Raw genomic sequence first — 136,593 nt, forward strand, 5'->3', positions numbered from 1 at the left:
CGCTACAAGCTTGGCACACCTGTATTTGGGGAGTTTCTCCCATTCTTCTCTGCAGATCCTCTAAATCGGTGTCTGCTTGGATGGGCAGCGTTGCTGCACAGCTATTTTCAGGTCTCTCCAGAGATGTTCAAGTCCGGGCTCTGGCTGGGCCACTCAAGGACATTCAGAGACTTCTCCCGAAACCACTCCTGCGTTGTCTTGGCTGTGTGCTTGGGGTCGTTGTCCTGTTAGAAGGTGAACCTTCGTCTCAGTCTGAGGTCCTGATCGCTCTGGAGCAGGTTTTCATCAAGGATCTTTCTGTTCTTTGCTCTGTTCATCTTTGCCTTGATCCTGACTAGTCGCCCAGTCCCTGTCGCTGAAAAACGTCCCCACAGATCCTTTTCACCATAATGATGGTGCCAGGTTTCCTCCAGACGTGATGCTTGGCATTCAGGCCAAAGAGTTCAATCTTGGTTTCATCAGACCAGAGAATCTTGTTTCTTATGCTCTGAGAGTCTTTAGGTGCCTTTTAGCAAACTCCAAGCGGACTGTCATGTGCTTTTTACTGAGGAGTGGCTTCCATCGGGCCACTATACCATAAAGGCCTGATTGCTGAGTGCTGCAGAGATGGTTGTCCTTCTGGAAGGTTCTCCCATCACCACAGAGGAACACTAGAGCTCTGTCAGTGTGATCATCGGTCACTTCCCTTAGTCACCTCCCTGACCAAGGCCCTTCTCCGATTGCTCAGTTTGGCCGGGCGGCCAGTTCTAAGAAGAGTCTTGGTAGTTCCAAACGTCTTCCATTGATTGATGGAGACCACTGTGTTCTTGGGGACCTTCAATGCTGCAGAAATGATTTGTTGGCCATCTCCAGATCTGTGCCTCAACACAATCGTGTCTCGGAGCTCTACTGACAATTAATTCGACCACATGGCTTGGTTTTTTTCTCTGACATGCACTGTCATCTGTGGGACCTTTATATAGACAGGTGTGTGCATTTCCAAATCATGTCCGATCAATTTAATTTACCAATCAACTTGTAGAAACATCTCAAGGATGATCAATGGAAACAGGATGCAGCTGAGCTCAATTTCGAATCTCATAGCAAAGGGTCTAAATTCTTACATAAATAAGGTATTTCATTATTTTTTTTTTTATAAATTTGCAAAAATATCTAAAAACCTGTGTTCTTTTTGTCATTATAGGGTATTGTGTGTAGATTGCTGAGGAAGAACATGTATTTTAGAATAAGGATGTAACGTAACAACATGTGGAAAAAGTCAAGAGGTCTAAATACTTTCCGAAGGCACTGTAGATAAAGATATCCCCTGATATTGACCAGTTTCACCCAGTGTAATGTTCCCAGGATGAACAACAGCAATGCCAGCAAGTGCTTGGCTGCTCTTACAAGTCAAGTGGTACTTCCCATGGGCCTTTAAGTAATGACCTGTCCAAAAATGTGAGCTTGGTATTTGTTTGAGCCTCCTATCCCGTTAGCATAATGGATTAATATATTTATGTTGTAGGTGTGTTTGTGTGTGCATGTGTGTCGCCAGGTGTTCAAATGTTCCCTCAAATGTTCCCAAATGTTCCCTTAGCTTGGTCACACACTTGAACTTTCATTTAATCAAGGGAGAGCATCCTTGCTGGTGGTGGTGTACAGCACTGATTAGATTCGGAGATTGAGAGCCATTACAGAAGGTCTGCTAATGACTTAAGTGCTGTTGCTTTTTCCTTTCTCTTGAGGAAGTGATTTATCTGGGCAGGGTACTTGCCCCGAAACTCGGAGCACCTAGCAGTGAATGGAGACACCGATAGATCCATAGATCATATCACCCCACTTTGGCCCTTTCACGATAAGCATGTATCTCTGATATCAGGATTTACGGTCTCTGTACATCACATGTGATATTTGTCATCCATATTGGTGTACTTTGTAACGTTCAAAGGTGTCTATATCCTCATAAATCTTTTTCTGTCATTAAAAGGTTATATATTTCGCTGGCGTCATCTTAATGTTGTATAGTACTTACTGTACTTCTGATAATCCCTTGCAAAGAACAACAGTAACATGTTTTAAACTAATGAATTAACTAGAAATGTCCTGAAGAAAATGTGGGTGTTTGCTTTAGCAGTCTAAATGTATGGATGTGTCCGGAGACCCATATTTGCATCCTAAATAGTAGGTTGTTTGGGTATGCAAAAATAGAATGTTTTCTAGTAGGGTTAAATTTTGAAAATGTTGTATGACATCCTGAATGCCAGGATGTCATACACATTTCGGCTTTTCATCTAGTACAAATTCGCTGCATGCTACTGAGGAAGAGAACAGTGTTTACAGATCCACGTGTGTTTGACAAACAGCTGATAATCAGATAAGGGGATGGGCTGTACCAAAAAGAACGAATGGTGTGAACCCATACATGTCACAAACGTTGTTGGAAGAATCGGACCAAAATGCAGCGTGGTTTGGGTTCATCATCTTTTATTATGAGAACCGGCACAAAAACAATAAAAAGCAAAGAAACTAACGTGCAGCTTTGTCGTGCTCAAAGGCAACAATACAAAAACAAGATCCCACAACCAACAAGTGGGAAAAGGCTGCCTAAATATGATCCCCAATCAGAGACAACGATAGACAGCTGCCTCTGATTGGGAACCATACCAAGCCAACCTAGAAATAAAGAAAGTAGAATGCCCAACCTAGGCACACCCCAACCTAACCAAAATAGAGAATACAGATCTCTAAGGTCAGGGCGTGACAGTACCCCTCCCAAAGGTGCGGACCCCGGCCGCAAAAGCTGACTATAGGGGAGGGTCCGCGTCGGCATCTAGCCCCGGTGGCGGCTCCGGTGCGGAACGTAGACCCCGCTCCGCTCGCGGATCCACCCACTTTGGTGGCGACTCTGGTGCGGGGATTGTCGCCTGAAGCTCCGGACCATGGATCGTCGCCGGAGGAACCGGACCGTGGATCATTGCCGGGGACTCCAAACCGTAGATCGTTTCCGGAGGAGCCGGGCCATGGATCGTCGCCGGAAGCTCCGGCCCGTAGATCTTTGCCGGAGGAACCGGACCAGGAACCCTCGCTGAAGGCTCTGGACTGGGAACCCTCGCAGGAGGCTCTGGACTGGGAACCCTTGCAGGAGGCTCTGGACTAGGAACCCTCGCTGGAGGCTCCGGACTGGGAACCCTCGCAGGAGGCTCCGGACTAGGAACCCTCGCAGGAGGCTCTGGACTGGGAACCCTCGCAGGAGGCTCTGGACTAGGAACCCTCACTGGAGGCTCTGGACTGGGAACCCTCGCAGGAGGCTCTGGACCATGGATCATCACTGGAGGCTCCGGGCCATGGATCATCACTGGAGGCTCCGGGCCATGGATCATCACTGGAGGCTCCGGTCCATGGATTATTACTGGAGGCTCCGGGCCATGGATCATCACTGGAGGCTCCGGGCCATGAATCATCACTGGAGGTTCCGGGCCATGGATCATCACTGGAGGCTCCGGGCTATGGATCGTCACTGGAGGCTCCGGACCGGGAACCGTCGCTGGAGGCTCCGGACTGGGAACCGTCGTTGGAGGCTCCGGACTGCAGACCGTCGCTGGAGGCTCTGGGCTGGAGGCTCTGGGCTGCAGACTGTCGCTGGAGGCCTGGTGCGTGGAGCTGGCACTGGGCGTACCAGGCTGGGCAGACGCACTGGAGGCCTGGTGCATGGAGCTGGCACAGGGCGTACCGGGCTGTGGAGGCGCACTGGAGGTCTGGAGCGTAGAGCTGGCACAATGTGTCCTGGACAGATGACAACCTTCGCACGGCAAGTGCGGGGGGCTGGCACAGGACGCACTGGGCTGTGGAGGGGCACTGGAGACACAGTGCGTAGAACCGGCACAGGACATAATGGGCCGCGGAGGCGCACTGGAGGTCTGGAGCGTAGAGCTGGCACAACGTGTCCTGGACAGATGACAACCTTCGCACAGCAAGTGCGGGGAGCTGGCACAGGACGCACCGGGCTGTGGAGGCGCACTGGAGACACGGTGTGTAGAACCTGCACACATTGTACCGGAACGATGACACGATCCTCAAAGCGAGTGCGGAGAGCTGGCACAGGACGTACTGGGCTGTGGAGGCGCACTGGAGACCTTGTGCGTGGAACCGGCACAGATGGTACCGGACAGATGAGACGCTCCTCAGGACGAATACGGGGAGCTGACACAGGTGGCATCAGATGGCTAACACGCTCCTCAGGGCGAATGTCTTGCCTCCCCAGCCAAACCAACAGCTCTTCCGCTTCAGTCTCTTCACATTTCGCCAACCACGGTATCTATCTCACCCCTCCGTTCACTCTCTCTCAATCTATCCAACGCTTCCTCCATGTTCTCTAACTCACCCCTCAGCTTCGCCGACCACCCCGTGTGCCCCCCAAATTTTGGGGGGAGGCTGCTTCTTGGGCCTACGTCGTGGCCGCAAACCCCGGTTTCGTCGCTGTCCCTCCTTCGCTGCTTCCGCCTGCTTCCATGGCAGGCTTTTGTCTCCTGCCATTATTTCGTCACACGTCCAGGATGTCCTCCACTCCTGGCGTTCCTCCCAGGCCCAGGATCCCTGCTCTTCCTGGGCACGCTGCTTGGTCAGTGGGTGGTGGGATCTTCTGTCACCAACGTTGTTGGAAGAATCGGACCAAAATGCAGCGTGGGTTGGGTTCATCATCTTTTATGAGATCCGGCACAAAGACAATAAAGAGCAAAGAAACGAATGTGCAGCTTTGTCGTGCTCAAAGGCAACAATACAAAAACTGTGTTGGCTTATAAATACATTTGTCTCATTAACATATTACCCAGTGTGCCTTTCTGCAAGTTGTATTTCACTTTATTTTAGTCAATTTACTTGTTAGTGGGCAGTTTTTTCCCCGGTCATGTAATTTTATTAATAGAATTCCAGTAGTTAAATAAATGTAATTACAGTTTATTTTCCCCAATGTTACTTTCCCGTATGAGATTAGACACTCATAATTGTTTTTTAACCTTTTACTGCAGTGGGCTAAATCAGGGTCACACGGTGTTTCTTGGTCATCTTAAACAAATCTACTTTGAAGCAAAAGTATACACCTCATACACATGGTTATGGGCTTAAAAAGAAGTAACCTGTTCCATGTCAGATATAGAGTTGAAATGCATTCAATATTGTATTCATCCCAATATTACACTTTATATACAGCACAGAAGAATGAAATACAGTGTCAAGAAAAATTATGTGAACCCTTTGGTGTTACCTGGATTTCTGCATAAATTGGTCATCAAATTTGATTTGATCTTGATCTAAGTCACAACAATAGACAAACATAGTGTGCTTAAACTAATAACACACAAATTATTGTATTTTTCTTGTATATATTGAATACATCATTTGAACATTCACAGTGTATGTTGGAAAAAGTATGTGAACCCTAGGCTAATGACTTCTCCAAAAGTGAATTGGAGTCAGGAGTCAGCTAACCTGGAGTCCAATCAATGAGACGAGATTGGAGATGTTGGTTGGAGCTGCCTTGCATAATAAAACATGCTCACAAAATTTGAGTTTGCTATTCACAAGAACCATTGCCTGATGTTAACCATGCCACGAACAAAAGATATCTCAGAAGACCTAAGATTAAGAATTGTTGACTTGCATAAAGCTGGAAAGGTTTTCAAACGTATCTCTAAAAACCTTGATGTTTATCAGTCCACGGTAAGACAAATTGTCTATAAATGGAGAAAGTTCAGCACTGTTGCTACTCTCCCTTGGAGTGGCCGTCCTGCAAAGATGACTGCAAGAGCACAGCGCAGAATGCTCAATGAAGTTAAGAAGAATCCTAGAGTGCCAACAAGACTTACAGAAATCTCTGGAACATGCTAACATCTCTGTTGAAGAGTCTACGATACTTAAAACACTAAACAAGAATGGTGTTCATGGGAGGACACCACGGAAGAAGCCACTGCTGTCCAAAAAAATCTGTGGACAGATGAAACTAGAGTTGAGTTGTTTGGAAGGAACACACAACACTGTGTGGGGAGAGAAAAAGGCACAGCACACCAACATCAAAACCTCATCCCAACTGTAAAGTATGGTGGAGGAAGCGTCATTGTTTGGGGCTGTTTGCTACCTCAGGGCCTGGACAGCTTACTATCAGCGACGGAAAAATGAATTCCCAAATGTATCAAGACATTTTGCAATTGAAGCTCAACAGAAGTTGGGTGATGCAGCAGGACAACGACCAAAAACACAGAAGTAAATCAACAACAGAATGGCTTCAACAGAAGAAAATACGCCTTCTGGAGTGGCCCAGTCAGTCCTGACCTCAACCCGATTGAGATGCTGTGGCATGACCTCGAGAGAGCAGTTCACACCAGACATCCCAAGAATATTGCTGAACTGAAACAGTTTTGTAAAGAGGAATGGTCCAAAATTCCTCCTGACCGTTGTGCAGGTCTGATCCGCAACTACAGAAACAATTTGGTTGAGGTTATTGCTGCCAAAGGAGGGTCAACCAGTTATTAAATCCAAGGGTTCACATACTTTCCCCACCCTGCACTGTGAATGTTTACACGGTGTGTTCAATAAAGACAGGAAAACGTATAATTGTTTGCATGTTATTAGTTTAAGCAAACTGTGTTTGTCTATTGATGTGACCTAGATGAAGATCAGATCTGTAACGCTCGTCGTTAGGAGAAAGAGAGGAGGACCAAACTGCAGCATGGTGAGTATTCATATTCCTTTTAATGAAAACCGAAATACTCGAACAAAATAACGATAAACGAGAATAAACCGAAATAAAACAGTCTTGTCTGGTGACATACACAAAGACAGACACAGGAAACAAACACCCACAAACCAAAAGTGAAACCCAGGCTGCCTAAGTATGATTCTCAATCAGGGACAACGATTGACAGCTGCCTCTGATTGAGAATCATACCAGGCCGAACACAAAACCCCAACATAGAAAAACCCACATAGACTGCCCACCCCAACTCACGCCCTGACCATACTAAATAAAGACAAAACAAAACAAATAAAGGTCAGAACGTGACAAGATCAAATTTCATGACCAATTTATGCAGAAATCCAGGTATTTCCAAAGGGTTCACATACGTTTTCTTGCCACTGTATTAACCGTTGATTAATGTTGATTAATTATGAAACGATGAAAATATGAATAACGTTCCACCCATGAGGCCACTAGGTCATTTGACTGCAGGAAAGGGCTACATTACAACTTTGACTTCAAAATCATCACTTCTTACAGTATCATAAACCTTGAGTGTTGTCATGAAAACCACATGAAATACATACACATAGCGATCCAGGACAAATCTGAAAGGCTCCCTCTCCTCGAAATGGGGAAATCTTTCAATTTGTTCTGTAGTAAGTTCCACTAGGATGGGTGAGCTGAACCAAGCTGGAAGAGGCCAGTCATGAAAGGTTACTGTATTGTTACTGTACTGTATAAACTCCAAACTCAAAAGGTTGTTTTTCAAGAGAGAACGTTGTGGACTCATGATTCCCATGGCTGCTCGTGCTGCACACTGACATAGATGAAGGAATACTCATTCTCTCTCACGCACACACACACACACACACACACACACACACACACACACACACACACACACACACACACACACACACACACACACACACACACACACACACACACACACACACACACACACACACACACACACACACACACACGCACCCTCTCCCTTCCATCAGCAGTAGGGGCTGGGACCCCTGGACGGTCCATTTTGCAGTGATTTAGTGCCTGTGACATCGGCCCGGCTCACTCTTCAATAGCACTAAAAGGGTCATCCTGTCTAATGGTGCTCCTCTGCGACGCATGCAGGGAAAGGCCCCCCCACTCTCCTCCTCTTACACACACGCTCACTCTCTCTCTCTCTCTCTCTCTCTCTCTCTCTCTCTCTCTCTCTCTCTCTCTCACACACACACACACACACACACACACACACACACACACACACACACACACACACACACACACACACACACACACACACACACACACACACACACACACACACACACACACACACACACACACACACACACACACACTGAGTATACCAAACATTAGGAACGCCTTCCTAATATGTAGTTGCAACCTCCTCCCCCTTTTTGCCCTCAGAACAGCCTTAATTTGTTGGGGCATGGACTCTACAAGGTGTCAAAAGAGTTCCACAGGGATGCTGGCCCATGTTGACTCCAATGCTTCCCACAGTTGTGTAAAGTTGTCTAGATGTCCTTTTGGTGGTGGACCATTCTTGATACACACAGGAAACTGTTGAGCGTGAACCCCAGCAGCATTGCAGTTCTTGACACAAACTGGTGCGCCTGGCACCTACTACCATACCCCGTTCAAAGGAACTTAAATATGTTGTCTTGCCCATTCACCCTCTGAATGGCACACATACACAATCCATGTCTCAATTGTCTCAAGCCTTAAAATCCTTCTTTAACCTGTCTCCTCTCCTTCATCAACACTGATTGAAGTGGATTTAACAAGTGACATCAATAAGCCATCATAGCTTTCACCTGAATTCGCCTGGCCAGTCTGCCATGGTTCCTAATGTTTTGTACACTCAGTGTAGATGAAGTGGTTTAGACAGGGCTTAGACTGTTATTAGACTGTTATTGGTTAACCTGTCTCCTACCTTTCATCTACACTGATTGAAGTGGATTTAACAAGTGACATCAATAAAGGATCATAGCTTTCACCTGGATTTACCTGGTCAGTCTATGTCATGGAAAGAGCAGGTGTTCTTAATGTTTTCTATCCTCAGTGTACACACACACACGCTCATATGCATGCAAGCACGTACGCATACACACTTTATGATGCTTTGCCCGCTAATGAAAAGGAAGGGGAATTAGATGATGCCAACTGACGAACAGTTTTGTAATGGCTTTTGAAAAACAACTATCGTTGTAATGACTGATTCTGCATTGATTCCCTGTTGTCCACTTCATTTATCCACTGTAGAGGGATAATCAGGGATTTATCCACATTCAAGAGGGACTGGGGCAGAGATAATCATTATAAAGCATTAGCCATGTTATCATAATTCATACCACTGTTATCTTTTAGCATGAGTATAACATGTTACATTAATAAAGCAGTTATGAACCCTCTATAAACCATTCATAAGGGTACCTTAATTTAAAGTGTTACTGTGGATAATTTAGAAAGACTCGTACTCATAAACTCAACTGAGATGACATGAAAACCATTATCGGATGATTCAAATCTAAACTCTTGGATCATATGACATAAAATCCTATCATTCTGAGGAGTTGAAGTCGTTGCAGTGATTGTATTCATGATGGTAATAAATCCTCTTTTGTTCAACTGCTCATATCATTGTGAACTTAATTGAGTAGAACAATTTGAGTTTCAGCCTGAGACGGTGGAATTGACTGGTGAGTAGGACCAACCCAGGAGTGGATGGGACTGCAGTACACCGTCCCTTCCAGTAGATGGCCCTGCCTACAAGTACTTTGCTGTGGGCTTATCGATTTGGCATTTGAAAAATAGCATGCATGTAACATTTTCTGGAATCCTATAAAATATTTATTGCTGGGGATGGTTTCTGTGGCCATTCATTAGATTAGCTCTGGTTTAATGAATGACCTCAATGCAAATGTGGATATCAAATGGTCCTAATGACAGTGGATTTTGTGAATGGAGCACTTAGTGACAAAAGAATGACGTCATTGCAAAGCCATATCCCTTATTAGTGTGCCAGAAGTAAGGGGCATCGTCCCATTGGCCCACGGGCGCAGCTCATCGACGGGATTGGCCGACAGGCGATAATTAAACACCTACACAGTCAATGCACATATCCAAGTGGTGGATATATAGGCTTGTGCATCGGCACTGCATGCAACACAACCAAGAGTTGGTCTTCAAGTTGAGAGAAGTCAACTTAGGCGTTTCATATACAGCTATATATATTTTTTTGCCTGTTGATTAACACAAAAGGTAAGTGGATACTTTAAACCAGATTCACATGGTGGACGGGCTGTATTTAGATGGAAGGTTGACTTAATGGGTTGTGTCTTAGTGCTCCATTGTAACTCGTCAGATATGGTGAGTGCTAACCTAAGTTTTGGTGCAGTGTGATGTGATGGCGACGAAAATGCGATTGAAAGGGGGCCGTAGGGGTCACAACTCTCCCTCAGTGAGGGTCTGTGCTCTGTGGTGGAGGCAGAAAAGAAAAGAGGGAAAGAAAGATGGAGAGAGCGAGAAAGATATAGAGAAAATGTGAGTAAGAGCGAGTGAAAGAACAAATAGTAAGTTAGAGAGAGAAAAACACAGAAAGAAACAGCGAGTAAGCTAGAAATAGAGCGAGAGAGAGGGATGGAGGAATGGAGGCTGGAGGCTCTCTGAGAGGAGAGATGGAATGCCTGTGTGAGAGAGTGGTAGCAGCTCATTACACTAACGCACTGGTTCCCCCCCCCCCCCCCCCCGGAGGGTTGGCACGCTGGATGGAGCCACTCTCCCCTCACAGCGGCTAGCTAATGCTACGTCCCCTCAGTTCGCACCGAGCAACAGGCTTGGACCCCGTTCATGCCTGGACACGCCAAGGCTCAACTCAGAGAATGTCCTGTCCTGTACTGGGGATGGCGAGACGGAGGGATAGTTTGCTCCATGGAGAAGAGTGCAGGACTACCACGTGGATCCATTTCCTTTTGGCTGTTTGGATGGAGGGTGTCATGGAGCGATAGAAGGATGGATGTGTAGCTTGAGAGATCAGTGGTACTGAGCTGAGCTAGCAGAGTAGAGCGGAGTCTGCCATCTCAATACAGAGTTAGAAAGAGCCATCTATGTAGTAGCTCACTTCACATTTAACGAAGGAGTCCTTTCAAAACAATTTGTGTTACATTAGCCGTACAATGCTTAATCTCATTCTGGTAAATGTACACTGATCATTATTGTGATGGCGACCTGCTTCTCTCTTGTTAAATGTAGATGTTAATGTAATTGTATCAAGTCTGTGGAGCTCATGGGACTGTCTCTTTGCTGTAGGGAACCATGGTTATGTTGAAGATTTCTGCTTTCCTTGTTGCTTATGCCCTGGTCATTTGCCAGATGTACAGCTCACAAGCAGCCCCCTCCAGGTGAGACAGACAGACTTGCTGACAGACAGACGGAAATTACGAAATTACACTCAACGCACAAACACATACACACACACACACACACTTGTTTAATATGACATGAGAATATGGATTGGAAGTACTACCAAATACACATTTATTATTTAATAATGAACATTTTGGGGGAAATTCATAATTTTTCTGTGATTAAAGGAATATAACACATTTATTTTTTTCTGTGAATTTAGACTACTGATTTTTTTGGTAATTTAGTCTACTGTTACAAATACATAAATTCATATGTTCCTTAATCCAATATCACAGAAGTGCACTCCAGTTAAGTGTAAAAGGGCTGTAATAAAAAAAAGACACAATAAAAAAACAAGTAATTTAATTTAGAAGAGATACATTTGATATATAAAAACATCCAAGCCACTCCCGGTTCTCATGAAGCTATTGATTTTGTCATAAATCTGAATTTGGTCACTAGTCGGCCCTTTTAGATGGAGGACTCTTAGTAGATGGCTGTTTTCAATGTTGGCTAGGGTCCCTTCCAGTCCCACGTCATACCTTTTAGACTTAGTGACGCTCCGTGCATGTTATTTATTTAATTTTTTACTGCGGTTGATAACTTTGTTTTTATGCGGATCCCTGTGCTTCACCCACCCTCTTCCTTCCTCCTCTAGACCGGGCATAGAGTCCATGACAGACCGAGTCACCCTTACGGACTACGAGGCAAGAAGGTTACTCAACGCCATAGTCAAGGAGTTTGTGCAGATGACAGCCGAAGAGCTGGAGCAGCAAGAGAATGAAAGCAACGAAGGCAATAGGTACAGACAACTGCTTCTTCTTCCTTTCTGCATTCTTAACAATACATGAGTTTGCCTCCTAGCTCAGGGCTACCAATTAATAAGGGATTGATGATGAATTAAACGTGATGGTCAGTATTGACGGTAAGAGCTACTTTCATATGGAGTGGAAGTGCGTCAACGGTCCATTGACCAAACGTTTTAAGCTAAGAATGAACTCGTACAATTGTAACCACAATTTTGTTACCTGTTTGGAGATATGTCTTTTAGCCACCTTAGCAGTGTGTCCTGCTGGAGTTTAATTTAAGCCATACAGAGAGGTATGTGCTCAGAGAAATTGGTTCTCTCCATTTTAAGGACGGATATCCTACCTAATCCCTCCCAACAATATCTCTATCGTAACCCTCCCGCATGGATGAGTTTGATTTATTCATTTATTTGAATGGACGAATGTTAACAGCCTGTTTGCCTGCTGAAGATATTATATTAGCGGGGAATGCTTAACCTTGATGGATAACTGCATGCTCTCAGTTAGTGGAGGCGGAAAGAGTCGCATGACAGCGGGAAGCTATACCGGTTCTGTTCTGTTTGGGTTGATATGAGGGTGGGTGTGACGACGTCAATGGAGTTGGAGCATGGGGTTTGATATGTTAACGTTCTTCAAGTGATTGGAAGGGAAGCATGATGTTTTGGAAATGTTCATTTCTTGCCTATGACAGCATGTCTGACAATGCATTTTGTAGGGAAAATGCATGAAGGAAAGGGGGTGATACAGTACTAACATGAGTGAGAGAGCGATAGAGAGAGTGTGAGTGCGGGAGAGAGAGAAATCTGCATGTGTCCTGCTACTATGAGCCTGTTTTCTGCATGTTTATCTCTCCCCTCTGACAGCATGGAAAGACCCCTAACCAAGCGCTGCTCTAACCTCAGCACCTGCGTGCTGGGCAAACTGTCCCAGGACCTGCACAAATTACAAACGTTTCCCCGCACGGACGTGGGCGCGGGCACGCCTGGCAAGAAACGCAGCGCGCCCGAGAGCGAACGCTATGCAAGCTACGGGAAGACATTTGACAGCATCTAACCCTCCGCCCTCCTCCTATTCCCTCTCTTTTCATTATAACGTCCTCCTGGTTTTTGTTTGACAAGTCTCAGTGCATGTGGATTTTCCCCGCTTGATTGACCCTAGAGCGAATCTCCCATTGCAACCCCCACTTCTTAGTTTTTGTATTCTTCTTTTGACAATTCCTTTCCGTTTTCGGCAAAGAATGACATGTTGTATCTGTTCAGACAATCAACTCTTCTAAATTACAATTATTCAAAGGAATGAATCAAAATATAGAGATTTTTTCCCCCAGTGTGTATATTCATATAATTTGATTGCATTTCAAATTCCTGATAACCCAAATTCCTAAGAGATAAGTAATATAAGTAACATTCAACCATAATAAATAGTTTCTTCATGCGTCACCATGTTTCTTGTTCAATAAACCTATTTTTCTACCAGGAAGGCTTTTACTTTTTTTTCTTAAGAAATAGAATATTAGTAATTAAACTATTTGTTTTATGGACCTAGCTTTGGCTCTTCCAACAATGGCATTCAATATTTTTTCATTGCAGGATAGAGTAAATCATAGTTATTATAGCATTTCCAATACCCTTGAACTATCTCTAGAACCTTCACCAAGTCTCAAGGTAAGAATTATGATCGACTGAACCATTCTAATGATCTAACATTTTCAGAGACTATATTAATCCACGGTCTACTTTTTATGTGTTTAGATGTAATTGTTCTACTCCTGTTAATGACAATGACACTTTCATTTCATGGAGGTGTTGCAAAGCAGATGTTTTAATTACATTGAACAGTATTGCTTGATTAGATAAGGAAATAGTGTGTGTGTTTGATAGTGTGTGTGTTTGTGCGGACAGCTTGTGCGTGTGCTTGAGTATGTGTACATTTCTAAGTGTCTGGTATGAGTGCGAACACAAATGCTTTTGTGCGTCTGTGTACTGTATGTGTATTGAGGTACTGTTAACCCGTCTCCATTCCTGAAGCAGCGTTACAGCACAGAAGCGAGCCTGCAATACGGCCACCTGCGTGACTCACCGCCTGGCAGACTTCCTGAGCCGGTCGGGGGGCATGGGCAACAGTAACTTTGTCCCCACCAATGTGGGCTCCAAGGCTTTCGGCCGGCGGAGGAGAAACACCCAGATGTGAACATTCCCACAACCTTCAGGGATACGGTGAATACTCCTCCTCCTCGTCTTTGTCCTTTCTGTCTCTGTTCTATCAGCTATCTCTTATTTCAATTCTGTAGCTTTTTAATTAGTTAAATGCCTGACATCACCATAGGCAAATAGTTTACTTGACTAAATTAAGATACCATTTTTTGAATGATGATTTTACATTGAGAATTGATTTCCTGTGTTAATGAAAAATAATTGCTTGGTCTTATTTTTTGTTCAGAGATGTACGTTTTGTGACAGAAAGAAGGCGCTGGGCTCTAAGTTGTTGACTTGTCCGTTCTCTCTTCCTCTCTCTCGTCCCTTTCAGAGGTTGATCCTTCTTAACGCGATGACATCAGAACATATCTGGGGGAAAACAACAAAACAAACAAAGAGAAAAAACACACTGGCCCCTTCATCCACTCCCCCACATCTACAGAAATAAACCCCGTCAGATATTAGGACTCCTCCTCAATACCATAATGTTATGAAACTTTAATTTAGCTTTTGGCAAACCAGAGAAAAAAAGGGGGAGAATGACGGCAACCTCCATTATGTACATTGACAGCTGAATCCCCAAATCCCAAAGAAAATTTCCAGATTCCTTTTTTTTTTATACATGAAATTCATTTAAAATGAATTGGGAAAAAGCACCAGTGCTTATTTATTATTATTTATTCTGTCTATAGAGCACATTTGTACCATGTGAACCATTCTCCCCGTCACTCATCCCTCCCTGTCCCCACCGGCACCTGTTTGCTGTGCTGTGCCCTGCAGGGATCGACATTAAAGATCAGCCTTCCCTAGGCTCCCTCACAACGGCTGTGTCTTGTGCCTTGATGTAAAACACTTTACATCACATGACTGTATAGTATGTATCAAGATTATAAGAAGACTACGAAGAGAATGTCACCGAAAAAATATTCAAGAGATTAATATTGTAACAATTGTGAATTTCAGCAAGATTAAAATGTATTTTAGATACATTCGGGTTTGGGGTACTTGTGTTGTTCTTCAAGGTTTAATGAAGTATTTAGGTGAAGAGAGAACCGTTGAGTTGTTAATTTTTTACACCTTTACTGTACGTGCGATGAGTAGCTTTTAGACCATGCCGGTTTCTCCTGAACTCCCCTGAACTCGTGAATGCATTGGTCTCACTGTGACACACGTTGGGAATTCTACAGCACAGAAATCTGTCCAAACTAGTTCAGTCCAAATCGTTCACACTGTTTTAAACATACTGTACACAACTTATGCAAATGTACTGTGACACAGAAAGGTCCTGTGACACATCCATTTCCATACAAAAGACAAACCTTTCATAGTAAATCCCCCAAAAATGGAAACCAAAATTGTCAAACAAATATTTTCCTATTGTGAAACTAGAATATTCCACATCAATTGGAATAGGCTAAAGGAGAAGAGAATTCAAGCATGCTTTGTCCCAGTCACTGACCTACATTAATACTAGGTTGAAGATAACATGAACACATTCATATGAGTTTGAATAAGAAAATAAAACTATAAAATAAGAGACAGTAGAAATGAATCGCGCAATAAAATCAGCAAAACCTTAAGCCAGTGTTCACTTGGTCTTGCTCAGTCTTTGAAAGCGTTGTGTTGCATTGTCTCCGTCAGACAATTCAAGTGTAAATGGTATGATACATTGTTTTAGCTTAAGAGGCACAACCCTCCTCCAACCAGCTGTTTCTCTGAGTCAATGAAGGCTTATAAGGATTCTATTACATTTCCATATTTCCATCATATCTATTTTTACATACACCGCTTACAGGGAACACAACTTCATTTCAACATGGATAATTGGGTCATATTTGGTTGAGACGTTGATCAAAAGTTAGTTGAATTTCCAATGTGTCATCACTATGTTTTCAACAATCTAAAAGCACAACCAAATTCCAATGGAAAAACAATGTCTGATTTTTGATTTAGTTGTCACACGTGTCTTGGGCTGTGCTTTGTTAATACCCTGGATGGGAGACAAGGGTAGCTGTAGATCAATTCTCCAGTAGGAGGTGCTTCCCAGTATTTATTTTTTTATAGTGGATATAAAAGTGAAGATCTGGCATTGTTTTAAAGGTACAAATTCAATATACAGTACCGGTCAAAAGTTTTAGAACACCTACTCATTCAAAGGTTTTTCTTAATTTTTTACTATTTTCTACATTGTAGAAAAATAGTGAAGACATCAAAACTATGAAATAACACATATGGAATCATGAGGTGACCAAAAAAGTGTTAAACAAATCAAAATATATTTTACATTTGAAATTCTTCAAATAGCCACCCTTTGCCTTGATGACAGATTTGCACAGTCTTGGCATTCTCTCAACCAGCTTCACAAGGTAGTCACCTAGAATGCATTTCAGTTAACAGGTGTGCCTTGTTAATTAACAGTTAATTTGTGGAATTTCTTTCCTTCTTAATGCATTTGAGCCAATCAGTTGTGTTGTGACAAGGTAGGGGTGGTATACAGAAGATAGCCCTATTTGGTAAAATACCAAGTCTATATTATGGCAAGAACAGCTCAAATAAGAAAAGAGAAACAACAGTCCATTACATTTAAGACATGAAGGTCAGTCAATATGGAAAATTTCAAGAACTTTGAAAGTTTCTTGAAGTGCAGTTCAGAAACCATCAGGCGCTATGATGAAACTGGCTCTCATGAGGACTGCCACAGGTATGGAAGACCCAGAGTTACCTCTGCTGCAGAGGACAGGTTCATTAGAGTTACCAGCCTCAGAAATCGCAGCCCAAATATATGCTTTGGCCTTCATGGTCTAATTGCTGCAAATAAACCACTACTAAAGGACACAAATAAGAAGAAGAGACTTGCCTGGGCCAAGAAACACAAGCAATGGACATTAGACCGATGGAAATCTGTCCAAATTTGAGATTTTTGGTTCCAGTCGCAGTGTATTTGTGAGACGCGGTGTGTGGGTGAACGGATGATCTCCGCATGTGTATTTCCCACCATTAAGCATGGAGGAGGAGGTGTGATGGTGTGTGGGTGCTTTGCTGGTGACACTGTCTGTGATTTATTTATAATTCAAGGCACACTTAACCAGCATGGCTACCACAGCATTCTGCAGCAATACGCCATCCCATCTGGTCTAGGCTTAGTGGGACTATCATTTGTTTTTCAACAGGACAATGACCCAAAACACCTCCAGGCGGTGTAAGGGCTATTTTACCAAGAAGGAGAGTGATGGAGTGCTGCATCAGATGACCTGGCCTCCCCAATTCCCCGACCTCAACCCAAATTGAGATGGTTTGGGATCAGTCAGACTGCGGAGTGAAGGAAAAGCAGCCAACAAGTGCTCAGCATATGTGGGAACTCCTTCAAGACTGTTGGAAAAGCATTCCAGGTGAAGCTGGTTGAGAGAATGCCAAGCGTGTGCAAAGCTGTCATCAAGGCAAAGGGTGGCTATTTGATTTGTTTAACAGTTTTTTGGTTACTACATGAATCCATATGTCTTATTTCATATTTTTGATGTCTTCACTATTATTCTACATTGTAGAAAATAGTACAAATAAAGGAAAGCCCTTGAATGAGTAGGTGTTCTAAAACTTCTGACCAGTAGTGTATTTTATAGAAGGTTTGTCTATGTTGATATTTGGTTACCATGATGACATAATCCTGTGGTTGATTCCATCCTGTGTTTTTTAAATTCACGTGGAATTGTCAAGTACAACTATTCATTTAAAGCAGGGATGGGCAACTGGTGGCCCATGGGCCGCATGCCCCCTTTTGTAGGCCCGCGGATCAATTTCCTTTTTTTACGAACTTTGTCGGGGACTCAACTTACTGTTGAGAGTTAGAATAGTAGAATACACAAGGTGCAATTTCAAAATTTGGTTGTGGATCTACAGTTCTTCCTTTGTATTGACAGTCACTCAATTAGCCCATGTCAGCTACCATTTTTTAAATTGGTAAGTTAAAGACCAGGGGCCCTTATTGATTTTGGTAGTCACTCTCACTCAGATATCATGAGTCAGGTTAAAATGTGTAGAATTTAAATAAATTTGCTTAGAAACTGCAAACATTTCTCTGCACCCTATTGAAAATGTGTAGAATTGCAGGAAATTAGCTGTAAAACTGCAAATTTTTCTCTCCGCCCCATGGCAAAATGAGCAGAATTGCATGAAGTGAGTTATACAGTTGCAAAATGTTCTCTTCGTACATGGCAAAATGTGTAGAATTGCAGCAACTTAACTCTAAAACACATTTTTTTATTTTAGAGGCCCCCCTGGCTCTGATTGCATGTGTGGGTATGGATGTGGGTAAGCAGACCTGTGAGCCACTGCGGACCCGATGATAAGTTCAGATTTTTTGTGTTCCTCATCCCATCAAAGTTGTCCATCCCTGGTTTAAAGTGATCATTCTGTATTTGTCTTGTTTCCTAATTTAGCATCGAATTGCATTGTATTTCTTTTCCAGGACATGCTTCAAACCTACATCACTACAGGTGATGCTAAACTACTGTAGCCTGTCACCTATGGATGTAGGGTTCTCTTATTTTTACAACAATGTTCCAACAGGTGGCGATAAAACAGCCTTTGCATAAATGGACTACACGTCACAAATCAAATTTTATTGGTCAGATACACATATTATGCAGATGTTATTGTGGGTGTAGCGAAATGCTTGTGTTTCTAGCTCCAACAGTGTAGTAGTATCTAACAAATCACAACAATACACACATCTAAAAGTAAAATAATGGAATTAAGAAATATATAAATATTAGATTGAGCAATGTCGGAGTGGCATTGACTAAACTACAGTATAATTAAATACAGCATATACATATGAGATGAGTAAAGCAGTATGTAAACATTATTTAAACATTATTGAAGTGACCAGTGTTCCATTATTAAAGTGGCCAGTGATTTCAAGTCGATGTATATAGGGCAGCAGCCTATAAGGTGCAGGGTTGCGTAACCGTGTGGAAGCCGGCTAGTGATGGCTGTAATTCTACAAGATCCACCAATATGAATTAAGGACTATTTACAGTAGTTTAGCAGACGCTCTTATCCAGAGCGACTTACAATATTGAGTGCATACTTTGTTTTCTCCGTACTGGTCCCCAGTGGGAACAATCACACAACATTACATGGTATCATCAGTATGGTGAAGCACAAATTCAGTAAGCGTGTGGCCTCTATTGTGAGTTGCTACCAGAATACCTATAGGTCAGTGCATAAGGCTTGAGTCCCAATTCTCCACTCTTTTCCAGAAGTGTGCACTTGCACACTCCCCATCATGGAGTTAAAAACATAGGATGGGTGTAAGCATTGCCTAGAGGGGACACTGTAAAGTCCATGGAGAATAAGAGCACCTCCTCCCAGCTGCCCACTGCACTGAGGCTAGGTAACACTGTCACCACCGATAAATCCACGATAATCGAGAATTTCAATAAGCATTTCTCTACGGCTGGCCATGCTTTCCTCCTGGCTACCCCAACCCCGGCCAACAGCTCCGCGCTCCCCGCAGCTACTTGCCCAAGCCTCCCCAGCTTCTCCTTCACCCAAATCCAGATAGCAGACATTCTGAAAGAGCTGCAAAACCTGGACCCATACAAATCAGCTGGGCTAGACAATCTGGACCCTCTCTTTCTAAAACTATCCGCCGCCACTGTTGCAACCCCTATTACCAGTCTGTTCAACCTCTATTTTGTATCGTCCGAGATCCCTAAAGATTGGAATGCTGCCGCGTTCATCCCCCTCTTCAAAGGGGGTGACACTCTAGACCCAAACTGTTATAGACCTATATCCATCCTGCCCTGCCTTTCTAAAGTCTTCAAAAGCCAAGTTAATTAACAGATCACTGACCATTTCAAATCCCACCGTACCTTCTCTGCTGTGCAATCCGGTTTCTGAGCTGGTCACGGGTGCACCTCAGCCACGTTCAAGGTACTAAACGATATCATAACCGCCGTCGATAAAAGACAGTACTGTGCAGCCGTCTTCATTGACCTGGCCAAGGCTTTCGACTCTATCAATCACCGTATTCTTATCGGCAGACTCAACAGCCTTGGTTTCTCAAGTGACTGCCTCGCCTGGTTCACCAACTATTTCTCAGACAGAGTTCAGTGTGTCAAATCGGAGGGCCTGTTGTCCGGACCTCTGGCAGTGTCTATGGGGGTACCACAGGGTTCAATTCTCGGGCCGACTCTTTTCTCTGTATATATCAATGATGTCGCTCTTGCTGCGGGTGATTCCCTAATCCACCTCTACGCAGACTACACCATTCTGTATACTTCTGGCCCTTCTTTGGACACTGTGTTGACTAACCTCGAAACGAGTTTCAATGCCATACAACACCCCTTCCGTGGCCTCCAACTGCTCTTAAACGCTAGTAAAACCAAATGCTTGCTTTTCAACCGTTCGCTGCCTGCACCTGCCCGCCCGAATAGCATCACTACTCTGGGCGGTTCTGACTTAGAATATGTGGACAACTACAAATACCTAGCTGTCTGGCTAGACTGTAAACTCTCCTTCCAGACTCATATTAAACATCTCCAATCCTAAATTAAATCTAGAATCGGCTTCCTATTTCACAACAAAGCCTCCTTCACTCACGCCGCCAAACATACCCTCGTAAAACTGACTATCCTACCGATCCTCGACTTCGGCGATGTAATTTACAAAATAGCTTCCAATTCTCTACTCAGCAAACTGGATACAGTCTATCACAGTGCCATCCGTTTTGTCACCAAATCCCCTTATACCACCCACCACTGCGACCTGTATGCTCTAGACGGCTGGCCCGCGCTACATATTCGTCGCCAGACCCACTGGCTCCAGGTCATCTATAAGTCTATGCTAGGTAAAGCTCCACCTTATCTCAGCTCACTGGTCACGATAACAACACCCATCCGCAGCACGCACTCCAGCAGGTATATCTCCCTGGTCATCCCCAAAGCCAACACCTCCTTTGTCCGCCTTTCCTTCCAGTTCTCTGCTGCCAATGACTGGAACGAATTGCAAGAATCGCTGAAGCTGGAGACTTATATTTCCCTCACTAACTTTAAACATCAGCTATCTGAGCAGCTAACCAATCGCTGCAGCTGTACATAGCCCATCTGTAAATAGCCCACCCAATCTACCTACCCCATCCCCATATTGTTTTTATTAACTTTTCTGCTCTTTTGCACACCAGTATTTCTACTTGCACATCATCATCTGCTCATCTATCACTCCAGTGTTAATTTGCTCAATTGTAATTACTTCGCCACTATGGCCTATTTATTGCCTTACCTCCTCACGCCATTTGCACCCACTGTATATAGACTTTATTTTTTTCTATTGTGTTATTGACTGTATGCTTGTTTTTTCCATGTGTTACTCTGTGTTGTTGTTTGTGTCGCACTGCTTTGCTTTATCTTGGCCAGGTCGCAGTTGTAAATAGAACTTGTTCGCAACTAGCTTACCTGGTTAAATAAAGGTGAAAAAAAAGGGAGTCTTAGTGTGCAAGTGTAGACTTCGGAGAAGGGTGGAGAATCAGGATGCAGCCTACATACACGTACTGGATCAGTGAGTTCCTGACCGCTCCAGTTAAGATGCTGCATCAGGATCAGTGAGTTCCAGACAGCTCCAGTTAAGATGCTGCATCAGGATCAGTGTGTTCCAGACCTCTCCAGTTAAGATGCTGCATCAGGATCAGTGTGTTCCAGACCGCTCCAGTTAAGATGCTGCATCAGGATCAGTGAGTTCCAGACCGCTCCAGTTAAGATGCTGCATCAGGATCAGGGAGTTCTAGACCGCTCCAGTTAAGATGCTGCATCAGGATCAGTGAGTTCCAGACCGCTCCAGTTAAGATGCTGCATCAGGATCAGTGAGTTCCAGACAGCTCCAGTTAAGATGCTACATCAGGATCAGTGAGTTCCAGACCGCTCCAGTTAAGATGCTGCATCAGGATCAGTGTGTTCCAGACCTCTCCAGTTAAGATGCTGCATCAGGATCAGTGTGTTCCAGACCGCTCCAGTTAAGATGCTGCATCAGGATCAGTGAGTTCCAGACCGCTCCAGTTAAGATGCTGCATCAGGATCAGTGAGTTCTAGACCGCTCCAGTTAAGATGCTGCATCAGGATCAGTGAGTTCCAGACCGCTCCAGTTAAGATGCTGCATCAGGATCAGTGAGTTCCAGACCGCTCCAGTTAAGATGCTGCATCAGGATCAGTGAGTTCTAGACCGCTCCAGTTAAGATGCTGCATCAGGATCAGTGAGTTCCAGACCGCTCCAGTTAAGATGCTGCATCAGGATCAGTGTGTTCCAGACCGCTCCAGTTAAGATGCTGCATCAGGATCAGTGAGTTCCAGAAAGCTCCAGTTAAGATGATGCATCAAGATCTTAGGCCTCTTTGTGAACCTGATCTGAGATAAGTGGAAACAATGAATAACACAATCACAAGTATGTATACAACATCTCCCAGTTGGAACAGTTTGGAGCGGACCGCTATCACACAAATCCACTGATTATACATTCCAGGGAGAGGCTTTGGCAGTGAAGACTACATTAAACTCATCCATATGTTTTAGAAGTCTAATGGCACTGAAACGATGCTACATACAATATGTGCCCCTGGGGCCTTATTCATAAAGCGTCTCAGAGTAGGAGTGCTGATCTAGGATCAAGTCCCCCCAGTCCATTCATTATAATCTAAAAGGCCAAACTGATCCTAGATCAGAACTCCAACACTGAAATGCTTTATTATGAATACGGCCCCTGGTGTTTGTATGTTCCTCTATGCTATTTGTCTACACAGAGACTAGACAGAACTGTGGAGCTGTATTCCATTCCCCTCCGGCAGTATAGAGGCCTCATCTGTCATTTGGTTATTTTTACAGCCTTACCGCTGTCTCTCTCTGTCTGGGTTGGAATCAGCTACGGAGTAATCGGGGCCATGCTGGAATCCACATGGAAAGTTTTCTTGGATGACGGGGGAAAAAAACTCCATATTTTGATAATTGAGGGAGACTGGAGGTTGAGGGCTGGATTGGGGAGAGTTGTGCGTCTTTCTCTGCAAACCATTCCCGTTTGCCAATGAGATAAACAGACATACTGTAATAGTGAACATCTGCATTTCATTGGGTCATTTCAGTTGGAAATTAGATGGTTCGTAAGAGCTAGCAGAAAACAGCAATTTCAAGAGAGAAGGATTTACCATTGCTCCAGTTCCTAGAAATATACAGTACCAGTCAAAAGTTTGGACACACCTACTCATTCAAGGGGTTTTCTTTATTTTTACTATTTTCTACATTGTAGAATAATAGTGAAGACATCACAATTATGAAATAACACATGGAATCATGTAGTAACCAAAAAAGTGTTAAACAAATCAAAATATATTTTACATTTGATATTCTTCAAAGTAGCCACCCTTTGCCTTGATGACAGCTTTGTACACTTGGCACTCTCTCAACCAGCTTCAACTGGAATGCTTTTCCAACAATCTTGAAGAAGTTCCCGCATACGCTGAACACTTGTTGGCTGCTTTTCCTTCACTCTGCTGTCCAACTCATCCCAAACCATCTCGATTGTGGAGGCCAGATAATCTGATGCCGCACTCCATCACTCTCCTTCTTGGTAAAATAGCCCATACACATTCTGGAGGTGTTTTGGGTCATTGTCCTGTTGAAAAACAAATGATAGTCCCACTAAGCCTAGACCAGATGGGATGGAATTAGACCATGAAGGCTTGATTCATGCAGGCTCCTCTGAACAGTTCATGTTGAGATGTGTCTGTTACTTGAACTCTATGAAGCATTTATTTGGGCTGCAATTTCTGAGGCTGGTAACTCTAATGAACTTATCCCCTGCAGCAGAAGTAACTCTGGGTCTTCCTTTCCTGTGATGGTCCTCATGAGAGCTAGTTTCATCATAGCGCTTGATGGTTTTTGCGACTGCACTTGAAGTAACAATCAAAGTTCTTGAAATTTTCCGGATTGACTAACCCACATGTCTTAAAGTAATGATGGACTGTCTTTTTTCTTTGGTTATTTGAGCTGTTCTTGACATAATATGGACTTGTTCTTTTACCAAATAGGGCTATCTTCTGTATACCAACCCTACCTTGTCACAACACAACTGATTGGCTCAAACGCATGAAGAAGGAAAGAAATTCCACAAACGAACCTTTAACAAGGCACACCTGTTAATTGAAATGCATTCTAGGTGACTACCTCATGAAACTGGTTGAGAGAATGCCAAGAGTTTTCAAAGCTGTCATGAAGGAAAACGGTGGCTACTTTGAAGGATCTCAAATATAAAATATATTTTGATTTGAGCAGGTGTCCAAACTTTTGACTGGTACTGTATACAACAACCCAACTCTTGTTTCAAAACCTAGGACTTTGACGCTGATTCAGTCAGTTGAACAGTCAGGATAAGTGAGGATTACCTTCACATCTTCCAATGTGACTCTCTCTGCCACATACAGTGACTTCAAACACTTACCTGTTGCTAATGTCAGGAAATGAGCTAAAATTAATGAGGAAATTAGCACGTTTGGAGCCAGATTATCTGACACGCAATACTTATTAATCCTACACTCCGGCATACCATAAAACAGATACCCTTGTATGTGTGTTTGTGTGTGCGTGCGTGTGTGTGCGTGCACGCTCTTGCATACATACAAACATGTATGAATGCATTAGTGCACATTACTGAACCTTAGGGCTCCTGAGTGGCCCAGCTGTCTAAGGCACTGCTTCTCAGTGCTCGGGGCGTCACTACAGACACCCTGGTTCAAATTCAGGCTGTATCACAACCAGCCGTGATTGGGCTGCGCACAATTGGCCCTGGTTTGGCCGGTGTAGACCGTCATTGTAAATAAGAATTTGTTCTTAATTGACTTGCCTAGTTAAATAAAGGGTAAATAAAAAAATAACTGACCAATTAATCACTCAAACGTGTTATAACTATGGCTAGGAGTTTCTGCGGACCTTGTGACCAGACCGGGAAAAACTCTGGGTCCTAGCAAGAAGCAATGCAGACCCGCCAAAGACTCCATGTGTTTCTTCGTAACGCAAACCACCCGACTCTTATTTAAAGCTACCAATTTTTCCAGGAGGTAGTCATTTCCAACCCTGATGTGCAACCAGACACCCTGAAAGGCTCATGGTAAAAATCCAGAAACAACACACTCACAGCCACAGCCTCTTACCTTCCAAAAACCCCTTTTTCTCCTGTGACTTCTCAGAGGAAGGTAAACACCCTTTCGCCGTGTCAGAAATGTGATTTCATTCTGCTGCGATGGCAAGTTCTGCCGTCTGGCTCTTTTTTTCACCCCTTTTCTTCTTCTTCTCCCCCTCCCTCTGTTCCCACATCTGGATCCCAGTTCCTCATTTATTTATGTGGTCTCCCTTGTTTTTGTGGGACTTTAAAAGTCCTTTACCTTGTTCACTTGGCAGTTTCTCCACAAATCTGATGAGGTCTACAATTACATTTTGCCATAACTGGTCAACTCAGCAATTACATGCTTGACCACAAATTCTCTCCAAAATACAGTGCTGCGGCTCATATGGCAGACAGAAATAGAATAGTTTTCATGTCTGTTTGGACGGCCGCCCAGCTGAAACTATGCTCCGCTGCTTGACTGACAGAGGGATGTGGGCTTTTTCTCCCCAAGAAAAACCTTAAGGTCACAAATCCTTACGAAAGACTGAGGGAGCTCCTTCCAGTTGAGCTACCAGTTCCTCAGTTCAACTGCGAGGAGAGAGGAGCTCGCAGGGCACTGGTAGAGGCTTGCTCCTCGACAATGAAAACTCCAGGGGACACTTAACCTTTACGACGCTGACCTGAGGCTGGGGTAAGTCTGGCAAACACTCCCCCTTGTGTTTACTCCCTGGGAAATCACGTACGACGGGTCTTGTGAGGTTGTCTGTACTTCTTTAAGAGATAAGTAACGTCACAATGGGATAAACTTGAGAGTTGTCTATTACTACCTGGTGTCTGACTACGTCCTGGGTAGCATCATTTGCCTCTTGCTCACTCACCTCTAAGCTCATAGAGAGCTCAGGGCATCTTTGAGACCGTTTCTCACTGTTACCGCTGTTACGGTGTTAGTTGATTCATAGACTCTGTTACCCACATTACAATAGTATCTCCCATGGCAATGCTATCTTCATCTGCGGGTCAGGATATTTAATTGGAGATGAAGTTAGTGCCCGTCAGGGGCACGGTAGTAGCGCCAATACTGATATTTTAATGGAGTAACTTTTGCCTAAATCACAGACAGGTATCACAGTTGTAAATGCTACATAACAACACTGTAACATAGTGTACCGACATTGATTAGGTTGCAAGAACAAAGTAATAACATTGTTATTACAATGGTAAAAGGTCTTTGCATTACAAAGCAGAACAGATTATTGTTGAAAGTGGGACTATCACTTAAATGTTGTTCTGCCATTATTACCAGGCAACCCAATAGTGAAGAAATCAAAACTATGAAATAACACATATGGAATCATGTAGTAACCAAAGAAGTGTTAAATAATTCAAAATATATTTTATATTTGATTTCTTTAAAGTAGCCACCCTTTGCCTTGATGACAGCTTTGCAAACTCTTGGCATTCTCTCAACCAGCTTCACGAGGTATTCACCTGGAATGCATTTCAGTTAACAGGTGTGCCTTGTTAACAGTTCATTTGTGGAATTTTTTCCTTCTTCATGCATTTGAGCCAATCAATTGTGTTGTGACAAGGTAGGGGTGGTATACAGAAGATAGCCCTATTTCGTAAAATATAAAGTCCATATTATGGCACGAACAGCTCAAATAAGCAAAGAGAAACGACAGTCTATTATTACTTTAAGACATGAAGGTCAGTCAATCCGGAAAATGTCAAGAACTTTGAATGTTTCTTCAAATGCAGTCACAAAAACCATCAAGCGCTATGATGAAATTGGCTCTCATGAGAACCGCCACAGGAAAGGAAGACCCAAAGTTACCTCTGCGGCAAAGGATAAGTTCAATAGAGTTTCCCAGCCTCAGAAATTGCAGCCCAAATAAATGCTTCACAGAGTTCAAGTAACAGACACATCTCAACATGAACTGTTCATTGGAGACTGTGTGAATCAGGCCTTCATGGTTGAATTGCTGCAAAGAAAACCACTACTAAAGGACACCAATTGCTTGGGCCAGAAACACGAGCAATGGACATTAGACCAGTGGAAATCTGTCCTTTGGTCTGATGAGTCCAAATTAGAGATTTTTGGTTCCAAACGCCGTGTCTTTGTGAGACGCAGAGTGGGTGAACGGATGATCTCCGCATGTGTGGTTCCCACCGTGAAGCATGAAGGAGGAAGTGTGATGGCGTGGGGGTGCTTTGCTGGTGACACTGTCAGTGATTTATTTAGAATTCAAAGCACACTTAATCAACATGTCTATCACAGCATTCTGCAGAGATACGCCATTCCATCTGGTTTGTGCTTAGTGGGACTATCATTTGTTTTTCAACAGGACAATGACCCAACACTCTTCCAGGCTGTGTAAGGGCTTTTTGACCAAGAAGGAGAGTGATGGAGTGCTGCATCAGATTATCTGGCTCCCACAATCACCTGACTTCAGTCCAATTGAGATGGTTTGGGATGAGTTGGACCGCAGATTGAAGGAAAAGCAGCCAACAAGTGCTCAACATATGTGGGAACTACTTCAAGACTGTAGAAAAGCATTCCAGGTGAAGCTGGTTGAGAGAATGCCTAGAGTGTGCAAAGCTGCCATCAAGGCAAAGGGTGGCTACTTTGAAGAATCTAAAATAGAAAATATATTTTGATTTGTTTAACACTTTTTTGGTTACTACATGATTCCATATGTTATTTCTTAGTTTTGGTGGTCACTATTACTCAAAAAAAAAAAATTGTAGGTGTGTCCAAACTTTTGATTGGTACTGTATTTGAGAAGTGTTTGTGTATAGTAAGTGCTATTCTCTGCACAGTCAAACTGAGAGACAAAGATTCACACCACTCTTAACAGTACAGGGAATCATGTGCCCTAACAGAGAAACTGCCAACTCACTGTGCCCCCACCTTGCCCATACATCCCCCAACTTGCCAATTGCTGCCATCAAGACAACATCATGACCTACCCTGCCTCTCATAGAGCAATATGTGCCAGGCCAAACCACTCAGTGGATCCAATTCTCTCTTTGTGTCCCTCCACAGAAAATATGCTTTGCGTGTGTTTTTCCAGAGTCATGCACGGGCTGTAAACCACTGAGAGGCCACGGCTGGCTGGAGTCTGTAAATTTTTGGAGTGGGTGTGGGTGGATATGGACGCAAGCTTTGTTTGCTGTGGAAGATGACAGTGATTATAGTGATGCTAATGATAATGATGAGTAGGCAACAATGATAGGTCTGTCTGTCTGTCTGTGTGTGTGTGTGTGTGTGTGTGTGTGTGTGTGTGTGTGTGTGTGTGTGTGTGTGTGTGTGTGTGTGTGTGTGTGTGTGTGTGTGTGTGTGTGTGTGTGTGTGTGTGTGTGTGTGTGTGTGTGTGTGTGTATGCCACGTGCATGCATACGTTCATGGTTGTGTGTTATTTGGATCTACTGGCTGCTTGCCTGCCACATTAGAAGAGAGTCTCTCTCATTCTTCTCAGGCCTGTTGAACAGCTGGGAAGGGGAGTGGCCTGCCTGACTAACTAATGTGAACCAACCGTGTAGGTGTGGCCCCTAGCTCTGGCTCCTGACTAAACTACCATACTGTTTAATTAGATTCTCTCTGTGGGTGGGGTAATTGGTGGCTTCAACTTTTTTGAAAAAACCTCCTCTCTCCTCCATCATGACCCTCCACCCGTAGTAACTACTCATCATAAGAGAGCTATGATGGGATAATGTGTTGTCGTCGCCTTTGTCAGATCATGGGTATAGCATGATTGTTGTGGCTGAGTCCAGTGACAACTACTATAGTTGGAACCCATTATGTTTCAGCTTACTTAAATGTGTTTTATTACAGTGGTGGAAAAAGTACCCAATTGTCATATTTGAGTAAAAGTAAAGATACCTTTATAGAAAACGACTCAAGTAAAAGTGAAAGTAAAAGTCTAAAAGTATTTGGTTTCAAAATATACTTGAGTATCAAAAGTAAATGTAGTTGCTAAAATATAGTTATGTATTGAAAGTGAAAGTTAAAGTATAAATCATTTCAAATTTTCTGTATTAAACAAACTAGACGGCACCATTTTATTTTTATTTCTTTATTTACGGATAGCCAGGGGCACACCAACACTCAGACATAATTTACAAACGAAGCATTTGTGTTTAGTGAGTCCGCCAAATCAGAGGCAATAGGGATGACCAGGGATGTTCTCTTGATAAGTGCGTGAGTTGGACCATTTTCCTGTCCTGCTAAGCATTCAAAACGTAACGAGTACTTTTGGGCGTCAGGGAAAACATATGGAGTAAAAAGGACATTATTCTCTTTAGGAATGTAGTAAAGTAAAAGTAGTCAAAAATTTGAATAGTGAAGTAAAGATACCCCAAAACACTACTTAAGTAAAAATACTTGAAAGTACTACTTGAGTACTTTACCCCACTGTTTTATTGTAATGTCTAGCTTAGCTGGAAACTTTGTGCTTCTTGTAGCTGAGCTACCAGAGTAGGTTCCTCCAGGTAATAAATGGAGAATGAAGCTCTACAGAGACATTTAAAATAATAAAAACGTTAACATATCCTTGTAAATAAAAGTATACTAAATATACCATTAAAGGGCGGGTTTCTAGACACAGATTAAACCTAATCCAGGACAAAATAAATATTTCTCAATGGAGAATTATAATTTTTTGACCAGGAAAAGGCTTAATCTGTGACTGGGTAACCGGCCCATAGAGTTAATGTTTTATGGTTATCTTCTTAGATTGGCGAGCTGTTGTTTTCTATCACCATGAATTCTGACCTTAAATGATAAGAGTTTGGCCTCCAGTTATCATTTTGCCATGCCCATGACGTTGTAGCTGTGTCTGGACGTGGCAAGTATCTTTTTCCACAAGTGGCTACTTTCCATCCTTCTCGGTTGTTATTCTCTGTCTCTCCTCTTCTGTCTGCATCTGTGTGGCCGAAGCGTGAGTCAAGGCGAGGTCAGTTCGGGTTTCGCTCCCTACTGTCTGGAGTCCCTTGGCTTAATCCATCGCTCACATGGTGTCGGCCTGCTCTCGTCTTCACATTTCCAACCCAAGCTAATACTGTGTTTTTCTCAGGGCCCGTATTCATAAAGCATCTCAGAGTGCAGGATCTAGGATCAGTTTTTCCTTTTAGGTCATTATAAATAAGATTATATGGACAGGAAGGGACCTGATCCTAGATCAGCACTCCTACTCTGAGGTTTCACAGATTTCTCCTTCAAACCCGACTCAAAGTCAGAATACGCTCTAAAACTTTGTCAGACCTCTTTTCTCTTCTCTTGAGATGTTTTTTATGGAAACGTCCACTGCCAAAAGAGTAAGTTAGTGCAATCCCTGATGAATTGCAAATGTTTCAAAAGTTGGCAACAACTGAAGTGGTTAGCTGTGTTTAAAGACACAGTCATGCTGCTATTAGTCATGACAATACTTTGCCAGGTTAGCAGACCGCCCCTACGTGAAACTCCATACGCAAACACAAACTTTGTCTTCTGTTTAGTTTCATCAAGCTTCTCGACGGACCAATTGAGAGCAGAGATGAGAGCCGGGCCCATTCCAGAACCATTCCCAATTTTAGAAACATTCCAGGCAGGCATTGCCATGACAACACGCCGGTTGACTCCCAGCTGTTGACTTTTAACCCCGGGAAGGAGTTCAATGTATCGCCCTCCACATGGAGCCAGATGCCTGTCTCTGTCACTAATAATAAAAGAGTAGGCTAGCATTACACGAGCTCGCCACCGCTTACATGCTAACTGCTAACAAGCTAAAGACAAGACACCTAGTCAATTGCAGACAAAAATTACCTAATGGGCCTGCCAAGGTTAAGCATGAGCTTCTGCTGTCATTTTTATTTGCAGCAGAAATATGGATGACAGGCATTAACCGTTGGACATCTCTGGGTTCTTTATTGTGGACAGTGAGGCTGTTGATGCATCGGCGAGAGAAAGGGAGCTTGTGACTCAGTGGAGGCTCTCCCCATTGTTGGGGTCCTATTAAGAGGGTGCACGTATACTTTTCCGCGTAGCGGTGCACACACTGGTTGAATCAACATTGTTTCAATGTAATATGTCAACTTATTGTGACGTGGAATCAACGTGGAAAATATATTGGATTTGAAAAAAATCGAATTTTCTACCAGCGTTGTAAACATTGAAATTCCTTGGGTGGTTGAAATGATGTAGAATCTTATACTTGATTAGACATCTTTTATTTGACCTTGTTTCAATGTTGATAGTAAAATGGTATGTTTGTATCAACGTCATGCTGTCTTACTGAAATAAAGAGCTATATTGAAATACAGTATATTGTGAAGCTACAGTAAAACAATTCATGCCTGAATAGGGATTCCTACGGGTATATGAGGGGTAGTGCACTTCAGTGAGAACAAGTCTAGCATCCAGATTACTACCTCTGTCCCCTGCTTAGCTTTGGAAGCAAACTGTGTTACTTTCAGCTGAGCTGTCACGTCGACCAGTGGAGACCGCTGAGAGGAGTACGGTTCATAATAATGTCTGGAACGGACTCAACGGAACGGGATCAAACACATCAAACACGTGGGTTTTCATGTGGTTGATACCATTCCATTGACTCCATTCCAGCCATTATTATGAGACATCCCCCCCCCTCAGCAGCCTCCACTGCTGTCAACACATTTAGACAGTGATCATCTTCCACACTCATTTGAGTAGACTACTTCAATAACATTGAATATATAGTTAAAAGTAATTCCTAACTTTTCTCACACAAGCTGTATGTGAAAGTAAATTTGGAGTGAGGTTGGGTTTATGTAGTCTACATTGACATCTGATTTGTCCAACAAAGGACACCATCATTTCAACGTGAAGCTAGGTATACTATCATTCGTCCATGGTTGATTGGATGTTTAGAAGTAGTTACCATTAGCCCTATTAATAGCATGCCAAATGCGTAATATTAATAATACACTTTTACCTTTGCATGTTGTCTTGTGTATATGAAGGATGGTTGGTTGATTTGAAATGTAATCTACACGTTATTAATATGTTGGTTTCATGTCTCCATCTCAACCAAAAATCTAAGTTGAAAAATAGGACGAAATCAAATCAAACATTATTAGAAGTGCATTTAAAGTTTGATCGATTTTTTGGGTTGAGATGGAGACGTGAATCCAACGTATCAATAACTAAATAATAGACAAACAGGATGTTGTGAACGCAACCAAATCTCAACATTTGTTGGAGATGTATCTTGTGCTTGGATCGCACGGGGCCTTCAGAAAGTATTCATACCCCTTGACACATTATTCCATATTGTGTTGTGTTACAGCCTCAATTCATAATGGATTCAATATTTTTGATTTTCTCACCCATCTACACACAATAATGACAAAGTGAAAACATGTTTTTAGAAATGTTTGCACATTTATTGAAAATGAAATACAGAAATATCTCATTTACATAAGTATTCACACCCCTTTGCTATGACACTCCAAATTGAGCTCAGGTGCATCTCATTTCCTTTGATCATCCTTCAGATGATTAGAGTCCACCTGTGGTCAATTAATGATTTAGAAAGAAACACACCTGTCTATATAAGGTCGCACACTTGACAGTGTATGTCAGAGCAGAAACTATACCATGAAGTCCAAGGAGCTGGCTATAGGATATAAAACAATTTCTAGAGTGTTGAAAGTTTCCAAGAGCACAGTGGTCTCCAAAAATATGGAACAACCCAGACTCTGCCTAGAGCTGGAGTTTGCAGAAAGACTGAGAGCATTAGGCAAAAGATCTGTGGTCTGATGAGACAAAAATGTAACTATTTCACCTGAATACGAAGGGCTATTTCTGTAGAAAACCAGGCACAGCTCATCACCCGTCTAACACCCTCCCTACCATGAAGCATGGTGGTGGCAGAATCATGCTATGGGGATGCTTATCAGCGGCAGGGAGTGGGAGACAGGTAAGAATAGAGGGAACAATAAATGGAGCCAAACGCAGGCAAATCCTTGATGAGAACCTGCTTCAGAGTACCACCGACTGTGGCGAAGATTTACATTCCAACAGGACAACGACCCCATGCATACAGTCCTTGAGTAGCCCAGCCAAAGCCCAGACTTGAATCGCATTGAAAATCCACATCTAACAGAGCTTGAGAAAATCTGCAAGAAAGCTTCCAATTGCCTCATTCATCCCCCCTCCTCTCCCCTGTAACTATTCCCCGGGTTGTTGCTGTAAATGATCATGCGTTCTCAGTCAACTTACCTGGTAAAATTAGGGTTAAATAAAATAAAGAATGGTATAAAATTCCCAAATCCAGATGTGCAACGCTGATACAGAAATACCCAAGACAACTGAAAGCTGTAAGGTGCTTCTACAAACTATTGACTATAGGGGTGTGAATAGTTATGTAAATTAGATATTTATATATTTCATTTTCAATAAATTTTCCCAAAAATATAAAAACATGTTTTCACATTATCATTATGAGGTATTGTGTGTAGATGGGTGGATTTCACTTTTTTTTCCATCCATTTTTAAATCAGTCTAAAACACAACAAAATGTGGAATAAGTCAAGGGTATGAATACATGAATAACATATACAAAAACAATTTCCAAATGTAAAAGTGTATTATTAATATAATGAATTTGACATTCGATTTATAGGGCTAATGTTAACTACTTCCAAAGATCCAATCAACCATGGACGAATGATAGCATAGTTAGCTTAACGTTGAAATGTTGTCCTTTGAGCAAATCAGATGTCTATTTAGCCTGCATAAACCTCACTCCGAATGTACTTTCACATACAGCTTGTGTAAGAAAAGTTAGTTACTTTCAACTATTTAATGTTATTTAGGTGGTCTATCAAATGAGTATGGAAGCTGATCAATGTCTCAATGTGTTGACCTGATAGGTCAGCTGAATCGAGCACATCTTGTTTCCAAAGCTAAGCAGCATCATCGAGGTTGGTATTTGAATGGCAGACTTGTTCTCACTGAATGTCACACCCTGGCCTTAGTTATCTTTGTTTTCTTTATTATTTTGGTTAGGTCAGGGTGTGACATGGGGGATGTACAGTATGTGTTTTGTCTTGTCTAGGGGTTTTGTATGTTTATGGGGTGTTTATTAGTCTAGGTGTTTGTATGTCTATGGTTGCCTAGATTGGTTCTCAATTAGAGGCAGCTGTTTATCGTTGTCTCTGATTGGGAACCATATTTAGGCAGCCATATTCCGTTGGGTATTTCGTGGGTTATTGTCTACATGTAAGTTGGCTGTGTCTGCACTTGTCATTTACAGCTTCACGTTCGTTTTGTTGTTTTGTATTAGTCTGTTTAGTGTTTCTCTTTGTTTATTAAATAGAAGAATGTATTCGTATCACGCTGCGCCTTGGTCCTCCTCTCTTCCACCATATGACGAACGTGACACTGAAGTGCATTACCCTTCATATACCAGTCAATGTTCAGGCAGGAACTGTTGGACTGTGCCTTACCATTTTATTTCAATATACCTATTTTATTTAGGTTGATAGCATGACGTTGAAACAATGACATAGATTAAAACATAACATTGAAACAAGGACAAATAAAATATGTCTCATCAAATATGAAATTCAACATAATTTCAACCAATTACCCACTGAATTGTCATGACTCTCCTGTGAGGACCCAAAAGATCAGGTTACAGGGGATCAGCTCTACAGAGCTGTCTCTCTCCCACAGAGGGGGAGGGGGATGGATGTGGAGATTTAATGACACCTCTGTCAGGACCCGGTGCGAGAAACAGTCACTAAATCGGCAGAACCCAGAAGATGAGGCAGACACAGCAGTACTAGAGATGGTGGTTTAATAAAAAATAGATATCTTCCAAAATACAAAGAAATCCACAAAGTGGTAAAAACAGCAAGGGAAAAACAAACCTTAAAAGACTAATCCAAAATACAAAAGAACAAAACCAGAGAACCTCTGGAAAATCCAACAAGAGAAAAATATATGTTCACAACAAGGCTTGGGCTGGGGCTGGGTGCTAACATACAAACACTGAGCAAGGAACTGAGGAACACACAGGGATTAAATACTAACAAGGGAACGACATACAGGTGCAAACAATAATTAGAGCAAGGGAAAAACAAAAGGTACAAAAAAGGTGCAATGGGGACATCTAGTGACAAAAAACCAGAACAGTCCTGGCCAAAACCTGACAGAATCCCCCTCCTAGGAACGGCTCCTGACGTTCCTACCAGCCTTCTCAGGGTGGAGGGCCCTGAACTGACGAATGAGGTCAGGGTCCAGTATGTCCTTGGCAGGAACCCAGGAGCGCTCCTCGGGACCGTAGCCTTCCCAGTCCACCAGATACTGCCAGGACCGCTGCACCCGGCGGGAGTCCAGTATCCGGTGGACGGTATAAGCCGACTGGCCTCCGATGACACGGGGCGGAGGGGGAGGTCTGCCTGCCGAAATAAGGGGAGAAAAAACAACAGGTTTTAATAAAGAAATGTGAAATGTGGGATTGATTTTAAGGGATCTGGGTAAGTGCAGGCGAAAAGTAACGGGATTGACTCTCCTGGCAATCTTAAAGGGTCCGATGAATCTCTGGGACAGCTTGCGAGACTCCACCCGTAGCGGTAAGTTTTTTGTTGAGAGCCATACTCTCTGGCCGGGGTACAGGGTAGGACCGGGACGGCGACGTCTGTTGGCTTGTCGTTGGTACTGCTGTGAGGAACGCAGAAGATTAAGACGGGCCTTCTTCCACGTAAGCCGACAGCGTCTGATGAACCTCGAGGCTGAAGGCACTCTGACTTCTGCCTCCTGGTCCGGGAACAATAGAGGAGCATAGCCAAACTGACACTCGTGCGGGGATATACCAGTGGAGGAGGAGCACAAGGTGTTGTGCGCGTACTCGGCCCAAACAATGAAGGATGACCATGTGGATGGGTTGTTGGAAACCATACATCTGAGGGTGGTTTCCAGCTCCTGATTCATCCTCTCAGTTTGGCCGTTGGACTCCGGATGGTACCCTGAAGATAAACTGGCCGTGGCCCCTATGAGTTGGCAGAAGGCCTTCCAAAACCTTGAGGCGAACTGGGGACCTCTGTCGGAAACCATATCTTGCGGGATGCCAAAGACTCGGAACACATGGTTAATCACCAACTCAGCTGTTTCCTTGGCAGAAGGTAATTTGGTCAAGGGAACAAACCTGGCCGCCTTAGAAAACCTGTCGATGATGACTAGGATCGTAGTATTACCATGGGACGGAGGAAGGCCAGTAATAAAGTCCAGCGAGATATGGGACCAGGGTCGGTGGGGAATAGATAAGGGGTGAAGGAGTCCTTGAGGGCGGAGGTGAGAAGATTTGCCCTGGCAGCACACGGAACAGGCCTTGACGAAAGTGGCAACGTCTTCTTTTATGGTGGGCCACCAGAACTTACGCTGGATGAACTCCAAGGTGCGACCTACGCCCGGGTGACAGGTGAGGCGAGAGGAGTGCCCCCACAGAAGGACTTGGGACCTTGCTGCCTTGGGAAAAAAACAACCGATTAGCAGGACCTCCTCCAGGGCCCGGTTCGATGGCTTGAGCTTGTTTCACGGTATCCTCCACTTGCCACGAGATCGGAGCCACGATCTTAGCGGCAGGAAGAACAGTCATGTCAGTATCTTCTCGAATGGCAGGAGAGTAGACTCGTGACAAGGCATCCGGTTTGAGATTCTTCGACCCGGGTCTATAGGTGAGAATAAACTGGAATCGGCTGAAGAAAAGAGACCATCGAGCTTGTCTGGAGTTCAACCGCTTCGCCTGCTGGATATACTCCAGATTTTTGTGGTCCGTAAGCACTTGAAACGGTTGAGAAGCCCCCTCGAGCCAGTGTCTCCATTCCTTCAATGCCATCTTAACCGCTAGGAGTTCACGATCCCCCACATCGTAATTCCTCTCGGCCGGGGTAAGCCGGTGAGAGAAGAAGGCGCAAGGATGAAGCCTCTTGTCTTCACCCCTCTGAGGCAGGACAGCTCCAACACCAACCTCTGATGCGTCTACCTCCACCACAAAAGGTTCATCCGCCGTCGGTAGTGTCAGGATGGGAGCAGAGAGGATGCGCTGCTTGAGTCCTTGGAAGGCCGTCTCAGCTTCTCTTCCCCACAGAAACCTTGTGTTGCCACCCTTGGTTAAAGCTGAGAGAGGGGCTGCCACCGAGCTGAAGTTCTTGATGAACTTGCGGTAGAAGTTAGTGAAGCCCAGGAAACGCTGAACTTCCTTAACGGACTTGGGGGTGGGCCAATCTGCTACCGCCCCTACCTTCTTGGGGTCCATCTGGACTCGACCGGGTTCCACTACAAATCCCAGGAACTGTACTCGAGAGGAATGGAATTCACACTTTTCCGGCTTAACGTACAAATGGCTGTCTAGGAGGCGTTTGAGCACTTGTCTGACATGCTTAGTGTGTTCTTGAAGGGAGCTCGAAAAGATGAGGATGTCATCCAAGTAAACAAACACGAAAATGTTAAGCATATCCCTAAGCACATCGTTTATGAGCGCTTGGAACACAGCCGGGGCGTTGGTCAGGCCGAAGGGCATCACCAAGTATTCGTAGTGACCAGTAGGCGTGTTGAAAGCGGTCTTCCACTCGTCACCGGGTTTGATCCGCACAAGATGGTATGCGTTCCGCAGGTCAAGCTTAGTGAAGACCACTGCTTCCTGGAGCAGCTCAAAGGCTGTGGCCATAAGGGGTAGCGGGTAGCGGTTACGGACGGTTATGGCATTAAGTCCCCGGTAGTCGATGCAAGGACGTAATCCCCCGTCTTTTTTGGCCACAAAGAAAAACCCTGCTCCCGCCGGCGAGGTGGATGGACGCATGAGGCCTGCTGCCAGAGCGTCCTTGATGTAGGTATCCATAGCAGCTCGTTCGGGAGGAGATAGGGAAAAGATCCGACCCCTGGGAGGGCAGGTGCCCGGAAACAGGTCGATGGGGCAATCGTAAGGTCTATGGGGTGGTAGTTTGGTGGCCCTCTGTTTGCTAAATACCGGTTTGAGGTCATGGTAACACTCGGGAACTCGGGACAGGTCGATGGATTCTAGAGACTCGGGAGGGGAACTCGGGGAACTTGGGAAGATACAAGTGGCTTGGCACGTAGGACCCCACTGCTTGATAGTGCCCACAGACCAGTCGATGTGAGGGTTATGGCTGTGAAGCCAGGGGTATCCAAGGACGAGAGGGAACTCGGAACACGAGGTCAGATGAAAGTTCATCACTTCCTGGTGTTGGGAAACTGAAAGACGCAAGGGGGTAGTGACACGAGTGACAAGTCCAGATCCCAAAGGGCTTCCATGCAACGTAGTAACCCTTATGGGGTCACTTAGAGGTTCAGAGGGAACGCCATTCTCCTTCGCCCAGACACCATCCATGAAGTTACCTGCGGCTCCAGAGTCTACCAAGGCTTGAAGGGGAAGCTCGTGGTTGTCCCAGGAAAGGGTAACTGGAATGAGCAGGCGGGAGTTGGATGGATGAGAGGAGGTTATGTTTCCCGTTACCGTCCTCCCAGGCCTGCACGGGAGAGTGCGTTTTCCCTGGAGCCCGGGACACGTGGAGAGGAAATGGCCCGGTTTGCCGCAATATAGACAGCATCGCTCCCTCATCCGGCGGTCTCTCTCAGCCTGGGAGATGCGTCCAACCTGCATGGGTTCCGGTGGAGTCAGCGGGGATAAAGGTGGAGACTCGGAGCTGGGACCGATAGGAGCTAGGGTGAGAGATCTACGGTTGAGCTCTCTCTCTCTCAGACGCTGGTCTATGCGTGAAGCCAACTTGATCAGGGACTCGAGGTTGTCCGGTGGTTCCCGAGTGGCCAGTTCATCTTGGATGGTGTCGGAAAGACCCTTCAAAAAGCACACTGTGAGCGCCTCGTCATTCCAGCCACTCGCTGCTGCCACCGTGCGGAACTGGATGGCATAGTCCGTCACGCTGCGCCGACCTTGGCGGAGAGTCAGGAGCTGTTTGGCTGAGTCAGGACCGCTGGTAGGACCTTGAAACACTCGCTTGAATTCTTCAGCAAAGGTAGAGTAGCTGGCACAGCAGGGACTTTGGGCATCCCACACAGCAGTAGCCCAGGCTAGGGCTTTTTCCGACAGCAGGGTGATGATATATGCTATCTTGGACCGGTCGGTGGGAAATGACGAGGGATGCAGCTCGAAGGAGAGAGAACATTGGGTGAAAAACCCCTTACAACCACTCGGATCACCTGAGAACCGTTGGGGAGGCGGCAGACGAGGTTCAGCCAGGGGGTTAACTGCCACGGGCACTTGAATCTGATGAACTGGAGCAGAAGCGGTTGCAGGAGAAAGTTGATCAGAAATCTGCTTTATGGAAGTCATCATCTCCGACAGAAGTTGAGAATGTCCAGCCATTAAGGCCTCTTGCTGAACCAGAGCAGCTTCGTGACGTTGGACAGTCCCCTCGTGGTGGGACAGCATGGGGAAAAAGTCCTGGGTACTGGCTGCCTCTGGGTTCATTTTACTGGCTCAGTGTTTCTGTCAGGACCCGGTGCGAGAAACAGTCACTAAATCGGCAGAACCCAGAAGATGAGGCAGACACAGCAGTACTAGAGATGGTGGTTTAATAAAAAATAGATATCTTCCAAAATACAAAGAAATCCACAAAGTGGTAAAAACAGCAAGGGAAAAACAAACCTTAAAAGACTAATCCAAAATACAAAAGAACAAAACCAGAGAACCTCTGGAAAATCCAACAAGAGAAAAATATATGTTCACAACAAGGCTTGGGCTGGGGCTGGGTGCTAACATACAAACACTGAGCAAGGAACTGAGGAACACACAGGGATTAAATACTAACAAGGGAACGACATACAGGTGCAAACAATAATTAGAGCAAGGGAAAAACAAAAGGTACAAAAAAGGTGCAATGGGGACATCTAGTGACAAAAAACCAGAATAGTCCTGGCCAAAACCTGACAACCTCACATCGATCGTAAACCATAGGCAGCAGATGATTCCTTTTGGTGCCTAATTTGGGCGAATGGAATGTATTTTTGTGTTACAGAAGAGTTTGCCGCCCAAGAACTTCAACATCAAACAATGGACACCGGGACAATATATTTCAACATCCGAATATTGGGAATGATGAGAAATGGAGAATGGAAAATTAATGTCTATTTTGTGATGTCATTAAAACGATCAGAAAGACTGTATAACGTAACGGAAATACTGTAACTTAGGAAGGAAACACATTCTAACTGTAAAGTTTCCACCCTATAGGATGTTAATACAATATGAAGAATGATTAAACTATGTTTGAAAAGATAGAAATGTGAGTTCAGTCTTCTAACTAAGCCACGCCCATAATGAGGTCAGAGTTCGTGTCAACATGATGGAAACGCCTTTCAGGCCAGAGTGCTTTAAAAAGACTCACTGAGAATTTAAATACAGACCAGAGAATGTGAGGACGTGGTCCACACGTAGAAATGGTTAACACGATCAGAAAATGGTAAGACCCTCTGAAACTCTTGACGAGTGAAGAAGGTAAAGACTAGACCAAACATTCCCAGTGTGGAGCTGGGTATGTAAAGTAGTCTAGGACAATTGACCAAAGACGGGAGGCAAGACAGATCCCTCTCAGCACCGTGTGGTACACCTGAAGGAAGCGTTCTAAGAACACTCCAAGACAAAGAGGCCTACAACTAAGAAGGACATTGTAACCTCTGGTGGACAACCAGAGACTTACATCGAACCACTTCCCATCTATGCGTAAATAAACTCAGCAAAAAAAGAAACGTTCTCTCACTGTCAACTGCGTTTATCTTCAGCAAACTTAACATATGTTCATACAAAAATGTACACAACAAGATTCAACAACTGAGACATAAACTGAACAAGTTCCACAGACATGTGACTAACAGAAATGGAATAATGTGTCTCTGAACAAAGGGGCATCAAAATAAAAAATAACAGTCAGTATCTGGTGTGGTCACCAGCTGCATTAAGTACTGTAGTGCATCTCGTCCTCATGGACTGCACCAGATTTGCCAATTCTTGCTGTGAGATGTTACCCCACTCTTCCACCAAGGCACCTGCAAGTTCACGGACATTTCTGGGGGGAATGGCCCTAGCTCTCACCCTCTGATCCAACAGGTCCCAGACCTGCTCAATGGGATTGCGATCTGGGCTCTTCGCTGGGCATGGCAGAACACTGACATTCCTGTCTTGCAGGAAATCACGCACAGAACGAGCAATATGGCTGGAGGCATTGTCATGCTGGATAGTCATGTCAGGATGAGCCTGCAGGAAGGGTACCACATGAGGGAGGACGATGTCTTCCCTGTAACGCACAGCGTTGAGATTGCCTGCAATGACAACAAGCTCAGTCCGTTGATGCTGTGACACACCGCCCCAGACCATGACGGACCCTCCACCTCCAAATCGATCCCGCCACAGAGTACAGGCCTCGGTGTAACGTTCATTCCTTCGACGATAAACTCGAATCCGACCATCTCCGCTCCTTTTGCCAGTCCTATTTGGTCCAGCGACGGTGGGTTTGTGCCCATAGGCAAGGTTATTACAACAGGCCTACAAGCCCTCAGTCCAGCCTCTCTCAGCCTATTGCGAACAGTCTGAGCACTGATGGAGGGATTGTGCGTTCCTGGTGTAACTCGGGCAGTTGTTGTTGCCATCCTGTACCTGTCCGCAGGTGTGATGTTCGGATGTTCCGATCCTGTGCAGGAGTTGTTACAAGTGGTCTGCCACTGCGAGGACGACCAGCTGTCCGTCCTGTCTCCCTGTAGCGCTGTCTTAGGCGTCACACAGTACAGACATTGCAATTTATTGCCCTGGCCACATCTGCAGTCCTCATGCCTCCTTGCAGCATGCCTAAGGCACGTTCATGCAGATGAGCAGGAACCCTGGGAATCTTTTTTTTGTGTGTTTTTCAGAGTCAGTAGAAAGGCCTCTTTAGTGTCATAAGTTTTCATAACTGTGACCTTAATTGTCTATCGTCTGTAAGCTGTTAGTGTCTTAACGACCGTTCCACAGGTGCAGGTTCATTCATTGTTTATGGTTCATTGATCAAGCATGGGAAACAGTGATTAAACCCTTTACAATGAAAATCTGTGAAGTTATTTGGATTTTTACAAATTATCTTTGAAAGACAGGGTCCTGAAAGAGAGATGTTTCTTTTTTTGCTGAGTTTATATATACAGTGGGGAGAACAAGTATTTGATACACTGCCGATTTTGCAGGTTTTCCTACTTACAAAGCATGTAGAGGTCTGTAATTTTTATCATAGGTACACTTCAACTGTGAGAGACGGAATCTAAAACAAAAATCCAGAAAATCACATTGTATGATTTTTAAGTAATTCATTTGCATTTTATTGCATGACATAAGTATTTGATCACCTACCAACCAGTAAGAATTCCGGCTCTCACAGACCTGTTAGTTTTTCTTTAAGAAGCCCTCCTGTTCTCCACTCATTACCTGTATTAACTGCACCTGTTTGAACTCGTTACCTGTATAAAAGACACCTGTCCACACACTCAATCAAACAGACTCCAACCTCTCCACAATGGCCAAGACCAGAGAGCTGTGTAAGGACATCAAGGCTAAAATTGTAGACCTGCACAAGGCTGGGATGGGCTACAGGACAATAGGCAAGCAGCTTGGTGAGAAGGCAACAACTGTTGGCGCAATTATTAGAAAATAGAAGAAAATAGAAGAAGTTCAAGATGATGGTCAATCACCCTCGGTCTGGGGCTCCATGCAAGATCTCACCTCGTGGGGCATCAATGATCATGAGGAAGGTGAGGGATCAGCCCAGAACTACACGGCAGGACCTGGTCAATGACCTGAAGAGAGCTGGGACCACAGTCTCAAAGAAAACCATTAGTAACACACTACGCCGTCATGGATTAAAATCCTGCAGCGCACACAAGGTCCCCCTGCTCAAGCAGGCGCATGTCCAGGCCCGTCTGAAGTTTGCCAATGACCATCTGGATGATCCAGAGGAGGAATGGGAGAAGGTCATGTGGTCTGATGATTCAAAAATAGAGCTTTTTGGTCTAAACTCCACTCGCCGTGTTTGGAGGAAGAAGAAGGATGAGTACAACCCCAAGAACACCATCCCAACCGTGAAGCATGGAGGTGGAAACATCATTCTTTGGGGATGCTTTTCTGCAAAGGGGACAGGACGACTGCACCGTATTGAGGGGAGGATGGATGGGGCCATGTATTGCGAGATCTTAGCCAACAACCTCCTTCCCTCAGTAAGAGCATTGATGATGGGTCGTGGCTGGGTCTTCCAGCATGACAACGACCCGAAACACACAGCCAGGGCAACTAAGGAGTGGCTCCGTAAGAAGTATCTCAAGGTCCTGGAGTGGCCTAGCCAGTCTCCAGACCTGAACCCAATAGAAAATCTTTGGAGGGAGCTGAAAGTCCGTATTGCCCAGCGACAGCCCCGAAACCTGAAGGATCTGGAGAAGGTCTGTATGGAGGAGTGGGCCAAAATCCCTGCTGCAGTGTGTGCAAACCTGGTCAAGAACTACAGGAAACGTATGATCTCTGTAATTGCAAACAAAGGATTCAGTACCAAATATTAAGTTCTGCTTTTCTGATGTATCAAATACTTATGTCATGCAATAAAATGCTAATTAATTACTTAAAAATCATACAATGTGATTTTCGGGATTTTTGTTTTAGATTCCGTCTCTCACAGTTGAAGTGTACCTATGATAAAAATTACAGACCTCTACATGCTTTGTAAGTAGGAAAACCTGCAAAATCGGCAGTGTATCAAATACTTGTTCTCCCCACTGTATATGCTACCATTCAAAAGTTTGGGGTCACTTAGAAATGTCCTTGTTTTTTAAAGAAAAGCAAATTTTTTGTCCATTAAAATAACATCAAATTGATCAGAAATACAGTGTAGAGATTGTTAATGTTGTAAATGACTATTGTAGCTGGAAACGGCAGATTTTGTATGGAATATCTACATAGGCGTACAGAGGCCCATTAGCAGCAACCATCACTCCTGTGTTCCAATGGCACGTTGTGTTAGCTAATCCAAGTTTACCAATTTAAAAGGCTAATTGATCATTAGAAAACCCTTTTGCAATTATGTTAGCACAGCTGAAAACTGTTGTCCTGATTAAAGAAGCAATAAAACTGACCTTCTTTAGACTAGTTGAGTATCTGGAGAATCAGCATTTGTGGGTTCAATTACAGGCTCAAAATGGCCAGAAACAAAGACCTTTCTTCTGAAACTCGTCAGTCTATTCTTGTTCTGAGGAATTAAGGCTATTCCATGCGAGAAATTGCAAAGAAACTGAAGATCTTGTACAACGGTGTATACTACTCCCTTCACAGAACTGTCTCTAACCAGAATAGAAAGAGGAGTGGGAGGCCCCGGTGCACAACTGAGAAAGAGGAAAAGTATACTAGAGTGTCTAGTTTGAGAAACAGACGCCTCACAAGTCCTCAACTGGCAGCTTCATTAAATAGCACCCGCAATGTCAACAGTGAAGAGGCGACTCGGGGATGCTGGCCTTCTAGGCAGAGTTGCAAAGAAAAAGCCATATCTCAGACTGGCCAATAAAAATACAATTTTAAGATGGCAAAAGAATACAGGTACTGGACAGAGGAACTCTGCCTAGAAGGCCAGCATCTCGGAGTCGCCTCTTCACTGTTGACATTGAGACTGGTGTTTTGCGGGTACTATTTAATGAAGCTGCCAGTTAAGGACTTGTGAGGCGTCTGTTCACAGCACCTCATCAACATCACAAGCGATGTTCTCTCTGGCTAAACAGCGGGGGAAGTAGCGTCTGGAGTGGCGTATCCAGCCCTGGCATGCCACCTCGTCTATGTCACCACAGGCCTCCTCCATCGCCTGGAGAAGGGGTATGCGTTGGTGAGGTTGGCGATCATATACCTTCCAATGCCACGCCGAAAATAACTCTTCTATTGGGTTTAGAAATGGAGAATATGGTGGCAGGTTGAGCATCAAAACTTGCGGATGGTCAATGAACCAATTGCGGACCAGAGCAGCCCAGTGGAAACTTACGTTTTCCCAGATGACAACATTCCAGGACTGCTCTGGCCCATTCCTCTGGTCATTGGGAATGAGGATATTATGCAGGGTGTCAAGGAAGGTGATAATGTGGGCAGTATTGTAAGGACCAAGACTGGCATGATGATGGACACCGTTCTGACTAATGGCTGCACACATTGTGATGTTGCCACCACGGTGTCAAGGGACATTGACGATGGCGCAGTGTCCTATGAGGCTTCTTTCCCTGCGTCTTGTTTTGGCTAGGTTAAAACCGACCTCATCAATGTAGATATAATCATGATGCACTGCAGCAGCATCTAGTTCCATAGCTCTCTGAAACAGACAAGACAAAACATTATTGTATGACAGTATGAATAGACAGAGCAGTCAATATGTAGCACAATACACTGGAATACAATACCAATGACAGGTTAGTATAGCTTACTTGTACGTATTCATAGCGCAGTTGTTTCACTCTGTCAGAATTTCGCTCAAATGGTACTCTGTAGAGCTGCTTCATACGAATCTGATGGCGTTTCAGGAGACTCACCCTATTTATGTTACTGAATGTTGTGTTGTTAGTGATGTGGTGTTGCAGTTGTCGTAAACGTATGGTGTTGTTTGAAATGACCGTATTCACTATGTGTTGTTCCTGCTCTGCTGTGAACAGCCGGTTTCTTCCTCCATTGAAGGGTCGTCTAGCAATTATGAAAAAACATGATGTGAATGGTTAGGGTGCAAGACTTCTTTCAGTATGAAATGTTACTGTTGTGCTGTAAGTGCTGCAGTGCTGTAAGTACAGTAGCATGGTATAGAGGGTAGGTTTACTTACCTGTTCTCATTTCGAAATGTCCGGATGACACTTGCTGCAGTGTAACAGCTCAAGCTAGGCTGGACCCTCTGCCCAGCCTCCCTGAAACTCAAACCACGGTTGACATGGTCAACCAAAGTGGCCCGGATCTCATCTGTGATTGTTCTCCTTCCTCTTCCTCCTCCTCGTCCTCCTCCTCCTCCTTGTCCTCATCCCCCTCTTACGCTCACTCCTCTTCCTCTAACCCTCTCTCTAAAATTGGCCTCCATTGTTGTCCAAACCAAGAAAGCCAACCTGAAGCCTATTTATAGTGCTCAAGCTCTGATTTCTAAGTGAAGAAATTAGCTATAAGTGTTTTCACACGTGAGCAATGGGTGTAGGTAATCGGTAAATGAGTGTGGCATTTTGAATGGAAGTGTTTCCCAAACGTAACATAAGACCTGTTAGTTTTGAATGATGTGTCTAATGAACTATGCTTAGTGTTTTGCACAAAGTGTGTTTTATATTTGCAAACTGAGTGTAAAGCAGATAAGGTGCTTGCAGTTTTGCAGACTTGGTCTGAAGATTAGATACATGAGTTAATGGTTTCACTGAGTGTGCCTCAAGTACCACTTTTAGTGTGTAAGCGATTGTAAAAAAGTTATTATTTAGTTAGTTAATAAATAAATAAATAAATAAATTGGTGTAGTACTGAATATTCAAAAGGGCTAGGGTTCTTGTGGATCCAGGGATATTGCGATCAGAATGAGACTGATGAGGTAATAATTCATAATTGACTGTCATTGATGTAAGAGATATTTAGGAATCTTTAGAGTTTATGTCGGGAGATAGTACTCGGGAAATATCTTTTCCCGTGGTGCCCCAAATTCCTAATGAGTTAATTGTTACATGATCAACTGAATCGAGTAATAATTAAACGTAGTAGTTAATTTTTCGATAAATATCAGTCATCACATTAATGATAGTCACGTCACGACAGAATATAGGATGAAAAATATGAAAATGTTTTTTACATTTGTACGTGGAATTTTCAACGCACTTTCAACATATACATAGTTCTGATGATTATTTTGAAATTAAATTGATGTAACAAGATATTTTATACCCTTATTTCAATGTTTACAACGCTGGTTGAAATGAGAAAAAAAAGTATGACTGTAGTTGGTGACTTTTTTTCAAATACAATGTATTTTCCAAGTTGATTCCACGTCACAATACGTTGTCAAATTAAGTTGAAACAACATTGATTCAACCAGTGTTTGCCCAGTGGGGAGTTTCCTCCTAGAGTATGTTACTCCTCTGCCCACCCCCCTCTCTAGCTACCTCGCCTGCCTCTCTCTGTACCTCTTGTCTTTCCCCCTCTGTCTCTACTTCCTTTGTTTTCCCCTCTCTCCCTTTCTACCTCCACTGCCTGTCTCTAAACCCCCCTCTCTCTCTAAACTCTGATTGGAAAGGTGGAAGAGGTCTATGAGCTGGAAGGTCTTTTGTATTGGACTATTGGGAGATGGAGTAAGGGAACTTTTGAGTTGAGTGAGTGGGTGAACATAGAAATCCATTGTGTATGTGCAGTACATATAAGGGTCATGTCTATCTATCTCCTCCTTACAGCGAGTGTTGATGCAGTGGAGGGTTCCTCAGGGAGTCTTGAGAGGAGACTTCTCAGCTGCATCGCAAATGGAACACTATTCCCTATATAGTGCACTACTGTAGAACAGGGACCACAGGGCTCTATTCAAAAGTAGTTCACTATAAAGGGAATAGGGTGACATATAGGACGCAGCCCTCCTCACTCTCTCCTCTAGTTTCTGTGGCCTCTCACTTGTACTCCCTCGCTACTTCCTTTACAAGCTGGTCTGTCCTTTAGCAATGGTGCCTGTTCATGCCTGGGAATGTGCCTGTTCATATCAAACGAGACAAGACTGACTGAGTGTGTGACCTCTACACACACACGCACACGCACACGTTTACTTTGAAACACAAGAGGTGTTTTTGAAGTGGCGTGTGTGCTTAGCGGTTATGTGCCAAGGTTTTCGTACATGCCCAGCAAATTTTCAGACTAAATTTACTTATCTCATTGACCCCATGCGTGCCTCATTTACCGTGGGCTTTTGATTGTGTGGTGGAATAACCCCCCCCCCACCCAAGAAAAAAACTGAATTCTACCTTGGCTCTGAAGTGATGCCTGTGTTTATTGGCATGCGTAAGGACTGGGCATAGGACTTGCCCCCCTCTCCACCAACACACACAATTCGCCCCCCTCCTCTAATGTCAACCAGCTGGGCCCCGGAGAATCATTTCCGAGTTGCAAAGGATCGTACTGCCCCGCCCTTTCCCCTCCCTCTCCTCCTCCCCTTCTTTCACTTTCATGCCCTCAAGCTTTCTGTGTGTCCCTTTAATGTAGGATTGATTCCACACTCAATGAGGAACCCAACACAGTATCCACACAGTGCAAATGTATGGTTTGGGCATGGGATATGAGGGCCATTATTTACATGGCAGGTGTCAGTGGGCGGGTTGTACAGTAAATCTGGCCTATGGATTGATTGCACTTGCCTCCTGTATTTTGTAGGTATGTCGTTCTCACAGGCAGCAAACTGTGGCAAAGCCATTGCAAAGGCACTCCATCTAACTGGGGAGCAGTGTCACGACAACTCCAAAGGCATTGGGAAGAGATTTACAGTAGAAGATTTAACCAAAATGGTGTCGTCTGCGATGGCTGAGAATTTACTTCAAAGGACCTTTTGGTTTGATCTCTTTCTTGCCATGGGAGACGAACACACCAATCTCATAAAACCTTACCAGAAATATTACGCTGTGGCGTATTAGTGGCAGATTTTTTTTCGTGATGTGGCCATTGTTTCATCAATGTCTGTGAATTCAGTCGGTCTCAAATGGTGTCGGTACCGTTACCTGGCTAAATGTTCAGTACAAATGTGTCAATACTGTTACGTGGCCACATTTCCAGTTCAAATGTGTCAATACTGTTAAAAAAAGGGTTCTCCTATGGGGACAACCGAAGAACCCTTTTGGAACTAGTGGAGGCTGCTGAGGGGAGGACGGCTCATAATAATTGCTTAAATGGAGCGAATGGAATGGTATCAAACACATGAAAACAGTAACATGTTTGATACCATTCCATTTACTCCATTCCGGCCATTATTATGAGCCGTCCTCCCCTCAGCAGCCTCCACTGTTTGGAACCCTTTTTTCTAAGAGTGCACTACCACACTACCTGGTCATGTGATAACTGGTCTCCAATAATGACAGTATTACAGGACTCTGTCACCTGTTGTGTTGTGTGGTCTCGTTCGCTCTCTCTACCCCATTCATTATTAATAAGAAGCTCCTGGTGTTTTTTCTCCCCTCCGTTACTCGGTGTCAGGTATAGCAACAATCTCCTCCATTGGACCAAGGCTCAGGATCCATTTGCAGCTTAAGAGTGTGTCTCAAATGGCATACTATTGCCAACATAGTGCTCTACTTTTGAACAGAGCCCAATGGGCCCTGGTCAAAAGTAGTGCACTATATAGGGAATAGAGTGCCATTTGGGAAGCAGGCTTAGACTTTCGTAGTGTCCCTGCTGCTTAGAACCATTCAGGGCCTCTATGAGCTGTGTGTTAGCTGTGGCGCGGCTTCTCTCTCCCGTTGTACGTATTTAGCCCACTAAGACTGCTTTGATCACGCGGATTGGAATATGTTCCGCACGGCGTCCAACAACAACAATGATGAATATGCAGATTCGGTGAGCGAGTTCATTAGGAAGTGCATTGACGATGTCGTACCCAGAGCAACGATTAAAACATTCCCAAACCAGAAACCGTGGATTAACGGCAGCATTCGCGTGAAACTGAAAGCGCGAACCACTGCTTTTAACCAGGGCAAGGTGACCGGAAACATGACCGAATACACACAGTGTAGCTATTCTCTCCGCAAGGCTATCAAACAGGCTAAGTCCCAGTACAGAGACAAAATTGAATCGCAATTCAACAGCTCAGACACAAGGGGTATGTGGCAGGGTCTACAGTCTATCACGGATTACAAAAAGAAAAGCAGCCCCGTCGCGGATCAGGATGTCTTGCTCCCAGACAGGCTAAATACCTTTTTTGCCCGCTTTGAGGATAATACAGTGCCACTGACACGGCCCACTACCAAAACCTGCGGGCTCTCCTTCACTGCAGCCGAGGTGAGTAAAACATTTAAACGTGTTAACCCTCGCAAGGCTGCAGGCCCAGACGGCATTCCCAGCCGCGTCCTCAGAGCATGCGCAGACCAGCTGGCTGGTGTGTTTACGGACATATTCAATCAATCCTTAGCCCAGTCTGCTGTTCCCACATGCTTCAAGAGGGCCACCATTGTTCCTGTTCCCAAGAAAGCTAAGGTAACTGAGCTAAACGACTACCGCCCCGTAGCACTCACTTCCGTCATCATGAAGTGCTTTGAGAGACTAGTCAAGGACCATATCACCTCCACCCTACCGGACACCCTAGACCCACTCCAATTTGCTTACCGACCCAATAGGTCCACAGACGACGCAATCGCAACCACACTGCACACTGCCCTAACCCATCTGGACAAGAGGAATACCTATGTGAGAATGCTGTTCATCGACTACAGCTCAGCATTTAACACCATAGTACCCTCCAAACTCGTCATCAAGCTCGAGACCCTGGGCCTCGACCCCGCCCTGTGCAACTGGGTCCTGGACTTCCTGACGGGCCGCCCCCAGGTGGTGAGGGTAGGTAACAACATCTCCACCCCGCTGATCCTCAACACTGGGGCCCCACAAGGGTGCGTTCTGAGCCCTCTCCTGTACTCCCTGTTCACCCACGACTGCGTGGCCATGCACGCCTCCAACTCAATCATCAAGTTTGCGGACGACACTACAGTGGTAGGCTTGATTACCAACAACGACGAGACGGCCTACAGGGAGGAGGTGAGGGCCCTCGGAGTGTGGTGTCAGGAAAATAACCTCACACTCAACGTCAACAAAACAAAGGAGATGATTGTGGACTTCAGGAAACAGCAGAGGGAGCTCCCCCCTATCCACATCGACGGGTCAGTAGTGGAGAAGGTGGAAAGTTTTAAGTTCCTCGGTGTACACATCACGGACAAACTGAATTGGTCCACCCACACAGACAGCGTTGTGAAGAAGGCGCAGCAGCGCCTCTTCAACCTCAGGAGGCTGAAGAAATTCGGCTTGTCACCAAAAGCACTCACAAACTTCTACAGATGCACAATCGAGAGCATCCTGTCGGGCTGTATCACCGCCTGGTACGGCAACTGCTCCGCACACAACCGTAAGGCTCTCCAGAGGGTAGTGAGGTCGGCAGAACGCATCACCCGGGGCAAACTACCTGCCCTCCAGGACACCTACACCACCCGATGTCACAGGAAGGCCATAAAGATCATCAAGGACAACAACCACCCAAGCCACTACCTGTTCACCCCGCTATCATCCAGAAGGCGAGGTCAGTACAGGTGCATCCAAGCAGGGACCGAGAGACTGAAAAACAGCTTCTATCTCAAGGCCATCAGACTGTTAAACAGCCACCACTAACATTTAGCGGCCGCTGCCAACAAACTGACTCAGCTCCAGCCACCTTAAAAATGGGAATTGATGGAAATTATGTAAAAATGTACCACCAGCCACTTTAAACAATGCCACCTAATATAATGTTTACATACCCTACATTACACATCTCTTATACTGTACTCTATATCATCTACTGCATCTTGCCATCTTATGTAATACATGGACCACTAGCCACTTTAAACTATGCCACTTTATGTTTACATACCCTACAGTACTCATCTCATAGGTATATACCGTACTCTATACCATCTACTGCACCTTGCCTATGCCGTCTGTACCATCACTCATTCATATATCTTTATGTACATATTCTTTATCCCTTTACACTTGCGTGTATAAGGTAGTAGTTGCGGAATTGTTAGGTTAGATTACTTGTTGTTATTACTGCATTGTCGGAACTAGAAGCACAAGCATTTCGCTACACTCGCATTAACATCTGCTAACCATGTGTATGTGACTAATAAATTTGATTTGATTTGATTTTCGATGGACGGGGATCTTAGAATGCACTTGGATATTTCTCTTGGCTTGCCGGTCATCTTTCAGGAGGTATGGCAATTACATCATCCACTATTTTTAAAGTCAATGATTTTTTATTTATTATTGACCGTTAAGTATTAAAATGACGGTGTGTTTGTTTTAGCAGGCTTGTGGTAAAGCTATTGGGATATTTACAGGCCCGAGTTTAATTTGGAAAAAAGGGTGAATCGTTGGCTCTTGGTGTCTAAGCAGATGAGATGGTTGGGAAACACTTTGAGATTACACTCACTTTGAAGCAGAGGTTCCATAATTTGTAGCGTATCTGTCTATGCTTGTTAGCGTGACGTTTAACAGAGCAGCTGACCTCAGAGCACACTTGTGTTCATGTGCCTTTGTATGGTTGTCTGTGTGTGTGTGTGTGTGTGTGTGTGTGTGTGTGTGTGTGTGTGTGTGTGTGTGTGTGTGTGTGTGTGTGTGTGTGTGTGTGTGTGTGTGTGTGTGTGTGTGTGTGTGTGTGTGTGTGTGTGTGTGTGTGTGTGTATGCATTTGTGTCTGTGTCTTTGTGTGTGCACAAGCGTGTCTATGTAACCTGAACCAGGCTGATCTCATTCTCCGAGTTACATAAGGAGAGCAGGTTGCTATGAGATCTTAGGAAGAGAGCAGACCACTATAGGCAGCAGACCACTAGTCCTCTGATACAATGCCTTTGGAAAATATTCTCCGGGGCACAAATACTTCACATGGTTTTTGGTAGACCACTGTCGGCCTGACTTGGCCATACAAGGATGTCCTCTTATTTAGTCAAATCAATCTCTGACTGGAGCGTTGAGTCGTCCTCTCCCAAACTGGTGACTAACAAGGCTCCAGAGGGCAATTAGGAATTATTGTGGCATACAAGAGAAAACCAAATCTGCGGGACTCTCTCCAAAGCCTCATTACAGTTTGTTTTTACAGACCTTTTGTGTGTAGCCAGAAGTAGAACTAGAACTTTTGTGCGGTGTGCAAAGATTGTGTTTTCTATGTGTGTGTGTGAGAGAGTTACAAAATTGTCACAATCGAAAGGCCAGAAAACCCTGATTTCCCTTTATTGCAAAAGAGAAAGCTATTTAGGGCAGTGAAGGAAAGTGACCTGGCTGGTCTAGCAGCATGCTGCAGCCTCCGTCACGTCAACAGTGTCGGCATAGGTTCAAATCCGGCCTACTGCCGTTTGACACAACTTCTCGCTATCTGTCAACCTCTCTACCTGTTCAATACAATCTGAAAATTCCTTAAAATACATATATTTAAAAATAAATAAATGGAGAGACAGGATTATGCAGGTAAAGAGAGACTGTTCCAGAGTGAGACAAATATGAGACATCAGATGCATCCATGTAAAGTCAGACAAGGAATGCATGTATTCACTAGGAAACAATAAATGTAGCTAACTCGGGTACCTCCTGCGCCTCGACCTGTTGCTCCGGCCTGTTTTTTCCTATGTTTGATTTTGTTTTATTTTGTTCATAAGTGTTTGTCCACACCTGCTACCAACTATCCAGCTAGCTAGGTTGCAATGGAGCTCGCTTCACCTGGAATAGCTAACAAACGTTTTCAGCGCTGTAGAAGCTGTGTTTATTACACTCTTGTCTGGGACAATATTGACAATCCGGAGTTCCAATGCGGCAATTGTTTGCTAGCGGAGAATTACAGGATTGCGGTGGCTATCCTAAGCAAGCAAATCTCCATTTTGTGCGAACTTATGGGGAAAACCCAAATTGGAACTTTCCCGTTCTCATCTCCTGTGGCTGGACGCCGCTCGGGCCTGATGGATGTTTCCCCGCCTTGTCATCTGTCCCTATCCGAATGGCCTGTGCTACCTGGAACTTACCATCCAAGGAAGTCATCTCCATCTGCTTCTCCTCCTCCATCCTGTAGAGGAGTAGATTGAGAACAGCAAGAAGATTATTCCAATCAGCACTGGTCCCATATCACAAGTCGTGGAAACCGAAGGCAGCGGCATGCTGCTAGGAGGTCTGGATTGGCTGCAAGAGGTTCGGATCAGATTGACATAAGGAATAGCTTCGCTGCACTGGTGCCTGATCTACCCGTGCCTTCATCGCTGGGATTGCCTGTGTCTGCGACAGCTGTGATGACTCCAACTACACTGATTCCAGCAGTGGCTTCGTCATCGAGTTCGGCTCCTTTTCCTCTTTCTGGATCTGGTGGGGCACTGCTTGCTGTGGGAGGTCTGGACCTATCGCCAGGAGCAGCTGTTGTACGCTATCCTACTTCTCGTGGGCCCGTGAAAGGTTCAGCGAATTGTGTGAGGGGTAGGAATGGGCGGATTTCTCCATTCTCTTCTTGTTGTATTGGACTGTTCTATAGTGAGAAATGTCTCAGTACCTGGAGCAAAAAACTTTGTGCTATCCAGGAGCACAAGTACAGAACATCAATAAGCTGCACCCAAACATTTTAAACCAGCATCAGGAAATTGAGTCTATCATATTTCATGTGGGATTCAATGACATTATAAAGGGCAGCTCAGAACAGCTGAAGATGGATTTTAAAGTACTGATTGGGTCTCTGCTTGACACCAACAAATGTTGCATAATATCTGGCCCTGTGCCATCCCTAAATTGTGGCATTGAACGTTTCAGCAGACTTTTATCCCTCCATAACTGGCTACAGTGAGAGGACTATTCTTTTTTTGCTGAGTTTATATTCTTAGACTTCAGTGGGGACTTCAGTGGGGCTATTGACATTATTGATCATAGTCTGCTTATGGAAAAACGTATATGTTATGGGCTTACACCCTCTGCTCTATTGTGGATAATGTTACCTGTCCAACAGAACATAAAGGGTGTTATTTAACTTCTCTAGGGTAGGGGGCAGCATTCGGAATTTTGGATGAAATGCATGCCCAAATTAAACTGCCTGCTTCTCGGGCCCAGAAGATATGATATGCATATAACTGGTAGATTTGGATAGAAAACACTCAAAAGTTTCCAAAACTGTTAAAATAGTGTCTGTGAGTATAACAGAACTGATTTGGCAGGCAAAAACCAGAGAAAAATCCATTCAGGAAGTCGTTTCTTTTGTTGGTTTTGTAGTTTTCTATTCAATGCCATTATAGTATCCATTGACTTAGGACTCAAATTGCAGTTTCTATGCCTTCCACTAGATGTCAACAGTCTTTAGAAATTGTTTCAGGCTTGTATTCTGAAAAATGAGGAAGAGCAGTCTGAATGAGTGGACCCTAAAGTGTCACAGAGCTTTTTCATGCGCGAGACCGAGAGAGTGCCTTTCTTGTTTACCTTTTAAATTGACTACGTTATTGTCCGGTTGAAATATTATCGATTATTTAGGCTAAAAACAACCTGAGGATTGAATATAAACATCGTTTGACATGTTTCTATGAACTTTACGGATACAATTAGGATTTTTTTGTCTTCCTGTTTTGACTGCGTTTGAGCCTGTGGATTACTGAAGAAAACGCGCAAACAAAACTGAGGTTTTTAGATATAAAGAGACTTTATCGAACAAAAGGAACATTTATTGAGTAAATGAATGTCTGCTGAGTGCAACCATATGAAGATCATCAAAGGTAAGGGATTAATTTTATCTATATTTCTGACTTGTGTAACTGTTCTACTTGGCTGGTTACTGTTTGTAATGATTTGTCTAGTGGGCTATGTTCTCAAATAATCGTAAGGTATGCTTTCGCCGTAAAGCCTTTTTTAAATCTGACACCGTGGTTGGATTCACAAGAAGTTAATCTTTAAACCTATGTAAAATATGTTTTGTTTTCAGAATTTTTATAATGAGTATTTCTGTATTTGAATTTGGCGCCCAGCAGTTTCACTGGCTGTTGAAGAGGTGGGACGCTAACGTCTCACATACCCAAGAGAGGTTAATGGAAGTCACTCCAACATAATCCAGATAGAATCAGGAATTCCCCAGGGAAGCTGTCTAGGTCCCTTACATTTTTCCATCTTTACTAATGACATGCCACTGGCCTTGAGTAGAGCCAGTGTGGCTACGTATGCGGATGACTCAACACTATAGGCGTCAGCTACTACAGCGAGTGAAATCACTGCAACACTTAACAAAGAGCTACAGTTAGTTTCAGAATGGGTGGCAAGGAAAATGTTAGTCCTAAATATTTCAAAAACTCAAAGCATTGTATTTGGGACAAATCATTCACTGAACCCTAAACCTCAACTACATCTTATAATAAATAATGTGGAAATGTTGCAAGTTGAGGTGACTAAACTGCTTGGAGTAACCCTGTCATGGTCAGAACATGTTGATACAACAGTAGCAAAGATGGGGGGGAAGTCTGTCCATAATAAAGTGCTGATATGCCTTTTTAACAACACTATCAACAAGACAGGTCCTACAGGCTTTATTTTCTGTTCACTCGTGTGGTCAGGTGCCACAAAGAGGGACCTCGGAAAATTACAATTGGCTCAGAACAGGTCAGCACGGCTGTCCCTTAAAACTTCGTATGGCTGCAATCCCGTTAACGGGATCGATATGACAACAGCCAGTGAAAGTGCAGGGCGCCAAATTCAAACAACAGAAATCTCATGATTAAAATTCCTCAAGCATACAAGTATTTCACACCATTTTAAAGATACACTTCTTGTTAATCCCACCACAGTGTCCGATTTCAAAAAGGCTTTACAGCAAAAGCACCACAAACGATTATGTTAGGTCACCACAAAATCACAGAAAAACACAGCCATTTTTCCAGCCAAAGACAGGAGTCACAAAAAGCAGAAATAGAGATAAAATGAATCACTAACCTTTGATGATCTTCATCAGATGACACTCATAGGACTTCATGTTACACAATACATATATGTTTTGTTCGATAAAGTTCATATTTATATCCAAAAACCTCAGTTTACATTGGCGCCATGTTCAGAAATGCCTCCAAAATATCCGGAGAAGTTGCAGAGAGCCACATCAAATAACAGAAATACTCATCATAAACTTTGATGAAAGATACATGATTTACATAGAATTAAAGATAAACTTGTTCTTAATGCAACCGCTGTGTCAGATTTCAAAAAAGCTTTACGGCAAAAGCACAATATTCAATAATCTGAGAACAGCGTTCAGCCACAAAAGGAAGGCATACAGTTACCCGCCAAATTGTGGCGTCAACAAAAGTCATAAATAGCATTATAAATCTTCACTTACCTTTGCTGATCTTCGTCGGAATGCACTCCCAGGATTCCCACTTCCACAAGAAATGTTCGTTTTGTTCGGTAATGTCCATCATTTATGTTCAAATAGCTACTTTTGTTAGCGTGTTTGGTAAACAAATCCAAAGTCAGGAAGCGCGTTCACTAAAAGCAGACGAAATGTCAAAAAGTTCCGTAACAGTCAGTAGAAACATGTCAAACGATGTATTGAATCAATCTTTAGGATGTTTTTAACATAAATCTTCAATAATGTTCCAACCGGAGAATTCCATTGTCTTCAGAAGTGCGATGGAACAGAGCTCCCTCTCATGTGAACGCGCATGGTCAGTGCATGGTCAGCTCATGGCAGATCTTACTCATTCCTCTCTCCTTCGGCCCCACTTCACAGTAGAAGCATCAGACAAGGTTCTAACGACTGTTGACATCTAGTGGAAGCCGTAGGAAGTGCAAACTGACCCATATCCCACTGTGTATTCGATAGGCGATGAGTTAAAAACCTTCAAACCTCAGATTTCCCACTTCCTGGTTGGATTTCTTTCTCAGGTTTTTGCCTGTCATAGGAGTTCTGTTATACTCACAGACATCATTCAAACAGTTTTAGAAACTTCAGATTGTTTTCTATCCAATACTACTAATGCTATGCATATATTAGCAACTGGGACTGAGGAGCAGGCAGTTTACTCTGGGCACCTTTTCATCCAAGCTACTCAATACTGCCCCTGCAGCCATAAGAAGTTAAATGTACACGGAGAGCTAACATGAATAATATGCATGTACATCTCTCATGGCGCAAAGTGGAGGAGAGATTGACTTCATCATTACTTGTTTTTGTAAGACGTGTTGACATGCTGAATGTACCGAGCTGTCGGTTTAAACTACTAGCACACAGCTCGCACACCCATGCATACCCCACAAGACATGCCACCAGTGGTCTCTTCACAATCCCCAAATCAAGAACAGACTGTGGGAGGCACACAGTACTACATAGAGCCGTGGCTACATGGAACTCTAATCCACATCAGGTAACTGATGCAAGCAGTAGAATTGGATTTTAAAAAACAGATAAAAAAACACCTTATGGAACAGTGGGTACTGTGATGAGACACACAGGCATAGACACACATAAACATGATAAGATGTAATATTTTAAACTCTACATACTGTAACTGTCTTAATGTTTGTTGCTGGACCCCAGGAAGAATGGGGATCCTTAATAAATACAAATACAAATGAGACCAAGTTGATGAAACAATCGTGATACGTACAATACATGTGAGGTGAGCGATGCGTGAGAGACGAGAGGGAAATGAAAAGAGTGATAGGAAGAAAGTTAATACTTTGTGCCACCTGTCAGCTGGGGATAACACGCACACTTAATATGTCAGACATCCATCTTTCTCTTCTCTGATAGCAGGCTCTTTTTCTCTCTTTCATTCCGTAATGGGCCACTTAAGTTAGGCAGAAAGGGGCTCATATACCTTACTTTATAATATACCTCCCAATATGCTTCATCTCTCTCTCTCTCCTCTGTTTCCCTCTCTTGCATCCCTTATTCCCCTATTCACACACTTGTTTTCTTGTAGTCTCTCCAATGAAACTTGGTTTCCCTATATGGATGATTCTATAGAAGTGATGCAAATTGCTGTCCCCAATAAAAAAACTATTCAAAAAAGTCTCCAAACTTTGGAAATCTATTTACATCATGATATGTTTTAATTCATTAGTCAAGTTTGATCAAACACACATCATTTAGTGCGGTGCAGGGATGAAAAAAGTAGTTAAAAAAGAAATGGAGCCTAATGAGCTCCACCCCGTACCTTTATTAATAAACAAACAGAGTTTCGATCCTACAAGGATCTTTGTCAGGTTATTTCACCGGAAGTGTACCCCACCCATGTTTATAGACCTAAAACAAGCACCAATTTGGCCGAGAGGCTGGTGTTTGGAGAATATATTGGCACGGGTGTTAGGCCCGAGACGAAGTCGTTGGCCGGCAAACCCTGCCAATATATCCTCCAAACGTCAGCTTTGATGGCATTATCACTTTTATACAACGGGTTACCAACATATCCAAATAATGATTGACATATTTTCATTAAAAACGTTACTTTGATGAATTTATTCATACTAGTTCATCTTTCCACAAGATATAGATAGTCCTAACACAAATCTAAGGCTGCTACCCAAGATGGCTGGTCGTTCGTCCTATCGGTTCGGTTGCCAGAGACCCGACTCAGTCGTTCAGTCTTTTTGTTCTATATCTATGGACACGACCCAGTCGTTCGTTCTAAATGTTCCATTGCCATACTGGCTGGCAATGTTCTTATCCCTTGCTTGCTAGCTAGCCAACTACGGCTAACTTACAGTCAGACAGAATAACAGCAAAGTAGCTGCATTTGCATTTGTTTAAGCTGTTTTCTAGTGACATTTATTTCGATGCATCCATAACAATGAGCTAATGAGGCGCGATTTGTGCTCACTCGTCAGGACACTGTTGTTCAGAGGAGGTAGCCAACAAGACAGCTAACACAATCACTTCAGACAGAAGATGGAAAGACTGCAAACTAGCTGCACTTTGTTTTGTTTGACCTTTTTACAATTGACATTTCTTTGTATATATCCATAAAAATGGCCAAATGATTTATGATTTCAACTGGCTGAGAAACGCTGCCTGCCTGTCTGTCTCATCCCGACTCGTTCATTACTATGGGACAGCTGGAGATCGGATTTGAATTTTGAAACAATGTTGCAAATGTCTGTGAGAAAGACAACTAGGTTTATGCAAATCTCCATTGTTGAAAACTGAATGTTAGTCTGAAAGAAATGTGAAATAATGTCTAGATGCTTTTTATAGTGGAGATCAAGTTTATAAATTGCTTGGCTGGGCTGATGAAACAGTGGATTGCGCAGTCAGATGGAACAGAGTAAATAGTCATTTTAACATCATAGATATAGCCTGTGGTAACTTGTGGAATAGACAGGAGCTGGAATGCAGTGTTAAACCAATCAGCATTTAGGATTAGACCCACCCGTTGTATAAACATATTTAAGTTGAAAGGGGCAGCACAAAAACAATAATTTATACAGTGCCTTCGGAAAGTATTCAGACAACCTTGACTTTTTCCACATTTTGTTACGTTACAGCCTTATTCTAAAATTGATTTTTTTAAAATATCCTCAGCAATCTACACACAATAACACATAATGACAAATCGAAAAACAGTATATATATTTTTGGAGCAAATGTATACAAATTTTAAAACAGAAATACCTTATTTAGATAAGTATTCAGACCCTTTTCTATTAGACTCAAAATTGAGCTCAGGTGCATCCTGTTTCCATTGATCATCCTTGAGATGTTTCTACAACTTGATTGGAGTCCACCTGTGGTAAATTCAATTGATTGAACCCGATGGAACATCGAAAATAGCTGTGCAGCAACACTCCCCATCCAACCTGACAGCGCTTGAGAGGATCTGAAGATAAGAATTGGAGAATCTCCCCAAATACAGGTGTGCCAAGCTTGTAGCTTCATACCCAAGAAGACTCGATGCTGTAATCACTGCCAAAGGTGCTTCAACAAAGTACTGAGTAAAGGGTCTGACTACTTATGTAAATGTGATATTTCAGTTTTTATTTGTAATAAATTTGCAAAAATTTGCTTTGTCATTATGGGTTATTGTGTGTAGATCGGAGGAAAAATAACTATTTAATCAATTTAAAAATAAGGCTGTAACATAACAAAATGTAGAAAAAGTCAAGGGGACTGAATACTTTCCGAATGCACTGTAGATCTAAGAGGGCTTAAAGGGCAACAGGGATTTTTTTGTGTTGTTGCTCTGCACTATTCTACTCATACGTAACTTTGAGGGCGGTTCTCAAACACACCAAACAACAAATATTTAAACATCACTCTTTCCAAACAACAGGAAGTACTTTTATGTTCCTGTCCAAAGACTACCGTTGAAATTAGACAGCTGGCTAACTTTGGCACATTTACGTAAATGTTGATTAATGACCATTGTCCCTGTCAAATAAACCTGCTAAAGAACAGTAAAGTAAATAAAGTTGTATTTTGAGAAGTTCTCTGACACTTCATTTCTCAGTTTTCTATTAAAATGGTGTGCAATGTGAAATCCAGGAAGTGAACAATCCACTGTGTGCGTTCAACATGTCTCCCTATTTATATTACAGTTTGTCTAAACTTGGCTTTTGTTGAAATAGCAACACTGCCATGTTTTATTAATTCTCCCATCGCCCACATGAGGCCTTTAAGTTGGCCTGTCAAAATAATATAGCCTTCAAAGTGCCACTCAATCATTTCAGACAGAGCAGTCAAACCGAGTAAGGGACCTTCCACGGAAAGCACTGACAGCTCCCGCAGTCAGCCTAGCTTCACGTAATCAGAGCTTTCCGGTGCACGAGGAGATGCACTCCATTCAATTGAAAACTTTACCTGACAACTAAGGGTTTATGATATATTTGACAATATTCAAATATGGTCTACTTGAAAAGAATGTAGAACTAGAGAAGTACATTTCCTGAAGATAAAAATATGTTGTGTGCTTGCTAGCTTGTTTTAAAATATTTACACTTTTGAAATAAGAAATAGTAGTGATAAGTGTCTGCCATAGTAATGGTGGTGACTGATTATAGTTGAAGAAGTAGGTCGAGGGAAAGGTTGATTGATTGATTCGATAGGAACGGATAGCTTGAACAGTTCAAGATTTGTTATAGTGGGCTAGTAGTGGAAGTAGTGGGGACTGTGACAGTAGTGGTGGTGGTAGTAGTGGTAGTTAATGTAATAGAAGTGTTATTAGTAGTGACTGCGGCACAGCCGCGAGGCTGCTGAGGGTGAATTTTGTTCTTCTTCTAAATAAATAAAATAATAATAAAAATAACTTGCCTTCAGCAAGCACACCTAATTCATGTAAAGGGTTGGTGCAGCGTTCATGGGGACCCCAAATGGTGCACATTATGTTTTTTACCCTAGCACTAAACAGCTGATTCAAATAATTAAAGCTTAATGATGAGTTGATCATTTGAATCAGCTGTGTAGTGCTTGGGGTCCCCATGGCCAATTGGGGAAACACTGGGTTAGAACCTTATAATCTCATGCGCACTGTATTTTTACCAAGTGCCTATTATATGGTCTTACAAGTGCACTTAAAAAAATTCCCTTATCGCTATCAAAGAATAACTTGATACAATACCTATTATAGTTTAGGACCTATGGCACTAACCATTTCCACAGGCGGTCTTACCGTGCAGCTAATGACACAAAAAGGTGTAGAACGTTTTGACGTCTTCCCGAGAGATGCCTCTGCCTGCCTGGGGATGCTGACGGATAGAGTTCAGGAGCGTCGTAGATGTAAGAGGCTGAGACGCACGGAGCGATGCTGGGAAGGAGTGGGCGGGAGAATGCATTGGGGGAGGTGATTGGGAGGGGGGTCCAGGTTTTTTGTTGAAGTAGCTGTTATCGAAAGCCGCTGCTTCCTGTTTTGTAGGTTGAAAGAACTGTGGAGCTGAGGGGACAGGCGAGGGAGGAGGGGAGGGGAAGGGAGTGAGGGAGGGAGGATGCGTCCTGTGCAAAGTGAGTCACTATACAGGAGTGTCAGGGCTAATTAGGCTCTCCGACTCTGAGAGTTCCATCTCCATGGCAGAGAAGGGAGGGGAGGGGGGTCATCCAGAGCCAGGTAGAGGCCAACTCTCAGTGTGCTCTCTCTCTCCGAGGGAGACTTGTGGATAGTGGGATATGGCAAAGAGCGAAATAGAGGGGGGGACGATATGGGGGAGAAGAGATAGAAGTAGGGAGGAAATAAACAGAGCAGAAGAGAAAGGGAGGACACAGAAGAGGGAAAATCAAGGGGATAGAGAGAAAGAGGGGCAGGAGAGGATATGAGGAGGACGAGAGCACAGAATGGCAGTTTATGGGTGATTCTACAGAAATGGTGCAAATTGGGGGTTGAACATATTTGAAATATTTTTCATCAAGGATCTCTCTATACTTTGCTCCATTCATCTTTCCCTCGATCCTGACTAGTTTCCCAGATCCTACCGCTGAAAAACATCCCCACATTATGATGCTGCCACCATCATGTTTCACCGTAGTCGATGGTGCCAGGTTTCCTCCAGACATGACGCTTGGCATTCAGGCCAAAGAGTTCAATCTTGGTTTCATCAGACCAGACAATCTTGTTTCTCATGGTCTGAGAGTCCTTTAGGTGCCTTTTGGCAAACTCTAAGCGGGCTGTCATGTGCCTTTTGCTGAGGAGTGGCTTCTGTCTGGCCACTCTACCATAAAAGCCTTATTGGTGGAGTGCTGCAGAGATGGTTGTCCTTCTAGAAGGTTCTCCCATCTCCATACTGGAACTCTAGAGCTCTTTCAGAGTGACCAGCGGGTTCTTGGTCACCTCCCTGACCAATGCCCTTTTCCCCCGATTGCTCAGTTTTGAGAGTCTTGGTGGTTCCAAACGTCTTCCATTTCAAGAATGATGGAGGCCACTGTGTTCTTGGGGACCTGCAGAAATGTTTTGGTACCCTTACCCAGATCTGTGCCTCGACAAAATCCTGTCTCGGAGTTCTACAGACAACTCCTTCGACCTCATGGCTTGGTTTTTGCTCTGACATGCACTGTCAACTGTGGGAACTTAAATAGACAGGTGTGTGCCTTTCCAAATCATGTTCAATCAATTGAATTTACCACAGGTGGACTCCATAAAAGTGGTCGAAACATCAATGATGATCAATGGAAACAGGATGCACCTGAGCTCAATTACGAGTCTCATAGCAAAGGGTTTGAATACTTGAATACATTTGCAAACATTTCTGAAAACCTGTTTTTGCTTTGTCATTATGGGGTATTGTGTGTAGATTGATGAGCGAAAACAAATGGTTTAATCCATTTTAGAATAAGGCTGTAACGTAACCAAATGTGGAAAAGGAAAGGGGTCAGAATACTTTCCCAATGCACTGTATGTTCTCTGCTTGTGTCAATGGGCTGCGACCCCAGCTCTACCAGAGTTGAGCTCCAACAACATCAAAGATTTTATTTTCTTAATATGAAGCTTCACAATTCTCCCTTGCTCGACGAATGGAGAAGTATTTCAACAAAACAAGTGAAACTTGTCCTCAGTGAATCAGACTTCTGATATATTGTGGCACTTTCTCTTTAAAGTTAAGATGGCGGACAGGAAAAAAAGGAGAAATGTGGAACATTTTATAAGTAAATATGGAATGGGGGAATCCACAAGCATTCCGGAAAATCTGATGAAGAAGAAGATGGTGGACAGAAAAAAAGAAGAAAAGTGGAACATGTTTTGAGTGAATATGGAGTGGTGGATGACACAGAACCAGAGTGAGGATGAATTAACTGCGGTGGCAGGTGCGGTGAAGACCGCTGAGTTTGAGCCTCTTCCTGATGATGACAAAGATGATTCTGGCCCAGTAGAAGTTAGATTTTGTTGGAGAGAATGGATCCTTGTCTTCTGGCAGATCCATATGTGGTGTCAGGTTGGGTGGAAAGCAGGTTGGGGAATGTTGGGTTGGTGAAAGTGACTCGAAGTGGAATCGTGTAGATTCTTTGCGTTTCTGCTGTCCAGAGGGAGAGTGCGCACCACACCACGTGACTGGGGACAAGAACTGTGACTTGCTTTCCTCTCCGGAGCAGGGCGCCGTTAAAAGGAGTGATAACTAGGGTGGCGTTAAGTGTTGAGGAGGATCAACTGAAGTTGAAGATTCCCGGTGTCTGTGACGCCCGCCAATTGGTGCGGCGCAGACCCAGTGGAGAGCGTGGTGAAACAGAGAAGACACTGTCTGTACTACTGAGTTTTGATGCAGAGTCTTTAACAGATAAAGTCAGTTATCCCTTGTGTGTTTGTCTTGAATCCATTACAGTGTTTTAGGTGTCAAGCTTATGGTCATGTGGCAGCAGTGTGTAGGATGGAGATTCCTAGATGTGAGAAATGTCCAGGAGAACATGAGACAAAGGAATGTGTAGTATTGGTGGAAAAAGGTGTGTGTGTTAACTGAATGGGTACCCATGGTGCTGGAGATCAGAGGTGTCCGGTGTGAGAAAGGTAGGTTGAGGTTGCCAGGATCAGAGAAGTGCAGAAGATGGGATTCTAAGAGGACCCTTGTGAGTAGGCCGAGGCCAATAAAGAGTGATAGGAATAACATGTGCTTCAGTAAGGTTCGTTTTTTGGCGTTCATGGTCATGGTTGTCAATTGTACTGCAGGAATGGAACGTAAATCACAGAGGATAGATGTTGTGGTGGCAGCTGCGGAGAAGTACTTGGGTGTACAAGATTTTACTGCAGAAGAGTTACAAGATGTTTTGAACGATAGTGTCCCGTCCTCCCAGGCTGCTGGCCTGGAATTGGATCAGATAGGGCCAAAGTAGTGGTATAGTGGTGAGGTTTTAATAGGTGCCGGGTTAGTTGGTAGGGCAATTTCTTGACAAAGTATAATGAATTCATACTACAGTAGGTGGCGGCATGCACCTATAACATCTGTTTGCAGACCGTCATATACCAAAGAAGAAGAAGAAGCATAGGGGATAGCTCTTATACCGGAGGTTTGTAGAGACTTTGTGGTGTCTTGCTATGTCTGAGAACCATTTTGAGAATTCAAAAATGGCGGGGTGGTCAATTGTACTAAGGTACTGAATGTGTTTACTTTGATTATCAGTGTTTGTTTATTCAGATTTGACCGAAATATTTGTATAAACGTGCCTAGAACCTGTAGTTTGAATAGATGTTAGATAGCTTAATAGTTATACTCAGGGATTTCATACACATTTGTTTAAAACTTACCAGCAGTTACCGCAGTCCATGGGCCTAAAATAAATAACTAGCTATTTTCCCCCTCTGTTAGCATTGGCAAGCCATCAGCTAACTCAGGGGGTTCCCAAACATTTTCGGCCCGTGACCCCAATTTGATAAATAATTTTTCATGACCCCACCATGTAAAAAAAGTGATGTAATCAATGGCCAATGGACTATGACAGTCTATTACAAATCAGTCTGACAGAACTTTTGACAGTATTTCAACCTGAAGGAAGTATGACTGAAATCAATCAGAAAGGTATTGGGAAGTTCAGAAGATCATCAGGCAATAATTATGTATGATCTTCTGTGTAGAAAATAAAGTTATCATTGATGATGTTCTTTTCCCCCCAGTCTGATTTAGTCCACTCTGACTCCTATGCGGCTTGTGGGCATTGTAGAGCAAAACAGTTTTTATCTTTCAGTGATGGGGTTATAATATTTTGTAGCTTAAACTGTTCAAAAGGTAGAGCCATATTTGTAGGAAGAGAACAGAACTGCTCTGTTTATTACTGACATAACCCCGGTTCTATGAACCAAGCGCAATTTCTTTACATTTTATTTCAGTTTCTCTCGTGACCCCATTTTGAAATAAGGGGACCGCTAGTTTGGGAAAAAGCTAACAAACCAAAAATACCACCGTTATCTGGGGAATGCTCTACTTTTAGACTCACTTGAGATATCAGCTAGAGGGGATTTTTGATTCTGGAAAGAACCTGTTGATCTTTGCAATATTCTTCAACCTAGGGCAGATTGTTCCGTGTACCAGCTAGCCCACTGATTATTTGGTCGTTGACTATTTGGTGTCAATCTGCTTAGCCATAGTGTAGCTAGCAGCATTTTTGATATACTGGTTTGTTTCTTTTAACACCGTCTCCACCCGTGCCCACCATGCTGGTGTTTATATCACTATGTGTTCCATAGTGCTACTGTAGTCTGTTCCAGCAGAACTATCTTTTGTTGCGAGCATGCCTATAGCTTTTGTTAGCTGCTTCAGTCGCTGTGAACAGGCTCTGTTAGTGCTGCCCTGTGGGTCTGAGAGGACAGGGCCCACATTGAGACAGCCCACTGTGTGTGGGACTGGAATGCCAGAGCAGAGCGAAGTTCCGTCATGTTCCCACCACCCACCCTGCCATCCTACCCATCCTTCCCAGGCCTTCCCCTCCCGATGACAGCCCCGTAGCTGAGGTTGTGACCACAGTCTCCTCCTGTGAACCTCCTCTCATAGCTCAATTAGAGGACTGGTAGGACACTATGCCGTCTAGTCGCCCATACTGGGCATATCAGGTCTATTTAAAGGCCAGGGAGGTCAGATGGCTGCGCTAGTTAGATACTTCCTGGGAACCCACTCTCCCAAGGGAAAACAGGGCTGTGGGATTGGTTTGAGGAATTTGTCTATCACCACTCTGAACTTAAAGCTTTTTATTAGATGGTAAGTGGGTTTGCTTCTTTCTTCTTAAACTGCATAGTATCCCATTTCTTCTTTTGTTATATGCTATTTTACTTCCTCTGGCAAACTAATGAGGAGCTCTATAGGGCTGTATTTTGCTTTATGTTTTTGGCTTGTGGACCCAATTGCTGAATCCAGGCAGTGGTTTCATGTAGAGACTGAAAAGGGCTTAATGTTCCCCCACAAAGCATTAAAAAGTCCTGAAAATGTATTGCTAACTGTGACTCTGCAATTATTAAGACCACAGACATTGAGGCCTGCAGACAATGACATGTTTGTCTGGAACTGTTTACAGTATCTTACACCAAATAAAGGAAAATAGCAACGACTGTGTGGTGTCTCAGTGACTCTGTCAACTGTACGGTAGCTCAGTTTTTTAAATGGCCGACATTCAGGATTTTTATAGTAATCAGTACAAACCTTTTGTGCAGTGTATGTCACATGGCTTGCTACCCCATACTGTTAAGGAATTGAATATTTTGTGGTGAATTAGCAAGATGGATCTCATGTACAATGCAGGGGCTGATAATACACGCTGGAGATGGATACTACATAAGACATCACACACGCGCACACACACCCACACACACAAACTGCAAGTGCCACAATAAATTAGAGTGCACACCTGAGTGATTTCCCTCAGCAGTCCTTAGACACACAAGCCACTAGGCGGTTGTTATTCTACCCCAAATGTGACACGGCTAAAACAGAAGTGTCCTTTGTTTTCTGCACCTGAGCCGTCCACATTCTCCATAGCACGGGCAGGAAGCCATTTGGGACACTCAGATTTCCTTTTAGACTTGAAAATAACACTGAAACATGCTTTCTGAGGAACGTTAGGAAAATACCTCAGCAGCACTATCATTTCAAGTCAGTAAAAGACCAATATGTCAGAGCTTTGACGCGTTCTAATAGTTCCATGTTGTGCAAGTCACAAATCAAATCACAGTTTATTGGTCGTGTACAGTACACCGTCTTTCAGATGTTATCGCAGGTGTAGCGAAATGCTTATGTTTCTAGCTCCAACAGTGCAGCAATATCTAGCAATACAATAACAATACACACATAATCCACAATAAAATTTAAAAAAGAACAAGAAAGTAAGACATATCATAACGAGCAATGTCAGTCCGGATTATAAATATATATTTATGTAAATGGTGTGTGTATAGACAGTATGGACAGTATACAAATAGAAAATGTGTGTACAGCAGTAGTTATATAGGATGAGTCATGACTTAAATACAGTATGTACAGTACATAGGCCAGCAATCTCTAAGGTTCAGGGCAGGGTACTGTACTGTCTCTGCCTTCTAGATGGTAGCGGAGCTACTACAGTGCCTTCAGAAAGCATTCACACCCCTTGCTTTACTTTTTCCTCATTTTGTTGTGTTACAGCCTGAATTTAAAATGGAAATAAAATACATTGAGATTTTGTGTCACTGGTCTACACACAATACCCCATAATGTCAAAGTACAAATTAATTCAAAATGAAAAGCTGAAATGTCTCGAGTCAAGTATTCAACCCCTTTGTTATGGCAAGCCTAAATAGGTTCAGGAGTAAGAATGTGCTTAACTTACCCGAGAAGCCTGAACTGTCAGCGCCTCATGAGGCCTGAACCGTCAGAGCCCATATAGGGAATCAGAACCTGCTGCAACTCTGCGATGCACACTGACAGTCCATAGACCTCATGGTTCCAAGAACAATACTTACCTTGCGAGCCTGACATGTCAGAACACGTACCGCAAGGAACCGCAAGTCCAAAACAGAAACCCTGTCGTGACTTGGTGAAGAACACACGCGTGGCTGCATATTATCGACCAATCGATGAACAAGGCAGGCTGAGGCTCAAACCCACAGGAACCTGCAGAGACCTGGAAACTGTGTTCTCAGGCACTCCCAGGTAGCCCAAGTCTCAAATCCATAGGGAACTCTGGTAACCCGAATAAATGCTCAACCTCCGCACTGCCTAACACCCACTCCCGGACCAAGCCAGAAGAACACTATGAGCCACACTTGGAGCAGTTACATCCAAGCGATAAAACCTCACAAAGGTATGTGAGGAACCCCAACTCGCTGCATCACAGATATCACCAATCATCATGCCCCTGAACTATGTGGAAGAAGCAGCCACACCCCTAGTGGATTAAGGGTTACCACACACCGCTAGGCAACCCTTGTCATTTACTGTCATATGCCAGGGAGATATACTCCACAATCCAATAAGAAAGACGCTGCTTAGAAAGCACCCTACGCCATGTGAGAACTCCAAACAGGAAGGGTGTACTGATAGCTCGTGGAGATCCCCAATGCGCTTGGCCGACGCCAAGGCCATTAGTATGGTAGTCTTGTAGGAAAGGACCTTCAGGTCCACAGATGGTTCAAACGGAGGCTCACACAGTGTCAAGGATCAAAGCCAGGTCGCTGAGGTCAGTACCATAGGCTTAGACACTGGTCTGAGCCGACGCATGCCTTTCAGGAAACGCCCCACCAGAGGATGAGACCCCAGGGTAGAGCCGTCAATCTCTTCATGACATGCCGAGGTGGCTGCCATATGAACCTTTAATGCAAATTAATTACTTAAAAATCATACAATGTGATTTTCTGGATTTTTGTTTTAGATTCCGTCTCTCATAGTTGAAGTGTACCCATGATAGAAATTACAGACCTCTACATGCTTTGTAAGTAGGAAAACCTGCAAAATCGGCAGTGTATCAAATACTTGTTCTCCCCACTGTATGTATTATATTTTATGAATATATTATATCAGTCCTCATTTAACTAGGCCTATCTTCATTAAGTAAATGAAGCAGACAATGTAAATTCTTAAATAATTTATGAGATCTTTTAAGTCTATGCAAATTCCAATACAAAATGTGTTTACTCTAATTGCGCAACTCAACCAGCTGGTTGAGAAGTTTGCGATGCATTATCCATCAAATTTTATGTAATGCAAACCCAAAATTCTTAAATTTATGGCATATACTGAGTCTAAATACATGTTTTGCAGACAAACATTTTTTAAGATATTCTTTTCTTGGTGTGCCAGTTAAAGGGTTAATTAAAGGCAGGACCAGAAACTCATACGCCACACCCTCAAAATTAAACCTCAAACTTCCTGTGGGGAGGATGTATAGCCACATAAAAAAAATGCATCCTTCAGATCTATGGACGTGAACTAATTGCTGGGACGCACCGACTGCAATAGCCGGCGAAGTGTGAGCATTTTGAAGTCCAGGATGGGACGCAACATTCCTTCGCTCTTGGGAATTAAGAAGTACTGGCTGTACCAACCGCTCTGTACTTTTGACACAGGGACCACCTGAATCTCCTCTCTCAAGACAGGCGCTATGACCTCGGGGATCATTGACGTAATGACGCCACAAAAAATAGGAGCACAGCGATCTGCAGACTCTACCCCCTCGTCACTGTCCTCATCAGCCATGGTGAAACGCCACTGGATGGAGAATGCTGCCAGTCTCTCATACATTATCTCCTGAAGGGGCAGAATGCTGCTCTGAGGACTGGGATCCCAAAAAAATTTCTGTCATGCTTTTTTAAATATCCACCACTATTGACAACTGTGTGTCTGAACGTGGGGAAGAAACTGTTTATTATGCCCACATCTGGACAATACCGCACTCTTGATACCCCTGAACAGAGAGGAACCTTGGGTAGAAACAATGTGTTTTGTTGTACAGCCGTTCTGATACCCGGCCCACACCGGGTTCGAGGACTTCTGCAAATCGGTAACTTGCCCCCATTGGGAGTACTGCTGTCACCCTAAATGCTTGGGGAGGAGGGCCCCAAGAACAAGCCCCCGGCCTCCAGCTATGGTCACGAGGTCTGCTTCTTCCCCTTCACTGCGGAGGAATCTGCTTTCACCCCACTCTCCTTCGACCCAGAACAGTGTCTGTGCCAAGACGTCCGCCGCTGCCCAGAATCACCAAGACGGTAAAAAACATATCACTAATTCCTGGAGGAATTCCACTGCGGGGGAGAAGACAGCCAATCCACCCCCAGGTGATCTGCCGTCCTACGACACAGCTCCATCAAAGGCGTATTAACCACCAATGGTTCACTCACCCCTTATAAATACAAAGCCGGGGCTTTAGGCTGCCACGGACTGATGTCATCTGACTCACACTCTGAAAACCCTCCAGAGCCAACCAGGGATAGTATACAGTGTATCATCCCCGTAATCCGGACTCTAAACACTGCCAAAGAAAACCCGGAATGAGTCTCACTCGGCTCTCCCGGCCTCAGACAACCCCATTCCCGAGGTCGCTTCACAGGAAGACCCTTTGCCAGCAGCCCCAATATTTCTCACAATGTCCTAAATGGCATTTTTTTTATAAGGAATAAGCTCAGGAAATATTTATATATTTAACATATTTAACCCATTATTTTTGTTGCCACAAAACTGCTCCCATTCATTTGTCTGGGTTACCTTCAGGCGAGATAGTAGGGCAAACCGTTTGGACGCTACAGACAATTTTGTGAGAAGACTAATTTTCGGGACGTCTCCAGGTTTGACAGAGCGCCATAGCTATGCCACTTTCCACCACAGATGCGGAATGGCGACAGGCGGATGCGGTGGATTCGCAACCCATGCAAAAAAAAACTGATGTCTAGCTTAAACTGACAGATTTTGATGGGGAGTTTTTCATCATGTTCATTAGATTGACTCTTAAGGATTTTAATCTAGTAATTCTGAACCTCGACGTCGAAACCAGATAAGAAATGTGACTTTTTCCTATCAGCACAGTCTAGCTAGCCAGCTGATTTGTTTTCTTTTGAATTCCTTCATTGAATACCTGCATTGAAGTTCACTCGCCAGTCACTTTTGCTGTTTTTAATACTCATCCCTGAACAACAAAGCCCTACTCATCAGTGACATTATTGTGGACGAATGTGTTGATGTTCTGTGCCTAACAGAGACATGGCAACAACCTAATGACTATTACCTGCTTAACCAAGCAACACCACCTGGCTATGTTTACCTTGTCAAACCTTGTGCTATGGGTCGTGGAGGTGGGCTTGCTGTCCTTCATTGGTCTGACTTGAAAATCAAAGTCACACATGTACTGCAGGTAACCTCTTTTGAACATACAAAATGAAATATAAAAAGGATTAACACAGCTCGGATATGCTGCAATCACATGACACCCCTGAACCTCATGTATCCTCAGTGACTGACCTGGTGGCTCATTATAACATTGAGCTCTCCTCCCACCTGGATGCTCTGGCTCCCCTTAAAACAAGGGTGGTCTCCGTCAACATCCCAGCGCCATTGTACCCTCCTGAGCTGCGTGCCATGAAAGCCATAGGACGACAACTAGAATGGCTCTACACACGGACAAGGCTTATTGTCCATAAGGAGGCCTACCAAGACCACAAGGACTTACTTGCCACAACCAAATCTGCCTATTTCTCCAACATCATAAGGAATGAACAAGGAAACCCAGGAGTGCTCTTCTCGACCATCAACAAACTTCTCCGCCCATTGGACAACCCCTCTCTCACAATCACCTCCGACCTCTGTGACAGTTTTCTGGCCTCCTTTCAAAACAAAGTGGATGCTATTTACCAACAGCTGCAACAATCTCACCCTTCATATTATTAAAATGTATTTCAAATGTGCTTAAAAACAGTATGTGCATTTTCCCACCAGAGGTGTTTCCATCAAACTGACTTGTTGTGGATAAATGTCACGCCCTGACCTTAGAGAGCCTTTTTATGTCTCTATTTTGGTTTGGTCAGGGCGTGAGTTGGGGTGGGCATTCTATGTTTTGTTTTTCTATGATTTTCTATTTCTATGTTTTGGCCGGGTATGGTTCTCAATCAGGGACAGCTGTCTATCATTGTCTCTGATTGGGAACCATACTTAGGTAGCCTTTTTTCCCACCTCTCTTTGTGGGAAGTTGACTTTGTTTAGGGCACATAGCCTTTTGAGCTTCACGGTTTGTTTTGTATTGTTTATTGTTTTGTCGGCGTCATTTCGAATAAAAGAGAAAATGTACGCCCACCACGCTGCACCTTGGTCCTCTTTTTCCAACGGCCGTGACAATAAAAGGCTGTGTGTGATGACATAGTGCAGATAAAAATAACTTTGATACATTTATTATCCGACATGTACTTTACTCACATGTTGGATAAAAACCTGGCTAGTGATGATATCAGATTTGCCCTCTCTAAGCAGAGTATTGTACTTGTGGTGCCAAGACTGAAGTGAAACAGTACTCACTTTACTCTCTCTCTCTCTCTCTCATAGTAGATTTGTCTAATTGACTTCTGTCGTTATTTTTCTCACCAACAATGGCGACTTTAGCATGTAAATCTTGGTGGGGCAATAACATATTTTGTTGATGCATGCCAGCAAAGCCACTATACAACACTAAACAATACATTAATTACACTATAACGGTGACAAACGGTGCCGACAAACTGTTAGGGCCTACATAAAACTGTCCCAACAGCAGAGTCCCAACAGCAGTCCCTACACCTTATCACTGCTACACCTGGCTGTCAGCTGAGCCTTATCTGTCAGCGAAACAGTTCATTCAGCCTCATTTACTGCCTTTTAAAAAAACATAGCTGATATGGCTGACTTGTTTGAACAAATGTGGTTTCTACTGACAATTGAGATGTACAAACTATGGCATAAGCGGACAACGAGCGGATAAGAGGCAATCCGTAATTTCGATTAAGACATTAATGAGCGAGCTAGGACAGACGTAGTCAATATAACTAGTTGTTCAGCACTTTTGAAATGTACGGCGACAGAATTCAGAACATGGGCCGTTCTTACAGTATTCTCCCTGTACACCAACTCAGAAACGTATGATAAATAAAGGGGGCATATAAGCAGACAATGAAAGCTCTTACAATATTTGATGATAACGTTTCTCTAAAACAGGCTATAGGCTAAATTTGCACCACCAAATCAGAACAGTAGGCTAAATTATGAGGTGAAAAGGGAGCAAATTATTAGGGTGAGGTACATGGGCTCCTAACAGCTTACTACACAACATACACTTAGTATTACTTTCTTAGCCACAGTATACATATATCCCTGGTATATTAAATAATTTATGCAGCAGCATACAATACATTTTTGGACTCACCTTGTTGTGCTGTGCTCACTTGAACAGGAAGGTGGTGTGGCGGTGCTTCTTGTAGGCTCTAGAAAGAGGCCCAAATCCCGACTTGGAATTCAGAGTTGGATGACCATTCATAATATTTTCCGTATTTTCCCAGCCAGAGCTAATTTTATCTGAGTTCCCAGTTGTATTGAACTCACTGTAGTATTTTCTGGCCCATTGCATTACCCCCTTTTTCGTGATATCCAATTGGTAGTTACGATCTTGTCTCATTGCTGCAATTCGCCTACAGACTCGGCGAAAGTCGAGAGCCAAGCCACACTGCTTCTTGACACACTGCTCGCTTAACCTGGAAGCCAGCCGCACCAATGTGTCGGAGGAAACACTGACGACCGACCGGCCCGCCACAAGGAGTCACTAGAGCACGATGAGACAAGGACATCCCGGCCAGCCAAACCCTCCACTAACCTGGACGACGCTAGGCCAATTACGCGCTGTCCCATGGGTCTCTCGGTCACGGGCCGCTGTGACACAGCCTGGGATCGAACCTGGGGCTGCAGTGGCGCCCTAGCACTCATTGTTGAATTTGCGATTTCCAACTTGTTGTGTAATGTTTATGTCCAGTGGCCTATGAGCACAGATACGTTTTATGTATTATTTATCTTCATATGACAAGGATTGAAAAGGATTTGCCAGTAGATTGCTGACTTGATTCATGACGATGACTGCTAGCTAAGACTTTGAAAGTAGGATGTTGACATAATCAGTCCAATCAAAGCGAAGGTAGATATAACGTGATTTGACGTAATTTTATCTGTGGTCAATGACCTTGAGCCTTGTTGGATGGGCACATCTAACGTAAGTCTATGGCAGCACCCAAGAGGCTTGAATCTTTTAGCTCTACCCGTACATTTTGCGGTGACATAGTGTCTCCATGAGTGACAGAACACTGAGCCAATCATGACGCAACTAGAGAACATTACCAACCCCTACACTTCGTATTTTCTGCTGGCTGCCCCACCACCACAGAAAGCACTGAGCTAGGCTGAAACACCTGCATTTTGGAGATGCCTTACTCAAGAAAGCAAAAAAGAGACCATGTTCGTATGCGGCTTTATTAACTCAATGATTAAACAAATATTTTGTTTACATTGTTTGCAAACTGATACCCAGAAAAAATTGTTTAAGTGGAGGTGCTGACTAACGATGAATAAACTTTAAACTATCAAAATAAAGAAAGTCGCACACTCCATGTATAAACTCCCAGCAATTTAATGGGTATTTACCAATGTTTCGGCATCACTGTGCCTTCCTCACAGTGATGCCAAAACGTTGGTAAATATCCTGTCACGCCCTGACCTTAGAGAGCCTTTTTATGTCTCTAGTTGGTTTGGTCAGGGTGTGATTTGGGGTGGGCATTCTATGTTTTGTTTTCTATGTTTCTTTATTTCTTTGTTTTGGCCGGGTATGGTTCTCAATCAGGGACAGCTGTCTATCGTTGTCTCTGATTGGGAATCATATTTAGGTAGCCTTTTTCCCCTCCTTTCAGTGTGGGTAGTTATCTTTGTTAGTGGCACTTTGCCCTGTAAGCTTCATGGTTGTTTTTCGTTTTTCGTTTGTTGTTTTGTTGGAGACATTTTAAATAAAAGGTGAAATGTACGCTCACCACGCTGCACCTTGGTCCACTTCTTTCAACGGCCGTGACATACCCATTAAATTGCTGGGAGTTTATACATGGAGTGTGCGACTTTCTTTATTTTGATAGTTTACGCAAACTGATATGTGACACGTATTAATGCCAAAAATAACATGCAAACAGGTGGGGCTCTGCCACTGAGCAGTGGAATGGCACCAATTGTTCAACAGCCCCTATTCAAATTGGACACACTTATGCTCAAATTTACTGTTTGCCATTTCACACACGTTAAAGGATACCAGGGGAGCTGTGTATGTTAATTTGTGACTGATGGGAATGAAATAAGTGGTTTACAAGGGGTTATTCACATCTATTGATTCAACAACACAAACCACGGTGGCCAAACCTGTTCCAAGTCACTGGGCCAGAGAAGTTGACTATGAGTCTCATATGTAGCTATGTGCTAATCATAGTCCTACAGTAAACATGAAATCTGTAATCATTCCACACTGCAGGATGCCATTAACTAAATGGATTATAATATGGGACCGCCCCCCGCCCCCCGCCCCCCCCCCCCCTCCCATGCCACGGCGGGTTTTAAAAAATGGACTAATCTAAATGGGATACATCAATAAAAATGCAGAACAAAATTGCAGGCACTTAAGAACTTCAGCTCCCTTGCTTGGGTTCAAAGTGGAGAGTTACTGGCTGGCAGCCAGCCAATAAATTACAAGATAAGAAATATTATTCCACTGGCACACCGGGGCCTATAGCTATTTAAAACGGGGGCTTTATTGATAATTGAATTACTCTGGTAAAAAAAAGAATAGTAGGCTTGGATGCAGATCAATAAGGAGAGATTGTAGTGGATACGGTGCCGTGGAAACTACACAGCCAAAGAGGCAGTGTGTGTATGTGTGTGTGTGTGCGTCAGCGCGTGTGTGCATCTGTCTGTGTATGATTATGTAAAGTGTTCAGGTCCTTCTTTTAAAATGTTCGATTTAGGATTCTTATAAAGTATCAAATTGTGTTCAAGTGGATACGTGATGCAATACATTGTGTATTACTTACTCTACATTACTATATGGTGAAATTGATAGAAAATAGCAATGTGTGACTTTGGTTTGTCTAATAATAATCGAATGTTGTTTATTGCAGGTGCTGTGCTGAAGTGGTATGGACACAGATAGAATGGCTAGTCCTCAGAGCTCCAGAATGGCCACTTCTCAGAGCTCCAGAATGGCTAGTCCTCAGAGCTCCAGAATGGCTAGTCCTCAGAGCTCCAGAATGGCTAGTCCTCAGAGCTCCAGAATGGCTAGTCCTCAGAGCTCCAGAATGGCTAGTCCTCAGAGCTCCAGAATGGCCACTCCTCAGAGCTCCAGACACAGTAGCTCTGTTTCATCATCTCCAATGAGGTAAGTGCACACGACTCGCATGGTGCACATATGACATAATAAGCTTTGTCTGTATCTATGGAACTGTCAGCCTCGCATCAGTCTCATGAGACACACACCAACACACACACACGGCTGCACACACATTCAACAACGCAAGAACCTCCACATGCGTACACAAATACAAACACACACATATAGGCTACATAAGTGCACAATAATGTTGTGTACACTGTTGCTACTAATAGTAGTAATACTGGTAATAAAATAATCTCAGATTCAGATCTGTAAATGGGTCTAAAAACACATTGGCTACATGGTGTCATTATGCAGTCTTTGCCTGGGTTTGAGAGTGAATGCATCACCGCCCTGCCACTGTTAGGGTGGGGTGTGTCTCTGAGCCCAAACACACACACACACACACAGTCTAGGAATAGACTTATCCCTCCATGCACGCAAATACATTCAAATGCACTGCGAGGGCTGTTTCGTATACTGAAGATTCCAACATATGGCACTCACATACAGACAGTCAGGAATGCACATGAGACATGCTCTCACACACTTACTTTTCAATCAGATTCAAATGAATCGCATACACATGAATCACATACACATAGGAATACAAAAAGAGCATACACATATGCAGATATCGCAAAAACATCTGCATCTATATAGATATACACTGAAATAAACCCTATGAGTTAACAGAGGACACTACTCCTGCATGCAAACTGTTTGGTTGGTCACCTTCTGCCTCAGGTGCAAGCCTGAAAGAGGCCATGTCATGCACTGCAGCCAGGATACCAGCAGTTTCATAATCAGCCAGATGTGCGTGTGTGCTCTTTTACAGATGATGTTATGTGTGCTAGCGTGCATAGGCCTACTGTGTGTGTGTGTGTGTGTGTGTGTGTGTGTGTGTGTGTGTGTGTGTGTGTGTGTGTGTGTGTGTGTGTGTGTGTGTGTGTGTGTGTGTGTGTGTGTGTGTGTGTGTGTGTGTGTGTGTGTGTGTGTGTGTGTGTGTGAGAATGTGGAGCCCATTCCTGGACTGCACTTTAGAGCTGTCAGTCTGCTTTGCGCTGATGGAAACATCTGGAAGTCAGATGTCTGCCTCATACCTCAGATCCCAATCACCGTCTCTTAGTCTAGGGCAGGGCATTTTTATCCCATGTGCTACTTCAGGAGGAGTGTATGCGACAACCTCGATCATCAAAGCACAGCAGGCTAATTAATTGGTATATACAGCCTAGGGTTGCAAAGCTACTAGTAGTTTACCAAAGTTACCGTAATCTTCAGTAATTTTGGTAATAAAGGAAAATCTATGGCAATCTATTGTAACTTTAAGAATTTATTCTTGAATAACTAACTTATTTTCAAATTCATAAGTAGTATCCATATTGTCCATGAGTTTCTAGTAGATAGATCATATGGTTCAAGAGAAAATTGCCTAATTGCCTAATTAATGAAAAAAACATCTAATGAGCTATTATTTTCAATTTACTCTGAAAGTCTTCCAACTATTGACGTTTTCTTCCAACTTCCACCAGTACGAGGCCGAAACATTGACAACAAACAAGTAAAATAAATGAGTGTTTAAAAAATATATATTTCATGCTGAAACCTTCATATTAAACACCAATGGTATTCACTAAGTTGATGGTTTATAATTAGGATCATGTTTTACAGCTTTGTCATTCTATTTTTTACATAAAAAATCCTCTTATTTTATTATTTAATATTTTACATGTGATAAGGCTCAAACAAATGTCCTTGCAGGCAAGATTATAATAAATTGTTCCAAGTAGATGTTTGCGGTGCTAATTCTAAAAAGAGTCAATGTAAAAAATAAAAAGCACACTTTGAAAGTTTCCAGTAATACCCTCCCTTTGCAACCCTAATACAGCCTGAAACATTTGTGTGCAAAATCGTGTAAATGTTCCTTACAAGCCAGAATGTTAAATAAAACGACCTTTGAACTTACTCTAGCGCTTGTCTGTGCGGTTTATCCTTCAGCTGTTCTAAAGTTTTGACAAAATATCCACAGGAAAGTATTGTTTACCCGACTATTTAGACAGCCGGTAGGTATATGCTTTGGCTCTGCACCGAGATAAAGTTGGTTAGTATGACCATCTGTAGAGCATCTATCAACAAACTACACTACATGATCAAAAGTATGTGGGGACCTGCTCGTCGAACATCTCATTCCAAAATCATGGGCTATGGAGTTGGTCCCCCCTTTGCTGCTTTAACAGCCTCCACTCTTCTGGGAAGGCTTTCCACTAGATGTTGAAACATTGCTTCGGGGACTTGCACTGATGTTGGGCGATTAGGCCTGGCGTTCGATGGGGTTGAGTTCAGGGCTTTGTGCATGCCAGTCCAGCTCATCCACACCGATTTCGAACAAACATTTCTGTATGGACCTCACTTTGTGCACGGGAGCATTGTCATGCAGAAACAGGAAAGGGCCATCCCCAAACTGTTGCCACAAAGTTGGAAGCACAGAATCGTCTAGGATGTCCTTTTATGCTGTAGCATTAAGATTTCCCTTCACTGGGCCTAGCCCGAACCATGAAAAACCGCCCCAGACCATTATTGCTTCTCCACCAAACTTTACAGTTGGCGCTATGCATTGGGGTAGGTAGGGTTCTCCTGGCATCCGCCAAACCCAGATTCGTCCGTTGGACTGCCAGATGGTGAAGCGTGATTCATCACTCCAAAGAAAGCATTTCCACTGCTCCAGAGTCCAATGGCGGCGAGCTTTACACCACTCCAGCCGACGCTTGGCATTGCGCATGGTGATCTTAGGCTTGTGTGCGACTGCTTTGCCATGGAAACCCATTTAATGAACCTCCCATCAAACAATGATGATGCTGACTTTGCTTCCAGAGGCAGCTTGGAAGTCGGTAGTGAGTGTTGCAACCGAGGACAGCCGATTTGTACGCGCTTCAGCACTCGGCGGTCCCGTTCTGTGAGCTTGTGTGGCCGGCCACTTCACGGCTGAGCTGTTGTTACTCCTAGGCATTTCAACTTCACAATAACAGCACTTACAGTTGACCGGGGCAGCTCTAGCAGGGCATTTTTCAAATTGAACCTTTATTTAACTAGGCAAGTCAGTTAAGAACAAATTCTTATTTACAATGACGGCCTACCGGGGAACAGTGGGTTAACTGCCTTGGTCATGGGCAGAACGACAGATTTTTACCTTGTCAGCTTCGGGATTCAATCCATCAACCTTTTGATTACTGGCCCAACGCTCTAACCACTGGGCTACCTGCCAATGTAGTGCACAATTTTCCATTCATGTGTATTTAATGTTCAGAACCCAATAAGAATACCTTAGCATTCTTGCTTACTACATTTGCATACATGTTTATTTCTTTGTGTGGGACAAGAGTCTCCTTGTTTCCATTTCCTCTGCTTCTCCAAAGCCTCAATGACCTGCTCTTCAAAATCTCACAGCTCATTCAGCCTACATTTTTCCCTCAGACTGTCTGAATGTGGTTCTCTTGTGGTATCTGCATAATATTCATATGTGGTGCCAGACATTATATGGTGCCATTCATGCAAACCAGACATTGAAGCACATGTGGGTTCACAAGCTACAATAGAGGTTTTCTTATTGGAGACCTAAGTAGAAATCTTTGGCTGAGAAGTCTAAGAGCGTTTGTCTCTGGCCCCCATCAATTGTCCTTACTTGGGGTTGGAACCTTCCAATTGCCATACCTTTGCTGCCCCGGGTGTGATTCAGTTGTTATGCATTCACCCAGCCCAGCCAAACTAGCCGCTTATGAATTGAATTCAGTCTCCAAAGACATTTGAAGATTTACACAGCCCAATGCATCACTGAGTTACTGTAACGTACCAGGTGGAGGTTTTACAATTGGTGATTGTCTGGTATAGTCCCATGTGGCACCCATAGAGCATGGTGCTTGCAATGCGAGTTCCTCCTGCCCGATAACTCACGCTGCGCTTGATCGAAGACAGGTGGTCTTCCCAACACCGCTGGGCTTTACTTGTCTGTTTACCATACAGTGCTTATCGACGAAGCGCCCAAGCACCAAAATATAGTGATATATCCACATAGTCGCAACTATAAATAGCGTAGCATTGGCGTTGAAAGTTGAACGTGTTTTTTCTCTCTGTGCCTGAAAGTGTGTCTCTGTGATGCAATTGCGTGACACACAAACAGAGCATCAGTCACACCAGAGAGAATGCTAGCAACATGCTAATGCTATGCTAGCACCGGGCAGTGCTTTATTTAGCTCTCAAAACACTGACTCACTGTGCAATGATGATGAATTCCCTCAGCAAAAAAAGTTTCGTCTCGGCCCCGGTTGGTTGGTTGCCATCACTAGAGGTTGATCTCTCTCTCTCTGCATCTGACGGGTTGTCCCGAGACACTGATGCATCCCTGTCACCGTATATGGGCTTCAGTGCAAGTTAAGCTTGTGACGATTGCGAAGAAGCACTGCTTTTAGCAAGGAAACTGAAAGAAGAACCCATTTTGCCAATTTTAAGGATTCCATTTTGGAGAAATCTGACACTTTATGCAGAGTGGTGGGAGATAGTTAACATCTCAAACATAAGGAGAATGGTTCAATTATTGACGTGGCTGGTGTTATACTGTATATTCCTTGTTATATGCATTGACCATTTCGTAGGTTCGCTGTCAAGAGGAAGGCTGGTAGGCTACACTATCCCAAAGAGCAGCCCCACTAAGCATTTTCCGGCGGCGACGTCTTTTTTGTGTGTTTGGTTCAGATTTGGTCCGGTCTGGACTTGATTTAGCCCAATCATAGAGGTCTGTAATATCATACATAGACATCTATATTTCAAGTTTGGACAGCACAGTACCTCTCATTACGGTACACTGTACAGTAAATAAAAGTAGAGTATAGTACAGTAGAGTACAGTGCAGTACAATACAGTAGAGCACAGTAAAGTATAGTGTACTGTATTGTACTCTTCTCCACTGAATTAAACTATTCTGTACTGTACCGTACTGTACTCTACTGAATAAAACTTGACTCTCCTGTACCATACTGTGCTCTACTGTGCTTTACTGTACTAAACTGTGCCGTATTGTAATGTGATGTTCAAACTTGTGAAACATGGCCTAGACATCTATCATTCGTTCAGATTTGGAGCTGGTCCGTATCGTCCAAAATTTTACTTATTTGTAACCGTTACTGAGAATGTTATTGTAGTTGATGTGGTCTGTTGGTTTATTCTGTAAATTGGAATACATTGAACATCATCACTGATAGTTGGAAGCACATACTATGTGACTGACCGCCTTGATTCAGTCTTATGTAGCAACATTATTATTATTATTATTTTTTACATAGGTCAAAAGCAGAGACACAAATCTACAAAATGGTATATCATACACTAGATTTGAGAAACAATGGGAAAGTAATTCTGCTTGGAAAGTTGATCAACTTGTAACCTCACTTTTGAGAAAATGGCCTTTGAATGTTTTGGTACCAACTGGAGAGCTCTTCTTTGTCTACACCCATTCAGCATCATTCACACCCTCTTAAGCTTTAGCCCGACCCATCTCTTTAAGGGTTGATCCAATCGTTCTGTACTAAAAGCAGCAGTCAAGCACCCAAGCTAACTGACTAACTTGCTAGCTACTTCCAGACACAAATGAGAGAACATCTCACTGAACATTACTCGCCCTAGCAGAGCTGGTTAGACTGTTTTTATGTTATCCAGAGCGTTGGTGACTGCAACTGTGTTGTCAGATTGTCCATTTGTAAATTCAGAGCATTTCGCTCTCGGGGCGTTCAGAGCGCACACTGGACGCCTTGGACAAGAGTAGGGTTGATCCGAGCATTGTGAAATGGCAGTCAAGCACTCAAGCTAACTGGCTAACATTTACTAGCTTGCTAGCTACTTCCAGACAGAAATGAGAGAACATCCCATTCTGACCATTTTACTCACCCTAACAGCTGGTTAGGCTGTTTTCATGTTACCCAGAGCGTTGGTGACTGTAACTGTGCTGCTGGCAACAATTTCATTATGCTTTTTTGCCGAAGTTTACTGACACCGGCCATATTCAACGGGGGTTCATACATTCATCAGTTATTCTGCGCTCTGGCACACTCAGATGAGAGTGCTCTGAAATTGGAGTAGATGGCCAGACTGAATATAAGAACACACCGAAATGGTTACTTGCATAGTGGAGTCTTTTAAGACATGTAGCTAGCTAGCTAAACAATTAACCATAATCCCAACTTATGACATTACTACCCTGCATGAATCTGCAAATAGCTAACCAACCAGGTTCAATGTTAGCTAGCTAACATTAGGCTATATCTAGCCAAGCAAATGGCTCTGAGATACAAATAATAAGATCATACACGTAAAGTTAGCTAGCGAGCAAGCCAGCTAATGTTAGCTAGCTAGCTAACAGTACACTTTAACTTGAAAGGAAAAGACTATTGTCAAAATTAGAAATGTGTAATATCTAGAATATCTTACCCATATACATCATGGTTGGACGCTTCTTCCTGTCATGGATGCCATAGTTACCCTTAGTTTGATGTAATCCGGAGAGAAGTGTTTTAGCTATCATACTCTAATTTCACTGATTTCAAAACTCTGTCCTCCAGAAAGTGGAGAGCAACACTTCTGCAATTCTACTAAGCAATATATATTTTTTTAAAGCAGCATTAGACAGGATTACCTGCACATAATAACCAGCTCAAATAGACAGAAGCTTCTATATGGCAGACCAATCCAAACTCCTCTCTCGGCATGTACAGCCCTCTCATTATCTCAGCCAATCAATGCTAGCGGGAAGGTTGCTCACTTTTTCTGTAGCTAAACCAACTAGGCTTGTAATTTTAACAATTTTATTTGTATTTACAGATGGCATACAAGTTTTTTATTCAGGCACATTAAAGTTCACATATTCCAGAAGCATTTCTACCAAAAAAATGCATTTTGATAAAAAAAAGGATTACGTTCAAATGGCTCTCGTGTGAAGTAGTGACCCGCGACATACACCTCGTTTCCTGAAACGGGTCACATTTTAAGAGACTTGATTTATTTATTTTTGTTATATAATTCTTACTTCACTGAGAATGTGTGTGCTGTTGAAATTTGTCCATAGAATCAATAACCGAAAAATGTATATTTAAAGATGTATTTTTGATGTCCGGAAAATACATATTTTCACCTTTCATTCAGCACCTAAAATGCACCTGATTTCAACGTATGGAAAATATGTATTTTCCACATTTGGGAAATACGTATTTTCGACGTCTGGAAAATGCATATTTTCACCTTTTAATTCAGCACCTAAAATGCACCAGTCGTCAACGTAATTTTGCTTACTGGGGCCCTAGATAGCATACTCCGCCTACAAACTACACTGGGAATGACTGCTGTCCTCTATTTATAACTACTAGTTCCTTTCCACCACCGCAATTCATTGTGCGAAATACAATTCTCCAATTTTCTTTTCTCTTCAGCTCATTGTGCCGAGACATGCTCTGTGTGCAGAATCAGAATGATATAATATTACACTGTTATTTGCGTCTATCACAGTCATAAAGATTAGGAGTAAAGCTCACAGTCAAGGCCTATTATGCTGTGAAATGGTCTATGAGAGACTATTCATTTTTTTGGCTTTGTGTGTCTTAACGGCGCTACTCTAATGTACAGTATGTTGTGATTGTGTTGTCAAACGCAATGGACGTGTGCTTCACACATTAACATCAATTATATCGCAAATGGAACCAGGGAGGAATGATGGAGCTTATTTACTATCCACAATTCATTTGGGCCCTATTAGCCGGTACTATGCTCTGTGGCATCATTCTCAGAGGCTCATACAGGGCATTGACACACACACACAGACAGGGCCGGTCCTAGCCCTTTGAGGGCCCTAAATGCATTTCTCATTTTAACATTTCAATTTAGCATTTAAGAATGTCATTTTCAAAGTAGCACTGATAATCCTCCATAAAATGCACATTTAAATGATTTAACCGTTAAACAATGTAATGTTTATGTACAGTGCCTTCAGAAAGTATTCATACTTCTTGACTTATTCCACATTTTGTTGTGTTACAGCCTGCATTCAAAATGGATTAAATAGATTTCTTTCCCACACATCTACACACAATACCCCATAATGATGAAGTGAAAACATGTTTTTTTAGAAATGTTTGCACATTTATTGAAAATTAAATATAGGAGTATCTCATAAATATACATACGTTTTCACACCCCTGAGTCAATACATGTTAGAATCCGCATTTTTTTTTGCAATTTTACTTTAGTGCCTCATTGCAAACAGGATGCATGTTTTGGAATATATTTATTCTGTTCAGGCTTCCTTCTTTTCACTCTGTCATTTAGGTTAGTATTGTGGAGTAACTGCAATGTTGTTGATCCATCCTCAGTTTTCTCCTATCACAGCCATTAAACTCTGTAACTGTTTTAAAGTCACCATTAGCCTCATGGTGAAATCCCTGAGTGGTTTCCTTCCTCTCCGGCAATTGAGTTAGGAAGGACGCCTATATCTTTGCAGAGACTGGGTGTATTGATACCCTATCCATAGTGTAATTAATTACCTCACCATGCTCAAAGGGATATGTTTTTTCCATCTACCAATAGGCGCCCTTCTTTGTGAGGCATTGGAAAACCTCCCTGGTCTTTGTGGTTAAATCTGTTTTTGAAATTCACTGCTTGACTGAGGGACCTTACAGATAATTGTATGTGTGGGGTACAGAGATGAGGTAGTCGTTAAAAAAAGTCCTTGCAACGTATTATGTGAGTTGTTAAGCACATCTTTATTCCTGAACTTATTTAGGCTTGCCATAACTAACAAAGGGGTTGAATACATTTCAGCTTTTCATTTTTTTATTAACTAAAAACATAATTCCACTTTAAAATTATGGGGTATTGTGTGTAGGCCAGTGACACAAAATCCCACCACCTCACTGCCCAATCCCACTAACATACATCATGTCTCCATGTATCTCAGCCCATAGTTTTCCAGGCTCCGGAAGCCGGCTGACACCAGGGCCCCATCTCTCTGTCTCTGTATTTCTGTCACTGCGCCTCGAGTGTGTTTACACTCCAACCACTGTGTAAACGACTCTCCCTTGTCCCCCCAGCATCCAGAGGCGGAGAGAGACGCCTCATCTTCACAGTCCCCGGTCTGTGATAACACAGCCGCTGGCACGGCCGACCCCATCCCTGGCCCCCTATGTAAATATTTGTCATCTCCCGCAAACTGGAGTGGGCTTTTTCACTCCCTTTTGGAAAACAAACCTATTATTACTATGATTTGCTTCAGCAGAGGTAGGGTCATTTTACTGGAGGTTTTGTGTGTATACATTCATGTAATTCTGGAACCTTTAGTTTTTTTAAATTCCGAAATGATCTGGACTGGTACTGTGTCTGTGTGCCCCAAGTGGGTTTTAAAAGCAAATTCCCAGACTGTGCATTTTCTGACTGAACCTTAGAATAACTCGCTTCAGATCACGATGATAATCACAATATTGTAGCAGGAATGATAGCTTCTTGCAATTTTTTTTTACAATGTTAGAAGGTGGCAATTATTTAAATGCAGATTTAAATACATCAGCTGGAAAATGTGTTGCATGTGACACAATCACAAGCTTTTCTATTCCAATCCATTTTAGATTCAGTGATTTATTTCAAATGTTATGGTCATGTCGAGAGGACCTTTACAGTTAGAAAATGTCCCTCATAGTGTTTAATGAAAACAGCTATTTCTGTCAGTAAACTTTTAAGATGACCATTGCCAGCATAAGGTGTAAGCATGGCATGATACTGCGGGAGAAATCCAAACGTGGTCATTTTCCTGTTTTTTTATTTTTTTATACACCATTGAGTCATGTTCACCTGGTAAAATGTTGCTAGGGCATCTCTGCAGGGCTTGTGAAACAAATGGCAGGCAATTAAATCCCCTGACCCTTCCAATCTCCCCGTCACCCGTGACACATTACTAATTAGCGTCCACTCTGTCGAGAGGGGGGTCCAGGTGGGCTGCAGTGTCTCTGCAGCATGAAGGTGGGTGCACCATCAAACCATTAGAATGTGGACACACACACACAGCTCTCCGGGGCTAATTGGCTAGGGACACTATCGTCATCAGCAGCTCTATCTGTGCCTTCAAAGGAAACATGTTATTTTTCACTTTTGTATGTCCGAGAGACAAGGTGCAGCCGAGGAAAAAAATGGCCCAGCTCTTGAGTTGAGAGAGTTAGAGCTGCTCCTATTTTCCTCAAGAGCTAGGCCTATTTTCGTCATGTCGCTCCCAACTGATGAAATCAATCACATGATACCTTTTGAGAGTGTGACCTTTGACTTTGAGAGTAGCACCCCTCTTCATTAGGAAGCAAATGAGAGCATATCTCCTCTCCAAAGTGAGTGGGTTTGTGGGATAGATATTTGAACCGGTGAACCTCATCATTATGGATGATGTCGGAAATCTCTGCCTACAGCTTCCGATAATGCATCCCCACGTCACCGCACCGAGGAGAAGAGTGACAGGGCGGAGGACAATGTTGATTCCCGAAGTGCAAGAGTAGAGTTAGGATTTGGTTTACTGTGTGTGTGTGTGTGTGTGTGTGTGTGTGTGTGTGTGTGTGTGTGTGTGTGTGTGTGTGTGTGTGTGAGAGAGAAAAAGAGAGAAACATTTAGAAACATTTAGTAAAAGGGAGAATGCCTACACTTGTATTTGGCATTCTGTAGTGATACTGAAAACATGACACTTGTTTATATTTGAGTATAGTTATTTTAACCATTAACTCAATCAAACTGTAGATATTCTAATAGCTATATTCCAAAAGGGGATATATTAAATTATGTGTCATTGGATGATGACTCATTTCAGTCTGCCTCAGACAATAGTTTGGTGAAATCAGATACCACACCACTGCTGACCTCATAAAACAAATGGATGGTTTTCTTTAGTAAACAGACACACTCAATAGTGACTGATATTGAAAATACTCTCGATTGGAAACGTGCCTTCTCAATGGCACGACAATGTTTACCCAGCTCTGTGTTAAAAGCTGAAACTCGATACGTGCGGAAAGACAGAACAAAGGCAATGTTTGTTCCTATGGGTCAATAAAATTCATGATACCAGACAATAGATATACATCATCATCATCCATCATCACCATGGTCCTACAGTGATTCAGCTCTAAATTTGTCTCAAAGGCAGGCTTTGACTATTCAAATTGGATTTTTGTTTTTTTAAAGTTCGCACATAATGACGCTTCCTTTTAGCACCCAATAACCCAATGAGATTGGGGTATTATTAGAGCTCTTTGTCAACACAAGATGCAAAGCTTCCGGTAGTTTACCAAAGTTACCGAATCTTCAGTAATTTTGGTAATTATAAGAAAATCTATGGCACTCTCTTAACTTGTTTCATTAACTAGGCTATTTTCTCTTGAACCATATGGTCTATCTACTAGAAACTCATGGACAATATGGACACAGATATAAAATACTATATGGATACATTTTTAAAACGTTATTCAAGTATAAATTATTAAAGCATCTAATCAACTATGGCATGGGTGTCAAACTCATTCCACGGAGGGCTGAGTGTATGTGGATTTGAGTTTTTTCCTTTCAATTAAGACCTAGACAACCAGGTGAGGGGAATTCCTTACTAATTTGTGACCTTAATTCATCAATCAAGTACAAGGGTGGACTGAAAACCCCGCAGACACTCGGCCCTCCGTGGAATGAGTTTGACGTGAACTATGGCATTATATACTGTATTACACCCAACATTTCGACTTGGTCTTGGGTGTTTATGTGCTGGCTCGAAATAAATCAAAATACTAAGCATATATCTTTGATATCCTGCGTGTTGTCCCTGTGGATATATTTTTACAGTGACTATTTTTGGAATTAGTGCAGCAAACCTCTACTTGGAACAATTTATTATAATCTTGGCTGCGAATGACTTTTGTTTGAGCCTCATCACATATATGAATATATGAAATAATTCAATAAGATGATTTCAACATTAAAAAAATGTAATGACAAAGCTGTAAAACATTGTTCTAAATATTAACCATGTGATAAGGCCACAGAGGGTCAGAGATAATTAGACACTTGTAAAAATCTGAACTACCCAAAAGGGCCACTATAGATGTGTTGTGATAGACTACATAAAATCCTTGAAATATACGTAAGCTTCGAAAGTTTCCAGTAATATACCCTCCCTTTGCAACCCTAATCCTGATGCAATATCCAGATGACTCAGTATTTACCACGAATGCCAGATAGTCTAGAGTTTAGTGTAGAACAGCATTTCCTAAACTCAGTCCTGGGAACCCCAGGGGCTGCACGTTTTGGTTTTTGCCCCAGCACTAGACAGCTGATTCAATGAACTCATCATCAAGCTGAGGACCGAGTTTGGGAAAGCGTGGCGTAGAATATAGATTGGTGAACCTCCACCCCCTTGTTTACTCAAAGCAGAGGAGGGTGTAGTAGCGATCAACCTCTCAGCCTCCTTAACGCTGGGTTGATTTCACTCATCCGGAGAAACCCCTCTGGAAGCCTCCAGTAAGCCCACGTTCATTAGGTTCAATAAGCCTGAAGAGAAAGCACCCACTGGGCACAGACGTCAATTCAACGTCTATTCCACATTGGTTCAACGTAATTTCATCGATTCAACCAGTGTGTGCCCAGTGGGAAGTGTTTGGTCTGTTCGACCCAGTGATTAATGCAGTCTCTCCACCGAGGTGAAATAATAGGTTTGACTAACGAGTCCTAACACCACCGGTTATTGGTGGGTATTTGACCTCGCTCCCACACTATTGATTCTGAGATCCCTGGGTATTTTATTTGAAAACTTGGCTGCTCTTGGGGATATCAACTAAAGGCTAGAGCAGCATTGACGAGATCTCATTTCAGGAGCAATCAGACTATATGTTTTGTATGGATATGGAAGAATCAACTTGGTCTCACAAGAAACATAAATATTGTCTGATTCCGATTCGTAACAGACTTTTTTTTTTTTTTTTACAGTAAATGCAAGCGCACCAGGTTAAGTTTAGGCATGCTAGCGAGTGGTTAAGGTTATGGTTAGGCTAAAGTTTCGAAAACAAAAACACACCTAGATTTGAACCGTCTCGGCCCGTACCTGTGTGAGGATATCCGAGTATGCTTGTTTCATTGGAGTAGCAATATTGGGACAAGTTACAAATATGTGATACTATCTCTGTCATGACTACCCAAAGTAGATGTGCATGCTCTAAACCACTGGTCACCAACCAAGGCATTCCTAGTCGATCACCAAACATTTTTGTAAAAACCCAATAAAGCCTATTTTTTTGTATTTGTTTAGCGCTGTTGGAGGTAGGTGCACTTGATTCAGCAGCCCTAGCGCCGGGAAAACAAAATGTTCCCATTTCAAACCACTTCATGTGTCTGGAGGTGGAACTCCACCTACCCGGCAGGCTCAGGGAGCAAATCAAATGCACCTAAAGGCCTACCGCTGGCCAATCAGATAGCTCAGATCACTGTGTCTGCACATTTTCCTCGAGCCATAGACTGTAAAAAGAACCCTCGAACGCACAGCAAAGTTGATACGGTGAGATTTCCAAACATGTAAAACTATGACTAGAGAGAGACACAACGAAAACAGCAAAGAGCTGCTGTTTTTATGTGTAACTTCAAGTTCTTACTCAGCACTTTCAACACTTTGTTCAACATCTTTATAAACCATAAAATGTGCGTTCTCCCTACTTTCACACGCTACAACCAGCACTGCAGCTGCAATGAATGATTAGAGCAAAGTGTTCCGATAAGCTTGCGTTGTTATTATTCGTGGCTTGTGGCTTTTTTAATAGCGAGGAATATTTCACTTTCTCTGGTCATTGGAGTAACAACATGAATTGGTGCATGAGGCAGAGCAACTTAAATTTCGCACTCAGCTGGAAGACCGTGTCCCCTTTTCTCAGTGGAGCGAAGGAGGGCGGAGGCAGCCTCACCGCTGCTCCTCCCCTGACTGACCATCAGATGCAGGCCATCAGTCCATAAAAAAAAAAGCCAATTATTATGCTCACTTAGCTGTGCTACACAAGAAATATAACAAATGATCTATTACCAGTGTGATCATATACCTACATTTTTTTATATAATTTTTAAATGGTCTGAGAAGAACAACATTGGCAGGGCAATTCAAGCATAGTCAATATGCAGTGATAACGTATTGGGCCTATAGCCATCTGCCCAAACCTCATTGACACAGAACAGTTTTTAATTGGTTAATGTTGCATAGGCTTACATTTTTTTAAAGTCATTTACAAAAAAAATCAAAGAGGCAGATCTCGACTTGCATTTTGACTCAGAAAGTGATCTTGACTCAGAAAGTGATCTTGACCCAGGTTGGTGACCACTGCTCTATACTCACATTACCTGTGTGTGTTTGTGTGTGCAGCAGGATGCACTCGCTCCAGGTGGACTCGGTGCAGCGCTGGATGGAGGACCTGCGTCACATGACGGAGGTGGAGTGCATGTGCGTGCTGCAGGCCAAGCCCATCGGCGTGGAGGAGGACGCCCAGGGCGAACTCATCGTGGCCACGGGGGACCACGTGGCCCGCGACAACCTGCAGACGCTGCTGCGGCGGGCGCTGGTGGTCAGCACCGAGCTGGGCAAGATGTTCCAGCGGCTGGAGAAGGGCCGCTGGCAGCGGGTCCACAGCACCGCCGTCCGGGCAAACTGCCACGTGCGCTCGCTGGTGCATGAGTATAGCGCCGCTCGCAACACCCCCGCAGAGATGCAGAAGGTGAGGATGGAGGAAGGGTGGACTGGGCTGGTTGAGCAAGTGGAGGATGGAGGGGCGGTCTAAAACTCTAGGGAGAAGGTTTAGTGTTGTGGCACTGCCCATTGTCTATTCCACGTTGGTTCAATTGAATTGAATTGAAATGACGTGGAAACAACATTGATTCAACCAGTGTGTGCCCAGTGGGTGGCCTTCTTCTAGGGGGGATGAGAACCGGCTTTTTTTTTTAAAGGGGTTTAGCTACTTCCTACACTCACTTGTTTAACACCAAAGGAATTATAACTACGCACTTCCAGTGATCTTCTGTCTGTGTGATTCTACTGTATTTGCATTTGTTTGGCTCTTAGTCAGTAACACTAGAGGGACAAATGAATAAAGACTTCCGGGAATACTCTCTTGTACATTTGCCACATGTAAATAGTCCCTATTATAGGTCCCATACGCTATTCATGCCCAGAGCAAAATTCAGACAAAAATGATTTTAAAATGAGTCTCTGGGAGCCACCCGTCTGGTTCCATCTTGGACGGGCTGCTGAAGACACGAATTAGCCGCCACTGATGGCCCTTTCCCTAAAGCAGTTCATGCAGGTTTCCCGTCGAGTGGAATCACACTTGCACCGTATGATACGGAGTACACTCCATCCATTTTAAAATGATGATGTGAAGGTTCTGCTTCTGTTACAAATAGCTGATCATCCGCCTTGACTGGAGAATTACATTCGTTTCTGTTTTGTGTGTGTATGTATGTACTGTCTGTGTGTGCGTGTGGGTTTTCTACTGTCTGTGTGTGTTTGTCTGTGTGCATGTGGGTGTTTTACTGTCTGCGTGTGGGTGTTTTACTGTCTGTGTGTGGGTGTTTTACTGTCTGTGTGTGCGTGTGTGTGTACTGTCTGTGTGTGCGTGTGGGTGTTCTACTGTCTGTGTCTAATGTGTGTTTGTCTTATTGTAACTTGAAATGTGTCTCTCCTTTTTGAGTGCAGTATGAGAAGTCTTTGCTTGAGAAGTGCATGGAGCTGACCACCATAACAGAGAGGTAAAACATTCATACAAAACTCTTAATGACCTCTGAATATTGTCATACACATTTGAATACAGTAGCTCACTAAGTGTTTATGTTCAAGGTTTATCCAAACCATTGACCTCTCTTCTACAGATGCCTTCATACCGAGGATGAATTCTTCCTGAAGTCCATGAGGGAGGCCATTCACGAGATCCTCACTGATGTCAGCGATTCATTCAGCCACATGATTGACATGGCCCTGGCCAATGAGATCCAGGTATGAGGCTTTGACTACACCCAGAATTCTCTTTTGACCTACTTAGGCCATTGGCACACTGGGATTTAGATTCCTAGAATTTCGAATGGAGCCAATGCTTTCTCAATAGAAGTCACCCGTTGCCTGATGAATGACAACGGATGATGACTGTCCGACAAAAAAACGCATAAACTGCCAACTTTTGATGGGCAAAATCGTCAGAGAATAGTTGACTTGAGTTGTACCGTTGACGGACAGAAACGGACAATGACGTGTTCATGCCTTACTCATTCTTGATGTGGTTGATAGATAGCCACTCACACACACTCCACAACCAGACCCATTCCTGGCTAGCCCGTTAGTCTCCCTGATGTATTGTTATAGAGACTAAAAAACAAACCAGAACAGTTCAGGAAGGGTGAATACAAAGGTAAACATTTAAAGTCTATAATATAGCCGCCACTATAATATGGGATTACATCATTCCTGCATCGCTGGTTTAGATTTTTGTCTCTATTTGAATGATCACAATAGTGTGGAGTATGAACTGGTAATAAGGAGTTGCATACTGAGTTCAATAGAAAATGAAACCTGTATTCAGATAATGAAATGACGCTGAGTTTGTTGTATATAATATAGCATATAAACTTAACCACAGTGCTATACCACAATACAGTCATTAATTAGTGCTAATATTGATTTCCTAAAACTTCCTCCTTTCATTGCAATTTCCCTTGCTGCTTCCCTTGCTGCAAAGAGATGTCAATCTCAATGACCTTCGTGTGTGTGTGTGTGTGTGTGTGTGTGTGTGTGTGTGTGTGTGTGTGTGTGTGTGTGTGTGTGTGTGTGTGTGTGTGTGTGTGTGTGTGTGTGTGTGTGTGTGTGTGTGTGTGTGTGTGTGTGTGTGTCCCGGGGTCCTCTCCAGATCCTGATCAAGCAGATTGAGTCGTCAGACAGTGTGTACACCATCGGCAGTGCCATCAGCAACCTGCTTTCCCTCACTCAGGACGGCCCGCAGCTCTGCAGAATCATCGCCAAGGTGAGACACACCCCTCAGACAGGCCCACCCCTTCAGACAGGCCCACCCTTGTGTCTGCATACACACAGGAGGACCATTATGTGAGGGGATGATGGTCTGGGTCATTTTTATTAGGACACGCAACAGATTTCCCCACCCCCACAAAACATTATGCAACAGAAATAGAGCGTTTCTTATTGGACAAGTGCAAGTAGTCCCTCCCTGTCTCAGTCTATTTTCTTCTGTTTGGTGCCAAATGAACATGGCCCTGCTACATCCCCATGTTAACACAGTCCCACCTCTCTCTGCCATCAACTTCCCCATCCTTCCACATGAACCCCTGGCCCAATCCCAAACAGATCCCTATGTCCCTGTTCACTCTTCCTTGCCGATCGTAAAGGGGCTAGGGATTGGGCACCCACCCACCATAATAAGCTCTATAGCTAAAGAGTAATTTGCTCCAGGAGATAAGAGGGGACAGGCCAGACACTATGTCCATGTGGCCATTAGCCAACCAGACGCTTCCAGGATGCTCTTGATAAGAATTTTCCGGGTGGGAGACTGAGCCCCCCCCCCCCACACACACACTCATACACACACACCTCCCTTGTTGCCAGATGAGATCAATAGTGTCAGTTACCATTAGGACTGGGCATTGATCACACAGCCTCCCTGCCTCTGTTTTACCTATCAATCCGCTCTACCTTTCCCCATACAGCATCTCTCTCTCCATTCTGAGAACCCTCAGAGGGCTGGTTAAGAAATCATGGCTGCCAATGGGGCTAATGAGTACAGAGCACTAAACATCTGTTGGCATCTGAATGTATTACTCTGCTTTCTTTCTAAAGCCTTTGTCTCTCGGGTGTATAGTCAAGCTCCTCTGTCATCTTTGTGCTTTGGTAGCGCTGACATCCCCCTTCTTTTTGCTGTTGAATATCTGCCATTTGCCATCTATTTCCACCCCCCTCCGTCCCCCTACTTTCCTGGAACTGTTGATAGATGTGCTTTTAGTCTACGATATGCTGCATAACGGACTGCGATAAAGTCTGGCAGTGGCAAGATGAGACGCTCGATGCAGCAGGTCCGATGAATGTACTGGAACCCAATCAGGTGTCCAGTGAGCTAACTTGACTCCATGAGATGAGGGTGTGTGCGAAGCCTAGCCTGTTTGTTGGAGAGTCTGTTTTTAGCCTGGAGTATGTTACTGTATAATTAATTGTCTGTTGGTGTTTCAATCACCGGTGTTTAAATCCCCCCACCAACCATTATGTATTCTAGGTCTGCTCATTATGCACAGTATATACAGGCAGTGTTCACTCATGTCAATGCACACCCTGCTTCCTTGCCAGACTCACGCATGAGTATGGTCCTTAGCCTAAATATGAATTGAGCCATGAAAGAAAGACATTTGATTTAGTATGAGGAGAATAGACAGAGCTGCGTTTTGGTGCATATACAGTACCGGTCAAAAGTTTGGACACATCTACTCATTCCAGGGTTGTTCTTAATTTTTTACTATTTTCTACATTTTAGAATAATAGTGAAGACATCAAGCCTATGAAATAACACAGATGGAGTCATGTAGTAACCAAGAAAAGTGTTAAACAAATCAACATTTATTTTATATTTGCGTTTCTTCAAAGTAGATACTCTTTGCCTTGATGACAGCTTTGCACACTCTTGGCATTCTCTCAACCAACTTCATGAGGTAGTCACCTGGAATTCATTTCAATTAACAGGTGTGACTTGTTAAAAGTTAATTTGTGGAATTTCTTTCCTTCTTAATGCGTTTGATCCAATCAGTTGTGTTGTGACAAGGTAGGGGTGGTATACAGAAGATAGCCCTATTTGGTAAAATACAGCTTAAATAAGAAAAGAGAAATGACAGTCCATCATTACTTTAAGACATTAAGGTCAGTCAATCCTGAACATTTCAAGAACTTTGAAAGTTTCTTCAAGTGCAGTCGCAAAAACCATCAAGCGCTATGATGAAACTGTCTCTCATGAGGACCGCCACAGGAAAGGAAGACCCAGATTTACCTCTGTTGCAGAGGATAAGTTCATTAGTTACCAGCCAAGTAACAGACATATCTCAACATCAACTGTTCAGAGGAGACTGCGTGAATCAGGCCTTCATGGTCGAATTGCTGTGTCTTTGTGAGACGCAGTGTAGGTGAACAGATGATCTCCACATGTGTAGTTCCCACCGTGAAGCATGGAGGAGGAGGTGTGATGGTGGGGGGGTGCTTTGCTGGTGACACTGTCTGTGATTTATTTAGAATTCAAGGCACACTTAACCAGCATGGCTACCACAACATTCTACAGCGATACACCATCCCATTTGGTTTGGGCTTAGTGAGACTGTCATTTGTTTTTCAACAGGACTATGACCCAACACAACTCTAGGCTGTGTAAGGGCTATTTGATCAAGAAGGAGAGTGATGGAGTGAGATGGTTTGGGATGAGTTGGACCGCAGAGTGAAGGAAAAGCAGCCAACAAGTGCTCAGCATATGTGGGAACTCCTTCAAGACTGTTGGAAAATTAATCCAGGTGAAGCTGGTTGAGAGAATGCCAAGCGTGTGCAAAGCTGTCATCAAGGCAAAGGATGGCTACTTTGAAAAATCTCAAATATAAATGATTCCATATGCTATTTCATGGTCTTGACGTCTTCACTATTATTCTACGATGTAGAACATTTTAAAAATAAAGAAAAACCCTTGAATGAATAGGTGTGTCCACACTTTTGACTGGTATTGTATATTGGAGGGCTACAGGAAGAAGAAGTAAGACCACGTCATGATTTAATGGGAGTTCACTGTCTTGCTGTTTACCTTCTGTGGTTATGTACAGTATATGGATCTAAACGTCGGCCATGTCTGCAGATTCACAAATCTACATCTGGTCTCTCCTGCAGCCGTTTGAAACAAAGAAAAAGCTGGGGTGTGAAAGCATAATCTAGTTATAATTGTAGCACGCAATCGTCACGTGAGTCCTGTTCAAACCATGCGGGAGTTCCCACGGAGTTCAGAAACATTTAACATGGGAAGTTTTCAGATCCATTACTAAGATTACACCATGTAAGGACAGAGGCTGTGTTCTCTCTCTCGCTTTCTGACTCTCTTTGTCTCTCTCTCTTTTCGTCTCCATTCGCTAAAATGAATAATTAGGCTTCCCAGAGACAAACCATATGTTAACATGTCAAAGACAGTTTTATGGATAAATCCTGGATGAATCATGGATTCATTCAAACCTTGTGTTGGAGAGGCACCATTTACTTGGTTGATTTAGATGGAGTTCAGTCTTTTTGAACTCCATCAAATGCGACGGCCATGCAGCCTTTACATCATAAATGTAGATCAGCTGTTTCATGAGTTAGTCTCGTGCTATACTTCATACACTTGCATGTGTGGTAAGTCACCTGCAATGCCTTTTATTTCTGAATCCACTCTCACAAACACACGTCAAAACGCCATTGAGTTGTATAATGTGATATGAAAAATATTTAAATATACACATATAAAGCAATGGGTATACCTCTTTCCTCTCCTCAAAACATTTAATATTTATCACATGGGACTTCCTGGTCAAATAAAAGGTACAATTAAATTTAAAAAATTGATTAAACCTGTGAGGGCTAACATCAACAACTGCGTCACAGGAAAGTGATGAAACGATTACAGGACTCCTCCATTAGATTGAAAATAATAACTTGTTTAGGAGTTTCGCTCTTTAGAAGATTGAATGAAGAATGCTGCTCGGGGATTGGCTAAAATGTTTGGTGCTTTGGTTTTCTAGGGAATGTATTGCGTGGGCAGAGAAGGTAAGAGTGTTTAGGGTGTAGGGGCAGGATGATTAGCCACTCCAGGCTTGGCTGTGTGGCTCTATCTGTGCATGAGACATACCACCACCTCCTATAATGGGCCTTATTAGGATAATGGGGGTAGTTACAGGACCTTGTCTTGCAGGTAATTCTATCAATCTCCATGGTGAATAGAATTCTGCCAGCAAGTGTTTTTGTGAGAGGAAATGGCAGAACGTGGAAATGACGGACTGCTTACGTTTGCTTACCCTAATCTGCAATGCAAAAGACATAAACAACCATTATAGGAAGCATATCAAAACCTTGTGCTCAGACCCTTGAACATATCAAACCCTTGTGCTCAAAACTTCACAAGAGAATAATGATTAAATAGTCATTTGGATAGCTTGTCAGGTTGGCAAGCCCACTGATAACTGTCGGCTTGAATACTCAGCCTTGTTGGGTAATCCATTGTTAGCCAAAAGTGTCCAATGGACTAGCCATCTTGTTTTATACTGTTGGCTAGCCTATTGGAAGGTTTGACCTAGCACAATGTGTTCTGTTTCTTAGTTTGTCTGTTTGGCTTGAGGGACTATCAATTTGACATAAGCCCACGTTAGCTTGTTTAGCACTGAGCATTGTTTGCGATGCTAATGATGCTAATGGTGTTGTTTTTGTCTGTACACAGGAGGGCGCTGTGATGGCCCTGTTTAAGATCTGCCGGCAGGACTGCTTCAGCGACCTCTACGCACATGCCCTGAGGACGGTGGCCTCCATATGTTGCGTGGAGGAGGGCATCAACCAGCTAGAGAAGGTACTGTAGTGCAGCGTTTAAACATGTAGACACTAGCGCACACACACATTCAGAGGTTGGTACTCACCGATGTGGGCAGTGGAATATGTCCTGCATGCACTCCAGAAAGCTGCGCAGGTGCTGGGTGGATGTGTGGTTGGACACCACTACTGGTGTCTGATACACAAACAAAAGGATTTACACAGAAACATATGGATGCAGATACAAACTGACACACATACAGTACCAGTCATAAGTTTGGACACACCTAGGCCTCCCGAGGGGCACAGTGGTCTAAGGCAATGCTAGCAGTGCCACTAGAGTTTCTGGGTTCGAGTCCAGGCTCTGTCGCAGCCGGCCGCGCCCGGGAGACCCATGGGGCGGCACACAATTGGCCCAGCGTCACCTGGGTTAGGGGAGGGTTTGGCCGGCAGGGATATCCTTGGCCCTTTGCACACTAGCGAATCCTGTGGCGGGCCGGGTGCAGTGCACGCTGACACGGTTGCCATGTGCACAGTGTTTCCTCCCACACATTGGTGCGGCTGGCTTCTGGGTTAAGTGGGCATTGTGTCAAGAAGCAGTGCGGCTTGGTTGGGTTGTGTTTCGGAGGACGCGTGGCTCTCGACCTTCACCTCTCCCGAGTCCGTACGGGAGTTGCAGCGATGAGACAAGACTGTAACTACAAAATTGGGGAGAAAAAGGGGTAAAAGTAACAAAATAAATAAATATTTTAAAAAAAATAAAAAATGTATATTTTGGACACACACACTCATTACAGGGTTTTTCTTTATTTTTACTTTTTTCTACATTGTAGAATAAGAGTGAAGATATCAACACTGTGAAATAATACATATGGAATCATGTAGTAACCTAAAAAGCGTTAAACAAACCAAAATATATTTTATATTTGAGATTCTTCAAAGTAGCCACCCTTTGCCTTGATGACAGCTTTGCAGACTCTTGGCATTCTCTCAACCACCTTCATGAGGTAGTCACCTGGAATGAATTTCAATTAACAGGTGTACCCTGTTAAAAGTACATTTGTGGAATTTATTTCCTTCTTAACGCGTTTGAGTCAAACAGTTCTGTTGTGACAAGGTAGGGGTGGTATACAGAAGATAGCCCTATTTCGTAAAAGACCAAGTCCATATTATGGCAAGAACAGCTTAAATAAGTGAAAACGACAGTCCATCATTACTTTTATGACATTTCAAGTACTTTGAAAGTTTCTTCAAGTGCAGTTGCAAAAACCATCAAATGCTATGATGAAACTGGCTCTCATGAGGACCGCCACAGGAAAGGAAGACCCAGAGTTACCTCTGCTGCAGAGGATAAGTTCATTAGAGTTATCAGCCTGCTTCGCAGAGCAGCCCTGCTTCACAGAGTTCAAGTAACAAACACATCCCAATATCAACTGTATAGAGGAGACTGCGTGAATCAGGCCTTGGCCCAAGCAAGTCTCTTGGACCGGTGGAAATCTGTTCTTTGGTCTGATGAGTCCAAATTTGAGATTTTTGGTTCCAACTGCTGTGTATTTGTGAGACGCAGAGTAGGTGAATGGATGATCTCTGCATGTGTAGTTCCCACGTGAAGCATGGAGGAGGAGGTGTGATGTTGTGGGTTGCTTTGCTGGTGACACTGTCTGTGATTTATTTAGAATTCAAGGCACACTTAACCAGCATGGCTACCACAGAATTCTGCAGCGATACGCCATCCCCTCTGGTTGGTGCTTAGTGGGACTATCATTTGTTTTTCAACAGGACAATGACCCAGCATACCTCCAGCATACCTCCATGCTGGGCTATTTGACCAAGAAGGAGAGTGATGGAGTGCTGCATCCGATGACCTGGCCTCCACAATCACCCAACCTTAACCCAATTGAGATGGTTTGGGATGAGTTGGACCGCAGAGTCAAAGAAAAGCAGCCAACAAGTGCTCAGAATTTGTGGGAACTCCTTCAAGACTGTTGGAAAAGCATTCCAGGTGAAGCTGGTTGAGAGAATGCAAAGAGTGTGCAAAGCTGTCATCAAGGCAAAGGGTGGCTTACTTTGAAGAATCTAAAATATAAAGTATATTTTGATTTGTTTAACACTTTTTTTGATTACTACATGATTCCATATGTGTTATCTCCTAGTTTTGATGTCTTCAGTATTATCCTACAATGTAGAAAATAGTAAAAATAAAGAAAAACCCTTGAATGAGGTGTGTCCAAACTTTTGACTGGTACTGTACATCCATACACTAAAACGTTTGTACTAATAAGCAGCAGAGGATAGGCAGACAGGCAGACCAGACAGTCAGACCAGACATACAGGCTGAGAGACAGACAGACACAGACTTCTTTCCAGTGGTCTGCTGGAGTGAGAGCTTCGGTGGGAGATGTTTAGTCTCCCTGTGGGCAGGTATAATGCTCCACTAATACACACTGGGACTGTAGGCCTCACACACGCATGGCATGTTTTCACGGGGGCGCAAGTTTATTTTCACAGGTGAAAACATGCTAACAATGAGAGTAGCGGGAGACTTGGCCACGTGAGCGATGCTCGCTGATCAGGAGCTCACAGAGATCGTACAAAGGAGCGTTTATTTCACTGCTCACCATGGGCTCTTTGCAGGTTGATTTATGTAACGTTGCGTTTCAATTTGCTCTGCAAGCAAGAATTTGAGGTTGGTAAGAGACCACTGAACCTAGACACAGTTGACGGATAAATGTGTGCGTGTGGTGTGTTTGAGTGCGTAACGCTTTTCGACCTATATAAACAGTATTTTCTGTGTTTTTTCCCCCTTCTTTGGAGAATAAACAAAAAACACAAAGTATCTCAACCCAGTGGCAGCCATGAAAGACAAATACAATCCCATTCACTGATTAATGATGCCACACCGGCGTCTGTGTTTGCTCAAAGAGCAGCTTGGAGAACGGAGGCAGTCGGGTGTAGAAACGCCAGACAGAACAAGAACGACAATGGGCCCCAGATTAGATCCAATGCCTCCGGGGGGGAACTGTTGCTGAAGTTGATGCTACGAACCGAACGCAAGCCATCGCTCAGCCGCGACAACCACACCTGTCGCAGTTGCCTGGTGATGGAGGAAAGGGACTGATTCCCACTTATTATCTCATTGGTTGGAAACTGTTTGTTTACGTCTGTTGGGGCATGTGGTTAAAACAGTAAGAGCTCTATTCAATACGTATCGTGGAAGTTCAGCGTTACAGCTTGATTGAAATGTAAAGGCAATGTTTCCGCGTTCGCGGAGACTGCATTCACGGTAAACACTGCATATGTCGCCTCAATCGGAAATTACCTTATCATTTCTGTTGCGCAATCTGCAATGTTTCAGCGAAACAGATTGAATAGAGCCCTAAAATATCACAAATGATCACGATGAAGTTTAACCTCCATGGTCGTGGAGCTTGGTTGAGTGTCTACTGCACTAGGAGACAAAATTCACACTGACAAAAAGTACATAGTATTTGGGCAGCTTAACTTCTGTACAAAGTTATTATATATGCCCCTTTCAAAAAGTAGGTAGTAGACATTTGTTATTAGGCTACAAAACTGTCATAAATCAAGCCATGTGAGTGTCTTCTTCCATACGACGAGAAACAATTTTAGGAAGAGACCCTGAGTAGACCGAGGGCAAAATATGAATGAGAAGTTAATCTCAGTGCAGAATATTGCTGAGAAAGACGGGAGTTAAGAGGTGGATTGTTCTGCGTCAATGGGCTGTGTTGGCACACTGGTGACGGATTAGGAGCCAGAAATATGGAGTTGTCCTATCATGAAGCTCATAGTGATGGTCTTCAGGAAATGACTCTGACAGGTGAATCTATGATGGATAATTCGTATGAGCTCACTCAAACAATTCTACTCAAACTGAGACACAAAAGCAAAAAGTGCCAATTATTTCATGTTTTTCTGTTTGCGTGCTCTGTATTGTAATATGCTCGCTACTCTTACAGACTAGACCTTCAAATTCTTCAAAAGGCAGAGTTATACAGGTTATTTGTTTTAAGGTAATATCTTGTGCTAATATTAATACAAATATTTTTTTTCTTCCACAGTATATTTGGGCACTAATATATCCTAGGTCACTGGCACCACTGCTCAGACGCAAGGTCAAAAAAGTTTAGTGTAGCAGTGGGAAGCGTACCAGAGTTTTGTCTGTACAACATTGCCACCATGTGGATAAAGATTTTATTTCCTAACCTGGATGAAAAAGTTCACTGCATAGACAGACACTCCTCATTCGACTCAACTTCCTTGGGTTGACGCGCACTCTCTCACACACACACCCAAGTTTGCCTACCCCCACCACACCACACAACACACACGCATACATACACATACCCACCCACCCACAACCCTCGGTCATCTTAAACAATGTCCAATCAGAATTAAGATAAAAGCAGGGCAAAGACATCCAGATATTTTGGGGAGGAATTTACGGCACCTGGTATTCCCAGGCGTTCTCCCTTCCAGCAGTGGTGGAAAAAGTAACAAATGTACATACTTGAGTAAAAGTAAAGATACCTTTATAGAAAATGACTCAAGTAAAAGTGAAAGTCATCCAGTAAAATACTACTTGAGTAAAAGTCTAGAAGTATTTGGTTTTAAATATACTTAAGTATCAAAAGTAAATGTAATTGATTAAATATACTAAAGTATCAAAAGTAAAAGTATAAATCCTTTCAAATTGTATAAATCCTTATAAATCCTTTCAAATTGCAAACTAGACGGCACCGTTTTTTATTTATTTTTATTACAGATAGCCGCGGGCACACTCCAACACTTTGACACCATTTACAAATGAAGCATTTGTATTTAGTGAGTCCGCCAGATCAGAGGCAGTAGGCAGTAAGGGTGTGAATTGGACAATTTTTCTGTCCTGCTAAGCATTCAAAATGTAACAAGTATTTTCAGGTGTCAGGAATGTAGTGAAGTAAAAGTTGGCAAAAAATATAAATAGTAAAGTAAAAGTACAGATACCAACAACAAAAAAACGTACGTAGTACTTGAACGTATTTTTACACCACTGTGTCCCAGTACTAACCATGCCCGACTCTGAACAGGCGTGTTCAGGGTGGTATGGCCACCAGCTTATTTTTGTTTCCCCCCTTTTCTCCCCGAATTAGGTTCCTTGGCTCAGGAAGAGGAGAAGGGCGAGTCACGCCTCGTCCGAAACATGACCTGCCTGGCCGCCTACTTCTTATCACACTGCTCACTTAACCCGGATTTCAGCCGCACCAATGTGTCGGGGGAAACACTGTTCGACTGACAACCGGAGTCAGCTTGGAGTGGTGTCGTTTAATTGTGATGGCTTTATAGGCAGAGCTACTAAGTCTCACCCGGGTTGACCCCGACACTTAACTATCTGTCTGGACCGCCTACAAATATAACTACTATAAAGGGATTCTTTGATTAATCAAAGGCGCCTGTCAAATCAATGAGATGCTCGGAGCTTGTTACATCATATGTGGCTCTGTACATGGCCAGAGATGGGCAGTATTTCTGTTACCTGTATTTGAAATATGTATGTGAATTACTTTTGAGTATTTTGTCATTTGTATTTCACCGGAATGAACTAGAATCCAATGTATGTTGTGACAAGATACTTTTGAAACTTTTTGAGACCTGTAATTTGTATGTTCAAAATACTTTTCTATACCATTTCTTTTTATTGCAATTTTCCTTTTCACTCTACATTGGTATCAGAAGTCTGATGGCACTATGTTGTGATAAGAGTATCAGCTAAATGACCAAAATGTAAACATTAATACTTTCAAAGCATGCTGGATATTATTCTAATGACCTCCGTCGTCGAAACAAGGCCAAATGCATGTACAGTGCATTCAGAAAGTATTCAGACCCCTTGACTTTTTCCAAATTTTGTTACGTTACAGCCTTATTCTAAAAACAATTATATAGTTTTTTCCTCATCAATCTACACACAATACCTCATAATTGCAAAGAAAAACTGTTTTTTAGACATTTTTGCAAATGTATATAAAACAAAACACTTAACTATCACATTTACATAAGTATTCAGACCCTTTAATTAGCACTTCCTTGAAGAACCTTTGGCAGTGATTACAGCCTTGAGTCTTCTTGGATACGATGCTATAAGCTTGGCACACCTGTATTTGGGAAATTTGCCATTTCTTCTCTGCAAATCCTCTCAAGCTCTGTCAGGTTGCATGGGGAGCTGAATGCACAGCTATTTTTCAGTCTCTCCAGAGGTGTTCGATCTGGTTCAAGCCCGGGCTCTGGCTGACACACTCAAGGACATTCAGAGACTTGTCTCGAAACTTCTCGTGCATTCTCTTGGCTGTGTGCTTAGGGTTATTGTCCTGTTGGAAGATGAACCTTCGCCCCAGTCTGAGGTCCTGAGTGCTCTGGAGCAGGTTTCTCTCTGTACTTTGCTTCGTTCATCTTTTCCTAGATTATGACTAGTCTACCAGTCCTTAACGCTGAAAAACATCCCCACAGCATGAAGCTGCCACCACCATGCTTCACCGTAGGGATGGTGCCAGGTTTAATCCAGACGTGACGCTTTGCATTCAAGCCAAAGAGTTCAATCTTGGTTTCATCAGACCAGATAATCTTGTTTCTCATTGTCGGAGAGTCCTTTAGGTGCCTTTTGGCAAACTCCAAGCAGGCTGTCATGTGCCTTTTACTGAGGAGTGGCTTCAGTCTGGCCAATCTACCATAAAGACCTGATTGGTGGAGTGCTGCAGAGATTGTTGTCCTTCTGGAAGGTTCTCCCATCTCCACAGAGGTACCTTGGAGCTCTGCCAGAATGACCATCGGGTTCGTGGTCACCTCCCTGACCAACACCCTTCTCTCCCGATTGCTCATTTTGGCTGGGCGGCCAGCTCTAGGAAGGGTCTTGGTGGTTCCAAACTTCTACCATATAAGAATGATGACGGCCACTGTGTTCTTGGAGACCTTCAATGCTGCAGACATTTTTTGGTACCCTTCCCCAGATCTGGGCCTCGACACAATCCTGTCTCTGAGCTCTATGGACAATTCCTTCAAACCTCATGGCTTGGATTTTGCTCTGACATGCTCTGTCAACTGTGGGACCTTTTATAGGGGTGGCAGGTAGCCTAGTGGTTAGAGCGTTGGACTAGTAACCTGAAGGCTAAAGGTCAAATTCCCGAGCTGACAAGGTAAAAATCTGTCGTTCTGCCCCTGAACAAGGCAGTTAACCCACTGTTCCTAGGCCGTCATTGAAAATAAGAATTTGTTCTTAACTGACTTGCCTAGTTAAATAAAGGTCAAATAAATATAGACAGGTGTGTTTCCAAATCATGTCCAATCAATTGAATATACCACAGGTGGACTCCAATCAAGTTGTAGAAACATTTCAAGGATGATCTATGGAAACAGGATGCACCTGAGCTGAATTTTGAGTCTCATAGCAAAGGGTCTGAATACTTATGTAAATAAGGTATATCTGTTTTTTATAAATTTGCAAACATTTCTAAAAACCTTTGTCATTATGGAGTATTGTGTGTACATTTTTTAAATACATTTTAGAATAAGGCTGTAACGTAACAAAATGTGGAAAACGTCAAAGGGTCTGAATACTTTCCGAATGCATTGTATGTAGGGCTTAAAAATGATAGAAGAGTTGACCATGGCAAATACAATATGTGGGTATGGGGCTAGGCTAATGTGTGTGTGTGGAATGTGTTATGTACTGAATTCCCTCAGATAAAGTTTGATGCAGTGTAGTCAAGTACTTAAGTAAAAATACTTTTGGGGTATCTGTACTTTACAATTTATATTTTTGACAACATTAACTTTTACTTCACTAAATTCCTAAAGAAAATGATATACTGTACTTTTTACTCCATACATTTTCCTTGACTCCCAGAAATGTTGAATGCTTAGCAGGAGCGGAAAATGGTGCAATTCACGCGCTTATCAAGAGAACATCCCTGGTCATCCCTACTGCCATCTGGCGGACTCATTAAACACACATGCTTCATTTGTAAATTATGTCTGAGTGTTGGAGTGTGCCTCTGGCTATGCGTAGAAAAAACTATAAACAAAAACAATGGTGCCGCCTGGTTTGCGTAATATAAGGAATTTGAAATGATTTATACTTGTACTTTTGATACTTAAGTATATTTTAGCAATTACATGTAATTTGATACTTAAGTAGTATTTGACTGGGTGACTTTCACTTTTATGCAAGTTATTTTCTATTACTTTTGCACAAGTATGACAATTGGGTACTTTTTCCACCACTGGTTTGATGTCATTGAACCAGTTGCTACGTTGTCGTGTTATCCTTATGTTTAGCATGAGATGTTTTGACATAACAGAATGTGCTTGTCGTTGCGTGTAATGTGTCAATCCTTCTATACTCTAGGTGGATGGGATCCTGTGCCTGGCTGACATCCTGACCGATGAGAACAGTGCTGAGGCGGCGAGGGCAGAGGCAGCGGCGGTGGTGGCCCAGATCACCTCGCCTCACCACACCTCCACCCAGCACTTGGGCAGCTTCTTAGAGAGCATGCAGGACATCGTCACCGCCCTCATCAGTGAGTGCATGGCTGCTGTACTTCAGGGCTTTGATATGGCCACAGGTCCTTGAGCTAGATCATTATTCATTCTGAAACACTTTAAAAGGCCCACACTTTAACACGAAAAACAAGAGAACGGCAGCTAACTTTATCCTGGGACGGGGCTGCAGAAATGCGACCACTCTCAAATTCATAGACGGAGCGATGAATGTACGGTCAAGATGAGGTTGAGATGATTTCCGGAGATAAACGTGTGCATGTGCTTCTTCCAGAGTTGTGCGAGAGTGCCTCCTGTGGTGAGGTCTTCCTCCTGGCGTCTGCTGCCCTTGCCAACATCACTTTCTTCGACAGCATGGCCTGTGAGATCCTCCTCCAGCTCAACGCCATCCACATACTCCTCCAGTCCTGCAAAGACCGCCAAAGAGTGGATACTCCCTACTCTAAAGACCAGGTAGAGGACACACTGATCCATAGCTAAAATGTGTTGAGCGTGGTCAAATCTCTGGTATAACAGGCCCTGTTGACTGTGGTCCTTTTTAGGTGGTGACCATCTTGGCAAACCTCTCTGTTTTGGAGCAGTCTTCATCTGAGGTCCTGCAAGAGAAGGGTATGCAAAAAACAACGTTTTTACCAGTATTTGATATCTCAAGTTTCAAGTGTTATTAGTAATATGTCCAGGATACACATGGTATGTACAGTTCAATGGAATGTTTACTTGCAGGTTCCTTCTCAACAATAAGAAATATAAGAATATGAACATAAAGTAAATGGCTCAGTAGAGTAAAATAAACATTTGAGCATAAGTATAATACAGGAAGGCACTGAATGAGGATGACTTCACAATTAACATCTCCACACGTGTGTTCACTGGTCATGATGGAGAAATGGATTAATATCAAATTATTGCAGATAAATGACAGAATCACACAGGATAGATAAAGGGAAAACCCCATCCATTGTATTGCAGTTATAATCCTCAAGATGGCAACGTAAACCCACATTTTTGTCATGTTGCCTGCTTCTTCAACCCTATTAGTTTTGTCATCTGACCTGTTGTTGTTTATGTTATGTATTGAGCCCTTGTCTCTGTGTTTGTCTATTTTTTCATATTCTGTGTGTTTTGTGTCTACGTCCTCTTACGGCAGGGCCCATGAGGCAGGATTAGGCGGCCGCCTATGGTGGCAGATTGACGAGGGCGGTATTTTCCAAGTTAATTGACATAGACGCACCTCTAACAACACATACAACCTCACATAATTCTGCCCCAAAACAATTTCTCTCAACCAGTGGCATTTGGGTCTTTGGTGAGCGCTGATGCTGCCCTGTGATAAGCAGTGCACACTTTTTATTTCATGCACGTTTCTCCGATCAAATAGCCTAAATAGAGCACAAACAGGTCAAAGTAAAATGGATAATAAGGAATGGACAATAAAGATACTCACAACTGCTGTCTAGGAGTTTCAACTCATGGGCTAAATTGTCATGAATCAGTGGTTTCAAGTTTGCATCCATCAATTTTTTACGAGCTGATCATAGCGAAAAATAAAATACTTCTTAATTTCCCTCTGTGTAAACACATTGCAAATAAGCTCAGGATAACTCCTGATAAAGTTGGGTAGCTGATATTCAGAGCTTAAATAGCCAAATTGATTAGTCACAGAAATCAGGTATAATAAAGCCAATGCAACTGCCTGTTTTACAAATGGTGGGCTTACCACATGGATGGGCATTCATAACATTCCATTATGGGCTGATACCACGGACTGATGTCAACATAATTTTGCTTACTGGGACTATTCTAGATTTGCAGGGTATAGGAGGGCTGCAATTTTTGGCCTTGCCTATGGTGGGAGAACGGCCAGTAGCGGGCATGGTCTACAGCAGTGCCCCCAAGTTTTCTGAGGCAAAAAATATGTTTTTTAAATGTTGTTGTTGGGCATAAAATACTGTAAAAAACCCAGGAAATCAGCTCCAAGTGATTTTAATTTAAGAAATCTGTTCCCAAGTATTACCACGCATAATAGAGACACGGGATCGTATACAGATGTAAACAAGGTCTGAAATGATTATGTTTTAGTCAAACATTATATCTGTTTGGGCTTCTTGCGGTCAATTTGCAGTCTACAAATTATTTGTAATTATGTTAATGCTCCCCGACCATCCACTCAAGGAAAAAATCTGCCCGCGGTTGAATTTAGTTAATGATCCCTGGTCTACGGCCTTTGACTGTCTGTGTTGTGTGTCTACGTCCTCTGACTGTGTGTCTGTTGTTTGCTAGGTATTGAGAGACTGCTCCAGCTGCTGAGCGAGAAGCCATCTTCCTCCAGTCCATCGGAGGGCGCGGCGTGCGAGCGGGTCCAGCAGAAAGCCGCTGTCACACTGGCCCGTCTGAGCAGAGACCCGGACGTGGCCCAAACAGCCATCCAGCTGCAAGGTATAGGCCATCGCTCTGGGGTCAAGTTTCCCCTAGGTACAGATCTAGGATTAGCTTCCCCTCCCCCAATCCTACATTTCACAATTAGTGGGGGAAATTATAAACTGATTCAAGATTAGTGTCTAGAGGCAAGTTCCCCCTACTTCATAGGCCATCGGCTTCTCTGCTACCTAAGCGTATAGCATTTAGACCACTCTTTTGGCCTTTTACATTTTAGTTGCATTCAAGATCTCAACTGTGATGACCCCACTTTTGAGACAGTTCCCTCTAGAGGGATATCTATTTATAGAGACTGATTTACTAGAGGAAATTCTTACCTTTCAAGCCTTTTTTGGCTCTCTTAGAGCTCGATTCAATCCATATCGTGGAAGATCTGCGGTATAGCGTGATTGAAATTTAAAATCAAAGCAAATCAAATCACATTTTATTGGTCACATACACATGGTTAGTAGATGTTAATGCGAGTGTAGCGAAATGGTTATGCTTCTAGTTCCGACAGTGCAGTAGTATCTAACAAGTATTCTAACAATTCCACAACAACTACCTAATACACACAAATCTAAAGAGATTAAATAAGAATATGTACATATAAATATATGGATGAGCGATGGCCAAGTGGCATAGGCAAGATGCAATAGATGTTATAAGATACAGTATATACATATGAGATGAGTAATGTATTGTGGCAGACGGCAGGGAGATATTGTGGCAGACGGCAGGGAGAGGTGAGGGGAGTGGTGATTGAAGGGAAATAACTTGCAGCCCGCTGGCTCCACCCCCGAGCCATATATGGACTTCCTGCCCCAACGAGGCGAGCCTGTGGATCATTAAGCCAGGGAGTGCTTAGGGATAAAAGAGGAAGCGGCCTGCACAAAGGGGCAGAGAATGGAGAGGAAAGCGTATGTTATGATGAGTGTGAGATGAGTGTGAGATGAGTGTGAGATGAGTGTGAGATGAGTGTGAGATGAGTGTGAGATGAGTGTGAGATGAGTGTGAGATGAGTGTGAGATGAGTGTGAGATGAGTGTGAGAAGCTGCGCAGGCTCTCGGCAGTCTCTCGGCAGTCTCTCGGCAGTCTCTCGGCAGTCTCTCGGCAGTCTCTCGGCAGCCTCTCGTCCCAAACCCAGTAGGTTTATACTGAAGCTGATGACATCGAGGCTTACCTCCAAGCCTTCGGGAGGACGGCGGCTAGGGAGAAATGGCCCCATGAGCAATGGGCCATCCGGCTAGCACCCTTCCAGTCAGGCGTGGCACAGAAGACCATCAGGATCTGGCGGCTGACCAGGAGACGCATTACGAGGGGCTGAAAAAGGAAATCATGCGCCGGTATGGTTACACCCTGATTAGCAGGGCACAAAGATTCCATGATTGGGCGTAGGATCCTACAGCATTCCCCCGATCATAAATGCATGATCTAATTAGACTGGCCAAGAGCTGGCTAACTGCTGAACCACTGACGCTCACGACCATTGAGAAAGTGGTCATAGATACATTTCTATGCTCTCTCCTGTTCAAAGCCAAAAAGTTAGCAAGCCAAGCTAACCTGCAGAGCGCAGATCAGCTGGTGGAACTGTTGAAAGGACAACAGGTGGCTTTGGAGTTCCTGCACAGCGGACAATCACAGAAGGCGGAACCCTCCACTCGCCTGAAGGAGCGGAGGACCACGCCGGGACCCCGGGCAAGGATGGAGGGGACAACAACAGCCAGCTCCCCGAGACGACGCCCTTCCTGGACAGCAGGAAATGTCCTTCGGCCTCAGGGACAACGGCAAAGGGACAACACACAGGGCCAGTGGGAGTCGTCCCGAACCTGCCTGTGCCGGTCCTTATTGGGAGGGATTTCCCGATGTTCCACCAACCGTGGACCAGTATGTCCGGAGACGTGAGGAACTGAGGGAACCAAAAGCCGGAGAGGTGGGAGGGAGGGACGCCAGAAGGAGGGATGCCCAGATGTGTGGATTCCAGGAAGTGGACCCCCAGGCGTCAACAGAACCCCTCTCGGAGGGCGACTCGGGTGAAGCCAGACTGGCGGGTGAGGTGGCGAGTCTGGAAGACATGTTCCCGATGGACCATGAGGATGGCGCCAGAGCTTCTCTAGCGGTTCGGCACGGCCCAACTGGAGGATCCCAACTTGGCCAGCGCTCTTTAGCAGGTGACCGTGGTGAACAGAAAACACATGGAGGTGGTAAATCAAATCACCTACCCCCATTTTTCAATAAAGAAGTTGCTATATCAGGTTGTGAAGAATGACGAATGTATGGAGTTGTTGTTGATGCCCCATCCCTTTGTACTATCTGTCCTGCAGTTGGCGCACTCCCACCTTCTTGGGGCTCACCTAGGGGTGGAGAAAACCTTAGACAGGATCAAGGCATGATTTTACTGGCTGGGGGTGAAGAGAGCAGTGGAAGATTACTGCCGCAGTTACCCAAAGTGCCAGCGAGTGGCGACTAAACCCCACTTCCGATGTTCCTTTCATTCCCATACCCATTATTTCAGTCCGTTTTCAGCAGGATCGCAATGGATCTCGGGGGACCTCTACCCAAGAGCAACCGAAGGCACCAATACATCCTAGTGATTCTGGAATATGCCACCAGGAACCCGGAAGCCATTCCCCTGCGCACCATGGCCACCAAGGGAATCGCTCGTGAGTTGGTTACACTGTTCTCCCGAGTAGGCATCCCCGACGAGATATTGACCGACCAGGGCACCCCGTTCATGTCGCGAATCATGAAGGATCTATGCAAACTAATGAAAATGGGAACAAAGATATTCCATTGTGGAGAAAGAATGTCTAGCGATCAAGTGGGCACCTGGTGAAGCTGAAATATTACTTATTGGGACGGCACTTCACCCTCGTAACGGACCATGCACCACTAGTTTGGATGTTACAGAATAAGAACAGCCCCTGGTTCCTATCCTTACAGCCCTTCGCTTTCTCTGTCGTACACTGATCAGCCGCAGCCCATGGATATGCCGATGCCCTCTCCAGAAGGGATGCTCTAGGGAGCTGGACCACCCCTCCATCCCGGAGCTGGGGGAGGGGGGGCAAGGAGTGATGATTGAAAGGAGATACCTTGCTTGCTGGCTCCACCACCTGAGCCTTATATGGACTTCCTGCCCCAACGAGGTGAGCCTGTGGATCATTAAGCCAGGGAGTGCTTGCGGATAAAGGGGCAGAGAATGGGAGAGGGTGTGAGAAGAGATAACTAGCTGTCTGATTACCCCCACTGTGTACCGAACCGGTTTGGCTGAGGACCCGAGTTTTAGGATTACCCCTGAAGAATGGAACGGACCACGAGAACGGACTGTGGACTGTGAAATGGTTGGTGAATTCTCCCCTTTTTCCCAAGGTGCCAAACTCCCCATTTGCATTCTAGTTGTGCTCCTTGTGCGTGTTTGGTTATTGAACTTGGTGACGTGGACACCCCACACCCTTGAACCTGCTACAATATGTAAACATTGTTAAAATGTCATTATTTAAAGTGACTAGTGATCCATTTATTAAAGTGGCCAATGATTTGAGTATGTATGTAGGCAGCAGCCACTCAATGTTAGTGATGGCTGTTTTAACCGTCTGATGATCTTAAGATAGAAGTTGTTTTTCCAGTCTCTCGGTCCCAGCTTTGATGCACATGTACTGATCTAGCCTTCTGGATGGTAGCGGGGTGAACAGGCAGTGGCTCGGGTGGTTGTTGTCCTTGATGATCTTTTTGGCCTTCCTGTGACATCTGGTGCTGTAGGTGTCCTGGAGGGCAGGTAGTTTGCCCCCAGTGATGCGTTGTGCAGACCGCACCACCCTCTGGAGAGCCTTGCGGTTGAGGGCGGTGCAGTTGCCGTACCAGGCGGTGATACAGCCCAACAGGATGCTCTCAATTGTGCATCTGTAAAAGTTTCAGGTTTTTAGATGACAAGCCAACTCCTGAGGTTGAAGAAGCCCTGTTGCACCTTCACCACACTGTCTGTGTGGGTGGACCATTTCAGTTTGTCTGATGTGTATGCCGAGAAATGTCAAGCTTTTCACCTTCTCCACTACTGTCCCGTCGATGTGGATAGGAGGGTGCTCCCTCTGCTGTTTCCTTAAGTCCACAATCATCTCCTTTGTTTTGTTGAGTGAGTGGTTGCTTTCCTGACACCACACTCCGAGTGCCCTCACCACCTCCCTGTAGGCTGTCTCGTCGTTGTTGGTAATCAAGCCCACTACTGTTGTGTGTGTGTGTGTGTGTGTGTGTCTGTGTGTGTGTGTGGTCTGCAAATTTGATGATTGAGTTGGAGGCGTGCATGGCCACACAGTCATGGGTGAACAGGGAGTACAGGAGGGGGCTGAGCACGCACCCTTGTGGGGCCCCAAGTAAGGTTTATGGAGGCTGCATTAAGGATAAACGCTTAATCCGAAATGACCTTAAATTTGAATCGTGCTATATCGTGGATCTTCGGTGATATGGATTGTATCCAGCCCTAAATCACAGTAATCAAAGGAACATTATGTAGAACAATCAGCAACACAATTGCTTAACTAACCATGGTCTTCCATTTCTCCAGCTGTTCCTCGACTAATCGAACTGTGTCGCTCACCAGCAGAGAGGAACAACAGCGACTCTGTACTGGTTGCATGTCTGGTATGTACTAGATCTTTGAGTATGTGTTAGTATGAATGTCTGTGTACAATAGTTATATTCTCGAGAATGTGTTTGAACGTGTATTGTATGTATGTTTTTAAAGCCTCTGCTATGTATATTTCCCATACACCTGTACTGCACTCTGAAGTAATATCTTTCCAGGGCATAGTGCATAAGTGTACCTAATTACTTAGATGTAAGTAATGAGAGGGTGATGTCCATGGGGCAAAGTTGAAAGACACCGCAGTCCTTGCATCTGAACCAGTCTTCTCATTATAAGGAGATCCCACTATGTAGCCGGGTATGCTTAAATAGGCACATATCATACATATTCCTGTTCATCCTTTATCATTCATAGGCTTAATAGGCTTAATTAAGACTGCTGGATGGATTTTGCACATAAGGGCTCTCTCCTTCACTGTTTTACAGTGTTTGCTATAATCAAGTCAATTTAATAGGATCATTTTTTTATCGCTAGCGCCAGGGGTAAAATTGAGATATTGTAGGAACCAGCCTTCAAAGAGGGTTGGCTTTCAGAGATAATGTTGTTAACTGATATGTAAACATGTGGTATTCCCCTGCTGCAGAACTGTAATTTTGTTTCATACTGCCATGCTCCCTCTGTTTTATTACAGAATACTGAAGCAGTCATGCACTGCAGAGTCAGTCAATCCTCAGTCCATCAGCACTGTTAGGTTACAGCCTTTTCCCTCATCAATCTACACACAATACTCCATAATGACAAAGCAAAAATGGGTTTTAGAAATGTTTGCTAATATCACATTTACATAAGTATTCAGACCCTTTACTCAGTATGACGATACAAGCTTGGCACACCTGTATTTGGGGAGTTTCTCCCATTCTTCTCTGCAGATGCTCTCAAGCTCTGTCAGTTTGGATGGGGAGCGTTGCTGCACAGCTATTTTCAGGTCTGTCCAGAGATGTTTGATCAGGGGCAAGTCCGGGCTCTGGCTGGGCCACTCAAGGACATTCAGAGACTTGTCCTGAAGCCACTCCTGCGTTGTCTTGGCTGTGTGCTTAGGGTCGTTGTCCTGTTGGAAGATGAACCTTCGCCCTAGTCTGAGGTCCTGAGCGCACTGGAGCAGGTTTTCATCAAGGATCTCTCGGTACTTTGCTCCGTTCATCTTTGCCTCGATCCTGACTAGTCTCCCAGTCCCAGCCGCTGAAAAACATCCCCACAGCATAATGCAGGGATGGTGCCAGGTTTCCTCCAGATGTGACACTTGGCATTCAGGCCAAAGAGTAAGATCTTGCTTTTATCAGAGAATCTTGTTTCTCATGGTCTGAGAGTCTTTACACAGAACCCAAACCGGCTGCACGCGTGCGCCATCGTGTCCCCCCCACACCAAACGCAATCACGAAACGCAGGTTAAAATATCAAAACAAACTCTGAACCAATTACATTAATTTGGGGACAGGTCGAAAATCATTAAACATGTATGGCAATTTATCTAGCTAGCTTGCACGTGCTAGCTAATTTGTCCTATTTAGCTAGCTTGCTGTTGCTAGATAATTTGTCCTGGGATATAAACATTGAGTTATTTTACCTGAAATGCCCAAGGTCCTCTACAATTAGTCCACACATAAAACGGTCAACCGACTCGTTTCTAGTCATCTCTCTTCCTTCCAGGCCTTTTCTTCTCTTGACTTTATATTGCGATTGGCAACTTTCATAAATTAGGTGCATTACCGCCACTGACCTCGTTCGTCTTCAGTCACCCACGTGGGTATAACCAATGAGGAGATGGCACGTGGGTACCTGCTTCTACAAACCAGTGAGATGGGAGAGGCAGGACTTGCAGCGTGATCTGCGTCAGAAATATAACCGATTTCTATTTTAGCCCTTGGCAACGCAGACGCTCGTTGGCAGTGTTGATGCAATTGAATAACATGGATTTCTAAATTTATTTTGCAACGCTCGCGGTGTGGTCAGCCTATTAGGTGCCTTTTGGCAAACTACAACCAAGCTGTCATGTGCCTTTTTACTAACGAGTGGCTTCCGTTTGGCAACTCTACCATAAAAATCTGATTGGTGGAGTGCTCCCATCTCGACGACTATAGGGTTCTTGGTCACCTCCCTGACCAAGGCCCTTCTTCCCTGATTGCTCAGTTTTGGTACCCTCCCCCAGATCTGTGCCTCGACACAATCCTGTCTCGGAGCACTAAGGACAATTCCTTCGACCTCTTGGCTTGGTTTTTGCTCTGACATAACTTTATACAGACAGGTGTGTGTGTGCCTTTCCAAATAATGTCCAATCAAATGAATTTACCACAGGTGGACTTCAATCAAGTTGTATAAACATCTTAAGGATGATCAATAAAAACAGGATGCACCTGAGCTCATTTTCGAGTCTCATAGCAAAGTGTCTGAATACTTATGTAAATACGTGTTTTTAAAATGTGTGTATATACACTGCTCAAAAAAATAAAGGGAACATTTAAACAACACAATGTAACTCCAAGTCAATCACACTTCTGTGAAATCAAACTGTCCACTTAGGAAGCAACACTGATTGACAATACATTTCACATGCTGTTGTGCAAATGGAATAGACAAAAGGTGGAAATTATAGGCAATTATCAAGACACCCCCAATAAAGGAGTGGTTCTGCAGGTGGTGACCACAGACCACTTCTCAGTTCCTATGCTTCCTGGCTGATGTTTTGGTCACTTTTGAATGCTGGCGGTGCTTTCACTCTAGTGGTAGCATGAGACGGAGTCTACAACCCACACAAGTGGCTCAGGTAGTGCAGCTCATCCAGGATGGCACATCAATGCGAGCTGTGGCAAGAAGGTTTGCTGTGTCTGTCAGCGTAGTGTCCAGAGCATGGAGGCGCTACCAGGAGAAAGGCCAGTACATCAGGAGACGTGGAGGAGGCCGTAGGAGGGCAACAACCCAGCAGCAGGACCGCTACCTCCGCCTTTGTGCAAGGAGGAGCAGGAGGAGCACTGCCAGAGCCCTGCAAAATGACCTCCAGCAGGCCACAAATGTGCATGTGTCTGCTCAAACGGTCAGAAATAGACTCCATGAGGGTGGTATGAGGGCCCGACGTCCACAGGTGGGGGTTGTGCTTACAGCCCAACACCGTGCAGGACGTTTGGCATTTGCCAGAGAACACCAAGATTGGCAAATTCGCCACTGGCGCCCTGTGCTCTTCACAGATGAAAGCAGGTTCACACTGAGCACATGAGCACATGAGCACATGTGACAAACGTGACAGAGTCTGGAGACGCCGTGGAGAACGTTCTGCTGCCTGCAACATCCTCCAGCATGACCGGTTTGGCGGTGGGTCATGGTGTGGGGTGGCATTTCTTTGGGGGGCCGCACAGCCCTCCATGTGCTCGCCAGAGGTAGCCTGACTGCCATTAGGTACCGAGATGAGATCCTCAGACCCCTTGTGAGACCATATGCTGGTGCGGTTGGCCCTGGGTTCCTCCTAATGCAAGACAATGCTAGACCTCATGTGGCTGGAGTGTGTCAGCAGTTCCTGCAAGAGGAAGGCATTGATGCTATGGACTGGCCCGCCCGTTCCCCAGACCTGAATCCAATTGAGCACATCTGGGACATCATGTCTCGCTCCATCCACCAACGCCACGTTGCACCACAGACTGTCCAGGAGTTTGCGGATGCTTTAGTCCAGGTCTGGGAGGAAATCCCTCAGGAGACCATCCGCCACCTCATCAGGAGCATTCCCAGGCGTTGTAGGGAGGTCATACAGGCACGTGGAGGCCACACACACTACTGAGCCTAATTTTGACGTGTTTTAAGGACATTACATCAAAGTTGGATCAGCCTGTAGTGTGGTTTTCCACTTTAATTTTGAGTGTGACTCCAAATCCAGACCTCCATGGGTTGATAAATTTGATTTCCATTGATAATTTTTGTGTGATTTTGTTGTCAGCACATTCAACTATGTAAAAAAAAAAGTATTTAATAAGAATATTTCATTCATTCAGATCTAGGATGTGTTACTTTAGTGTTCCCTTTATTTTTTTGAGCAGTGTGTATATATATATATATATATTTGCCAAAAATTCGGAACCTGTTTTTGCTTTGTCGTTATGGGGTATTGTGTAGATTGCTGATGTTTTTTCTTTTATTTAATCCATTTTAGAATAAGGCTGTAACAACAAAATGTGGAAAAAGTCATGGGGTCAGAATACCTTCAGAAGGCACTGTATATCTGCGAATCAGCAATATCTAGCGCTATAGTCTATTGTTCTACAGGTAACTGCCAAAATAAAGGAAACACTTGAGTAAATGATGGATACAAAGTATATTGAAAGCAGGTGCTTCCACACAGGTGTGGTTCATGAGTTAATTGAGCAATTAAAACATCCCATCATGCTTAGGGCCATGTAAAAATATGCCCATTATTTTGGCTACCATGGCTAGAAGAAGAGATCTGTGACTTTGAAAGAGGGGTCTTAAAAGAACATTGCGTGTTTTAAAGGATGTGTGTCTCAGTCACCAGATCTCAACCCAATTGAACACTTACGGGAGGTTCTGGAGCGGTGCCTGAGACAGCGTTTTCTACCACCATCAACAAAACAACAAATTATAAAATTTCTCGTGGAAGAATGGTGTCGCATCCCTCCAATAGAGTTCCAGACACTTGTAAACTCTATGCCAAGGCGCATTGAAGCTGTTCTGGCGGCTCATGGTGGCCCAACGCTCATTTTGTTAGTTACCTGTATATTTATAATGACCAATCTTATTTTATGCTATGTCATGTGCTGTCACTGGAATAGATGTTGAGTGTCTTCACTGATCCATTCCTCTCCTTGTGCTTTGCAGGCTGCCCTGAGGAGGCTGGCGGCGGGGTGTCCAGACAGCATCGAGGCCACCGACCACCAGCAGCTGATCAAGCCAAGACTGGTGGACTCTTTCCTGCTGTGCTCCAACATGGAAGAGAGCTTTGTATAGGAAGATCCAGAGCAGAGGGGTTGGGTGCTCAGCAGTGGAGGCTGCTGAGGGGAGGTCGCCTCATAATAATGTCTGGAATGGAGTAAATGGAATGGTATCAAACACATGTTTGACTCCGTTCCGGACATTATTATGAGTCGTCATCCCTTCAGCAGCCTCCACTGGTGCACAGATACTGGGGGAGTCACAGTGAGCTTTTGTTTCAGCCTGAGACTTAAAAACACAGACAAAGGAAGGGTTGATGAAATCAGTCCCTATATCCCAAAGCACGCCTTGACTGTTTACCAAAAGATCTGAGCATGAACGGAATTGCCGTTAGTCATTTCAGAACTTCCATTCTCAGAGTACAAAACACCAAAATTCGAGGACAAGCTGGTAAGCTAAAATAATGTACATGATGGAAGCATTCATGAATTAGTACCAAAATCTCCTTCGTGTTTTTAACACCCACAGTGTACATATGGGACCGTCATTATTAAACCAAGTGTTAAAAAGTTAGTGGGTGTTGGAAATTTACAAATTTACCCATAATGAATCAAGAACTGTTTTTAAAGTGTTAGGCTCCTAACACTGTGGGTGCTAGAAATGAAATTCAAAGTGACAGATAATGAACCAAGAACACTTTAAAGGTAGACTCAGCGATATGACGAAGAAGCAGAACGAAAACAGCGTTGAAGCGCAAGGCTCAACTTCTCCACTGTTTTGGTGCCCTGGCTACCACACGGAACAACCTGAAAGCGAACCTGTGCACATGTGCAGAAACTGTGTGACTGTATAGTCCTGCATCTTGCTCATCTCAATATCTGAGATGCTGCTCGTTGCAACATAATTTCACTGAGTCTACCTTTTAAAGTGTCAGGCTCCCAACACACTGTAGGTGTTGGAAACGAACAGCTTGTTGGTCAGTTCCTTCATCATTTTAAATCAGTCAGTTTGTCAAAGATTTCACTGACTGTCTATTTTACATCTTGTCAGCTGCCAATTTAATGGGTTGTTAATATATTAGAATAAATTACTATTGTGCTCTGTTACTTTCAGATAAGAATTTGTATAATGAGTTTGTGGCACAAACAGTATATTGTCAAGGTATTTGATTACATGATCTAATTAAACCTCCCTTGTTCAGAGGAGTTAATGAAATAGGTTACTGTTTGGAGCGGAAGACGACTCCTGAAGTAGGTTTGTATGGCAACAAAGTTCTTTGAAATTGATCATATTGTATTTTACAATCTCGCCTTGGATCTCAAACATTGTATTTGCTACTAAGAAACATAAATGGATCGTAAAACACAATATCTGCAGTGAAACTGTTTAAAAAAAGATATATATTTAAAAATAAATGACATTGTATAGCATGCATATACTGTAATAAAGGGAGCATATCTTATAACGGAATGTTGTGTTTGTTTGTCACTGTCAAGACAAGTATCCATTCAGAAACTGACTCCATTGAAACTCGACTTCACTACTGTGCTAATGTGACCAGAAAAAGCTATGACGAACAAGAGTAACATGGCACGCCAAAGGTAGAACTTGGCTCATCAAAGCGAGACCATGTCACAGGAGATGACTGTTCAATTATCAATGATGCCTTATATCCCTTCATAAGGCCTAATGAGGGCCCAAGGTCTGTAGCCACGCCTCTCCCACGAGAGCTGCTACACTGCCAGACATACATCTCCAAGGAACAATGCTCAAATTTGTTTCTTTATCACTAACAAAGATGACGTCGTCCCCACAGTGACCGTACGTACATACCCCAACCAGAAGCCATGGATTACAGGCAGCATCCGCACTGAGCTAAAGGCTAGAGCTGCCGATTTCAAGGAGCAGGACTCTAACCCGGAAGCTTATAAGAAATCCCGCTTTGCCCGCCGACGAACCATCAAACAGGCACAGCATCAATACAGGACTAAGATCGAATCGTACTACAGCGGCTTTGACGCTTGTCAGATGTGGCAGGGCTTGCGAACTATTACAGACTACAAAGGGAAGCACAGCTGAGAGCTGCTCAGTGACACGAGCCTACCAGACGAGCTAAATTACTTCTATGCTCGCTTCGAGGCAAATAACACAGAAACATGGCAGAATCGTGGTGTAACGTTACGGATTCAAATAACCCATGAAATGTCAGAAAACAACTAGGGATTATTATTAATTCTAGGTATAATAGATTGAAGCTAGTATAAACTGCTGATCGTCTCTTATGGGAACATGTAGCACAAATCTATTGCTTCATGCTAATGCTAGCTAGGTAGATTTTGACGTTTTGGTAGGGGCGCGTCAGTTTTAGCTAGGTGGCTGTCACTGGTTAGAAATCGTGTGCATGGTGTACTGATTCAAAGAAACCGTCAGATGAAATGTCAGAATATAATTCATTATATGGCTAATAGATTGAAGTTAGTATCAATTGCAGATCTCATTTTATGAAAGTAGGTAGCATTGTTTGTGTCAAGGGATGCGTCAATCGAATCTGGTATCAGGATAAAATGTGATTCAGAGTCACCGAATATACTTTAAGTATTTTTACTTAACATAAGCGATAAATGGTAAATGCAATTTTCGTATATACGGGTTCACTGTATCACCACGCAGGGTAAAGCAGAGAACTGACTGAAATAGTACAGACATCTTCTTTTATACTGTGACAGAGGTAGTTCCAACTTTAGAGTTGGCCTGTCACAGTAGAGGCTTAGCGTGGTTTAAACTTGCTAGCCTATCGGTGGTGCCCAGGCTGGTCCCAGCCGCACAGCACACAGGATCCAGATATCCGGAAGTGTTTGTTGTGAAGTTTGAGCTGAGTTGTCGGTGGCTACACATTCCTCAGTTCCTGTTTTCTTGTTATTCAGCATTTTTCCATCTTGTCTCAACCTTCTGGTTTGCACAGTCGACACCCTAGATTAACAACAGCTTTTCTGCAGTCACGCTATGTTTTGTGATTAACATGTCCTATTTCTATAAGGCATATATTTTTGTTAAAAATAGAACAAAACCATCCTTCACATTAGTCTATGCTCGTTAGCTAGCTTAGCTAGCTTGCTAGCTAATTCATTTTGATGTCAGATCTACTTAGCTAGCTAGTTCTTACCAGTGTCTGGATATCGGCGTTTCAGAGCAAGTTCAACCATCATTTCCCCCTGGGAATGCTGTGCCATGGTGTTGTATCCCTAGATAAGCAATGTATGTGTGTGTAGCTGTCAGTCAGTGTCATACAGGTTCGATTGCATCACTATCAGAATAAAATGGTATGAAACCAAGGTAAAACGCAGTAACTGCAGCCAAGGGCAGGTTGAAACCAAGCTAAAAGACAGTAAGTTCAGTTACTGCCATTTACCTTGGTTTCACAGTAACTTTTTGCAGTTACTGCTAATACAACCCCCATTTTCTCCAAAACACAATACAATAGAGGCAGGATACTTGTCCACATGATTAAGCATGTATTTAATGTAACAAAAATGACAACTCATTTTCGACCAAATGAGCAGTTACTGCCTTTTTGCTTGGGAGGGCAGTATGTATAAGGCCATGCACATTGTATACCAAATTCTTATCCCCATAGAGCTGGCAAAGTGCTCTACAAAAGACACCAGCAAAGTTTTTAGCAGTCACACATCTGAACACATAGGGAATGACTAGCAAGAATTGATATTGCAACTGAAAGGAGCATGAAATTATTGTACACCGGTGCACTCAAAACATTGTACAGCACAACTGGCCCAGTGTATAACAAAAATTGTCTGAATTCCGTAGCCTTCCACCTGTCTTTCAGCAACAGCCCTAGGCTTTCTTGCAAACTCAGAGGGAGTATAGCTTTTTAGAGAAAGTAGATTCTGAGACAAGTGAGTAACCCTTTGAGATGATAACCGGCATTGAAGTGGACCAGTGCTGCCGCTCCATAGCTCTAACAGTTTTCTTGTCACTCCAAGACATACAAGGTGCATGTAGTCATGGGAAAATGCTCCTATCAGTTCTTAAGGCACATTTAGTCTCAGGAAAGGTCATCCTACTGTACCTTGAAAATGCAAACCATATGCTGTACATTTATCACACCCAGCATAGCCTGTGTGTGACTTGATGCCTTTGATGAAAGCCTGTGCAGGGGCATCACACATTACTGAACTAATTGTAATGAAGAGTTGTTTCCCTTTAAACATAAAGCCAGAGTGTAATTGTTTTGCTTCTTCCACAATTTTTTTTAGATACACTGCCAATGAATTTGGTTTCTTAATGTTAAATCCTTGCATTAGTCCCAGTATGGGCCACAGCTGCATAGAATAACTTTTGAAAAGAGGAAGCCCATCAAAATTGAGTTGTAATTTCAACATGTACCTATTTGGGAGTTTCTGCCAAAGTTTGTCAAGCGTGCTAGATAGAGAATACCAAAGTTTAAAAAAGTGCAACCCTGTTAACTCTTTAGCCTGTTGGTATTGAGGAGGCTCCTTGCATCTTTTGGCAACGTTGGATGATGGAACCTCAGAATCGAAAGCAGGGCTGTTAACGCAACTAATGTTTTTCCATATTCAAGAGCCCAATTCACCAAGTAGCCTTTGAAACGGTCCGGTGGACTTTCAACCTCATCGTCAACCATCTCCTCGACATCGTCACCCTCATCATCAACGTTCTCCTCAGCATCATCAACCTCATCCTGACCTCCACCTTCTACACCTGCAGTGTCCATCAACACATCCACAAACAGTTCATCCTCAAAATCCTGACCACTGAACAACGTTTCCTCAGCGGCCTCATTGGACATATAAAATGTCTGAGGAACAGCATTATTTTCAACATTAAGTGTAGACTGCTCTTGTTGGATAGAGGTCAGAAATCTTGATACGTTTGCAGTACACCTTCACCGGATGTTTGAAGTCTCACTATACGAATACTATATGAATACTTCTCAGTCATTTCTGACGAACGTCAGCTCTAAAACACACATTGATGAACTGAATTACTAAAGGAAATTGACTTGCATTAATTCTTAGGAACCTTAATCACCTTTGTTGGCTGAATAGCTGGCTGGCTACAGGAGGAAGAGCTGGGGCTACTGCTGGAATTAGCTGGCAGGTTAGAGAGACAGAGCAGAGATTTTTAGGTGTCAAAGTGACTGCATTAACATTCAAAAACTTCTGTCATTTTCAGGGAACACTCACCTTGATTAATTAGAAGAGGTTTGTTAGCAGTTTGCTGTAAATTAACAACACAATCTGATTGCTGATTATGAAACTGGCCTAAACATGTTAGAAATCCCTTAACGTTAGTCGTTTTATGTGTCGATAACCTACTCAGTCTTATAAATTAACGTTAGGCTACTGTTAACCTGCCTTTTCATACTGTTAACTTAAGCGGCAGTAAAATACATTTTAATATACTTTTCTGCAGAATATTACAAAAATGATCCAGTTACTTAATGTCCAAATTGGATAAGACATATTATTTTCCGTTGGAAGTTTAACGTTATATTGTAAACACAATCACACAACCACAGAAACACATAACATGAATGTACCCTGATTTCCCAATCATTTTACCAGACCATTTAGCAAACGATACCACAAACAAAATATCATAAATAGATTACCTTTAACATTAGAACTGTCACAAAAGAACAATAATTAGATGGCCTGCTATTTTGTTTCCATCTTAACAAAAGGGGCGTCTAATTATTGTTATTTTGTGACAGTTCTAATGTCACAATGCATCCGCACATACCCGCATACTGTGCTTTCTATGTTCTCTGTTTGCTGTGTTTTTACCCCTATCATGTTAATTCTGAGTACTTTTGTGTTCCAGTTCCGTATATTTGAAGATGTATTACTTTGCTAATTATCCTTTATTCTAATGCTTTCTTATCTATTTATAAAATACTATAAATAGAAAGTTGAATACTCATTATTTTACAACATTCCCTATCTTGAATAGTATAGTGTTGTTGTAGTTTATTTCATTAGTTTATTGTTTTCCGATATATTTTTTCTATTACAAATCCTAACATGGATGGTATTCCATTATTCAATTCCTCTATGGAAACTTGGTAATATTTAGAATAGCCATGGAGTAGTCTTGGTGTTTTGGAACATTTGGTTATTAATATATAGTTTATCGACTACAAGAGCTACATGTTTCACTTTTAATCTATTCTCCATAAAGAGTGTGTACAAAACTTTGCACGGTACTGCAATTTCCTTCAGGAACTGATCACTCATGCCTATTTTCGTGCCAGCGAGTCTTTTACCCAGGCTTTTAACAATTATTTTATCTTTAAAGAATGCAAATTTGGCAACGATTGGGTGCTCATCTCTGTCCTATACGGTGTACACGTTCAAATTGGATTTTGTCGAAAACATCGCCTGGGATCTGTAGCACTGTAAGAAATAATTATTTCACCACGATTTCAGGATTTACGCCATTTTCTTTGATACCAGCAAGTACCAGATTTTCTCTCATAGATCAAGTCTGTATGTCAAGTAAGGCTTGTCTCAGAAACATGTTCTCCTTTTTAAGTTCATTAAAGTCCATTTCCATCTTATTGACTGTCCCTCTTAGCTTGTTTGTATCTTTCTCCATTGTCGCAGCTTTTTCATCACTCATCTCGAGGCTCGTCTTCAACACCTTTACTGACTAATTCAAGTAAGTCCAGTTGATCATTTATCGACTTTAACAGATCTGTTTCCACCCTTACCATTTCGGATGGTGAAAGGCATAATTCGACTGTGTCCGTCGAGGAGTCGCTTTTTTGGGGGGGATTGGTTCTCTATGTTTAGTCTCAGTCATGGTTTGATAATATTGGTCGATATTTTTTTTTATATCGGTTGAAAGCTTAAATTCTTGTTAAATTTTTTTTGTGTTGTTATCCAGATTGAAGGTTATTACCCACGAATATGTGGAGTGAAGTGCTAATATTTAGTCAAACTTACAGATATTGAATATTACGTTTTTATCTTGAGGAGATCTGCTCCGCTGTGTTCAGTCCGCCATCTGGCCTACTTTGCAATACTTCCTATTATGCAATTGTTTCTAGTCACCACCAGATGGCAGTATATCGCCACAACCTCATGAAAAAACAACTAACTTACTATATGAATCACTACCTTACAAGTTCTATTCAATAATACGTGTTTCACTACTTATTTAATACATGAGTGGCAAGTCATTACTGATGAATCATTACTGAGGATGTTGGCCCGATTTCCCTCAATAAAATCTTTTAAATTGTTGCGTTTACATTTTTGTTCAGTATACATGATAATATTAAATTTTCACAAAAAGGTAGGTCCCACAGGTCCCAACACATAATTACATGAAAGTTAATTCTGACAGTGTAAAAGACCCTTAGTTGACTCTAAAATGTTGTATTCCATACCCATTTCAAGAGAATCAAGTTATTAATGTGTTCGATAATATGAAAGATTCTCTCAGGGAACCCTATTTACATTTTAGGGGACCAGACATGGGTCCCAGACCCCTGTACTACTAACCTTTCTCCCTGCTTGCAACAATGCTTCCTCTCTCTGTATCTCCTTTGTCTCCCTCATTGCAGCTTGACGCACTACTCACTGTAAAGAACATTTATTTTATTTGAGAACTTATAGTAGTAGCCCATCTTTTGATTATAGCTATCTTAATTTAAGTAAACTGCTCCTGCTGAGGTCGGGCTCCGTTCAACGCTAGCTTATAACCTCATCCTTCTATCCAGATATAACTAGCTACCTGGCTAACAACCACAGACCTTGAGCTACCTAGCTAGACATCTGACTGAAATATCAGCGCCTATTTACCAGTTGTAAGTTAATTCTCAGAGAATCAGGTTTTTTTGGGGGAGGGGGGGTGTCTTTTGACACAGAAGGCATCGAGGGATGTTACATTTTTATTCTTCCATTGGACAGAGTGGCGAGTGAATGCGCAGTTAACAAGGCAAATCCGGGGGAGCAGGCGAACATAACGAACATATGTGAATAATTTATGATTCCAATCGTTCGCAGAGGTAGGCGCGATTACAACTCAGATCAAGAAACCTTCTGACCATTAATCAACGCTGGGAACGCAATAATAAGTGGGTAAACGATAAATAACTAAATAAAAAAAGTGAGTAAACGCTATTTCACAAATAAAAAGGTGAGTAAACAGCATTTACCCTCTACTACATCCCTGGATAGGTCTGGCAAACCATTCATAAACATTAATATCCTGCCAGGCAGGCTAGAATCTACATTTGCCCTGTAGTTTAGCTATCAGTCAGTTCTGTACCTGCCTGGCTGAGTGGCAGTGTGGGTGGAATGAGCGAGCTTGCCTGACCACCAGAGCGCAAACCACGTGAGGAAATAAAACTCTGTAGTCTGCCTGGATAGGATCCGCTCATGCAAGTGAACTAGGAACAATGCTTAATCTCTCTTTATGCACTTTGGACATGCCTTGGTACTACCCAACTCGCTAAAAACAGTCAAAGGTCATGTGATGGAAAATGTTATGTTGGTGGTTTTCTATTTACCAATTTCTGTGTTCATGCAAGTGACTGATTGAACGAATCCTCACGCCAAGAACCTTGTTTAGAGAAAGGGATATCTCAGTTTCAAGGTCTCAGCTTAGAGAGAAGAAGCCTCTTGAGGTATTGGTCTGTAACATGCATGACCCAGTATTGGTCGGTCACATGAATGAAGCAAACGTTAATGATTAATCAATTATGAATAAGCTATATCATGCAAATATGATTTGTCTGCAGTATATAAGAGAACTAACGGGACTGCCCCGTTAGAGGTTCTGACAGACGTTCACTATAGTGCATTAAGGCTTCTTCTTTGGACTTTATATGGCAGTTGGCAACCAACTTTAAGGTGCATTACCACCACCAACTGGACTGGAGTGTGGACCTCAGTTCAAAAGAGGTCTTTCTACTGACTCTGAAAAACACCAAAAGAAAGATGCCCAGGGTCCCTGCTCACCTGCGTGAACATGCCTTAGGCATGCTGCAGAAGAAGGAGGCATGATAACTGCAGATGTGGCCAGGGCAATAAATTGCAATGTCCGTACTGTGAAACGCCTAAGACAGCGCTACAGGGAGACAGGACGGACAGCTGATTGTTCTCGCAGTGGCAGACCACATGTAACCACACCTGTACAGGATCGGTACATCCGAACATCACACCTGCGGGACAAGTACAGAATGGCAACAACAACTGCCCGAGTTACACCAGGAACGCACAATCCCTCCATCATTGTACAGACTGGCTGCAATAGGCTGAGAGAAGCTGAACTGAGGTATTCTAGGCCTGTTGTAAGGCAGGTTCTTACCAGACATCACCGTTAACAATGTCGCCTATGGGCACAAACCCACCGTCGCTGGACCAGACAGGACTGGCAAAAAGTGCTCTTCACTGACGAGTTGCTGTTTTGTCTCACCAGAGGTGATGGTCGGATTCTAAACGCTATGCGTTACAGGGAAGACATCCTCCTCCCTCATGTGGTACCCTTCCTGCAGGCTCATCCTGACATGACCCTCCAGCATGACAATGCCACCAGCCATACTGCTCGTTCTGTATGTGATTTCCTGCAAGACAGGAATGTCAGTGTTCTGCCATGGCCAGCGAAGAGCCCGGATCTCAATCCCATTGAGCACGTCTGGGACCTGTTGGATCGGAGGGTGAGGGCTAGTGCCATTCCCCCCAGAAATGTCTGGGAACTTGCAGGTGTCTTGGTGGAAAAGTGGGGTAACATCTCACAGCAAGAACGGGCAAATCTGGTGCAGTCCATGAGGAGGAGATGCACTGCAGTACTTAATGCAGCTGGTAGCCACACCAGATACTGACTGTTACTTTTGATTTTGACCCCCCTTTGTTCAAGGACACATTATTCCATTTCTGTTAGTCACATGTCTGTGGAACTTGTTCAGTTTGTCTCAGTTGTTGAATCTTGTTATGTTCATACAAATATTTACACATGTTAAGTTTTCTGAAAATAAATGCAGTTGACAGTGAGAGGACGTTTCTTTTCTACATACTGGATGCACTGGTTACATTATACTACGCTCCAAACGTTCTATACATGAGTCTGGGAAAAAATGTATAGGCCTAGGCAATGCTGTTGGTGCATTGATTGTGCTTACAGAGTTACAATTATAGTGAATTTGTATGAATTTGATTTTGAATAGCCAAGTAATAGGGCATATTTTACCTTTTCATAATTAATAGGCTGACAAATTACCTAGAATATCTCACCACCGTGCGTTTTCATCTCCTCGCTCTCCTCTGGAGTGTGCAGAGAGAAGGGCTGTCAACAGTTTAATGACATATATGTTTCTTTGTAAAAACATGCTACTATCGATGTTCCCTAACAGATTTCACCTGTATGGAATATCACCTGTTCTCAAATATTTGATGCATGGTGTGAAATAAGTGCGTTCTTATAAACCCAGACATTTCTATATGCCAGACATTTCTTTATGCCATGTGAAAGCAGAGTTTTGATGGCCGCAATTAAAACGAGGAGGATGCCGGCTGCTACTATATTTATTTCTCAGCTGCTAACATTAAGCACATGCTCTGCTATAAAACCGTATTCAAAAATGAACCACAGAAAGGGGCCTCGAGTGCATACGGATGCCATCTTTTTTCCCCAGCTCCTATTCCTGCCTATTTAATAATTGTACATACTAGTAAAGACAAGATTAAATTGAGAATAAACATAATAACATAATAAAATAATGGCATGGGACTTGTCTGCTAAATTAACTAGCCTACAGCCTATGGCATGGCGCATAGCCAGTTTATATTCTCTTCTTCTGAAATACATTTTCTTCATTCTTCATATGACGCCTTACAGGAAACTAGGCGTATACCACTACTTCACAGAAGAACTCTTTCCTTTCATCAAAATATATTTTTTGGCAGAAATGCAGCACGCTTCTGTCTCTTTGAGATGGTCAGTATGTATAGGTAATACTGTCTAACGCAGCTTTTTTTTTTTTTTTTATCACGTAGAAAAACTGCGTAAGTGTTGCTCTCCACTTTCTGGAGGACCAAGTCTTGAAATCAGTGGAATTTGAGTATGATAGCTAAAGAGATGGAGAAAACACCTGTCTCCCGATTACATCTTCAAACTAAGGGCAACCGTGCATCTGACAGGAGACGCATTCATCCATGCTGTATATGGTTAAAATAGTCTAGCTAGCTACATTTTCAGATATTACACATTTCTAATTTTGACATTGCTAGCTAACGTTACGTGTATTATCTTATTATTCGTATCTCAGAGCCATTTGAGATATCCCAAATTAACCTGGTTGGTTAGCTACCTGCAGATTCATGCAGGGTAGTCACGTCAAGAGTTGGGATTATGGTTTACCTAGCTGGCTAGCTACATGTCTAAACAAAAGACTTCCGTCTGAGTGTGCCAGAGCGCAGAATAACTGATGAATTTACGAACATTCAACACCTGTTTGAATATGGCCGGTGTCAGTAAACGTTGGCAAAAATATGTTATTAAATTGTTGCCAGCAGCAGTTATAGTCACCAACGCTCTTGATAACATGAACATAGCCTAACCAACTCTGTTAGGGCGAGTAAAATGGTCAGAGTGGGGTGTTCTCTCATTTGTGTCTGGAAGTAAGTTAGCCAAGGTTAGCCAGTTAGTTTGGGTGCTTGACTGCCCTTGCAAGGTCAGAACGTTCGGTTCAACCCTACTCATCAGCCAGAGCGTCCCAGTGTGCGAAACGCTCTGAATTTACACTACCGGTCAAAAGTTTTAGAACACCTACTGATTCTAGGGTTTTTCTTTATTTTTACTATTTACTACATTGTAGAATAATAGTGAAGACATCAAAACTATGAAATAACACATGTAGTAACCAAAAAAGTGTTAAACAAATCCAAATATATTTTATATTTGAGATTCTTCAAATAACCACCCTTTGCCTTGATGACAGCTTTGCACACTCTTGGTATTCTCTCAACCAGCTTCAACTGGAATGCTTTTCCAGCAGTCTTGAAGGAGTTCCCACATGTGCTGACCACTTGTTGGCTGCTTTTCCTTCACTCTGCAGTCCGCCTCATCCCAAACCATCTCAATTGGGTTGAGGTTGGGTGATTGTGGAGGCCAGGTCATCTGATGCAGCACTTCATCACTCTCCTTCATGGTCAAATATCCCTTACACAGCCTGGAGATGTGTTGGATCATTGTCTTGCGAAAAACAAATGGTAGTCCCACTACACCAAACCAGATGGGATGGCGAATCGCTGCATTATGCTGTGGTAGCCATGCTGGTTAAGTGTGCCTTGAATTCTAAATAAATCACTGACAGTGTCACCAGCAAAGCACCCCCACACCATAACACCTCCTCCTCCATGCTTTATGGTGGGAAAACCCCATGCAGAGATCATCCGTTCACCCACACCACGTCTCACAAAGTCACGGAACCAAACATCTCCAATTTGACCATGAAGGCCTGATTCACACAGTCTCCTATGAACAGCTGATGTTGATATGTGTCTGTTACTTGAACTCTGTGAAGCATTTAAACCTGAGAAAAAATCCTAACAGGAAGTGAAAATTCTGAGAATGGTCGTTGTTAAAGTCATCGCCTATTCAATTCCCTGTAATATATGGATCTGTTTGCACTTCATACGCCTTCCACTAGATGTCAACAGTCAGTACAACGTGGAATTAAGCTTATGCTGTGTTGTGGGACCGGATGGGAGGGGAATGAGTCAGTGGTCTGGCGATTGTCAGTTCTTGGTCACGCGCTTTCCTCATGATATCGTCTTGCGTTCCATTACTTATAGAGACTGAAAAGAATTCTCCGGTTGGAACATTATTGGATATAAATGATAACAACATCCTGAAGATTGATTCTCTACTAAGTTTGACCAGTTTATTCGACCTGGAATATTACTTTTTGAAGTTTTCGTCCGACGTTTGCCTGCATCTGCGCGAGCGTTTGGACACGTGTACTACACATGCTAGCAAAATTAGCTAATTGTGTAACGCGCTTCCTCCTTCTCCTCATCAGAAGAGGAGTAGCATGGATTTGACCAACGTGCAGCGGGTTTTGAATACATCATGAAACTTTATTTACAAGACAAAACTAAACACACGAAGAACACTTGAATATTTTACAAAACAACAAAACGAAGAAGACAGACCTGAACGAGAGTACTTACATAAAACACGAAGAACGCGCGGACAGGGAAAACAGACTACACAAAAACCGAACAAACGCTACAGTCCCGTGTGGTACACCGACAAGGACACAGGAGACAATCACCCACAAACAAACAGTGAGAACAACCTACCTTAATATGACTCTCAATTAGAGGAAAACGCAAAACACCTGCCTCTAATTAAGAGCCATACCAGGCAACCCAAAACCAACATAGAAACAGCAAACATAGACTGCCCACCCAAAACTCACGCCCTGACCATCACACACATACAAAACAACAGAAAACAGGTCAGGAACGTGACAAATTGGACATAAGTAATGGTCATTATCGAACAAAACAACGATTTATTGTGGAACTAGGATTCCTGGCACTGCATTCTGATGAAGATAATCAAAGGTAAGGGAATATTTATGATGTAATTTCGTATTTCTGTTGACTCCAACTGGCGGAGAAATGTTGTTACATCTGAGCGCCGTCTCACATGGTGTGCTTTTTACGTAAAGTTTTTTTTAAATCTGACACAGCGGTTGCATTAGGAACAAGTGTATCTTTAATTATATGTAAAACATGTATCTTTCATCAAAGTTTATGATGAGTATTTCTGTTATTTGACGTGGCTCTCTGTAATTACTCCGGATATTTTGGATGTCATATGAGTGTCATCTGATGAAGATGTTCAAAGGTTAGTGATTAATTTTATCTTTATTTCTGGTTTTTGTTACTACTATCTTTTGCTGGGAAAATGGCTGTGTTTTTCTGTGGCTATGTACTGAGCTAACATAATTGTTTGGTGTGCTTTCCCCGTAAATCCTTTTTGAAATCAGACATGTTGGCTGGATTCACAACATGTGTAGCTTTAATTTGGTGTCTTTCATGTGTGATTTCATGAAAGACTGATTTTTATAGTAATATATTGGAATTTGGCGCGCTACATTTTTTCTGGATTTTGGCCAAGTGGGACGCTACCGTCCCACCTATCCTAGAGAAGTTAACAAACTATAGTTTTGGCAAGTCGGTTAGGACATCTACTTTGTGCACGACACAAGTAATTTTTCCAACAATTGTTAACAGACAGATTATTTCACTTATCACTGTATCACAATTCCAGTGGGTCAGAAGTTTACATACACTAAGTTGACTGTGCCTTTAAACAGCTTGGAAAATTCCAGAAAATTATGTCATGGCTTTAGAAGCTTCTGACAGGCTAATTGAGTCAATAGGAGGTGTACCTGTGGATGTATTTCAAGGCCTACCTTCAAACTCAGTGCCTCTTTGCTTGACATCATGGGAAAATCAAAAGAAATCAGCAAAGACCTCATAAAAAAAATTGTAGACCTCCACATGTCTGGTTCATCCTTGGGAGCAATTTCCAAACGCCTGAAGGTACCACGTTCATCTGTACAAACAATAGTACGCAAGTATAAACACCATGGGACCACGCAGCCGTCATGCCGCTCAGGAAGGAGACGTGTTCAGTTTCCTAGAGATGAACGTACTATGGTGCGAAAAGTGCAAATCAATCCCAGAACATCAGCAAAGGACCATGTGAAGATGCTGGAGGAAACAGGTACAAAAGTATCTATATCCACAGTAAAACGAGTACTATATCGACATAACCTGAAAGGCCGCTCAGCAAGGAAGAAGCCACTGCTCCAAAACTGCCATAAAAAAGCCAGACTACGGTTTGCAACTGCACATGGGGACAAAGACGTACTTTTTGTAGAAATGTTATCTGGTCTGATGAAACAAAAATAATAATGACCATCGTTATGTTTGGAGGAAAAAGGGAGAGGCTTGCAAGCCGAAGAACACCATTCCAACCGTGAAGCACGGGGGTGGCAGCATCATGTTGTGGGTGTGCTTTGCTGCAGGAGGGACGGGTGCACTTCACAAAATAGATGGCATCATGAGGCAGGACAATTATGTGGATATATTGAAGCAACATCTCAAGACATCAGTCAGAAAGTTAAAGCTTGGTCGCAAACAGGTCTTCCAAATGGAAAATGACCCCAAGCATACTTCCAAAGTTGTGGAAAAAAGGCTTAAGGACAACAAAGTCAAGCCCTGACCTCAATCCTATAGAAAATTTGTGGGAAGAACTGAAAAAGCGTGTGCGAGCAAGGAGGCCTACAAACCTGACTCAGTTACACCAGGTCTGTCAGGAGGAATGTGCCAAAATTCACCCAACTTACTGTGGGACGCTTGTGGAAGGCTACCCGAAACGTTTGACCCAAGATAAACAATTTAAAGGTAATGCTACCAAATACTAATTGAGTGTATGTAAACTTCTGACCCACTGCGAATGTGATGAAAGAAAAGCTGAAATAAATCATTCTCTCAACTATTATTCTAACATTTCACATTCTTAAAATAAAGTGGTGATCCTAACTGACCTAAAACAGGGAATTTTTACTCTGATTAAATGTCAGGAATTGTGAAAAACTGAGTTTAAATGTATTTGGCTAAGGTTTATGTAAACTTCCGACTTCAACTGTATTGTGTTTCTCATATGTATTCTTGTTTCGCATTTTTCTAATTACCTAGCTAGTTATTTTAGCATTTTGAAAAACATTTATTACCCTCTGCCTGACCTTTGTAGGTCTCTCCGTCAATCAGAAGCAAGGATGGTTCTGTGCCATATACCGGATTGTAACTACTTCTCTTCATTTTCCGACGTCTGTAATCGAGAGGCATCGTTGGAGCCGTGTGATTAGGTAAGCCCTGTTTGCTAGTTGCTAACAAAAAATGTTGGTTAGGTCAAAGATCTGTGGCTAGCTACTGTAGGTGCTTATGAAAATTACAGTGGTTCCTCCTTTAAAAGTTGCGTCATACTGCAGCACATCTTGCGGGCTGCTGCAGCATTCTATGGCACGTTATTTAATTGTCAGCCATTTTTTACATTAATGCAAGTTAGTGCTAGTATGACCGCCAGAGGGCAACTTTGAGAAGCATTTGATAATCTCCCATATTGGCATTACTAGACCTTTTTTGTAATAACATAGTGCATGGGATTGATTTTAAGTAATTTGGCTAAATTAATTTGATTAATATTATGGTGATTCTATTCCGAGAAAAACGAAACCCTCAGGTTTGCCGTTAGGATGGAATGGAAAATATTGCGCTGTACAACGTCACGGTCGAGACTAGACTACAGCATAAGAGGATTCTAAATGAATATCTAAGGGGCTTATGCCACACCCTAATTGTAGTGTAATGAATACTCATTTCACCTATGGTAGGCCTACAGTGTATCTAAACATATGTTTTTCAATGACGTGACTCTCTGCCAATAATTACATTTAGAGGATTGGAGGATTATAAATTAATATCTAAGGGGCATTTCCGTTAGGATCTGTGAGAATATCTAAGGGGCTTTTATATAATTCTAAATGAATTAATAATAATCGCTTTGTTATGATGTTTTGAGATTTCGTTTTCA

The 136,593-nt window shown here is 43.2% G+C and overlaps 2 protein-coding genes across 7 annotated transcripts; both read left to right on the forward strand.

The window, feature by feature from the left end:
- The first annotated feature begins 9,869 nt into the window (after positions 1-9,869).
- LOC139530319 (calcitonin gene-related peptide 1-like) lies at positions 9,870-15,147 on the forward strand. 6 transcript variants are annotated; one of them, XM_071326614.1, is made up of 5 exons: positions 9,870-10,003; positions 11,051-11,142; positions 11,808-11,951; positions 13,989-14,174; positions 14,485-15,147. In XM_071326614.1, exons 2-4 carry the CDS (start codon positions 11,057-11,059, stop codon positions 14,146-14,148), a joined length of 390 nt encoding a protein of 129 aa, XP_071182715.1. In that variant the 5' UTR covers positions 9,870-10,003; positions 11,051-11,056; the 3' UTR covers positions 14,149-14,174; positions 14,485-15,147. The 6 variants fall into 6 exon arrangements, with proteins under 6 accessions (XP_071182715.1, XP_071182713.1, XP_071182714.1 ...); XM_071326612.1 differs by having other exon boundaries at positions 9,892-10,003; positions 13,986-14,174; XM_071326613.1 differs by lacking the exons at positions 13,989-14,174; positions 14,485-15,147 and adding an exon at positions 12,822-13,437 and having other exon boundaries at positions 9,903-10,003.
- Positions 15,148-25,417: 10,270 nt separating this feature from the next.
- On the forward strand, positions 25,418-121,390 carry LOC139530320 (protein inscuteable homolog). The gene is made up of 13 exons (XM_071326616.1): positions 25,418-25,986; positions 77,565-77,821; positions 92,262-92,610; positions 93,588-93,640; positions 93,761-93,884; positions 94,789-94,902; positions 99,370-99,495; positions 107,854-108,025; positions 108,280-108,458; positions 108,548-108,614; positions 110,286-110,441; positions 114,979-115,055; positions 119,875-121,390. The coding sequence occupies exons 2-13, from the start codon at positions 77,583-77,585 to the stop codon at positions 120,001-120,003; spliced, it is 1,785 nt and encodes a 594-aa protein (XP_071182717.1). The 5' UTR covers positions 25,418-25,986; positions 77,565-77,582; the 3' UTR covers positions 120,004-121,390.
- Positions 121,391-136,593: the final 15,203 nt, after the last annotated feature.

This window comes from Salvelinus alpinus, chromosome 9 (assembly GCF_045679555.1).
Source record: "Salvelinus alpinus chromosome 9, SLU_Salpinus.1, whole genome shotgun sequence".
In the NCBI taxonomy this organism is placed as follows: Eukaryota; Metazoa; Chordata; class Actinopteri; order Salmoniformes; family Salmonidae; genus Salvelinus; species Salvelinus alpinus.

What these genes read in the sequence shown, in the direction of transcription:
- LOC139530320 (XM_071326616.1), top strand. Translation starts at nt 77,583, where the DNA reads ATGGACACAGATAGAATGGCTAGTCCTCAGAGCTCCAGAATGGCCACT. An exon ending in TCTGCAGAATCATCGCCAAG is followed by an intron (nt 94,903 to 99,369) that starts GTGAGACACACC and finishes GTCTGTACACAG; the next exon opens with GAGGGCGCTGTGATGGCCCT. An exon ending in GCATCAACCAGCTAGAGAAG is followed by an intron (nt 99,496 to 107,853) that starts GTACTGTAGTGC and finishes TCTATACTCTAG; the next exon opens with GTGGATGGGATCCTGTGCCT.
- LOC139530319 (XM_071326609.1), top strand. Translation starts at nt 11,656, where the DNA reads ATGTTGGCTAGGGTCCCTTCCAGTCCCACGTCATACCTTTTAGACTTA. An exon ending in GAAAGCAACGAAGGCAATAG is followed by an intron (nt 11,952 to 12,821) that starts GTACAGACAACT and finishes CCCCTCTGACAG; the next exon opens with CATGGAAAGACCCCTAACCA.